Source organism: Sarcophilus harrisii, chromosome 1, assembly GCF_902635505.1.
Source record: "Sarcophilus harrisii chromosome 1, mSarHar1.11, whole genome shotgun sequence".
Classification (NCBI taxonomy): Eukaryota; Metazoa; Chordata; class Mammalia; order Dasyuromorphia; family Dasyuridae; genus Sarcophilus; species Sarcophilus harrisii.
This window is the reverse complement of record NC_045426.1, coordinates 449565193-449709371: the sequence shown is the minus strand read 5'-3', so window position 1 is coordinate 449709371 and position 144179 is coordinate 449565193. Positions and strand designations below refer to the sequence as shown.

The 144179-nt window shown below is 34.7% G+C and overlaps 3 protein-coding genes across 7 annotated transcripts; 1 reads left to right on the top strand and 2 right to left on the bottom strand.

Annotated features, from left to right (window-relative positions):
• Positions 1-4586: 4586 nt before the first annotated feature.
• On the bottom strand, positions 4587-40891 carry TRAM1 (translocation associated membrane protein 1). 2 transcript variants are annotated; one of them, XM_031946273.1, is made up of 11 exons: positions 40650-40891; positions 28246-28309; positions 26844-26962; positions 26601-26717; positions 24775-24833; positions 23400-23484; positions 12859-12929; positions 12656-12760; positions 12165-12308; positions 10607-10767; positions 4587-6247 (listed from the first exon to the last, which is right to left on the bottom strand). In XM_031946273.1, exons 1-11 carry the CDS (start codon positions 40770-40772, stop codon positions 6174-6176), a joined length of 1122 nt encoding a protein of 373 aa, XP_031802133.1. In that variant the 5' UTR covers positions 40773-40891; the 3' UTR covers positions 4587-6173. The 2 variants fall into 2 exon arrangements, with proteins under 2 accessions (XP_031802133.1, XP_031802132.1); XM_031946272.1 differs by having other exon boundaries at positions 26844-26965; positions 40650-40890.
• Positions 40892-53674: 12783 nt separating this feature from the next.
• LACTB2 (lactamase beta 2) lies at positions 53675-96362 on the bottom strand. Its single transcript, XM_003759712.2, has 7 exons — positions 96157-96362; positions 91785-91948; positions 82342-82468; positions 71192-71370; positions 59983-60131; positions 54987-55068; positions 53675-53985 (listed from the first exon to the last, which is right to left on the bottom strand). Exons 1-7 carry the CDS (start codon positions 96276-96278, stop codon positions 53942-53944), a joined length of 867 nt encoding a protein of 288 aa, XP_003759760.1. The 5' UTR covers positions 96279-96362; the 3' UTR covers positions 53675-53941.
• Positions 96363-96368: 6 nt separating this feature from the next.
• On the top strand, positions 96369-121817 carry XKR9 (XK related 9). Of its 4 annotated transcripts, XM_031946270.1 has the most exons (6): positions 96369-96436; positions 98213-98288; positions 99522-99603; positions 103025-103552; positions 113298-113566; positions 120736-121817. In XM_031946270.1, the coding sequence occupies exons 4-6, from the start codon at positions 103281-103283 to the stop codon at positions 121365-121367; spliced, it is 1173 nt and encodes a 390-aa protein (XP_031802130.1). In that variant the 5' UTR covers positions 96369-96436; positions 98213-98288; positions 99522-99603; positions 103025-103280; the 3' UTR covers positions 121368-121817. The 4 variants fall into 4 exon arrangements, with proteins under 4 accessions (XP_031802130.1, XP_012396730.1, XP_012396729.1 ...); XM_012541276.3 differs by lacking the exons at positions 96369-96436; positions 98213-98288 and adding an exon at positions 96490-96653; XM_012541275.3 differs by lacking the exon at positions 96369-96436 and having other exon boundaries at positions 96663-98288.
• Positions 121818-144179: the final 22362 nt, after the last annotated feature.

The following is a 144179-nucleotide window of genomic DNA, read 5'->3' as shown; positions in this document are numbered from 1 at the left end:
AATTGAATTCTGTTTGATTCTTTGTGTCATGCTCACTAAATAACAATTCATTCACTGACTTATGAGATGATTACTTGAAACTTTTAATTGTTAAGCTACAGGTTGTCCTCACTCAGCTTCTGCATAAAGAAAAACTTCCTAAGAAACAAAGCTATCAATACCTGGGATGGAATTCCTTAGAAAGTAATGGGTTCTTTTTTTTTTTTTTTTTTAACTAGAATAGACATTTTATTTAGAGGTCTGTAGGCACCTTGTAGAAGAGGAGATTCTTGCTCAGGTATGGATTAGATTCTGAAGTCTCTCCAACAAAATATTTATCATATGCAATGACAATTTTCCATATTGCAAATCCTAGGCTTGGATAGAAATCTAATCCAATAAAACCGATCCAATAAACATTTTTTTTGTTGTTGTTGACTCTTCATTTTTATTATACTAACTTGTCCTACCCATAAATAAGATTTTCCTCCGTTATTTAGATGTCTTTCTGCAAATTGTAGAGTCTAGGTGTGTTTATATAGTTCTTATATATATATATCTTTGGGAGTAGACTTTTAAATATATTTTTTTTACATTCTATAGTTAATTCAGTGGGATTTCTTTCTCTTCTTTCTGATTTTATTGGTATTACATATAAATGCTGATGATTTGTGTATTATTTTATAAAGGACAATTTTTCTGAAGCTATTAGTTGCTTTAATTAATTTTAATTGATAGGAATTCTTCAAGTCATTTATTTGTATCACATCATTGCAAAAAGTTTAATGCCAGCTCTTGATTTTAGAAATATACTATTTCATTTTAAGCAAAAGTCAACAGGGGGCATATTGTTCTATGGAGCTGAAAGCAGAGAGAGCAACAGAAACAAAGTGAGAGTACCTTATCTTTGCCTCTATAAAGGGAGGAAGTTTGGTACTCTGTCCTCCAACACTCCAAATAAAGGGATGAGGAGACTGAGGGAGGTCGTGTTAATCAAGGTTTGAGATAATTGTAACTGCATGGTTACAGGATTAGAAGTGATGAGCTTAACCAAGGGGCTTCTTTTTTTGAAATCAGGCAGAGCAGCATATGGCAGTTAGTGTTGTGCCACAGTTTCCTTTTATTGTCCTGCCACAATCCCCCAGTTGCAAACCCTCCCTCTCCTGATCATTAGGACTATTATAATTTAGAGCTGGATATTCTAAGGTCATAAACTGTAAATGTTTAATTTCAGATAAGGGGAAGAACTTCTATTTCAGACATCCTGGCTCCTAAGTCCTCCTAAGTTATCAAGAATTTATGGTCCTCACCTCCCAACTTGTCAGAATCAAATTGATGGTCCCTTCCTGGAAATTCCGTGCTCACCAGTATTCAGACTTCACCCTTTGCCTTTGTCTTTCCTGATCTCTAGAGCCATATAAAAATCATTGGAATCTCACATTCAATGCTGGATTCTTTGAGACATAAGTCCAATTCAGCCCTTAGAGGACAAATGGATTCTGATCTGCCTCCCAGAAAATTTCTCCCTCTCAGAAACTCAAATACAATATTAAAAACTCTCAATCTCTCTCTTTCCTCAGTTTCTCTGGCATAGTGCAGTAGATAGTGCAGACTGGGCCTGGACTCCAGAAGACCTAAGTTCAAATCTGGCCTCACTTACTAGCTGTGTGATCCTGAGCAAGTCACTAATCCTATTTGCCTCAGCTCTCATTTATAAAATGAGCTGGAAGAAGAAATGGCAAACCATTCCAGTATCTTTGCCAAGAAAACCAGTGGGGTTCATGACTGAAGAATACCATCAAAAGTAGCAGAAGCAAAGCGGAGTAAAGTGAGCCTTTTCTAAAACAAATCTTCAGTGTATCTGCAATCCTACTATATGCTTTTATTGCATCTAAGAATAACTGTCTCAAAATATTTACTTTGTCTAAATTCATGAACTGAGGCTATGAAATTTCATGGAGTATCTATAGGATTCAATCTATCTTTGCCATCTGAGAGGTTATGTTTGAAGGACACCCTGAAAGTATCATCTGGCATAAATGCGTCAGCCCATCTGCTCAAGAGCAGTAGCTGAGGCTCTGGAATACACTACTATCTGTATAAAATACACAATCACATCATTTTTGAGTGGAATTTTGATTCCTATAAGAACAGCAACAGTGTGTATTAATAATATCTTACTTGCCTAATTTTGGCATTGAGACAACATTGGTTTCCTGAAGCCTAAACCAATGGAGTGTAAATTTTAGCAGGTGCTACCAAGTCAAAAGGCATTGAGTAAAAGCTCAATGGTGGATTTTTTTTTTCTTGGTCACCTGAGGTTCAATTTAACAAAGAGTTGCTCACCATTCTTTCTCCACAAATGAATTCATGGGGATTATAAGAACTCCCCAAAGCATCTAAGGCACTGAGACTTTGCAGTCCCTGTAGAAAGATGTACCCATATAAATGAAATCAGAGATTTCTTAAACTAGCCCTCAATCACAATTTAATCAACCAAAGTATTTGTATCAGTGTTAAAATTTTAATTCATTGGGGCAATTAGATGACAGTGGACATAGCACCAGCCCTAAAGGGGCTGGGAGGGAGGGAGGACCCGAGTTCAAATCTGGTCTCAGACACTTAACATGTCTTAGCTGTGTGACCCTGGGCAAGTCACTTAACTCCATTTGCCTTAGGGAAAAAAATTTAAATTCATTGTCTTGTGGTGGACATACATTACTTTTCTTTGGGCCTAACTAAAGAGAAAATTGAAATTTTTGGATGGGTGAATTAAGACTGTTTACATATTGGCTCAAAACAGGTTGACTAAATATAGTAGAATTTGATTTATAAATTCAAATAACACCTAAAATATTTATTTTTAGATCTCACAAAATCATTTTGCGTGGGTTTTTATTATTATTATTAAACTCTTTTTAGGAATAAACTTGATACCAGTACCTTATTATTAGTTTAAGTTTGAAGTTGGGAAGAAATGAGGCACTATTTGAAAAAGGTTTAATTAGTTCCAACACAGTAAAGATATCTAAAAATGATATAATAACCCTTGGCTTCTCCTGCTGGGGGGGAGGTTGAAGTGACATGCCTGGTCTTCAGATATCCATCCAGTCAGAGGGGCAGGTAGCCCTTTTATGCCCTTAGGTAACTAAGAAGCACCACAACACAGCCAGAGGTTATAAAACTATGTTATGGGAGGGAATGCTAGGGAGCCTAGGAAAAACTAATCCTCATATGGGGAGGCAGGGAGAGGACAGGTACAGACCCAACCCATGTTGCGGGGGTAGGGGAGAGCCAAGGAAAACCTGGTAGATTTTTCCTGTCCTATTCTTCATCCCAAACCCATCCTTCTTTCTAACTCCCTATTACTCCACCAACTTCCTTCATACCCAGACTTACAACTTGGATGTCATCCTCTACTTTGCACTTATTCTCCCTCTTCAAATCCCATCTTTTGTTTTTATCCTCAAGTCTAGTTGATTTTATCCTCACATCACCTCCTAAAGGATCCCTCTTCTCTTTTGGCACTACTTGTCATACCCATGCTCTTCCAACAGCTGGCTGGTGACCTCCATGCTTCAAGTGTCTCCCTACTATGACCCTAAATATGTTGGCAGTATTTATATATCTCTAGATAGATAGAAATGTGTTTTATTTTCTAAGAACCTTATACAAGGTCTTCCATCTCTGTAAAGGAAAGGAGATGGATGGTTGTTTCTTAGGACCACATACCTGGTATCATTATTATTCAGCTGTTCTACCTACCCTCCCCCATTGTTGTAGTCATTATGCACCTATTTTCCTGATTCATCCCCCTGTCACTTTATTCATGCCAAATCTCATGCTCCTGAATTCTGCATGCTCAGTGTTCCTCTCAGCTGTGCCTAGGCTATTACAACAGAATTCTACACATCAAATAAGTCTTCTTGTGTCAAATATCTCTCCACTCACTCTTAATTCATCCTTCAGACAATGCTCCTAGACTAATTTTCCTTATTTGTAGCCCTGGTCATGCTCTTTTTTTTTTTTTTCTTTAAGTTTCCACAACAGAAAAACTTATCATCACCAGACCAAGAAACAAAGCTCTAAGGGGTATCTTTGCAAAAGTTCTCTTTTCAATCATCATTGCTTAAGTTTTTCCCAGAGCCACCCTTCTGGGTTGTTTCCAAAGCTACCAAGATTGCTCAGTGGCCCCAGCTGTGAAGAATAAATTAATCATTTTGAAACAGATACAGGTCTACGAATAAAATTATTAATTTACCCCATGAAAACATCTGTTGTGCTGTCAGACACCTGGATATCAGATGATTTTATTTTTTTTTTCATTGTTATAAGGGAAAGCTGGAGCAAGTAATGTGTTCATATTTAGATTTAGGAATGACTGATGTAAAAAACAAAAGACATCACTAAAACTTAAAAAACTAATTTCTCTGGCATGTTAGTGGACAAAAAATCATCATAGAATGTAAATCTTAGTATAGTTTCAAGTTGCATGCTAAAAATCTTGCAAACAATTCACCCTATGGCAATATTATTATGACGGCTTTAAAACTTAATAGCAGAATAAAATCTCCATATTGACTAAAAGAAAAAATACAGAATACTAATTGTGAAAGTAAAAATGTCTTTATTTTGACTGGGCTTCTCAAGGTATAGTTCAACCTGATGACAGTTTAAATGGAACAATCTAGTTCCCCTAAACTCCATAATGCTACAAAGGACGACCCCTTTCCTAGAAGTGGGTCAATAGCTGTGAAGAATTGAAAGCATGACATTATTAGCAGCACGGCCGCTTCAACTGCAGACCTCATAACAGGGTGGTCAGGGAATGAAAGCATATTTTTTTGTCTGCAAACATTACACAAAAAAGGCACAAACATTTAACTTTTTTTTTTGATAAAAGTAAGAAACAGGGACAAGATATGAACACTGAAGGAACAATATATGAATGGGAAAGACAAAGACAAATCAAATAGTTATAAGGATTTCAAAGGATGATTATAGAAAAGGGAACCAAATATTTTACTCAAATGCTTTTATAGCCTTTCTGTAAAGATACAAATATATATATATATATATTTTATCCAAAAATATGTTTTATACAGATAAATGTTTCTCAATTAATGATGGAACCAAAGCTAGTTATAACATAAAGCATTGTCTTTCACAAGACTGCTCATCCACCTGAACTTTCTATTCCTTTTTGAATTAGTGCACATAGTACATATTCTAGATGTAAATATGACATTCTGTTCAAATATATTGATCAAATAGACAGCGTTATTTTCCAAAAAGGTTTTGCACACCAAAAAAAAAAAAGCATTGCTCTAGGGTATTGTACACACTGAACTTAAGACAAGCCCTACTAAGAATAATTTTTGATAAACTTATTAAAAGGGCCACATAAGTCTGATTTTGCTTTCTACAGTGTACACTTGATATTCTATTTTCCAGTCTGTATTTTTGATACACTTTAAAAGACTCTTTTATGAGTATTTTCATATTTATACAAGAAATTTCAATTCATTATAGGCAATATGCCTTTGAAATACTTCATCCAATGAATAGCTGTGTCTTTCTTTTTTCCAACTATCAGTATGCAGCACTGACAACCACTAGCTACAAAATAAAGCACACAATTATGTTGATGGTTTTGATAATTCAGGTTTCCAGTTGTAATTCTACTAAAAACAAAACTCCTAAAAGTCAAGAGACTAAAACATATTTAAAATTTGACTTGCAATTTTATGCTACTTTCATATTGATCTTGAAATAGAACTGAAAAAAAAAAAAAGATTTTGTTGGAACTGGCTATTTGCCAAACTCATAAAAAATAGGTGGGAACATTACAATGAATCACTAATCTTTAATATGTGAAATTTAAATAACTAATTATCCCAAATTATTACAAAAAGTTTAAAAAAGACAAAAACAAACAGAAAGTGATGGTCCCTTAATTATCTGAAGATAAGTAGCTTATAGTCTAAGCCAAAATGTTTCTCTCCCTTACAGAAATCACCCTCCCCCGAAACTGCCCATAAAAAAAAGATGAATGAAATCATATAAGAATAGCAAGAATCAAAGAGCAGGAACTGTATTTTTAGGATCAGAATGATGTCTAGTGCTGAAGAACTCCTTATTGTAAAAAGCAGATTTCTTTGGGGACATTAGTCATTTAATTTGATAAAATTCACTTATGAGGATTTCTCTTTCCTGTTACGAGGGGAGTCAGCTCCATTTGAAGTTACTGTTCCATTTACACCATTTTCTGAAAAGATGAAAAATAATTATTATTACTCATTTGTAAGAATATAATTAATGCAGCTATTATGAACAGTATTAAATTCATTAAATATCAATCATTTCATTTGGTAGTTCAAGAAAGACTCAATTTGAATAACAGAGTCACAAAACAATTAAGGGGGAAAAAAAGGCTGCCCTTTATCCAATTGATGTTGGCCAACCCACACTTGTGCACTCAAAATGAAAGAACCAGGAGATCTCATAGAGCTTCTTTTCATTTTACAGAATTCTAAAGAACTTGTTCCCCCTGCCTTTTCAAAAAAAGTTTTAAGGTAGAGAAAGTTTCAGTTGTTTGAGGACAGGTATATTGAACAGTGAGAAATGAGAACAAGAAACAGAAAAACTATAAAAAGAAAGATGAAAGAACTTAAACATCATTTAGTGCCACTTAATCCACAAGGATTAAGAAAATATGAATAGTCTGTGTTTCCATAGAGTTTAAGATTTACAAAGATTCATTGTTTATATTATTCCCATTCTATAGATCAGGAAACTGACACAGTTATATGACTGCCAGAGAAGACATAGTTACTAAGTGCTAAAGATGGACTCTCAACCCAGACGTTCCAGATCCAACACTTCCCCCACTGTTATTTTGCCTCACAAAGAGCCTGGCAGCTTCAAGAGGCACTGAAGATGTCCCTAAATTACAACTTGCTACACAATGATTGTTCCTAATAACTCAGTCATCACAAAAGAGTGGTACTGTTGAAAGAGTGTGGGGATCAAAGTCCGTCTCTGCTACTTGTGCCATGTTGGACAAGTCTCCTAATCTCTCTTAGCTCACTTTCCTCAGTTATAAAATGAAAGGCTGATGGCCTCTCAGCTGCTCTTAGCGTGAGATCTATGATTTTTTAAATTAAATGATTTCTTCTTCTAACACAATTCTGGATTTAGCTCACTAGCTGTAGTATCAGTCTAAGATTTGCCTATTAAAGATAAGGTTAATTAATATACTCTAAGAAATCAAAAGATAACACCATTACTTTCAGAAAACTTTCCAAAATGAACTGCAAAATTTTAGGGAGTGGGGGGGGGAACCACTTGAAGGATAAACTCTTAGTTATCATAAATATTCATTTATCCAGAAGAACTAATTTTTCAAGATTTCTAGAGAGAAGTTTTAGTGTAATTTTGAGTCACTCCTTTTTTTTTTTTTTTTTTTTAAAGCCTTTTGGCATCAATAAATTTAGACACAAGTTAATGGTTGAAGAGCAACATCTCTCACATATTATGTATTAGTGCTTCCCAACTAGTCCATTGGGACATAGCAACATAATTAACTATTATCTGCCTTGTACTGTGGCAAACTGAGACTTCCCCACAGTTCTAGTTTCTCCCTGAACAGTGTCACCAGGGATAGGCTTTATCATGTGTCCCAAGCAGATCTAGCTTCCTATCCTCTTCACCCCAGCACCAGGATTCAGTGGACACAGTTCTGTAAACACTTATGTTTTTACAATACCGACTAGCTTCAGAGATATATACATTAAAAAATGAATGATGGGAAAGGGATGAGTAATGAAACATTTATCTATATGTGTATATAAGTTTATATGTATATATACACATAAGTCTGTATATTCATATTCTACTTGAATCACTCTAATTAGAGTAACCCGTCTCATTTAGGTACTCTTACCTTTATGTATATCTGTGAAAAGTCATAAAAAAAAAAAAAAAGGCTGAAACTAACAACAGAGAAATTTTATTAGGAAATCAGGAATAATTTCTTAATTGTTAAGGGGACAAAATACTAGATTAAGTGAATTTGTAAGAGTTTTCTCTCACTCAGTATAGTAAACAAAGCAAACCAAAATAAAACCAGTCAATTCCCCATGAGAACAGCTGATAAGACAGGGACTTTAAGAGATTTTAAGGCCCTAATTCTTTTTTTGTTTGCTTGTTTTGTTTGTATCTAGAACACATTTTAATCTTTGATGATGCAGAAGGTACTTTAGTTTCTTGAAGTTTGCTCCACACCATCTTTATGTTTATGAGTTATTGTAGGTGTTGGGAATTCAGTATGTAAAGAGATTTCTGATTGATAGAATGAAGACTGCAAAGTCAAAGAATGACTGACCTAGTGAGTCAGAGATAAAATGGAGGCACTCTTTTTTTTTTTTTTTATGTGGACAATGGAATTCTGGCTCCATTCTTTAGTGTTCATATTTCATAAGACCCTAATTCTAAGGTCCTAGAACCATATGGTAAAGAAATAAATCATTTTATTCTCATCCAAAAAACATCTTATAACAAATCTATAGTTCTTAGAATGTTAAGCTTCCTAAAACTAATCTCCATGCAAGAAATTATCATCTCAGGCGTTAAGAACACTTCCTATTTGTCCCCTTTGAATTATATCTGACTTGGAATCAGTGTCATTTATCAGAAGGCCAAAAATTATAATTTAATTTGAAAGATCTGCTATCCACCAATATTATATAATATTTATAATTCCATTTAAAAGTGAAGGAAATGAAGTTAAACAAGAGCTGTATTTTATATACTTCAAAGAAATCTAAAACATCGCAGCATTTTTTAAGAAGCAATTTGCAAAAGAATTATCCATGTTCATTTATTCCCCCTCTAAAATGAGACACACCATTGAAAACTGCTGCTCTGAAATTAATACATTTTATGGAAGAAGAAACAGAAAAAATGAATGAGCAATGGCCTCAGGTAACATAAGCAAGAACACAGGGCTGCAAATTAGTCCAATGTCTTTTCATTTTACAATCCTACAACTCTAAGACCTTAAGATCTGAGATTCATATTTCAATTGAATTGTCACAAAAATGCTATGAGGCAAGATAGGTCTTAGAATTCTAGTTTGACTGGGCAGGAAACTGGGGCTGGGCCTCAGGGAATCTGATTTACTGGAGGTCATAGAACCAAGCCAAGATTCAAACCCAGGTCTTAAATTTCTCTTACATTACTCAGTCACTCAATGCCAAATGTTACCTCTACTCAGTAAACTAAAAACAAGGCTGAGATTAACAATCTGCTAGAATTGGCCTCTTAATACCTAGTTCGAGGATTAGTCCAATAAGACCGGCTTTTCCCTCTGGATTCTCAAGAACAATTCATATTTATGGCTTTCTTCACAATAATAAGATGAGGCCAGTATCATATATATTATTGTCCCCACATTATAAATAAGGAAAAGTAATTTGTCCAAAATTATATAATTATTAAATGACAGGGTTTGGATTTGAATTCAGGTCTCTCAACTACAAATCAGGGCATCTTGGAAAAATTGCTTCACTAAAATATAAGAATTGTAGGTTGTTTTATTTCTAATTTTTTCTTAAGAAGTTTATTCTGAGGGGCAACTAGGTGACACAAGGAATAGAGCATAGCCCTGGAATCGGGAGACCCCGAGTCCAAATCTGTGGGCTAGGCAGATGTAGGGTTGGATTCTAGAATGGTAAGAGATAGAATGGTAAGCTAATGAGGTGAGTTGGTCAAATGAAGAGTGTAAAAGTGCTTAAGGGGGAGAGATGCTGAGGTTGAAAGTTAGAGCCCATAGGCAAAAGAGAGAACTCCAGAACATGTTAAAGGAGAAGACAGGGCTGAGGAGAGAACTTCTTAGGGAATGCTAGGAGTACAGCTATCAGTCATGAGGTACAGGACATGATTTCAATATCAGGATAGTTTTGAAAAGAAGCCAGAGGCACAGATTAGGAGAACAAAGAAAATAGTAAAAATTTATGTTTATATAGCACTTCAAGGTCACGTAAGTCTCCTCCTAGTAACAAGTAGCACAAACAACATTATCCACATTTGGCTAGGTTCACATGTCTAGAATATGAAAAGAACAAGAAAAAAAATAAGAGAGAAAAGATAAAAACAATGGAAAATGGATCAAATGAGTTTTGTAGTTAAATCTCGTTGTAGTATTTTTATATTTAAACTATCAGTAGCCTCGACAGCAGAGAAATCAAATATATTTAAATATAAACTAATGATATTTTATATACCCTGGTAAAAGATTAATGGAATACTAAGACCTTGTGCATTGGATTGATTGCAATACATCAAGTTCGGGACCAACATACCAAAACAAAGCCACAGAGAGTGTAAAGAGAAGGTTAAGGTTCAGGGAAAGCTTTTGATGAGAGAAATTCCTTTCTTTTACCATGGTGGCAGGAAAATTAAAGAGTTTAGTCTGAGTAGGAGGGGTTGCCTTGGGTTTTGGTGCCACATCACATTTAATGCACCCTAGGTATTATGAAGTTCTTTTGAAAAAAAGAAACTCGGCTGTTGTTTTACATTTCCTTTTACTTCAAGGATTGTTTTACTCATAGCCGGCAACACTAACCTTTTTCTTTTCTAGAAGACCTGCCTTTAGTTACTGTAGACTTCTTTTTTACAATCTGAGGCTGAGAATAAGAATGTTCCCTCCATCTTCGAAGCTGGAAATTAATGAACTTCCACATCATAAATGCTTGAGTGATACAAATTGATGCAAGAACAGCAATTCTGTGAACATATTTAAAAATAAACAGAAAATATTAGGAGTACATCAAGATTGGCAAAGAGTTGGAAAATGAGTAGATGCTCAACAATTGGGGAATGGCTGAATAAGTTATGATATGTGAAAGTAATGGAATATTACAGTTCTATAAAAAATGATAAAAAGCCTATTTTAGAAAGGTCTGGAAAGATTTATATGAACTGATACGGAGCAAAACAAGCAGAAGCAGGAATACATTGTACACCATAACAGCAAGATTGTGCAATAATCAACTATGATAGACTTGGTCCTTCTCAGTGGTTCAGTGATCCAAGGCAATCCCAATAAACTTTGGATAGAAAAAGCCTGCCACATCCATACAGAGAAATATGGAGACTGAATGTTAATCAACAAATGCTATGTCCACTTTTTTTTCCTTCTGTTTTTTTCCCCCTTTTGTTCTGACTGTTCTCTTCAAACATGATTCATAAGAAAATATGTAAAAATAAACAAAAACACCAATGGATGCAAATTTATTTATACCAATGGATATAAATAACCCCCCAAAATGATTTTTTATGTGTAACTGGAGAAAAGTTTTTGAAGAAGAATACATTAGGACAAAAAAATTTAAGGGGAAAATTGCTTTTCTCTTTCAAAAAGAGGTTAACTTATATTATGCTATCATATGCCTAGACAAAATTGTTTATTTCTTCTCAATCTGTCTTAAACTTCTCATGGGATGATGTTTTCTTTCTTTGTTGAAAATACAAAAATACAAAGAAAGGCAAAAGACAGTCTCTGTCCTCAAGGAGTTCATAGTCAAATGGAGGGTAACAACAAGCAAACACATACAAACAAAGTTATCTATAAGATAAACAGAAAATTAAAGGAAGAATGGTACTACAATTAAAATGGATTAGGAAACTTTTCTGTAAAAAATAGGATTTTAGTGGGTACTTTAAAGAAGCCAGGAGGCAGGGTGGAAAAGGGGAAAAGATTCCAGACACAAGGGTAGCCAGATAAAGTATGTGGATTTGAGAGATGGTGGGTCTCCTTTGTGGAATAGCAAGAAGGCCAATGTCACTGAATTTATCAATACTGGACAGGGTAAAGATGTAAGAAGACAGGAAAGGGAGAAGAAAGCTGAGGTAGGACTTTAAATGCCAAACATTGTGGTTCTATTAAAAAACCCAACAAAAACCAAAAAGCTGTGATGATGGTAAAATACTGTAAAAATTTTCAATTAATTATTTGTTCCCTGCAGTTAAATACATGAATATTTGAATTTAATATAAATTAATGTTTTTCTCCTCTGTGTGGATCAAGTTCCCAAATTTCTCCAGCATGAATCTTTCCAACAAAATCCACGAAAAACCTATTGCCGAACAAAATGACTTTGCTAACAATAAATTTACTGCACCTGACAGGCAACACATTGAAGTTTCCAGTACTGAAATCCAGCTTCTGATTTTCTGCTCTTGCTAGGCCAAAGCCAACAGTTAATACAGAGAGAATCAAAGTCAGAAGTCTTCCCAAAACAAATAAAACTGCCCACAAAGAAAATCTGTAAGACAAATTTCATAAGTCAAATTCACTATCATATGCAAATGAGACAAGAAATGATCACAGAAATATTAGAATAAAAGTCCAAAAACATATGCTAGGTTAGATTTTTGTCCAATTATAATTTACCTTCTAATTCTGTTTTCAAATTATATTTACTGTGTTAGCTTCTGTCCTATCCAAAAGCATTTTAGTTAATTAAAGAAACTCATTACTACCTACTTTGTAACATCAAATACTTATTTTCACTATTTAAAGCTTTTGAAAGCAACTGTATAAAACCGAATAACCTGGCTATGGATTTAAAATATTTTTGTGCCATGTTTAGTGACATGACAAATAACTTACCCTTTCTGATATTTTTCATCACTAAAATAAAACAGTCTGGAAATATGGAACAGAAACTCAACAAAATAATGCAGCACCAAAAGAACAAGTCCCAGATGGTTCAAGCTGTTAAAACAGAAACAATTATATTGAACAATTGTTAGTTTAGTAATTGCTATATATAGAAGGAATAAAAAGAGGTTAAAAAAAACCCTACAACTTACTTCAAAAGATAAGCTCCACCAATGTGAAAGAGATAAAGACCAATATAGACAAGTTGTCGTGGAATATCTTCCTGTTAATACAGAAAAAGGAATCAAAAAATTAGCTAAAGCACACTGACAGAGAAGCAGTCTGATGTAAAAACAAGAAACACCTTCTAAACTAGAAACATGCTCTTCCACTGGATTGAGTGTTTGCTTAGAAGAGTACAACTAAGATAGGTAAAACAAGACTTTGAAAAACCATATAAAAAACCACAAAATTTTCTTGTTCTAGAAATTAGGACTATTCTGGAGCATCTGGGACATATGGTCTCTATAGACACAGAGCAAAGAACCCAAGAGCATTAAGTCTTTGAGGGCTACCCATACTAGCGTTAAGCTTTTAGGCCTTAGATTACCTTAACCATAAAGAAAGTAATATCTTATTCTCTTATATATTCTCTTAAAGTTTATTTCATTTCTAAGATCCACAAGCCTTTGTGGTTTAATTTCTGAAAGATAGGTAAGCTTCAACAGCAGTCAGCCAAAGAGGAATGGGACCTTCTCAAGAATGAAAATCTGAAGACTCAAAAGAGAAAAAAATTCTATTGAAGAGGAAAAAATGACAGTTGTTTGAAAAGATGGATGGGATTCCCAAGGAATTCACTAACCAATCTGGTTAGCGCATTTCAAAATGCACCAAAAAAAAGACAATATAAGTAAAGAGAAGAAGATGAAAGAGGATGAATACATGTATGGCACAATACTGCACCAGGAGTGCCAATGCTCAGAATGCTAAGGATTTATTTAAAAAAAAAAAAAGGTTTATTTGCTCTTTTTTTAAAGTTATGGAAAACAGATGAAAAAGAGGCTAAGACTGCTTCTCCCACATCCCATTCATTAATCAACATTCAATATGTTAACAGACAGAAAATAGAACTATTAAATTTTTACTATTTGCCTTAAGAATCCAAGTTACTTATCACAGATGATTAATATTCCCATGTCCTGAAAAAGTGGTAGATGTTACTGGTGAGACAATGTAAGTAATATCTGAAAGCTTATGGAAAAGTGAGAGAAACTCCAGAAAGAGAGAAGGAAAAAAATGGAATCCCATTTTTCAAAAACAGGAAATTGAATGATATCTCCAAACTGTGGTCAACACATCTGACTTTAATTCCTAGGGAAAATTCTAGGATATATGGTCAAAGTGAACATTATTGGTCATCTAAAAAAAGTATTAATAAGCCATAATCACCATGGCTTCATTAAGAACAAATCATGAAAATATTATACTTTCTTCCCCCCAAAAAAGCAAAAAAGAAGGGGGAATTTGGTTCTCTGAATAGTCTATGGGCTCACAAGCAATTTATTTCTCTGAATTTATTGTGTAATTTAAGTTTGTTCAATGTTTTTAAAAAAAAAAAGGAACTGGTCACACCAGGCTTACGCTAATTTCCTTTTATAATGGAGGTTATTAAATTTGTAGATCAATGGAATGCTGTAAATCTAGTTAAATCTAAAATATATTTTAATTTTAGCAAAGCATTTGATTAAAAAAAAAACTTATGTTACTCTTTAAGCAAAGATGGAGAGATGAATGTTAGAATTTGATGGATTAGGAACTGCTTAAATGAACCTTCATTAACAGTTTGATGTTAACTTATTTATAGGTTAAGCAGAACAGTAGAAGTTATTTTCTCCCCCAGAATTTCTTATACCAATGAAGTCAGATTAGGATTTTTTTTAAAGAGAAAGAATTCTTTTTTGGACATGAATCAGACAATGTTCCTTGAGGACCCTTCCAACACTAAAATTTTAAAAGTCTGTTTCTGTTGTTCAACAAGTCCTGGCATATTTGATGGCATTCCTTTGATGCTTAAAAGTATCATTTTCTGAGATAGAAGACCACCATAAAAGACTTCTCAAATTCTTCAACGAATACAATACTTTTTGTAATTAGTTATTTGGTATATTTTGATGACATTATGAATCTGCTAAATATGAGAAATTAAATAAACCCTGCTTTATGCAAACTAATTATTTTAAATGTGAGTCTTTATTCCCAACTACAATATAAGCTGTTAAAGAGCAAGAATTTTGTTATATTTCCTTTGTGTTCCCATAATTCTCAGCAAGCTACTGAGTAAAGTATGATAAGTGCTCAACTATTTTTTATTGATTATTGGATTAAAATCACTATATCCCATTTTACTTCTCAATTTCTTTTTCTATTTTTTATTTCTGAGTTCATATTAGAAAGCTAATGATGTCATACATTCATATGAAATAATTAAATGATACCCTTACTACTAATTAAAGTGTGAATTCAATAAAGCTTTTTGGGGTCTTAACTGTAAAATAAGGAAGTTGACCTAGTTTCAATTAATTCACTTAATATTTATTGGGAATCTAATTTGAAAATTCTATATTGTCAGTAGTCTGTATCAGGTGCTGGGATGTATGTGTGGCATATCAAAGATGAAGACACTACCCAAGAGGAAATAAGATAAACAGATGAAACAAAACTGTGAAAATGGTAAAAATGAAGTGTTAGGACAATCAACAAAGTCACTTTTGGCTGAGGAGCAGAAAGAGCTATGTGGAGGAATTGGCATCTTAAGAAGCCATGATCTCAAAGGGTAAATAAGATTTCATTTAGTGCATAGGACACTTTTTCAGGGTCAGAAAATTAATAGCACTGGCAAAATTCCAGAATACTAAAAATGTGATTTGCTGATAAATACTCATTAAATACCTTCTGACATCTCTTCCAGTGCATTATATTGGAATCTCACTATATGATGTACACATCTTTTATCATTTTTTTCTATTTTATATTTATTCCATTAAATATACATTTATCCAACTTTACCTGCAGGGATATAGTATGTTTTTCCTTCAGAAGAGTACACAAACAAAGCAATATCAGAGAGTTTTTGAATGGAAAAATGATGTTTTAAGGCATCAGGAAAAAAACACTCCTGTTGGATCTCTACAATAAACAAAATTTTCCCATATGACAACTTTTTCTAGATAGTCATAGATACTGACCCATCAAATTTTACCCCAACTACCTCTTTTGTTTTCCACTGTAAAACTTCAATATTGTATAGTTTCAGTATGATTAACTGTTGGAGCCCATGAAGCTCCATGGAGCAAAGGAACTAGTTATAAAATTCTGGATGTTTGTCTGAATGTTTTATCCAATGTGTTACTTCTAAATTTAATATCCCAAAAGTAAATTAAAACAAAGTATATTTTCAATGATGCTAATGGGAGTAACATTATTATTATTATTATTATTTAAAAAGATCCAATTTCTGGGGTATGAGAAAAGTATAAATGATATAAATGTGAATAAGATGCCATTCCAAAGAAAATTCTAATAACTTAAAACAAAAAGAAAACAAAGAAAATGCTTAATTAGGTAGAGAACATTGCTTGAGACATTTAAATTTCTCTCTACTGACCCAAATATTTTTGGCTGAGGCAATTATGGTTAAGTGTCTTGCCCAGGGTCACACAGCTAGGAAGTGTTAAGTGTCTGAGACTAGATTTGAACTCAGGTTCTCCTGACTTCAGACTTGATGCACTATCTACTGCATCACCTAGCTGCCCCAATTATGTTAGTTTTCAAAGCAGATCTATTTTCCTTGTTTTCTGATTTAAAATTCTAACCGAAGAGAAGAAAAAGTTCAAACTTGCTAACAGGAAATGAATTTACTCACTTCTGTGGTTAGCTACTTAAATCAAGTTCCAGTTCAGTATTTTAGCTCTATCAACTAATGTCAAATTGTAAGGAAGGATGAATGGATAATGCTAGCTTACACCATCATAAACCTCTGCATTATAACTTTCTGGGGCACTGCCCATTTTTTTGTGTGTCATTCTCCAAACAGCTGTAGACTTAGGATAAAGAAGCTTTAGACTAATATAGAAATGACTTAGAATTGGCTATTTTTGGTTTTCCAAATTTTTTCATATCCTAAGAATTATCTTCAAAACTTTTGGGAATATGACATACTTTATGAATTCTGGGCTCCTTACCAAGAATATTGCTATTAATCTTTCCTCATAATTTTAGTGGAAAATATTTGCAATGCAAATGAATTTTTACGTTTACCTTTCCAATCTCTCAAACCATTATCCCAAGCACGATACAATTAAATGCACAATATTCATTCTGGTACTCTTCTGTTACCACAGCATACTGAATAATTTTTATAAGGATAGTTTTACTAAGAAACAGGGTAGTATAATGGATAGAATTCAATTCATAGAGTCAGGAAGACCTGGACTCAAATCCTGCCTTTAATACTATCTGCCTGACTCTGGGCAAGTCCCCTCAACTCTCAGTACCTAAAGCAATTTCCCAAAACTTACTATATACCTCTTGAGATTTGGAAGCCATTCCCAAATACTCAACTTCAAAAGATTGATTATTTTCTGTTGTTTATGTATCCTTTACTAAAGGGTAATATTTACTGATGTATATACACTTAAACTATAAAAAACATTTCTTGTAAGTGGCAATAAATCTAAGCCTACTACTTCGAATAAAATTTTTAAAAACTCATTACAAAGTAGGTCTCAAAAATTCTGTATTTTCTTCTTTGAAAAAAATGACACCTCATCTATCATCAACATAGCTTTTGAATTGCCACTACTAGCAGCTTTCTTTTTTCTATTGTACCAGTGGGAACATTTCAAAGCAATCACTGTTCTCGTCACCCTCTTTACCAATTCTTTCCAGACAGTGTTCTTCCCAAAATAACTTTCATAGAGTAAATTTTAAGAAACTGTTTAGCACATATGCAGCTGCTACTTGCAAATTATGCTAATTACTTCAAACAGTTACTTTCAACTGTCATCTATAGGTGTTAAAAATAACTTTTAGCTACTTCTGAGTTATGCAAATGATTCTACAAAAATTAGATGGCAGCTCTGGATGAATTCCACCTGGAATTGGTGAACATGAAGATCTGGGACAAAAATCAACTACTTTGAATTGTCCTTCCCCATCCCACTACAAGTAAATAAACTTGGTGAGTATATTAATGCAGGATTACAAAGGATACAGATAAACAGTGATCAGATTGGCTAAAAATTAGTCTGTGGGCATGTATGTATCTTTCATGCAAGTAGACAGATGTGCTAACTTAGAAAGTTAGGTATAAATAGCTACAAGTAGGTAAAAAAGTAAGACTAAGAATCTCAAACATTATGTATAACAGGATAAAATTTGAAGGGCCCTGTACAAAGTACATATTTATATCACTGTCATTGCCAACTGACTACTATCTATATACTAAGTATAGACTAATCTCCATTATAGGAAAAATGAAAAGACTTAAAAGAACATCTCTCCATACTCCAAGTATGATAATGAAGTATTCAATGCCTTCCCTGACTCCCTAAGCCAAGAACATGAAGTGGGGGCTTCAAGAAGGAAATAAGGATCATCACTGGCACAGGAAACTTGACCCTTATGTTAGAAGGATGTGACAAAAAGAAGTAAAAGAACAGAACAACTAAATACAGTTTGAGGTTTTTCCTAAAGAGGAAGGAATTTAAGGCTTTAATAAGAAAGCAGTTTTTTGTCCTCCAAAGAATAACAAAGTAATGCCATAGGAGCTATCAGGTAAGAGATCATTCAATTGAAGCTATTCAATGACAAAAGAGCACTGCTGAAGTATCTGTTTTATTTCTGGCATGTGGATGCAAGACATAACAAAGAATCTCTTAAGATTTAAAGTGAACTACTGATGATTCACTTGGATACAATCATCTTACTAGAAGAAATCTGGAAAATATTGCTCAAAAAGAGGATGTGCCCTAGATTTTGAGAAAGTAGATTTCAAAAAGTTTAAAGGGAAAATAGGTAGGATTCCATGAACTAAAATTCTCCAAGAAGTCAACTTGAGAAGAATAGGAATGGGGTAGCTGGTGGTACAGTAGACAAAGTGCTGAGTCTTGAGTTAGGAAGATTGAATTCTAATCTGCCTTAAGACTCTTGTCTGACTCAATTTCCTCAAATTTATTTAAAAAGAATTAATAACAATGTCTACCTCTGCAGGGTTCTTGGGAGAGTCAAATTAAGTACTACTAACAAAGTGCCTGACACATATGTGCTATATAAAAGCTTATTCTCTCCTTTCCCCCTATAATGAATCAAATATATACATAAATAATCAAATAAGATGGGGAAAAAAGAACCATGTACACATATTAGTAAATAAAAAATGTTTTGGTGAGAGGTTTGGTGGGAGAGGGAAGGGGAAGAGGACAGGTAAGATTAAATGTTAGAAGTAACACAGATTAGAGACTGCATTTTCAAGTATACTAAGTATTCTAAGAAATAGAGACCAAAAAGGAGTATCTTTCAGTATTTTGCTGGCTTGGGGGGAGAGTCTATGAAAAGACATTGAGTTGGGAAATGGAACACTGCATATAGATAATAGCAAACAGGATATTTTAGCTTGTAGTAGAATATATAAAGGGGAATAATTTGGAAGCAGTCCAGAAAAATAAAGTTAGAAATAAAATATAAAAGACTTTAAATACCAAATAGAAAAGACTGTATCCCAGAAGCAATAAGAACCATTGAAACTTTGAACAAACTAGAAGCAGAGAGATCAACTAATAGGCTACTACAATAGAAAGAGGGATGGAGAGATTATTGCTCTGGGAGTTATCTGCATAGAGATAATTAAACTCATGGGAGGTGATGAGATCATTAAGATGGTGGTTGTAGAAAGAGAGAAGGCCCAATACAATGCTTTGAGATATGCCTATTTTTAAGGGCAAGGATAATGCAGCAAAGAAAACTGAGAAGGAAGCGGACAAGGAGAAAAGTATAAGAAAAAAATCTAGAAAAGAAAGTGTTTCCTGGAAGGAAAGGGGATTAACCAGCATCACATGCTAGAGAGGTCAAGAAGGAAAAAAAAAATGAAAAAATGTTATTGGTCTGGACTTTTTGGAGAGAGCAGTTTCTATTGAATAAGAACTTTAATATACGTAGATAAGATGAAAGCACGGATAGGTAACAAAGGTAAAAAACAAACAAACAAACAATAAGAACACTGAATTGTCATATAAAAATAGTTTTAAGTCTCAAAATGAGTTAAGCAGCTTTAACCTTATCCCAGGTGACCCTGGGATAACAAATTTTTTTGTTTTGTTTTGAAAAAGCTATGCTGGGTGACAAGTGAAGAAAGGCTGAGATTGTTTTTTGGGAGGGGTATGTGTGGTAATGAAAAGAGACAAAATGCAAAGCTGATAAATTCTTTCTTTCATATCTCAAATAAGTAAGGAGATGATGAGAGAGCATTTAGTTTTCTTGGTGAATTCATGTCTTCCTACCCCTAGTGAATTATATTTTTAGTTCCTGAGGATTGGAAGTTGTGATAGGTAATAGGTAATCCAATATCCGGGATTTCTGGAAATTTACTGAGGACAGAGAAAGTTCATGGCAGTTTTCCAAACAGCAAAGAGAACTGAATTGGCAACTTCTGCCAGGGATTCTGCCTAATTCCATTTCTGCCAAAATTCTAGACTGGATTATTCAAGAAATGTACAGCAAATATTTAGAAAAGGAGGCAGTGAATGCAAAATGGCAGTGTGGCTTCATTATAAACAGGTCATATCAGATTAACCTTATTTCTTGATAAGATTAAGTAAAGTGGCTGATCAGAAAAGTAATGGAAATATAATTTACCTAGATTTTGCAAAGCACTTGATAAAAATGTCATGCTTAAGAAAACTTCTTAATTTAAGAAAAATGGATATATGGATCACATGATAAATACAACTGAATAGACTCATAACTGGTTGAATAGACTCATAACTGGTTGAATAGTTGGACTTCAAGCATATTTATTAAGGTTTTCCAACTTGGACACTAGTTCCCAGTGAAGTCCTCTAGATGTGTGCATGCTACTCTTGTGTTCTTCAACATCTTTACCAATGACTAGAAAGTAGGAATAGATAGTATGCCCTTCAAATTTTTAAATGACACAAACCTTTGTTACCTTTAGCTAACATACTGATTATACTCAGGAGAATCATAGACAGACTAAAGTACTGGGTTGAATCCAATAAGAGGAAATTAAAGTAACATAAATGTAAAGTCTTACACTTGGATCCAGAAGTTCAATAGCACAAGCACAAGATGGGGAAGGTGTACTTACATAGATGTTTCTTTGAAAAAGAAACATAGAGCTTAATTTATCAAACTGCAAACCCAATGTATCTTATCAGTATGACATGGCAGCAGCCAAATTAATGTTATGTTGAGCTTCCATGAGAGTAAAATTGCTTCAAGAAATAAGGCGATTAATTTCCCCTTTGTATTCTGACCTACTCACAGTTTAGGAAGACAACTTCTAAGATAGCGAGTGTCCAGGAGAGCAACATAGAAGGTGAATGGCCTTGAGTCTTTGTCACATGAAGAGAGATTGAAAAGAACTGGAGATATTCAGCATGGAGAAGAAAGTATATTGGGGGGAAGCAATACGGTGTTCAAATATGTGAAGTGCTGTAATGTGGAAGAGAGATTTTACTTAATTTTGTCTGGCTCTATAGTAAACAAAAATTGCAAGGAGAGAAATAGAGAATTGATGACAGAAAGAACTTCCTGACAATTTGAGCTATACAAAAATGAAAATGCTATCTTTGAAGGTGATGGATTTACCTTAATCATTCAAATTGAAGCTGGACAACCACTTGCTGATAATGTTATTTTAGGTTCTAGTATGGACTAGATGGCCACTGAGATCTCTTTAGGATGTCAGTGACTACATAGTGGAATCTTGCCACTATATATCTAAAGTATTATTAGTATAGCAAAAAATTCTTTAGATCCTTAAAGACAACGCTAAAGATGTAAGTGCCATTAAAAATTGTGGTCATAATCCAATCCCCTCACCTCCACTTTGTTCCCTGATCTTAAAATAATTTAACATTATAAAAAATTCTTTTTCACACACTTAAAAGTAAAAAAAATAAACATTTTTTCCCTTGTTCAAAATGAACTATTCTGCAATAATAGCTAAGTGCTAATCTTTAAATGGAGTATATTAGCAGAATCAGTGAAGGTTAGTATTGTAAAACAAGCAAAATAAACACAAAAGAATTCATTCATGAATTACTATTTTTTGATATCAAGAAATATTTTGACTAATATGGAAAGATGTTTAACATAATTGTACATGTGTAATTTATATCAGATTGCTTTCTTGTCTTGGAAAGATCAGAAGGAAAGGAAAGGGAAAGAACAATTTGGAACTCAGATTTTTATAAAAATGAACACTGAAAACTCTTTTTACATGTAATTGGAAAAAAAATACTATTAAAATTGCTTACAATCCCTTATAAGACATATGTAAGAAGTGCTAGAATCAAGAAAAGCTGGTTCAACTCTAGTATCTAAAGCTTGAGATGTGTAACCAATGTCAAGTCATGTAACCTCTCTAAAGTTCAGTCTCCTCATCTATGAAATAGTGATAATGACACATCTCATAGGATCTATAAGAAGTTAAGGATCTATAAGAATGTCAGTCAAGTGCTTAAAAGACTCCCTGAATATTAGATTCTATATTATGTGTCATTAGAATGGGTTTGGTGAATTGGGGAGGATTTTACAGAGTTCTATAAGTGAGGGAGTGCTTGAATAATTTCTCCTGGAAGTAGAAATAGAAAAGTGGATGAGAGACTGTCTATGTGACTAAAGCATAAGAATATGGAAGGAAAAAGAAAAGACTAAAATATTAAAAATCCAATGCAAACAGGCAAAGAGCTTGAGAGTAGCAGTAAGTAGCTTTATTTTAATGAAAGGGGATGAGGATAATATTAGAGGCTTTGTGGGAAAAACTGGCAAGGACAATTTCTGTAGCAGGTAAATCTGCCTTAAGAAAAGTACTGGAAGTAAAGAGACTACAAAGTCATTTAACTGCTCTACTTAAGATTTTTCTTTATATAAAAACCACAACTTTTGTATACTTTAAAAAAAGGATCCATCCATTTTAGGAATGTTTATTTTGAAAGAATAAGATGACTTGGTTGGTTAAAAACACTTTAGTAATAAATTTGTTCTCTCAATACTAAATTTGCATTTTACTAAAATTTACATAGAACTATTTATTTGTCAGTTGTCTAATGTTTTAGTCCTTATATCACAAATAAGAAGTAAACTGCTAATGGCAATTATAGTATAAGTCAAAGACCAAACTCAGGATAAAAATGTTGTCATGGAAAAAACAAACAATTGAAAAATTATGACCACTGAGCACCATTCAAAATCTGAACTTATTAGCTTTTAAAGTGTTTGAGTTAAATTAAAATCAAATGAATGACCCAAACTTATGTTTTAGAATGAATAAAACTTTTTTTTTTTTTAGGGGAAGGAAGATTTGGGGAGGGTAAACAGAAGGGAGGATAATGTGAATAAAAAAAGATACTAGATAAAATTAAAAAAGAAAAGTTCCTCCAAGAAATTAAAAAAAAAAAAATCAATAGTAAGATAATTAAAAAAAAAAAAAATTATACATTGTCCAGCTTACTTTTTTGGTTTTCTGGAAGTAGAGCTCAGGAAAAGCATGAAACCAGTAAGCCAGCTGTGATATGTAGAAAAACTTCATTTGAAATCTGTACAACACAAGAAAGTGAAATAAATACTTTAAAAACATATTATATTTAAAAATACAGAATAAAACAAATATTGGAAGTCAGGGTCAATCATAAATATATCTATCATACAACTCCTTACTGTATCCATATTACATAGATACAAAAGAAGTAGTGTGATTAGAGGGATGTCTTTCCAACACACTTCTGACCTCCAAACAGATCCCCACGAGCACTTGCCTTGTAAAACATGCCTGAATTTCCCATTTTTACAGTCCCTCTTTAAGACACTATCTTTATAGGACTACTGGTTACTATATAAATTACCATAAAACAAGGACACTATTTTTGTAGGTCTACTGGTTACCATACAAATTACCATAAAAGAAATTTAGCCTTTTCCTTAGTACATAAACACTGGTTAGTTTATCAGAGTAGCTAGTTAGGAAGCACAAGGAATCTAATGCTGAAGGGATAAGATTCAAACTTAGTTCTGGGGTAGAAGGGAAGGAAGGAGAAGATCCTTGCAATAAGAGGAAGGGAAGCAGAAGGAGTATACCCCAAAGGAAAGACAGTGAAGCAGCATCAGGATATAGAGTGTAGATTTGCACATTTTAGAAAAGATACATATAATAGGCATTTTAGAAGGCCTACAGAAACACAAGAATAAAATGCAGCTGACACTTATTTAAAGAGTACTATTATTTTTTTTTTTAAAAAGGACTCAATGGGCATTTTCACAAATACAGATGTAAAGACATTTCTATAACTTGCTTTTTGTTTTCACATTTCTCCTCGATTCACCCATCCCCCACGTTTTAATTATAATGGAGTAATCCTATTTGCCAAATACTGTAAGTTATATTAAAAAAAGAAGTATAAGAAACATTCTCTGATGTCAAGGAACTTAGATGTCTGTTGAACTGATAAAACTGACATAAGTTTAAAAAAAATCAGAGAACCATATTGGACAATATGTAACCAACTTTTAAAGTGAATGGCACAGGGTATAAAGGTGATGAGAATTCAGAGAAGGAAGAAGTCACTATGGGAAAAGGATTGTGGAAGAAGGGGAAGTGATTTGGCTTAAAAGATGGAAAAGGAAATATGAAGAAGGAATGAATGGATCAAAGTTAAAAGAGAAAAAGAGAATAGAGAAGAAAGCAAAGAAGTGAAAAAGCAAGAACGAATAAAGGGAAGAAGAACATAATAAAAGGACCAACTGTAAGGAATACTAAACTAATATTTGTTGTCCTTCCATTTGACAAAACTATTTTCTTTAATCAATAAAAGCAAACAAAAATAACTTACGTCATCAAGGTAAGGGGGTAGGATTTCCACAGAATAGATGGATCTGAGATGAAGTTCTCCTAAGACAATATTGACATAAAAATTAGCCTATAGAAGATAATTTTAAAAATAAAGTAGAAAACTATTTCCATTCCTTTGATGCTCAAATTGTATCACATCCAGTGATGAAATAAATGGACTAAACCACTCCTGAAGTTTAATTATTGTAAATGGTTTGAAATAATATTCGAGTATTATAAAATAGTTATCTAAAGTACATAAACAATACTTATTGACTTGCTGATGGTCAAGCTAATTAGCATTTATTTGAAAAAAGTAAAACACTTTAAATTTTACTCTAATCTGTGTCCTTATTTTTACTAAGCAGCTATCTTGATAATCCAAAAGAAAGATTATTTCTTCTTGTAACTATTTATGAGGTAGAACCCCATTTTAATAAATTTGATAAAACATGAAAACTATACAGTATACAAAAGGAGAAAAATCTGTTAGAAGTTGTTTGTTGTTATTAATAGCTCCCAATTCAGGATAGTTCCATTTCCATTTCTTGAATTTCCTATAATGTCCTACTATAAAGATCCAGAACTCAGTACTTATTCTAAGTCCTTTCTCAAATCTGTGCAAGAAAAATCTTGCAAATCTTTGATACCTATTCCTCTATTAAAGTAGGCCCCCAAAAAACAAAATCTTTAAGAGAATTTAAAAAAAAAAAAACAAAAAAAACTTTTTCAGTGAACTAAATACTGACATACAAAAAAAAAAAAAAAATTATATATCCAAACAATGTCTTTGTAGACTAACTGCCATATGCTGGTAAAAACATCTGTTACAGAGGAAATTTTATTTAATAGAATTCGTTGTAAATCAAGAAAACAATGTTTCTATGGACTAGGATGTAGAACTAATCTCCAAATGCCTTCATTAATTTGTACTAATTTTGCGGAAAGTGTTATTAAAGCAACCAATTTATAACAGAAGGTAGGAGATAATGGAGTACATTCTTATTGATTCTTGCAACCTTGGCTTTCCATTCTGAAATTGTTAAACATGGCTTTGCTTCTTTAAACAAAACAATTTTTCACTAATAGTCTACAAATTTTATTTAATCTGCTTCTAAAAATTCTAACTTTCATATATCCAAAACATACTTTAAATAAAAGTGTCATTTCCCCAAAGAAAAGTAATGCTTCTAAGAAAACCTAACTTCTAGATTGTAGTTTAACAAATATCTGGGGAAGATGACATAGAGAAAAAACAAGAACAGAAACAAATGACTTTAAGATAAAAGTTCTTATTTTTTCCATTAGAATGATATAAGTAAGGTTCTTGTTGTACTCTTTGAAAAAGCATGCAATATTTTTAAAAGATCTTTGGAAAGCGCTTCATCTGGCTGCCTTTATTTTCAAGAAATGGCTGAAAACATCTCACTCTTGAGCACCAGCAGTTTTAAAGTCACTGTTATCTTAAAATCTTTTTTGCTAATAGAGGCACTGTCTGCAAGTGAATATGAGATAAAAAATATTTTCTTGATTCAGGGACCATAAATGTAGTATGTGGCGTTCTACATAAAACAACACAAAACAAACTAAACAGCATACAATTCAATTTAAAAATAAGTATCACCTTAAATTCAACATTTATACCAAATTAATAGCATTCCTAATCTCCAACCAATAGATATGTTGAGGAAAAGGGAGAAGTTCAAATTTTCAGTAAACCAAAGTTAATTGATAGGCTGGAGGACAGCATTTAAGGAGAATATTTTCTATTTGGTGTTTAAAATATGAGCTTTTTAGATATGAATATTTTAGCATGTAAATACTTACAGATACTAGAATGCTTGTGCCCCAAATACAAGAAAAAAGGTAGAATGCACTAAGTTGACCAGATTCATTAAACTTGCTATGTTTCGTTTTAGAGAAGTGCATTCGCCTATTAATTTTCTAAAACAACAAAACAAAACAAAACAAAAGTCATTAGTAATTACAAGGATTCCAAATATATAATAAGTTCATCTTAAAATTTAAAAAGTTCATCTACCTTAAAAAAAAGTCACACTAGGTACTTACATCCAAGACATATTCCTGAATTATTGCATGAATAATTATTGCTACAAGCATATAGAAGAAAACTGTAGCCAAATCTTTGATGCCATAGTAATAGAAAGAGAGCGTTTCTGTTGCACGGTCTTCTAAAGGTAAAAAAGAAAAGCAAACAAAAGTACATATTAAGATTGTTAATTAAGAATAGAACAGTCTTATGGAAATAATAAAATAAATAATAAAAAAAACTAAGAATAAAAAATCTGGTAATTCCCAAGATAATCTGCTCCTAGGAGAAGTTTGAATAACAAAATTTGAAAAGCAATTACAGTGCTTATTTGAAAGAAAAACTCAATATCATATGGAAAGGTCTAGATTTATGGTACCATATGAGAAAAAACAGTTAACTTAAGTATCTCTATTAATTGCCATTTACCTTAATTAAACAAAAAACCACAAATTCTAATCAAACAATAAGTACAGAGATTTCTTATTATCTTTCCCATAGAATTCTAGGTTTTTTCTTCCCCTTCTTTTTATTCTGCTTAATTAAGCTAATTAGAGATAATTTAATTTTTATAGTCATTGGCTTAATCACCTGATTATTGTACTGAAGATTTACACCAAAGATTTCTAAAAATGTGTAATTTAGAAACCCAAAGTTCCAAAACCAAAAATAATTCTGAGTTCTTTTGTATATATTCAAGGAGTGACATGAAAAATGTTATTTATGCTCATTCCCATGGACAACATCTAATATTACTTTAAACTTGTATTTCTTTCTAATAAAGCTTTTTTTCTTTTAAAAAAGTTTTAACTTTATGAGATATTTTAGAATTTTATTTTCTTAAATAATCTTATTTTCTGAAATGGGAAAAAAAGTAATTTGGGTAGTATTATAAGATAATTCAAGCAATCAACAAGCCTACTATTTATTCTTGACTAATTTTTTTTTTTTAATGTAGCATACCTTGAGAATGAATGTTAAGCTAAAATCTTTATTTCTACAAACCCGGAACTATATAATCTGAATGACAAATATGATCCAAATTCTTACATTATAGTTGGGGGAGGGGGATTTGTGAATTGATTTGAAATTTACATTTCAAGTCTTAGACTAGCAAATTTGCAAGATCACTTCTACACATACATATACAAGTACTTTTTTAAAAACTGTAAAATAAGTATATAAAATTCAATTTGAAAGAATGAATGATCATTATGGATTCTTAAGCTGCTCCATTAAAAAAAAATCTAAGTAATTCAAGTATAGAAAAAAACTAATTTCTATACAATGTACTAGGAGATGTCAGTCAAAAATAAGGTATTTTACACAAGGTGAACATTAAAGCAGAAACAAAAGTCTACTGACTCTCAATAGTACTTTGTGTTCTACTCATCAAAATAGCAAATTTTAAAAGGTACTTACCTGTAGCTGGAATGGTAACATTGTATTGAAGAGTAACAAAAATAACTGCTGCTTTTGTTGTAATCTGAAAGAAATAAATAAAAATTAAGATAAACCAGAGTACTGAATCAACTTTAAGAACCTGACATATGTAGATCAAATACATCCTCTCAAATCCAAACCAGGGAGGAAAGAGATTATGGTTGTGATGGCTCTAATCCTTAGAGACAGAAGCCATTAAAGAAAGAAAGAAGGCAGTTTTCAAACTGGAGGACACAGAAGATGATCTATTGTAGTATGGGAGAAAAATTAGAACTTTTGTTTCCTCTTTATTCAAAAGAAAAGAAAGGAATTTAAATTTCATTAATATTTATTTTATAGATCGACACTGGCAACCTCACTTGGTCTACATGTCATGTGTCACAGATGGTTGGTCCAGAGGGTATTATGCAAAGACTGAGAATTTTACAATGCTAAGAGGTTGGCATTGATGCCTTCACCTGTTCCTCCTATTATAGCTTCTCTGAACCTGGCTAAATGGATTTACAGACTGTATTATCTAGTTTTACCTAAAACATCACAAAATGAAGAATAGAATATCTCTCTTAAAGAGATATTTGTAAAAACAAAAATGTGATCTTAATAGTAACAAATAGTAAAGAAAATTGTAGAGCTGACAAATCTACTTCTAATATAAACTTTTACAGGCATGTCATAAGATCAAAATAATGATGACCTAATCAGACCTGAAAAGATGGCAAAATTTTTTTTAAAAAATCATCAAAATTATTTGAAATATATATTTATATTTGCTATTGCTAATAATGAATTTTTGCTTAAAATACATTTGTGCCATCATGTTTAATTAGCAAAGTACCTAGAAACTAAGCTTTTGTTGTTAAAATAAAATAAAAATGTAAGGTATTACCTATAAACTCTCAGGTCTAAGCTGCAAAGCTTAGAGACAGATTTTTTTTTTTTATAATAGCTTTTTATTTTTCAAAATAAATACCAAGATAGTTTTCAGCATTCATCCTTGCAAAACCTTGTGTTCCAAATTTTTCTCCCTCCCTTCTCCCTACTGTTCCCCCCCCCAGACAGAAAGCCAGTAATATAAGTTAAACCTGTGCAATTCTTCTAAACATATTTCCACATTTATCATGCTATAAGAAAAATCAGATCAAAAAGGAAAAAAAAAACAAACAACAACAAAAAAGGTGAAAATATGATGTTATAATTCACATTCAGTTCCCACAGTGCTCTGTCTGGATGTAGATGGCTCTCTCCATCAAAAGCTTATTGCAATTGGCCTAAATCATATCATTGTTGAAAAGAGCCAAGTCTATCCCAGTTATTCATCTCAATCTTATTGCTGTGTATAATGGTGTACATTGTGCTCTTGGATCTACTCACTTCACTTAGCATCAGTGTCTGTAAGTCTCTCCAGGCCTTTCTGAAATCATCCTGCTGATTGTTCCATATAGAACAATAATAATCCATTACATTCCTAAACCATAACTTATTCAAGCATTTGGCAATAGTCACTCAGTTTTCAGTTCCTTGTCGCTACAAAAAGGAATGCTATAAACATTTTTGCACATGTGGGTCCTTTTTCCTTTTTAACGATCTTTTTAGGATACAGACTCAGTAGAGACACTGCTGGATCAAAGGGTATACACAATTTGATAGCTTGAGCATAGTTCCAAATTGTCTTCAGAATGGTTGGATCAGTTCACAACTCCACCAACAATGTATTAGTGTCCCAGTTTTCCCATATCCCCTCCAACATTTATCATTATCTTTTCCTGTGATCTTAACCATCTGAAAAGTATGAAATGGTACCTTGGAGTAAGACAAAAATTTTTAACTTGTTTACAACTTTCAAATAGTTTCTGTGGGTTTTGAACAGATTTGTTAAAAAAATCCAATCAGCTTCTGAGAAAAACTGAATATCATGGAGGAGAGAATATATAACAGTTGAATTTCAACAAAAACTTGAGTCATTAAAACCAAATACTGAAATAAATTGAAGTTAAAACTCAACTTTTGAATTTCTATACTAGAAAATAAAAAGAATATTCAATCACATTATTCTCATGAAACCATAATTTTCAGTGAGAGCAAAAGATTCTGTACTGATAAGTTTAAATCATTATAAATTATTATTTTTTCCTTCATTTCAATTTCTATTTTTGTATGATTTTTATTTAATTGGATCTGTGTTCCCATGAATTCAATAATTTTTTTTTTTTTAAATAAAGCACATACTATGTTCCAAGCACTGTACTTCAACAGGTTACGAATGAGAAGAAATTCAGTCCCCATGGTCAAGGAACTTAAAATTAATGGAGGAAGACACATACAAAATATCACCAGGGGGTACCTAGCAGAGTTGTTGCCTGGAGTTGAAACCAGAATTACAGGAAGAAAGTAGAATGAGCTGCAAAGTCCAGATCCTGACTTCTAAAAGAAATCTTTGGGAGGAATTCAGTGCTTCAGCCCTCCCCTTCCTCCCCCCCCAAAAAAATCAGAGGGGAGAGACAGCTGAGATGGTGGGAGTTAACCTGGTGATGAGATCAGAAGCAAATAGCTTCTCCAAAGAGGAGCATCTTCTGCAGAGCAGAAACCATGAAAGGCTGCAGATTGAGAATAGAATGGATAGAATCTATAATTTCTTCCAATAATACAATAATAATCCAATAACTTGTCTAATAACCCAGTAATTCATCACCCAGTTCTGCTTATCCATTCTGGGCACCTCTTACTTGTGTTCTCCTTAAGTTTACCTTCCTTGTTTTCTCCTGACATCCCACAGATACCAGTGGAACACTGACTTATTATTATTACCTGGTGTCATGTGACCAATCCAGTCTTCTCATTATACAGTTCTTCAATGACATCTTTTACTCCTGTTATTATAAAGAGTTCCAAAGAATAGTTTGGAATTTGCTCAAATCCACTACATATTTCTCCATTGCCCTCTGGGTGAATTCATTTTGAATACTTCAGAAGTGAGTATATTCCATTTCTTCCTGGAACAAAACACTGGTGGACTGGTAATATTGAAAAGATGGGTCTTCTCTTCATGGGAAACTTGGGATCAGTAAAGCTTTGCAAGTCCTCAAAAGCAATCCAACCCACTCTTTTTCAGTTCAGGTCCAATACATTGTCCATCTGTACAAAGTCTATTTCAAAATTGATGGATAAATTCTATACCATTTTCATCAAAATGCATATTGAAATCTAGGCGAGACATTACTTATCTACTTGGTCAATCCTGTGTAGATGGACAGATCAAACTGCTTTGAAATGACAAACTCCTTGCAAGATGCTCTACAATATTTCAGGGCACAATGCATAATCAGCACAATGTGATCTATAAATAGGAACATATGGGAGGGCAATAATTCCTCTTTGACTTGAACTCTGCTCTGTATCTTGTTCAGTGATAAATAGTTTTTTGTGGGGAGCCGGCACTAATCTACAGCCACATAAGGCCAACCTTGAATAGGCTGAATCTCCTAATCACATTATACCAAAGACTTCCTGAATAGGAATCTCCTAATCACATCCTAACTTTGAATAGGCAGATATCTAGGCATCCCCTTATCACATCATAGAGCTTCCTGCCACCAGAAATATCTGAGCAGCTCATCCTTGGGCTGCCAAGGATACCAACCCTTTGTCTAGGACCCCTACCCTGTACTGTGTTTGTACAACCCTGCCTTCTTTCCTACTGCTATATATATCTGTACTATTGCACCCATTAAAATGAGGCTTGATCAGAATGATTTGACTTGCCTCCATTTTGCACATCCCCTCTCTCTTGCCCTTATCTCTTTTCTTCCAGGGTCCACACACACTGCCTCGCAGGCCGAGGCAGTTTTTGTGAGCACATATGCTTATTTTATGCTTCACCTGATATTTAATATTGGAGTCACCAAACAAGACTATTTCTATTATAATTTCTGCAGAATCTTGAATCATTTTGGTTATAGAAAACACCTTAAAAAGAATCTATGGAGATTTAATGTTAACGGTAGTTATTAACACTCTTTCAGCTGCTCTCTGAAGATGCCAAGAATATCTACTACATTCTGGGCTATCACAAGTAGTCCAGACTTTTGATGACTCTGGAGACAGAGTGAAGCTCTGAGGATTTTCACAATTCCCCTTCACTTAAATTCAATTCAAACACAAGTCAAGACATCACTCATTTATGATGTAATTGTTCTTCTTCAAAAAGGAAAATGAAAGATTAACAACAACAACATTGGCATAAGATCTGAGGTTTTTTCTCAGCCTTCAATTCTCAGCCCAATTGTTTTTCCTCCAACATGAATATATACTTGATCCAGCTTAGGTTTTTCTAACATGGAATGTTTTATAAGATGTATAACAGTAGTAGGGTAGTACATGCATAAAATTTATAACTAAATGCATGTCAAGAATACTTTTTAAAAATTACTTTTAACATAGAATATGGGACCAAAAGTTTGGAGACTAATGTTATAAAAGATAAGAGGACCAGCCTTAGATTCAGAATACACCGAATTCAAGTCCTATGACTTAAGACACTTAAGTGATATAATCCTTAGTCAAAGTCACTTAACATCTTGCTGCCCCCTCATCAAAACTTAATGCTTTCCTTAATGAGATTTCCCCAAACCAAGTAACAGGCCTCTACCTTCCAGTAACAGAAAACAAAGGTGGGAACCACCAGATGTCAGATTATATAATCCTAGCAGGCAAACCTGAGGAACTCCGGATCACTGAGGGAAGAAGGGTAAGGCACTCCCTTAAAGCAGTGACAATTTTACTATAGTAAACAGCGCTTGTCCAGTAGGCACAACTTTGTTGTTACTGTTCTCTAGTCTTCTAAACTTGCAGAGAAATTTTGCAATCTTGGAGACTAGCAAAGGGTCTTTTTTTTTTTTTTAAAGAGATTGAGAATTTAATGTAATGGTTTTTAGTGATCTCCCAAAATTCTTTCACTGGACGTAGCCGATTCCGTTCATTACTGCTCCATTGGAACTGATTTGGTTCATCTCATTGCTGAGGATGGCCAGGTCCATCAGAATTGGTCATCATATAGTATTGTTGAAGTATATAATGATCTCTTGGCCCTGCTCGTTTCACTCGGCATGAGTTCGTGTAAGTCTCTCCAGGTCTTTCTGAAATCATCCTGTTGGTCATTTCTTACAGAACAAATATTGTTATTCATATTCATATATTCATATACCACAATTTATTCAGCCATTCTCCAATTGATGGGCATCCACTCAAGTTTCCAGTTTCTGGCCACTACAAAAAGGGCTGCCACAAACATTCGTGCACATACAGATCCCTTTCCTTTCTTTATGATCTCTTTGGGGTATAAGCCCAGTAGTAACACTGCTAGATCAAAGGGTATGCACAGTTTGATAACTTTTTGAGCATAGTTCCAAATTAGCAAAGAGTCTTTCATTGGCAGTCGATAAATTCCCTAAGAAATCATTGTACACAGCAATAATAAAATTATACGATCATCAATTCTGATAGATGTGGCTCTTTTCAACAATATGATGATTCAGTCAGTTCCAAAGATCTTGTGATGAAGAGAGCTACCTACTCCCAGAGAGAGCATTGTGGGAACTGAGGGTTGATTACAACATAGCATTTTCACTCTTTTTGTTTGTGGTTTGCTTGAATTTTATTTTTTCTCATTTTTTAAACTTTTTGATCTGATTTTTCTTGTGCAGCAAGATAATTGTATAAATATGTATGCCTATATTGGATTTAATATATATTTTTACCATGTTTAACATATATTGGATTAGATGTCAGCTAGGGATGAGTGGGGAGGAATTGGAATACAAGGTTTTTTAAGGGTCAATGATGAAAAAAGTATCCTTGCATGTTTTCAAAATAAAAAAACTTCAATTAAAGAAAATCCCCTGCTAGAACAAATTTTAACGAACTTTAAAGGGTAAGTGACATACAGATGAAATTAAAATTGGAGGGAAAAGTTAGAAATAAATATCTACTATCTAAACTACTTTAATTACATTGTTTCATATGGATAGACACTTTGAGAAAAGACTCATTAGAAGTTAACTATTTTCTTACTAATTTCTATTACAAATTCAAGAAGCTACTTATTTTTTTTTTTTGCCTTAATAATTACAAGTTATATTTTTATGTTATAGTTACTATTTTGCACTTAAGGACAAAGATTGTATCTTATTTATCTTCATATTCTTTAGGACCCAGCACAATATCCCGTATTTGTATCCGGTACTTAACAGTTTGTGGAACTAACTAAATTTTCTAAACTGTTCCAAGCTAGTTAGCATGACCTGAGGTCAAAGACAATTAAACAACAACTCTTATAGAAGTACTAACCCTTAGGCCATGGCCAAGGCCTAAGACAGTTGGGAAACAAGCTTTAATTGCTGAACATTCTTCTTAGAATCAGGAAACAACTTTTACCCCCTTTAATTTCTATTTTGGAGTATCTGTTTCCTTTGTGAAGAACACGTCTCTCTCTTCTACAATAATATTCTCCAAATCTGTCTTTTAGGACAGTATGGTTTACTGACCTCTGATAGTCTTATGGATCTGAGGTCAAAACTATTTTCAAAACAATACTAAGATATCTATAATAATTTCTGTCCAACTATATGAAGATGGGCTTTCTTCATATACTTAAACTAAAACTATGTATTGCAAGTGCCAAAATATGGAAACAAATATGAAAATCTACTCTTATGTCAGATATAAGATTGATAAAAATATGCAAAAAAATTTTTTTCCATAAAAATGTTACTTGTGTTAAAATAGAATGGGCTTATTTATTCTTATTTTAAAATGACTTAATACTTAATTTATCTATGAATCACATGAAATATTTTTGGAATCCACAGTAATTTTTTGAGAGTTTAAGTTTTGAAAAAATGTTCTTGGATAAATGGATATAGTAGAAAAACTACTGGATTTGGAGACAATGGACCCGAGTTCAGATCTTGGCTCTATCTCTTTATTGGTCCTGTGACTTTTTTTTAATGTTTGATATATTTTACTTTTAATATACATTTCTTCATGAATCATGTTGGGAGAAAAAAAATCAGAATAAAAGGGAAAAACCATGAGAAGGAAAAAAAAAAAAAACCCAGAAGAAAAAGGAAAAAAAAGTGAACATAACACGTGGTGATTTATATTCATTCTCCACAGTTCTCTCTCTCTGGATACAGGTGGTGTTTTCTCTCCGAAGTTTATCAGATCACTAATGCAACTTATTCAGGGGCAAATGGGTGGCATAGTGTATTGAGAAGCAACCCTGGAGTCAGGAGGATCTGAGTTGAAATTTGGCTTCAGATATTTAACTATCTGTGTGAGCCTGGACAAGTCACTTAACCCCAATCATCTTACAAAACAAAACAAAACAAATTTCTTATGTCAATCTGAGATATATCAAAACTGCTATGGGGAATAACATGATGCAGAAGGTATTGCTGTAAATACAGTCAGAAATTTTCAGAAGTGATAGGAAGCTTGATGACCAACTAACCCAAAACATACATCAGCAAATGAATTCCTTCTACAATATATTTTTTCAAGTGGTTGTCCACAGACTGTTTTAAGATTTCTAGAATGGTGAACTGAAGGAATTTGAAGACCAGATTCAAATTTCTGCCCCATTACTTTCTACCTGTTTAGCTTTAGATGTAAATGGGAGCCATAGGATCCAGATTGAAATGCTGAGAGGCAGTTAGATGGTTCAGTGGACAGAGCATTGGCCTTGGAGTGAGGAGGACCGGAGTTCAAATTTGACCTCAAACACTTAATACTTACTAGCTGTGTAATACACTTAGTCCTCACAAATGCCTTACAAAAAAACCCAACAATAAATCTTGACTCTGCCACTCACTGATCTTGACAATCATTTAACCTCTGTAGGCCCTCCAACTTTTATGTCTCTGTAAAATGAGAGGGTTGGATTACATGATCTCTGTTACAAACCTATGATATTATGAACCTCTTAAAGCAGCCCATTCCACTTTAGGACATTTCCCTCAAGATGTTGTTCTAGAACTGATTTCAGTCTAGGCAATTTGCCCTCCAATTCTATTCCCTGGGGGGAAGGGGAAGGAGGGAAGAGGTCAAACAAAATTGAATCCCTCTCCTACAGGACAGCCTTTATTTTAAAACGGTTATCTTCTCTAAACATTCTCATTTCCTTCACTTGATTTTTTTGCCATAAATCAAGGTCATTGCTTATCCTGATAAGATGATATCCACCTCTTAACACTTTTTTGGCTTATAATAATAGCGTATTACAATAGCACTTTAAGTTTGCAAAACATTATCTCATTTGATCTTCACAATATTGTGAAGTGATATTATTATTTGCATTTTATAGATGGGAAAACTGAAGCTAAGAGGCCAAGTGTCTTGCCTTCAGTCATACAGCTGCTAAGTTTTTGAGTCAAGATTCACATGATCTTTTTGACTCCAAGCCCAATACTATACAGTGCACCACCTACCTTGTCATCTGCTTTTATAATATATATATAGCACTTATTATTTTAGGTATGGTCTGACCCAAGCAGAAGAGCACTGCTGCCTACTTAGCCCTAGATGCTGTACCTCTCTTAAAGCTAAAATTATACAGACTGCTGACACATACTAATTTGAATATCTATAATTCTTAGATCTTTTTTCAAATCAACTAATTATCTATGACTCCCATCTTGTACTTGTGACAATGACTTTTTCTTTAAGTCTATGTTATATTTTTATTAAATTCATTTTACTGTCTCTATATCATTTGATACAAACACCTGGGTTGTCTCTTCCTCCTTCCAGCTTGGTATCATCTGAAAATCTGATTAAGTATTGGAATAATGCCTTATTGAAGTCACTATTAAAAATGTTAAACACTTCAGTGGAGGTCTCCTTCCAAGATGACATTAAATGACTATTCATAGGTTCTAGCATTCAACTAGTTCTAAAACCCCCTATTTTATAGTGTTTATCTAGCCTGTCTTTCCATGAAACATTCTGAACATGATGAAATTAAGACATGTGTGTGATTGGGCAGAGAAATTGAAGAGGATAGTGACTAAGAAAAGGTCATTCACTGCATTAGGTATTTAGGCTGTTACTATAATGATCTTGGTAGAGAAGGCAGTTTCATTTGGGTGGTGGGAGAACTTTATCGGAGGACTAATAAATAAGTGAGGAAATAAGAGGTTGTGAATATAGACAGCTCTTACACCAAAAGAAAGAGCATAAGGGCATACCCTCAGTCCTCCATTAAAAATACAGGAAAAAAAAATGTCTTTTAGAACAATGGGGGAGGAGGGAAAGAGAATGTTAATCCTATAAACTTCAAACTACCTTCAACATTTACTTTTTCCTATATTCCAATGGCCATATTTGCTTTCCTTAAAAACAAAAACAAAAAAGATCCAATATATATTGTTTGGATACTGATACTTTGCAACAAAAGCCGAAACAAGTCTCTATTGAATTAAGAGTATGTCCTTATAAAAGAAAAATGCACCCTTTATTTTTGGTAATATAGTTATTAATATTGACCACTGTATTTGACAAGATTTTGTTAGCTCTCCATGTTTCTCTGTATAAACTGTCACTGATGGCACTTTTTAAAGTCTGGCAGAGGAGAGAGAAAATAATTTGAAGGGCTTGTAGGAGGATCAATGGAAGTCATTTTTAGGACATGATAAAATTTGGGCCAAACATGGATATCTGGAGACAGAAAAAACTAATAGAGAAACGGAAGAAGGAAGAGATTAAAGATGTATTGGGACATGAAGATGGAGAGGATGGGGTTGGAAGATTAATGCAGCAAAGCGTTGAAGGGGCTGAGATCAGATCAAAAGCATAGGAAAAGGGGAGAAGCCTTTTCCCTTCCTTTCTAGTAACTACCAATGTGTTTACTTCTCTTCAATATGCTAACATTTTTCTCATCTGTTCTGAGTCTGCACAAACCAATATTAAATTACATTTGGTACTGTTTTAATAGTATCACTGTTCATCCTGTGATATTTCCTTTTATAGTACTTCAAAATCCTGAGCTATCAACATTTGGTAAGAATAGCATACAATTTTCACAAACTACCTTATCTTCCTGATACTTAAGTTTTTTGCCCTGAATTTATTTTAATATGTTTGGCATCTTTATTACTTCATACTAACATAAAAAAAAAACCTTCAAATTTACAAATAAAAATTAATTCTACCCTTATTTAAAAAAAATTGCTCAATGTACATACATATACTACCCAAATTCCTGGTGAATTCTTTTCACCAAAAAGCTATCTCAAAAAGACTGAAATCATACCAATCTTCATATACTCTCTGCTTTCTAAACTTGTCTATAATACATTCAAAATTATAATAATCTCCCTTGTTTGCATCCAAATATGCTATTTTCAAATTAAGTTTTATGAGTGGAGAAAATAACTACAAAGTGCAGGAAAACATAAAGCCTAAGCATTATAATTAACATTAAATATATTCAATAAGCATATAATTTTCCATTAGTATTGTAGAATTAATGCAGCAATGAAATTAGAAATAAAACAATCTAAGTTCTAAAAAATTTTGGAAGTAAAGAAAATTTGTAAGGATCCAGAAAAGAATATAAAAAAACAAGAACTTTAAAACTTTAACCTATTATATTCCATTTTTTGAGTGTCTATGTATATGCTGGATGCTGAGAGATTCAAGGATGATTTGTAAGGCTCCTACTCTGATGGAGTTCATAACCTAGAAAGGAGACAGAATTTGCATAAAAGTAATTTTAAAACAAAATATGAAAGCCAGCAGAGAGAATTAGGAGAGGGAAGAAAATAGGGAGGGTTTCATTAAAAAAAAAAAAAAAAAAAAAAAAAAAAAGGCATCAATCAGGGGTAAAGAACTGCGAACATTTCAACAAGTAGTTAAAGGAAAGCACTTAAGATTCTTGATTTTTATATTTTAAACAGATGCTGCCTTATTGCCAAGATATTGATGGCCATTTGCTACTTAAGCTTTTGTATTTGAGTTTTCTACTCTTTTCCAATGTTGCAGACTTGTTACACAAGAGCACTAAAATAAATTTATGAGTTCAGTTTCTGCTAGATCCCATATAAATCAAGCTGATTCCTTAACTTAAAAATGTAGCTCGAGTACTGAAGATGCTGTATCTTCGCTTGCCAAGTTTTAAGAGTCCATTGTATTTCATAATAGACACTCAATGCCAAGTCAAATAACCCTCACGAATAATCCATCTGTGAAGAGAGACTTGGTAATGTCTCTTGTACCTCTCCATTCTAGAGTCCCAACATTTCCTTTCCTCTCATCGCGCCAGGAGGAATAATCATCTCACTCTTACCCATTCTAGTCATTCTAACTAATTGGTTATGTAGCGACCGGGCACGTCGATGATTTTCCATTGGGATGGACAAACATTTATTAAACTAAAGATAAAAGCGCTGGAAGACAAGAGGGGATAGTGATGTACACACAGCCCAGGCCAGAGACTCAAGAGGGATACACGGCGTGGCCCACCGTGAGTCCAACCGTCGGCCTCCTCCCTCCCCCGCCCCCCCCCCCAGTGCTCCAGGGCTCCGCTCTCAGATGGACACGTCTCCGTTTGTTTCCCTCCGGCCGGCCGGGCAGGAGGGGCTCTAAGGGGAAATACCCCCTGGGGCTTGTAGTTCGCCGGGGCCACCCCTTCGCCCAGCCCCGAGGAGGGAGGGGGGGGCACATTTCCCGAGAGGCCTTGCTCTGATGGCTCGGCTTTCCCTGCTCCCTGTCCAGTCGGGCCAACTTCTTTCCCCCCAGGCCCCCGCCTCGACTCTCCCCTGGCAGCGGGCGGGAGCTGGAAGGGGTGGGGGGCCCTTACCTCCTCCGCCCGCCCCCTCCCCTCCGACTAGGGGCCGCCCCCCGCCCCAGCCCCTAGCTCACTGCCACGTAACCCTTCGCGGGAACCAGGAACTGAGCTGGGGTAGCGACGCGGGCGGGAGGAGGAGGGAAAGAGGGGGCGCCGGCCCCCAGAACGCCAGCTCCCCTTCCCGCCCGGAGGCTCCGGAGAAGCGACGAGAAAGCTGAGGCCAAGGACTCTGCCTCTCCTTCCCTTCCCCTCCTCCCTGGCCTTCCGCGCTGCTGCCCCATTCCCAGGTTCCCCGGCGGGATGGTGGGGAAGGATGCCGCACCCCGCGTCTTATTCTTGGGAGGGAGGGAGACAGGCGGCCCATGCCCCTCGGGATTGGGGGATGGGGATGGGTGCCGTCCTCTGCTCCTTCAGGACGGGGCTGAGGGGAAACTGTCAATCCCGGCCGAGAGACAAGGAAGCCAGGGAAGAGGGAGCGCCCTGCTGGGCGGGAGGCGCGCAGGGGACGGGGGGCGAGGGGGTGTGTATCCGCTTGTCTCACCTCGAACATGAGCCCCACCAGAAAGACCATCGCTACGCAAGAGACGATGTCGGCGTGATTCTGCAGGATGAATTCATGGCTCAGGACGGGAGGGTTCTTAGTGCTCTTCTTGCGGATGGCCATGGCGAAGGCCGGTCCTTGTCCTGTGCTGGCCTTCCCCCTCCTGTCTTCTCCTCCTCCTGCGCCGCCGCTGCTGCTGATGCTCCTGCTTCGCTCGTCTTCCCGGGCCAGACGCTGCCGCCGCCGCCGCCGCCGCCGCCGCCGCCGCTGCTGCTGCTGCTGCTAACCACCGCCTCCGTCTTGTCCCCTCCCCCTGGCTGCTGTTCTCAGCCCCGCCGCAGCCGCTCGCTGGGACTTCACTTCCCATCCCACAGCCACTACGCAGCCGCCGGGGCAACCGGGGGAAAAAAAAAAAAAAAAAAAAAAGGAAAAGAAAGTGGGAGGGGGGAGAAGAGGGGAAAGCGATAGAAAATGCGCACGCGCAGACTCAGGGCTTCCGACGTTCGCAGTTCTTTCCCTCATTTCTTCTCCCCTGAATCCTCCAGCCTCGCCTGCAGCGCCATCTGCTGTCTGGAGGGCGGTAGTCTTCTTTAGGATGAGAAAACGCCTCTAGGACACCCGCCCTGCTTCACTAGCGATAGGTGCTGTTTCCCAGGCAGCAGCACCTCCGCTCTTTGGGTGAAGAAGCTGCTGCGAGTTGTGCCCTGCTCTGCGCAGGCGCGTCCAACCCCACCTTGCCTCAGCCTCCTTCCTTCTCCAGGCTGGGCAACTTGAGAGTGCGGTGCTCACCGGCGCTTCTCTCCGGGCGGGCTTCCCTTTCCAGCCGCTCTCCTTCCCACTCGTTGGGGGCGTCCGTGATTGCACGGGTATTGACCATCAGGGACCCGGAGCCCATCCAGAGTGCGTTGTCATGGCTGCTGCTCTGGGGAAGCCCGGGCCTGGAATCCTCCCGGGGGCACGTGCCGTGTAATGCCAAAAGAAACTGAGATAAGAGACCAATTCAATAGTTTATTAAATGGAGAGAAATACTGGGACCAATGGATCCCAGGGCTAGAGGAGATTTCATCTCAAAGGGTCTAGCCCCGAGTATCGGGACAGCAAGCCTTTTATGGAATAAGATTAACAATGACATAATGCAGAGGCCTAGGTGGGGATAGCCTCGTAGATGGAGGTTACTGATATTCTAATGACATTAAGGAATGTCTATAACACCTTTATCTCAACCATTAAGAGGGGACGGACATAACCTTAAGGCAGAATACGAAATAGGACAAATGGAGCAACTGGTCACCCCATTAAAAGTGACCTTTGGCATTGCACCCGCAGCCAAACAGGCCCGGCATCTTGGAAGCGCCGGGGAGGACCCCGCTGCAGGGAGCCCTTAGGGCCAGTAGAATGATTTCCTACGTGTCTAAGCTCTCACTGGGCCATACCACCTTCAACCCTTGCTATTCTTATTAACATAAAGGACTTCTTCCTTCCATCTTTCACTTTGTTTAAGGAAGAAGGTTTGGGAGATGGTTCCCGCTCCGCGTCGGAGAAACTCATGAGCGGAGTCAGCATTTATTTAGCGCCCTGTCAGCATAGCACTCACCAGTCTTGGAGTACTGTGCTAAGTGCTGTGGGGAGATTTAGAAAGGAAATGAGAACCCACAGAGATTAATACCTAATGGGCAACTGGAAAAGCAATAACCGCAAAAGGATGTCTCAAAAAGAACACACATTTGAAAATATAGTCAATTACAGCCCAACAAAGGCAATGCAATAAAGACTCCATGATGCGCTCTACAGTATAAAGAATGAGAACTTAGCTTTGCTTTTGTCTGTTTCAACCAATTTTATTGGCAGAAAATATAAACTGATTGTGCCTATTTGAACAGAGGAGATTGAATTTAGCAAAATTTAAGCTTTTCCTGATAAGGCCAGACATCATCTTGTTAAGCTGTCCAGAATCGGCAGATATTTCTCACAGTTCTCAGTTTACCTCTCTAGAAAATTCCTCACTTGCCTCAACTCTGTTTTCTATATTTTTTTATTTATGTTGACACAAATTATCCTTTGATACAAAAATTCTTTTGAATATGGGAATATGAAATGAGATCTCCGTGGAAGAAAAAAGTATGTATAGACATGTCTGTAGTATGTATATATGTGTTAATATATATAAATACTTATATACATAGGAAAATTGGATATTGGTGGGAGGGGAGACAACTAGGAGACTCTATGTACAGTTTTTAATCAGCCTGGATCCAAAAAGACTGGTAGTCATTGTTAAATAGAAGCTTTCTAACTGGGGCTTGGGGACAAGTTTTTAGCCTTTGAAACAATAACTAGAGAAAGCAAATCACTTTTGAAAAAGTTATAGTGCTAGTCAAGCAACCAAAGCCAGGAAATCAGTCACAGTGACATAAATCACCCTTTTAATTACTGGAATGGGTAGGAGGTTGGTTATAGAGAACAAGGTAAGAATCCAGTTAATTGGAAATGGTAAAGGTCAGATTGCAGTGAGCAACAAAGGTGCCCCAATGCATCAATAGTCTAGGATTTCTTAAATTCCTTCTAACTAGGAATAGGATTGTTTAAAAGAGTATGGGGAAGGGTTGTACAGGAAAGCTTTATAAACCTGGTCCTAGATTTGAAATCAGAAATGCAATACAATGAATTAGGCAGTGCCTCGGCCCGTGAGGCAGAGTGTGTGGACCCTGGAAGAAAAGAGATAAGGGCAAGAGAGAGGGGACGTGCAAAATGGAGGCAAGTCAAATCATTCTGATCAAGCCTCATTTTAATGGGTGCAATAATACAGATATATATATAGCAGTAGGAAAGAAGGCAGGGTTGTACAAACACAGTACAGGGTAGGGGTCCTAGACAAAGGGTTGGTATCCTGCCCAAGGATGAGCTGCTCAGATGTTTCTGGTGGCAGGAAGCTCTATGATGTGATTAGGGGATGCCTAGATATCTGCCTATTCAAAGTTAGGATGTGATTAGGAGATTCCTATTCAGGAACTCTTTGGTATAATGTGATTAGGAGATTCAACCTATTCAGGGTTGGCCTTATGTGGCTGTAGATTAGTGCCAGCTCCCCACAAGGCAGATTATTGCATGCACATATGTGAAATATTCTAATGGTGTCTCCCTTGAGAGTGAAAATTTTTAGTGGATGGGTTTTGGAATAGTATTTGAAATAGTATTGAGAGACTTTCCTCATAACTGAAACTTGTGTTCTGGAGGGTTTAGTTGATCATATGACTTTTGGATAAATGGAGTGTTCCTATATATGCTTAAGTTATGGTTTTGGTCCTCTGATTCTTATAGGAGAAACAGGTTCTGATCCATTAACCTTGTTTTACTATTATGAAAGCCACCTGTTAGTGGCTGCTGGGTGTTAATAGGAGGCGCGTGCTACCTGGTCTCATCTCAGGAACTCTCCTGGGAAGAGCCTACTCAGAACAGCTCTGGAGTGCTGCTGCTTCTGGCTGCTGGGAATCTAATTCTGACCAGCAGTATAGATCCCTTCCTATGAGAGGATGATAACAATACAAGGAGACTGAGAGGCAATTGCATTCTCTGACCTCTCTCCCCTTCCCTCTTGCCTCAGATTTATTTCATTCCCAATTCACGAGCAACATCTGAGTCAGTAAAGGCTGATTTGCAATTCCTTCAAGTGTGCTATGATTCACAGTTGTGGGGTCTTTGAAGAACCACCCTGTCCCTTAATGGTACAATCCCCTTTAGCCCTTTACAGGCTTTCTGAGTTTCATACTTAGGCGTGGTGTTTAACATGTTACAGTTTTATTTATTCCATTAAAGTCCCTCTTTGATGCCTTATAGTGGCATAGAATTAACAATAGGTTCGGTCTTCTAAAAAGCAAAAGTTCTGAGATGTCCTACTAAGCCAAAAATTACTTGTATTATTGATGACTTGCAAAGAGATCTTTATGACATATTTGTAAAAACTTGCAGATGCCACACAGCTAAGGGAAATAGCAAATAGGCTGATGGCAGTCTAAACCCACAAAGATTTCTAGAAGCCAAGATGTTGGCTAAAATGATCAAGTTTATTAAGGAAAGGTAAAGTCTTTCACTTGGCTACAAAAAAGTAAGCTGCATAAGTATAAGATCATGGAGAAGTGACTAGGCAGCAGTTTATCTGAAAAAAAAAAAAAAATCAGAGTTTTTTAGTAGGCTGTATTGTAAAGTTCAAGCTAGCTCCCTGGAAGCCTCAGAATCAGTCAGAATCAGGAAAAGCAAAAGTCCTTGGTCTTTAGAGGAAGAAGTGAAGGAAGTGGACAAAAACTGCTGTAGCTCTCCACCAACCCACCTGACTTCAACTTATCAGTGACTCTGGCTTGTCTTACTCCACCCCGTAATCCCTTCTACAATTATCTGTATACACCAAAAGATTGAGCCAGCACGGAATAGTAAGAAGGGCCATTTTCCAAGCATATGCTAATAGAGTATTGTCCAATAGGTAATTAGCCTTAAGTGCACAGTTGTCTGGTTCCAGTGCACCTATTCATAGTTTCAATTCTTTACATCTCCCGTTTTCTTTTGTTTTAGAACACAGGTGGTCACGCCATGCCTGACTTCTCAGCAAGGTGAGAACCCCAAAAAGGAAGTGATCATGCCTATAACAGTCTTATCATGTCTCAGAGAATCCAATGATTCCTGAGAGTGTTCAAGTCCTACCATAGTCTTATAATGTCTCAAAGAATCCAATGATTCTTAAGGGTTTTTAAGTCCTACAACAATATTTTTATGTCTCAGGGATTCCATTGATTCCTGAGAGTTTTAAAGTCCAACAATTTTTGATGTCCGTGAGTCAAACACCATAACTGCCATGCTCTTTCAGTGGTGGGCACAATCAGCAACAGAGCCACCTGATGTTTCTTGGGTCTTCTTCATTTCAAGGGTCTGCTCTGTCTCTCTGAAATGGACAAGGCGAATATGGCTCGTTGGCACCCATCTGATTCCTTCTCCACCTGTAGAGATACAAGCAAACCTTCTCCCCCAAGCAGTTAGCCTATATGGTCCCTTCCATTCACCACTTTCTGGATATCTCCACATCACCTGGCAATTTAAAGATAGTAGAGCTGCTCGCACTGAACACTGCTCTTCTTGCTAAAGGGTACCATAGATAAAGAAGAAAAACCAATACTAAACATATGTGTATCAAATGGCATAGTATCCAAAATCTTAGAGAAGTCAGGTGAGTTCAAGAAGAAACAGAAAAACTATACTAGTTTCAACCTCCTTCTTTCAGAACTAGAGATCAACTGTGATGGATTTGCCTCTTTTCAACAATCAGGTAACTCAAGGCAATTCCTGTTGCAGCTGTCTTAATTGAAAGCTCAAAGTATAAGAGCCCTTTGATCTCAGAGGTGAGATGAATGAGGTGGGAGACTCTTAGAGTGTGTAAAGAGCTCCAATTGCCAAACAGCTTTGTTGAATACATTTTTGCAAGTGTGATCAACATGTGAACAATAAACAATCCCCATCAGCTCATGGGCTTTATGTATGCATGGTCTCTGCCAGTGGGAGAAGAGCCAATCCAGCCATTCCAGCACCCACTCACAGGTGAGAGGCTCTGTCAAGGCATCATTGTTTACAAGCAACTGTGCTGTGACCTTCAGACCAAACCCTTTCCCATGACACACATTATGCACCTTGCTCAACAAGGGCATTTCTGCAATGTGGCAGAAAACTTATTGTGCACCAAAGATTGAGGTAGCTTCTGTTCTCTCTCTCTCTCCCTCCCTCTCTCTCTCTCTCTTTCTCTCTCAGCAGGATCCCATACCCTAGCGAATTCCAATATTATATATATAATATATATATATATATATATATATGTATATAAAATAGTTTTCTTATTTACAAGATATATGCAAGGGTAATTTTTCAGCATTGATAACTGCAAAACCTTCTGTTCCAATTTTTCCCTTCCTTCCCCCACTCCGTCTCCCAGATGGCAGGTTGACCAATATATGTTAAATGTTAAAGTATATATTAAATACAATATATGTATACATGTCCATACAGTTATTTTGCTGTACAAAAAGAATCGGACTTAATTCCAATATATTTGTGATGGAAAGAGTCATCTGTAATCAGAGAACTAGGGAGAGTGAATGTGGATCAAAGCCTAGGATTTTCACTTTGTTGTTGTTTGCTTGATTGTTTTCTCATGTGTTTTTTTTTTCTTTCATCTTTTGATCTGATTTTTGTTGTGTAGCACAATGAATATGGAAATATGTTTAGAAGAATGGCACATGTTTAATCTGTATTGGATTGCTTGTCTATGGAATGGGGGAAGAAAGAGAGAAAAAATTGGAACTCAATGTGAACTCAAGGTGAATGTTGAAAATTATTTTTGCATGTATTTTGAAAAATAAGAAGCTATTAAAAATATTCAAAGAAAAAGAAAAAAAAATAGGCCTAATAAAAAAAAAAAAAGGAACCTATTTGGGAGAGGAAGACAATCAGGGTTTCTTACCAAACAACAATTGCTATTTACATTTACTTGTGACAGTTAGGGCCAAAATAAAAACAAAAGACCAAGTGGGGTTGGCCAAGTGGGGATCTTTTGTAGGCCAATCAATGAGAGCCAGTTTGCTTTGAGTTTAAGGCAAGGTTCTTAAGAAAGATACCTGGCCTCCAACTCCAAGATATTGAGGAAGGAAGCAAGGAAAACAAGCTATGTTTCCCAGTCCTTAGTGGGCAGTTCTTACTTATAGAGGTTGTTATTTGCCCTTCATTTTGGAAAACAACCGTGACTTTAGGGAAGTGATACCATAACATGAAAGGGAAATGGCTTTGAATGAGGAAGGGCTGTGGAAGGTCACCAGTCTTACTTTCTCTTTTAGAGCCATTGGGCACATATAGATCAGGATGGCTGGAGATGGCCTCGGATGTAGTGGAATAACTTGGTCTTTTTAATCTAACAATCTAATTTAATCTAACAAGTCTCAGTCTGACAGAGGCAACCATCCATTCAGTAAATAAGGATGTGACATTGAGTGTTATTTCTAAATTGCATGTAAGGTTGGGTGGGATCTGAACAAAATTGAGAAAAAAGTTAATTCAGTCTCATTATCAGCAAGGTCCTGCAGAGACTGAACACCCTATAGAATTCTGAAAAAATCCATTATTGTGAAGGACAAATAATAATTTTCCTCAAAACTATACAAGTATCAGTTGAAGAATCTGGGGATGGTTAATTCTTAGGTGAAGACATAATAGCTATTTTGAAATATTTGTGGAAGAAGGATTTTTGTACTTGCTTTGCTTCAATCATAGAAGCAATAATAGAAAATTTAGGAATACTGATATCAGTTCATGATACAGAAAATTTTTCTGACAATTAGAGCTGTCTAAAAATGAAACTGACTGCCTTGGAGCAACTAGATGGTACAGTAGGAAGAGCACAAACACTGGAGTCAGGAGGACTTGGGTTCAAACCCCACCTCAGACATGACCCTGGGCAAGACATTTAACCCCAGTAGTCTTGCCAACAAAATAAACAGATATTGGTTGCCCAGGAAATTAGTTGGTTTCCCTTTAAGTGGAAGTCTTAAAAGCTCAATGGCCATTTATTATGTTATATTACAGAGAAATTTTTTGAGTGGGTATGGGTTGGCCTCTAGGATATTTTCCAGTTCTTTGTTTTGGCAGAAATTTTAAGTATGGGTCACTGAAAGATTAATTTTTTTGTCATCTAAGAACAATATCTAGCTGAATTTACATCATTCTGTTGGTCAAAGACTGGTTATTTTGGTTATAAATATTTTATTTATAAAAATTTTGTATGACTATTTATAGAGTCATAAAGGGGTCAGTAGAGAAGCAACCACAGTAATGAAATTATATTTGCTTAAAGTAGTGAAATATTTTAATTGAACTTATTTAGTACTTTGACTTCAAAGTGATATAGTAAAGTTTTGAAAAGTCATATCCTAAAGTACAAAAATAATAGTAGGTGGAGATTTGAGGATAAGAAATAGTAAAATAAAAATTAGAGCTGCTTTGCAGTTAGGAATAATAGCTTACTAAGAAAATAGAATAATTTTAAAAGGATTATTAGCAAAAAGGAGGAAATGAGTTACAATTGGAGGTAGTTTCACTCCTAGTACAGCCCTGTCAGGAGAATTAACAGAGAATTCAGAGATCTATCTATCTATCTATCCTGTGTAAGGAGATCTGTGGATTAATAGACTTTTATGAAATGGGATGGGAAAAACATTAGCCAGATTTGAGGGGTTAGAAAAGAATGTGGAAACCAAATAATTCTAAAAGGGGGGGAGGGGTAGGAATTGTGAGAAATGGGTGGACATTTATTTGGTTTCCACAGAAAATTAAATTGGAAAAATGAAACTTAAACTTAAATTAGAAAACTGAAACTCACAAGGACATTAAAGAATAATCAAGGGTGGAGATTATCTTTTCTCAAAAGAATGTAATCTCCTTGTGGGCAGGGATTGGTTATGAATGAGGGACAGAGATTCATGTCATGTAACATCCAATTAATGGGGAATCAGGGGAGAGATTTGTGCTTCAGGATAGGAAATAAAATGCTGCCTTTGGAATTTCAAAGGTGTGTCTACTCAGCTATGTACCCATTCTTGCAAGAATGTAAAATAAATCTTTCCTGCATTCAAAAAAAAAAAAAAAAAAAGAGTAACAGTTTATCTAGATGATTTACTATAGCTAGCCACTTAGGGACACATATACTCTCTCCTCTCTTTATCTGTGTATACACACACACACACACACAGAGAATATATCTTAAATTGTTTACTGATTTTTAGTTTTTGCATAATCTTTGTTCCTATTCCTTCACCCAGAAAGCCAACAATTGTGGCAAATGTTTAAAAAACAATTATTCAGCAAAACTAATCATCACATTAGTCTAATCTGACAGTATATGTGCTATTTCATAACCATAGTCCCCACTTCATTAAAGAATAGATGGAGTTTGAGGTCAAACATTTACAAATGCTGTAGTTGTGTATTGTTTTTCTGGATCTCTTTATTTGATTCTGCTCTACTTCATACAAGTCTTTTTGTGATTCTTTGAAAGAGGATTCTCTTCATTTTCATTGTTTCTTATGGTGCTATAATATTACTTTACGTTCATGCATCACAATTTGGTTCTCTATTCCCCATTGATGAGTAGGAGATTACATTCTATCTGGGAAGAGGATATATATATATATATATATATATATATATATATATATATATATATATATGTATATAAAATAAATACAAAGTAATTTGTTGTAGGAGGTTGATTAATGAAGGAGGTCTTATTAAATACTTAAGCTGAGCTTTAAAGGAAAATAGGGATTCAAGGAAGAAGGGAATACTGTACATTCCAGTTATTGAGAAAAGTCTATGTAAAATGGTAAGGAGGAACAACAAGAATGTCAGTTTATTAGAATTGTAATATTTGTGAAGGAGGCAGTAATATATGAAGCACTTGTAACTGGCATATGTATAGGGTACCTCTGAAAGACTCGATACATGTAGAGAGGGCAAGGGAACCTGCATTACAAAGTAGAATAAAAGTACCTTTGGAGAGGTGTGTTCATATTTTGTAATTGGGTTTTGTTGGTTATTCATGTAGTGAATGGGACTACTTGACTAACATTCAAAAAGGATGAGAGCCACAGGAATCAGGCCTCAAAACTCTTTGCTGGGATGTCAGTATAACCCCGACTCATTTTCTTGACCTTGAAAATTAATGAGTTTGGAGGCTGCAATCCTTCCACCTAAAACAGAAATGTGTGTGTGTAATTCAGAATAAAATACACAAACTCACATTTTGTATGTATATGTAGTGTTCTTTTTTATAAATATGATGGTTCTCTGGGAGCAGATTTCTTGGGGGGCTTCTGGAGGCAGCCTTAGTTTTGGTTCCAATCAATAATCATCTTAAATGCAGTCAGGGATTAAAGTATAGTCCTTTATTGTCTCTTCCAAAATAGACCAGTTAGCTTTCTTTGGTTCCGAGATCTCCCGTTGCTAGTCTTTTGCCTCTGCTAGCTTCAGCCTATCCTCTTCCGAATCCCCAGTTCTGCCCGACTGCAGACTGCAGTCTCTAGCTTCTCAGTGTCCTCAACTGACTTCTCCACTGACTCAGCTCCTTTTATGCTTTTTTAGAGGTGTAAACTCAAAGGTTGACTCCTCCAAGAGTGGGATTGTGGGAGGTATAAACTTGTGAATCTCATACTGAATCTTGACTTGTGAATCTCCCAAACTTGTGAACTAATGTGTGAACTCTCAAAGGTGTAAACATAAGCATTGTTTCTATCAATTCCATTGAGTTAACACTTTGTAAGGATTCTAACATGTATATGTATGTGAATATTACATATATAATGTAAATATTTATAGTGTATACACATATTATATACATGTTTATACACATGCATGTAGGTATTCTATATTCATTCTATACTTTAAATCCATCCTATCTGAAATAGGTGAGTAGCATCAATTGCTAATCATTGGTCTTCTGGAATCATAGTTGAACATTGTACTGATCAGAATTGTTATAAATTTCAAGTTTGTTTTTTTACAGTGTTATTATTTATAGACACATGTTCAGACATTCAGGAAGAGCTATACCTTTTAGGGCTAGCTGGTCAGTCAATGGGGGTACCCCTGCATTCTAGGATCTATCTCTTTGTTATATTTAACTCCTCTTCAAATTTAACCTGCTCTTAGCAGCATAATAAAATCTTTGCCCCTTGATTTGGAGGTCTATGACTACAAATTCTTATGAGATCTTTCAAAGCACCAACCTATAATCCCAATATATTATATATTCATAGTTCTACTCACTTAATTTTGTATCATCAAAATCCTTCATCATTTAAGCATATTGAAAGTGGATTTGGGGGAAATTACAGCTGACTCCATTTTGTGCATTTTTTGCTGTTATTATATTCCTTTTTCTATATGACCCTAAATGTACTGAATGTCTCCTTTAGTACCTCTCTTCCCCCAATCATTTTACGGATAGAAAAGAAAACTTGTAGGACTTGGATAATTCCAGGAACTCACCCACTTCTCTTTATTCTATCTAATAAGATACAATGTAGGACCCTAACATATTAATTAAGTAACTGATAAAGAAGATGTTATTTTCTTTGCTCTGGCATGAATAGCTAAGGCCTTTAAAAAAAAAATTTAAAAGCATCCTTTTTCTTTTATTAAAAATATGCTATTTCCTGTCTACACATCCTACCTAATCTTACTTGAAAGTGCTTTGACCTACCTAATCTTTCTCAAGAGAACATGTGTATATATGTGTGTATGTGTGTTTATATATATATATATGTCATCTGGAATTTTTAAACACATGTCTATCATCTTTTAGTGGTTGTCACACTTGTGAATGTATAAACTATAGTATACCTATCTATAATTTATGCTGGCTTTTTTGTGCAGTAGCTAGCAAGGACCCTGAAAATTCTTGCCACAGGCAGTTAAGGTAGTATTGAATAGAGTATTGCTCATGAAGACAGTAAGACCTTCATTAGAAGGGACCGCATATCCTTTAATACTTAGAGGTTTGCCTCAGTCTTTTTTTTTTTGTAGATGGGATAATTTTAATCCCCACACTATGGTTTTCTTCAAGGCATTGAATACAGATATTTTGGAGTTATTCTCTACAATTGTTATTCATGCAGCTAGTAAGACCCTAGGCAAGTCACTTAACCCCACTTGCCTCAAAAATAAAGTGTCCTTTTGAGGAGAAAAGAATGAGACATGTAATGATATTCCCAGGGAAGTTTCAGATGGGGATATGAGCTAGTTTTTGCATGTTTATGTACAAACACAAGTTAGGTAGTGACATTCTTAGAGATGAATTAAAGGTTATCATAGGAGATGCTTCCCAAGATTGCAGTTATATTCTACCTCATACCGTATTTATGAAAATCCAATCCCTTGCCTAGAATAAATAATTATAATAGTTGGCTCTTCCAATGCCTCCTGGTGCTGGACACTGTACAAAGAACTTTACAAATATAGGGGGCAGCTAGATGGGGCAGTGATTAGAGCACTGATCCTGGAGTCAGGAGAACCTAAGTTCAAATCCAGCCTCAGATACTTAATATTTATGAACTGTGTGATCCTGGGCAAGTCACTTAACCCGTTATTTCACATATACAAAAAAGAAGTTTATAAGTATTATCTCATTTTATATTAATAAGAACTCTGCAACGTAGATGCTGTTACTATACCCATTTCACAGCTGGGGAATCTGAGGCAGAAATTAAGTGACTTATGCTAGTGTTTGAGCCTGGATTTAACTCTGACTCCAGGCTTAGTGCTCTAATCACTGTACCACTTAACTGCCTTAAAGATAGATAGGAAATGTATCTTCTCTGAAGCCTTAAAGATAGGAAATGTACCTTCTGTTATTTTGAATCTTTTACTAAAAGATAATAATAATCACAAATGTAAGAGAACATATAGATCTACCAGACATTGTTAACAATTAAAGATGAAGTGCTATTTTAGAGTAACAGAAGAAAACGATATTGTTACTGTTGGTTACTGATAAATGGATCATATGGACAATTTTCTTTTTTTTATTATAGCTTTTTATATACAATACATATGCATGGGTAATTTTTCAACATTGACCCTTACAAAAACTTCTGTTTCAACTTTTCCCCTCCTTCCCTTTACCCCATCCCCTAGATGGCAGGTCATCCCATAATATGTTAAAGTATATGTTAAATACAGAATATGTATACATATTTATAAGTTATCTTGGTGCAAAAGAAAAATAGGATTTAGAAAGAAGGTAAAAATAAACTGAGAAGAAATAACAAAAATGTAAGCAAACAACAACAGAAAAAGTGGAAATGCTAGGTTGTCGTCCATACTCATTTCCCAATGTTCTTTCTCTGGGTGTAGCTGGTTCTGTTCATTACTGATCAATTGGAACTGATTTGGATCCTTTCATTGTTGAAGAGAGCCAAGATATGGACAACTTTCAAAGAAGATTGTTTAAAATAAGCTCATTTTATTATTTTTAAAGGACAGAAATTTCAATTAGTGTTAACTCACAAATTTTATAATCTATCTTTCTAACTTGAAAATAACAAAGTTAGATTTATTACAATTACAGTGAATACTTTAAATAATGTGTATTTCTTATATTTTTGATGATGGATCAGATGTGATACTAATAATCTGTAGCTGGTTTCTTTTTCAACATTCTTCTTCAGTAAAAACTTCAGATTATTTATTCTTTATTCACTAATATGAAACTAGAGATTGGCTTTCCATTTCTTTTCAGGAGTCATTGTCTTTGCTGTGAAAAGACAAAGGGAAAATTAATTTCTTTTTTATTAAACTAACTTAAAGATGCTATTAACAAAATAACAATGTTCTGTGCCTTGCATCATTTTGTAGATATAGGTTATACTGAGACTTCTCTAGAACATATTTTAAGACTTTGCCATTCATGAACAATCACAAAGTAATCTTTCACAGATTAGTATTAAGTAAGCAGACTTTCATAGTTCTGAAACTTCCATTAAGATCAGAATTGTTTTAATAAACCAATTTTATTTTTAGCAAATATGAGAGTTACCATTTCACTATTTCCTGGGTAACTAGGGCTTATTCCCAGTCATTTTCAGAAAACATAGTTCTGTAACCTACAACAGGTTAGTAACTGAAATTATCTTTCTGTGATTGAACTGGTCTTCTACTGTAACATAATCAAAAATAATAACATTTATATAGTGCTTGCTTTGTATCAGTTATTGTGCTAAGTAACTTTATAAATATCCCATTTGATCCTCATAACAAACCTGGGAGGTAGGTGTTATTATTATTATTTTTATTTTACAGTTGAGGAAACTGAGGCAGTGACTTGCCAAAGGTCAGAAAGTAAGTGTCTGAGTTTAATTTTGAAAAGTTTTCCTGACACCAAATCCAGTGCTTTTTCCATTATAAAGCCTAGCTGCCACAAAAATCCATTAATTGTTGATTTTTGTGACTTTGTTTTCCACAAATATACACATATCTGCCCCACCCCCACCCCAGACACTACTTCCTTCCCTCCCTCCCTCTCTCTCTCTGGTTCCCTTTCCCATCCCAGGATTTTTTAAGGGTCTCTGAAATTGACCAGTTCTACCATCCATGCCTCTGACACATAATAGGTTTGGCCACAGGATTAGAAGTTGTGTTTTGGAAAAAACTGGGTTAAGAGAATTGACTTTGTTTTTTCTATATGAGCAAGTACAATGGAAATACTATCAGAATATTAAAAAACAGAGTAGAATTATACTTTTAGAGAATACTTACATAGTTTTCCATCTTTTTCCAATTTGTTCAAATGAAGGGAGAGGTTATGACTAGCTGCTTTATATAAATGCTCAGGAGTATTCTGGTAGGAAACAAAGTGATAGAAAAACATTACTTTTGAAAACCCATTATGTGAACAGAGATTGCTGTTTGTCCTTTGTTCTCGAAGAGGACCGTGAATATCAGGGAGGTGATGCCATGGCATGCAAATGAATTGGATTTAAATGAGGGAGGGCTGTGCAAGGCTACATATTATATATTGATCATTTTTCTCCAAAAGAAAATGTTAAATAGGAAAGTACCTCCTCTGAAAGTCTTTTTTTTTTTTTTTGAAATTTCAAAAGTATTTTATTTTTCCAATTACATTTAAAGATAGTTTTCAATATTCATTTTTGTAAGATTCTGAGTTCCAAATTTTTTCTCCTTTCCATATCTCCACACTCCACAACACTGCAAAAAATGTGATAGAGATTAAACATGATTCAAAGAATCATTTGAAACATTTCCATATTAGTCATATGGTGAAAGAAAAAACAGACCAAGAGGGAAAAAACCACAAGAAAGAAAAAGCAAACAAACAAAAAAGGTGAAAATACTATGCTTTGATCCACATTCAATCTTCATAGTTCTCTCCCTCTAGACGTGGATGGTATTTTCTATTCTGAGTGTATTGGAATTGTCCTGGATCATTGCACTGATGAGAAGAGTCAAGTCCGTTGCAGCTGATTATCTGGTTTTGCTCACTTCACTCAGCATTAGTTCATGTAAGTCTTTCCAGGCTTTTCTGAAATCAGCCTGCTTATCAAGATAATATTCCATTTTGTTCACATACCCTAACTTATTCAGCCATTCTCCAAATTATGTGCCTATATTCAATTTCCAATTCTTGCCACCACAAAAAGAGCTGCTATATGTGGGGCCTTTTCTCTCTCTTATGGTCTCTTTGGGATGCAGAACCAATTCTCTGAAAGTCTAACTTTAGGATGACCTGGGATAAATCACTTATTCTTCTTGGCCTTAGTTTCTGTCTTTTAAACATATACTTTTGCAGTCAATGAACCAATACTTATTATTAGGCACTTACTATGTGTCAAGCTCTGTGCTAAAGGGATACCAAGAAAGAAAAACAAAACCAAAAACAACCACAATACTGTAAAATAAACAAACAAAAAAATTTGCTGCTCTGAAGCTCACAGCTAATGGGGAAGACAACAATGAAACAGAAGTAATCAAACAGAAGCAGTCCTGTGTTAACAAATGCACAATAGTTTCATTTGTATCACTTTTCATCTCATTTCACTGTTTTAATATATAAAATACCTTTTATATAAATATTTTTCAATTTCATTATTTTAAAATTATCTTATTTTAGTGGTCATCATAATAAGGGTTTCATGCAAATAACAGAAAAAGAAAGATTTCTAAAAGCAATTATTTTAAAATATACAAATCAAATGAAAATATGCTTTCTTACGAACATGGATTGTTTTCTCCCAGCTTTTTTCAATGCTTAAAATGCTTTCCTTTACTGTTCATCTGCTGAATTCCTTCCCCTTCATTTAAGTCCAACTCAAATGCTACTAATGTGTTGTTGGTAATGATTTTCCCATTCAGATTTCAAATAGAACTTTGCTTTGTAGTTCTCTAATGCACTTAATGCAAAATTATTGATGATATTGTATTATATTGACGGGTATCTTATTCTCCTCCTGTATTATAAACTACCTGTGGTCAGGGATCTAGCTCCTAGAACAGTGCTCAGCGCATAGTAGAAGGAAATAAATGACTGTTATATTTCTTTTCAGATCCACTACTCTGAAGTTTAGTCTATATTTTAAATTATTTTAATGGGAAAAATTATTTTGCTATGAAAAAAATGAGCTTACAATAAAATATAATAAAATAATTTTGATGTGTAGAAATTATTAGCAAAATTTATTGATTTAAATATGTCTCCTTATGATAAATACTGTTATACTTTAAAAAAAACCACACCTCTCTTTACAATAAGAACATACCAAAATATATTCAATACCAATTGATACAATAAACTTTATTACACTGAAAAATGGATTTCTCCCTTGATTTTTATTGCAATGAAATTATTGTACTGAAAAAATAAAAAATGGTTATGAAAAATTATGAAAGTAATTCATGGAAGAGATCAGTATTTGTTATTAATTTGGGGACAGTGAAACTATATACATTAAATAATAAATATATATATTACTTTTCTGAAGTAAAATAAGAAACAGCAGGAGACACATTAAATGTTAAGGTTTCAGGCTTACATTTTATGCATGTGATACATTTTTCAACCAGATGCATGCATTAAAATCTAAATATTGAGATTAATTCCTCCAGTGTCCTTCTTTAGTAACTGGGAGTATGCCTCTATTTCTTTGTTACCAGTATATCACTTTGCCAGTATATATGATCAAATCAGTTTTTCCCTTAATTCCCAAAAAGATTCCCAAGTAGAAATGAAACCATCAATAATATATTTGCTAAATGACTCAAGACACTGCTATTAATGATTTGCAATATATTGAGTTGACTAAATGATAGTATACTGCTGCCTTGATTTTGAAGCACCTTAGTAAAAAAACAAAAACTTGTGTACTAAATTGAAAATTATATTGGTTTAGGAAGTAATAATGTCTATAAGCATTTCATCTGGTATTAGCAACTAAATTAAGCACTTGAGAGAATAAATCATTTAAAAGCTGTCATGGTTTCATCAAAAATAGGACATGTCGAAATGACTCACTTCCTTTTTCAATGAGATTACCAAGCTGGTAGACCAGTCAACCCAATAAGCAATTATCAAATGTCTATCAGGGGCTAGGTTCTGTAGTAAGCATTAGAGCAAAAGAATGCTGAAGTTTACCTAAATTTCAGCAAAGTATTTGGCATAGTCTCTCATTCTATCATGAAAAAAAAAAATGGAAAAAAGTACATTATATAACGACTGTACAGTTAGGAAGATAGTTCAATGACTGGATTCAAAAAAGTAGTCAATGGGTAAAATGTTAATTTGGTAGTAAATCTCTACTGCAGTTCCCTAAGGATCCGAATTTTCCCAACAATTTTATCAATGACTTGGATGAATATATAGTATATCTGTCTAATCAGCAGTTGATGAGAGTCTGTTGTTTCCAGTTGAGTCAAGATAAAGATCTTAACAGGCAAAAATGAGCCGATTCTCAAATCAAAAAAGGGATGCATGAAATATCTCAAATTAATTCTCTTAAACAAATATAAGATTGGAGTCATATGTGATTAGGCAGTATTTTTCATGAAAAAAGTTGAGCTCTTTTTTTGGAGGGGTGTATTACAAAGTCAATATGGGGCCTCACTGTGACACTGCTGCTCCCAAATTAATGCTGCATTACTGAGACACATAGTTTCCCCAAACAAAGTGATAGTTTTATCCTACTCTACCCTGGTGAGAATATAGTGTTCATTTCTAGGCTTTGCATTTTAGGAAGGACATTGACAAGTCAGAATACATCCTGAGGAGGATGAACTGGATGAGGAAATTAAAAGATCAAACTATTAGAAGAATGCTAATTGAAGAAGCTAAAGTTATTTAGCTTGGTAAAGAAATAAAATGAAGGAATAGATGATAATAGCTATCTTCAGTTATTTTATATCAGAAGGAGGAATGGACTACCCCAGCAGATAGTATCCGGGAGTAATTGGCCTAAACTGCAGTGAGTAGATTTTAGCATAAATTGTGGAAAAACTTAAAAATTATAATGTGATACTTTGAATAGTAGTGGATTTCTTCTTACTGATAATTTTCAAGTAGATCTGATGTTGCAAAAGCAAATGCTTTTCAGTTATGGACCGAGTTGAACTCACTAGTTGGGCTTTCAAATTTTAATTCTATGAAATTTTAATTATTGTTTTCTATAAATAACCATATCAAAATACTCTCATTTTAATAGACATTCACATCCCCTTTGTCTTTATCTTTAGTATGGTATGAATCAATTATAATATTATTCTTTAAAATTCTATTGATAAAATATTATTGGTGGTGGTGAGGCAAGCTCTCAATTCTCTTCTCTGACTTAATTTGGCCTTTAATACTTTTACCTCTTAATCCATTAAGTTAAATTCTTTGTGATAAGATTTTTTTTTTTCTCAGATTACTTGCTAGTGAATTTTGGTAAGCTTGACAGGTTGGTCTAGCTATATTATATAGGAAGGACTATGACTGTGATGACTCATTTCCTCAGGAAAAAACATTGAGATACTGAAATATCTTATTTATCTGATATCATGGGGAAAATGAAATGTTCCACACAAGATCTTCCACTTGACTGAAGTTTACTTTGTAGTATCAAAATGCTAACAAAACTATTCTTGATGAAAATCTTTCTGAAAAATATCACCTACTTCCTTACTTCTTAGAATATCATGAATTTTTTTTTCTTGAACAGCATATAATATTTATAATCATTATCACCATCATCAATTTTTATTACAATTGTATAGTAATACTTTCAGAATTACTAAGGTATATATGAGGTGCTGGCCTTTTATACTCTTCCTTTCACTATCAAATCACCAGCAGTCACATTTGAATGCTTTTATCAAGTCTCTACTTTTCTTAAGATTCTTTTCTTATTTGTAGTCTCTAATCTTTTGTAAGTTGGGGAACTCAATGATTGTTAGAATTACATGTGATATCATTGATTTAAACCAATCATTGGGCTTTTTCAGGGAATAAAATATGGAGGCTTTATTGTACCCTGCTTCATGACTGCTATTTTTGTGTTCAGGGGCCTTTTTCCTCTTACTCCCCAATTAATAGTGATGTTCTGGATGGCTGAGGTTAGTAGAAGTTGTGACTTGTAGAAAGGAAGATGTCACTGTGTATAATCAACTAAGTGATCACCATTATATATTCTGCCAGTAATGTATAACAGTAATGTTTTGTCTACAATTTTTGAGCTATACGAACCAGATAGTAAATTTGAATTACCTTATAAATAATCTTTACAAGTTCCATTTCAGTAAATACCTTTCCAACATTATCGTGAAAAAAATTAAGGATTTGACGTTCCCGTGCATTTCTGTGAGAAATGTATTCTTGAATTTTAGCTTCAGCATCATAGATGACTGGGCCATGTCCTAAATTAAAATATACATATATAAAATAAAAACAACTTAGATAAAACATAACTTATTTACTCAACCAATTTAAAAAGATTTTAGATGTTCTAAAAAAAACCCCATCACAGTCTGACTTCTATAAAGTTACAATAAAATAAAATAATCTAAAAGAGCAGAATTATGTTAAAGCAAAATATGTACATTAAAATATACACATTAAAAGTAATGAATATAAAATGGAAGCATGAATAATGAAAATGTAAAATCATATTTCTTGTTAGTGACTGAGATTTATTAAAATAACTCAGTAGTGGGAAGAATTATAATAAAGCAATACCTCTATTTGAACTTTATTAATTTGGAAGTTTGGATAGTTCCAAGCAGTTTGTTATTTGTTATATTTCATAAGGCATTTCTAAATAAAAATAACAAATTAATTGGTTACACAACAGACTATGGGAAAGATGTTTAAAATATTTGAAAACAAAATATTTGAATTCTAAATCATTTCTATATAAATAGAACAAATGGTTCTATTTATTAAAATAGACAGTCTAAGCACCAATTCATTAGCCTAGTTTGAGTTCTTTAGGAGACAATAAGACATTTCTTCATTGCTCTTTTGTCCTATTTGTTTATGTGAGTGGTTTTCTTATAGCATTAAGATACAAAATAATATATACAGGATAAAAACCAAGAAGTGATTGACTATGAGGTAGTATGTGAGTTAAAGTACATTGGTTAAAATTGATTAAAAAAAAAAAAGGTGACATTTTAAAAGGTAAAAACAACAACAAAAACCCACCATCACTTATTTTCAGAGAAAATACCATTTCTTCATTCTAGAGTGGCAAAAAATTATCCTCCAAATACGTAGGTAGGGTAAGAGATAACAAATAAGTCTCTAGACTCAGATGAATTACATTGCCAGTAACTGATAAGTGTTATTGCTGAGCCATTACCAGGGATCTCCGGAGATGGTGGAGAATGGGAGGAAAGCTACAAGACTGAAGGCTAAATACTGCACAAATTTTTAAAAAGTGAGCAAGAGAATGAAGTCAATAAATGACAGACTTGTCATCCTGATTTTAATTCCTGGCAAAATTTTGTAATATATTATGATTGAAACAATACAGTATGATGATCAATAATAGGTCATGTCAAACCATCATTATCTACTTTTTTTGGTGAGGGTTGGAAGATAATTTTATTTAGATTTTATAAAAGCATTTAAGTTCTTATTCTATTCTGTGGAAAAGATAAAAGAAATGTGGGCTCAAAGTTGTTATTAATGATTTAGAATCAGTTTGGAAAATCTCTAGTGAAGGAAATCTAAAGGATCTGTAAGTAGTTGGGTGACATAGTGTTTTAAGTACAGCTTTTGGAGTTAGGAAGACCTAAGTTTGAATATTTATTAGGTGTATGACTCTGGGCAAGTTGCTTAAAATCTATCTGCCTCCATTTCCTCATTAGTAAAATGGGGATAATAATTGCTCCTAATTCTAAATGTTATTGTGAAGATGAAATGAAAATATATATGTCAAGCTCTCTTCAAACCTTAAAGCATTATGTAAATATTAATTATTATTATTGTAATCTTGGACCTGTGATAAATGTTCCAAGTTGTTTTTACCAATGACTTGGACAAAAGCTTTGATGGCATACGTATCAAATTGGCAGATCACCAAAAGTTAGGAAGGGCAGCTAATATATTAGATAAAAGAGTGAGGACCCCAAAAAAATCCTGAAAAGCTAAACATAGGATGGAATGCAATGGGATCAATTTTAATAAAGATCAATATAAAATCTTAATTTTGAACTTCACAACTATAATATGGAAGAAATATGAGTAGCCTACAGTTTATGTGAGAAAAATTTGGAGATTTTCATGGACTTAGTTTGATATGAGTACTATAAAATGGTAGTTCTTCCCCCCTGCCAAAAAAAAGGGTAAATTTTAGGCTAAGAGAGACATATTATTCATGATTGGGGAGGATGGTTATAGTGCTACTGTGTTGTGTAAATAATGTTAAACTGGACAGTGTCCAGATAAGGGTAACTTGAAGAGTGAAGTTGATGCAAATTGTGTCCCCTTGATTTTTGGGGGGTAATGATGGGGGTGAACCCTGAAACTGTTCAAACTCTCCTTTGGTAGAGACCCACTCCTCAAGGAATCAAGTTAAGTGGTCTCATTCAATTGGAGATCTTGGCCAGGAATATGGTTGTACCCTTTACAGAGTTGAAGATTAGTCTGGAACCATTTCCAGTAGCTCAAACTTCCAAAATATCCAAAATATTCCAAAAATCCAATTTGATTTCTAGGCCTGGGGGCATTGACAACAGTGAGGGAATTTCATTCAATTTTGAATTGAAGCCATGACCTCAGACAGCTTATAAGACAACTCTGAACCCTGAATCTTTGCAGAAATCTGAAACAGGATTATACTTGCCAAAGAAGCTGTTTTCTTGGCAAGCTGCTCTGCCAGAACTTTTGCCCACTGTGAAGATATTCTCTTCTCAGTGTTAACCTTTGCTATCATCCTAACAGGACCTTGCCACTAAAAGCTGGCTTCTCAGTGCCAATAAATCCCTTTCTGCAACACAGATTTCGGGTTTTCGAATTCTATTAGCATTGGACCTGTGCCTCCAACCAGAAGGGATTTCCTACTCCAATTCTCGCACCTCTTCACTACTATTAACCTCATCATTTGTACCTCATCAAAGCCATTTAAGACATGAAGTTCAGATAAAGGAATTATAGATGAATAGCCTAAATAATAGAAAGTCTTAGGGGAAACATGACAACTATCTTCAAGTATTTGAAAGAGGAAAATGAACTTTCTATAAGGTTCCACAGGACAGAAAAGTAGAGAATTATAAGTTGGTTTTTGTTTGATAGAAGGAAAAATTTAAACAGCGTTGTCAAAAGTAAAATGGTTATCTAGAGAGGTGATGTCACTAAATTCAATTGTTCAATTGATAGAGAGAATTCTTGTTCAGATGTGAGCTATGCCAGATGGACTTTAGAGGTCCATTCTATAAAGGGGACTTACTAGAGCTCCACAGAAAAATCTTTCATGAAAATGAGTGTTTATGTAAATACTGATTAGAAACAAGCAAAAAAAAAAAAATTTAAAAGCACAGTAGCTAAGTTTCTGATTTCTAATTTTTTTTTTTTACACAAAATGGATGTAAGCAACTCCTGTGTTCTTCCTTTACTCATTTGTGGACCTCTGCTTTTGTTTTATCTTCTCTTTCAGCTTGCTTCTAAAAGTCAGAAGCTTTTATGTCCCAGGTTTGTGCAGATTGGGTCTGAGGTGGCTGAATAAACAGTAGTCTCCAGAAGAACGGAGTCCCCATTTTTTCCAATACCACTGTTATTTCTCCAACCCTAGCACACATCAATATAGACTCAAATGTCCTGCCCTGTCCTTTCCTTCCCCATTCTAATTCTTATCACCTTCCTCCCATGCCTGGTCTTATCCTGCTCTGCTGCCCAGAGCCCTTGCAGCAATTCCTAAAGTTGACTACTCAGAAAAGTTGAGTCAAGCAAATTTTTAAAAAGTGAAATACTGATGATTAATGCTTTCAGTCTTTTTTGCACTCAAAGACCTCACATTAGCATCTGGATACAATGAGAAAGACTCCTTTTACCCCATGTTTCCTTGTAATTTCTATTAAAAAAAAAAAAAAAAGAAAAACTCAAATACCTGTAGGATTCTTCAAATTGACTGTATGTGCTTCCTTCAGAATTGGAAAAGTAAGAAGAAAATTATAAATTGCATTCTATTATGCAAGGGATTGGGGAAGAGGGAAGATAAATTCCATTTGAAAATAGATGGTGACAGTAAAAGCAAGAATGTGCTATGATTAACTGTGAAAGACTTGGCTATTTTCAGTGGTTCAGTGATCCACAGTGTGTGGAATTAACTGAGTGAAGACACTGTCATGGGAATATAGCCTTAATTGTTATAATAATAATATAATAATTATAATTTGTCCCCTCCTGTTTCCCATCACCTCTTAATTAGCATTTAAGTACTTCTTTTAAAGGTGATGATGGCTTTGAATTCTCTTATTTGAGGATATCTGCTTGTATTGCAGTTCTTTAGAGAAATTTAAATTAAAAGCTTATTATTACTGACTTGTATTCTTTTGTTTCCGGGTTAGATTGTGATTAGAATATAGAGCTGTGATTAGAATGTAAGCCTAGACTCCCCCAAACAATGGAGAAAAGGCCTGCCTTTTGTGTTCAGGATATTTAATTTTGTGTTTTATAATATTTACTTTGTACTCCTTTTTTACTGACAAACACCTTTTCAGAAGGGAGATGACCTTTCTCCCTAGATTGTAATAACGCTCTTTTACTCTGAGAATCTCTGTTTTTGTAGTCGATACTGTCCTACACACAAAGCAGTTCCAGTAAACTTGGAAAAGAAATGCCATCTGCATCCAGAAAAAGAACTGAGACTGAATGTAAATCTATTCATGCTATATTCACTTCTTTTTTCTATTTTTTATGTCTCATGGTTTTTCCCTTTTGCATTGATTTTTCTCTTCTAACAAGATTCATAAAGTAATAATAATAAATAAATTAATACATTTACTAGAGGAAAAAAAGGAAATAGAAGGTGACACTGATGCTTTTTGAGTAGTCTAGATTCCTGGTGATCTAGAGGTTAGTAGCTATAAGAGAGTTATTAAAAATCCCCATTAAATCGGCCACAGGTTTTAGGAGTGAAAGAATTCACTCATTCCCAAATATTAATTGCAAAATTTAAGTTTATTGTTAGAGAGAAATCAGTTTACCAAGAGACTGACTTCTATAATGGCAGATCTATGGAAAATGGAATTTTGCAATGAGAATGCAGTTCTCAGTGGATAGAAAATACTGGCAGCAAAGGGAGCTACCAAGGTCTGTCTGCAAAGACTTTAGTTGATGGAAGCTTTTAATACTGGGTGTCTTGGTGGGGGCTGGGACAACCAGAGCAGATCAGAACCAGTGGGAACTGAGCGGCCCAAGAAAGTCAGAATGGGGGCTGGGATAAGCCCAGATTTCCTATTGGAATTCAAAGGATTGCTTTTTGACCAGGATTGGTAATTGAATCAAAAGCTCTGGAATCCTGGAAAGACATCTTGTCTGGGGAGGATATGCCTCAGCCAGGAGGGGCTGGGAATCTGAAAGGAATCACAGATCAATAGGAAATACAATTTCTTAAAGGGATCACCACAACCCAATTCAACACTAGAAAAAGCAATTGTAAGGATCTTTGAAAGAAAAGTAAGGAAGGAGTATAACTCCAAATGACTACCCAAAATTATTGAATCAATTCACAGCTTTTCCAACAGTGCATTATGAGCCCATTCTCTCACAACCAACTCTCACAAATCATTCAACAACGACTATTTTCTTCTTTTGAAATTTTGACTTACATGTCCAGGAACTATTGAAGTGAAGAACTGCAAACAAAATAGTCTATCATTTGGGTGGAAAGCTCAAGAAATTTTGTCATATAAATTCATTATAATTGTGCCATAAGGAATGACAACATACTAGCTCTGTGACTCCAAGCAAGACATTTATTCTTTTAAGATTCTAAGTTGGAGAGGGTATCAATCTTTATTATAGAGGGAATTTCTTATCTGGGAGTTCCCTATGCTGATGGAGTCTAATCTTTGTAGTTTTCTTATACTTTATTCCCCACTCTGTACTCTTGGACCCCACCCCTGTCTCAATAGTGACTTTCAAGAGATTCCTGGTGAAATCTACCTCCTACCTCTGAGTTCCTTTACCTTTGTCAATGAACCAAAGATGAAGAATGAGATATGCTTCCTCAGGCATATTTGCTAAGGTGGATAGGGAAGAGAAGCCTCACTTTGCTAAGAAGTAATGTTAGTAAGAGAAACATAAATGAAAACAAAACAGCACAATATAACTTTGTTACTACCTTGCTAAATATTATACACATACATACATACTTTCAATAAAACCAAACTATAAAACAATTCAATTTCTCAAACAAGACTTTCTTGTTCCTTATAAAATGAAGTATGTATTTGTTTATAATAAAGTTAATAACAAGGTTTACTGATAAATTTAAATTTCCCTTTTTATTTTGAAGTTAATAAAAATGTTAAGAGGGAAACTGACTCAGGAACTAAAGCTTCTGTAGTGACTGCAGGAAGTTTCCCATAGGTTTTTAAAAATTTCTCTAAGTTTCAAAGCTCCCTTTTTAGGTCTTTATTTGTGTATTTCACCCTTCCCACAAACCTGGACCAAGATAGCTATCATTGGTAGCGAGGAGTTGAAGCTATAATTCGGATACATTGCATAAAGTTAAATAAGCTTCTGTGGTTTCTTGAGGATCTAATTACCATTTACAATACAGTTTAAAAAGGAAAATACTTTTCAGTTCCAAACAGTGGATTTCTGGAAAATAGTTCTCATGGATCAGAAACTGTAGTTATCTCTTTTTGTAAATTTCTGATTCCTGGGCAAGTGACATAAGTTCTCTGGAATCCATTATTACTTCTTTATAAATAATTCATTATGAAGTATGTATTAAGCACCTGTGGTGTTCTTTTTTTTTTTTTTTTTTTTTAAATATAATAGTTCTCTCTGGAGCAGGTTCTTGGGGAGGTTTTCTGGAGGCAGCCTTAATTTCAGTTACAGTAATAATCACCCAAATGCAGCCAGGTGATAAAAGTTCAAACGTTTATTTCTTATCTCTTTCCAAGCCCGGTTGGCTTTCTTAGAGGCCTCTCTCTTTCCTTGGTTCTAAGAGCTCTTGCAGCTAAGAGCTCCTTTACTTCTGCCTCTGCTTTCATCAGCCTCCAGCCAGCACAAAGGTGGAAAATGGAATGAATCTGACTTTGCCTCTGAGAGTGGGCTTGTGGGCTTCTGTATCTCCCAGAGTCTCTGCCAGCTTTAGCTTCTCTTCTTTCAAATATCTCCAGTTAGCACCAAGATGAAAGTTGGAATGAATCTGTCTTGCCTCCGAGAGAGGGCTTCTGGCTCTCCCAGAGTGCTCTGTGTCTGTCCCAGAGTGCTCTCTGGCCCTAAGAGCTTCTTGCTTATATGAGCTCTCTAAAGTGTGAACACAAATATTGTTTCTGTCAGTTCTACTTAGTACCTTGTTTCAAGTTCTGGCCCATAACATCTCCTTGTAAGATCAAATCAATCATACTGAACTATGCTAAATTAGATAATTATTGTGTCTATCAACTCTAATGACTTAACAACTTGTAAAGATTCTAACAAGTACCAATTATGTGCCAGGCATTTATGTGACAAGGGATTAATAAGAGAGCTTTTGATCAATTTGATCCCTTTTTCCCCTCCTGAAAAAGTTATATAATGATGGATCCCTTTAATGGACATAGAATAGCATATTGACACCTTACTGACTTAGCTTCAGAAACTGGGGCTTCTTTCTGATGACTGGTTAATGGAGATTCAGGGGGGTATACTCTTGTCAGGGAAAATGCTCTTCTATTTGAGATGTATGAGAATGAGAAAGTATCCTATCACCCCCTTTTTTTCTTTTCTTAAGCTTAGTTTTCTGTTCATTGGACTTTTGGAAGGTCTGGCACCTGAACTCTAACTGTTGGATTTAAAGTAACCAGTGAAGCTACTCTCAAATCTGCTGCCTTGAAAACTTCTTTATCTACTTGCCACCTATAGTTTAAAAAGGAAGATACATAATGAAGTGAGTAATCATCAATACAATAACATATCATAAGGACAAAGAACTTTGAAAGATTTTGGAATACTAATCAATACCTGGGGAAATGTTTCTCATGATTGATATTTGTTTTCAATGTGATCAATGTGGGAATATTCAACATGTTTACCTGACTGAACATATTTCTAAGTCGTGTTTAGCCTTTCTTTTTCAATTACACAAAAGGGGAAGGTGAGATGGGAAGTAGGTAAATTGGATTTTCTTAAAAAGATGGGGAAAAGTGGCCGTGTTTTGAGATCATGCTGCCTAGGGAATTCAAAATCCCCTTTCTTCTCTATAATAAGTTGGTATTTAGAACCATATCTCTGAATTGAACTACAGGCAGAGTTCAGTATGACTCAATGCTATATGCTTTGTAAATTGTGATTTGCTACTCTTACTGCTGAGAAGGAATTTCCTCACTCTATATTGTATTTTGGAAGAAGAGATAAGGTGGAAGCAGATTAACAAGAGAAAAGGTAAGAAATGAGATCTAAAAGTAAAAGTTACAGAGGCTGAGGTAAATTTGTTTTAATAGACCATGAAGTATGTTGATATTTTGTCAGCCAATCAATGAGTTCCTTTGTGTTCTATCAATTGCCAGCAAACAATGCCCCAAACCCTATGATCTCATCTGTTTGATTGGGGAACTCTTCAATTGATCAGGATCCCACATCTTACAATCTCAAAAGGTTATTTAGGAAATCCCTTAATTTAATTGAGGTCTCCTTCGATTTATCCCCCCTTAAAATAACTTGTAGGAAAAGCATATGGTGAAGAGTCCATGCTGGCTCAGGTAAAACTTAAAGAGGGGAATTCTAGGATCTTGAATCCTTGAAAATGAAAGTTCTTAAAGTTCCTAAGAAAACAAGAGATCCTAAATTTTAGTCAGACTTCCAGAGTGAAAAAAGTTCCTTTAGTGTTTTTTTTTTTTTTTTTTTTTTTTTTTTTGAGAAGAGGATTTCCAAAGAGGACTGGCTTAAAGCTGAAGGACTAAAAGCCAAGAGAGGCTGGTGCCAGATACTATACTAATATGGGGAATTCAAAAAGAAGCAAAAGACAGTCCCTGCTCTTAGTTAAAAACTGTAAAAGGTGTTAAGATAAAGGACCTCTTGGGCAAACACCAAAAGAAATTCATAAGATTTAAAGTTAGAAAATATCTTAAAGGTCATCTAGGTCAGCCCTCTCATTTTACAAATCACTCAGTGCCCCAGGGGTCATTCCCCCTGCTGATAGGTCTAGATATAATCCTAAAGGCCCTAAGAGTTGAGATTCTCTCTCTGGTTTATTGATTCTGTCCTAAAATAAAATTCCAAGAAAACCTGAATAAAGCTAAACTGTAATTCCAATCTAGGTTTCCCTAAATGTGGGTAGTGGTCCTTTCCCACAAAATTACACAGTATTTTGCTATCCAGCATATATCCATCTACCACAGAAAATGCCTAAGACATAAACTCAGGAACAAATATGGAAACATTAGACATTTAAATATTCCATGTGCCTCAACCTTACCCATACTCCAGAAAATAAAGACACTTTGTATGAGTGCAAATACTCCCCCATTTATTCCCAAAACAACATTATACAATTCATGGTAATAAAATGAAAGATTACCAAGATTTCCTAGCCTCTCGACTTAATTTTAAACCTATACAATACTATGTGTATACACACAGTCACAAATATATACATATTTTTGTACACACACAAACATATATATGAATACCTTTCAAACTTTCTAAACTTTTTCTGTGTTGTCTGCTAGCCTTCACATGGTGTTCCAGTTTCTGCAAAATTCCCCCCAAATTTCCATTTAGTTTCTTAATGACTTGTGATACATCAAAACTGTGATGGGGAAAGTCACAAGATGGAAAGGATAACTGTACTTTACACATTGAACTTAATTCTTCCTTCCCTCCCCTTCCCCAATCGGGCTTCTCCCTCTGATTTGCTGTTTTTTTCAAGAACCTTCATTTTAAAGGGTAGGGCTGCTATGCCAGCCTTTTATAATCTTCCCCTCTTTCAGTTTCCTTTTATGTGCTATCTTCCTCCATTAGAATTTAAGTTTGAGAGCACTGACCATCTTTCTTTCTTTCTGTTTGTATTTGTAATCCTAGCACTTGGCATGGTGCCTGGTCTAGAAAGTAAACACCTGCTCATTGACTTGCTAATTTCTTAAAAAGACCAAAAAACCCTTTAAAACAAATCTCTTAATACATATCTACATGGTATGGCAAACTAAATTCCCACATTGGTCTTTTTCACGTCTCATTTGAAATATTTTAAGCTTATCATTGCTCAGAGTTCTATCTTTAGATCTTCATTTTCTAGGATCACTGCATTGATAAAAAACATTCTAAAGACTTTCAGAGTTTTTCTCTAAAATGTTGTCAGTTTATTCCTAGTTCTGCTCCCTTTGCTCTGCACCATTCACAAAAGTCCTCCCAGCGTTGCTGTAACTGCCCATTTCATCTTTTCTTACAACAGTATCTGCTGAAGCTGTTCCCTGGGAGGAGTGCTGCTCCACAATCTGGCATTTTGGTAACCTGCAACAAGTTGTTATTTTTCCTTCATATTATAGAACTAACTCCCCCTCCTTGCTTGTTTATTCTCCACTGTCAATAGCAGGAGAACCATAAAGGCATTTTAGGGGTGGTAGAAACTGTGCTTTTCAGTAGCTGTTTGATGAAAACCCTAAAAATAAGATTCTGTCTTCTTTACCTTCTAGACAATTTTATCATCCCAGTCTTAAAGATAAAAGGAAAATAGAATTAGAGATTTGTTTGATGATGATCATGCCTGTGACATAAACAATGGGCTTTTTTTTTTTTTTTGGTAGGGATTGAGAATAATTTATAGATTTTTTTTTTTTTAAACAGGCCATGGGTCTCATAGTCACTTTGTGTTATGGAAAGACAGATGTTACTTCCATATTATAGATGAGAAAACAGAGGTGTGGAGAAAATAAATTACTTGCTCAAAGTCAAAAGCTTATTAGTGGCAGAGCTGAATAGGTCTCCTTATTCCTGATCTAATTCTTTCTGCTTCATAAACCCTAAAGAGTTTATAGAAAAAAAATACCTGAGAAATACTAACAAGCCATATTTCTTAGGAATGATAGTATTTTTTGGAAATTGACAAGAACTGTTCAGTATTTATCACAAAAATTATAATCTTCTTATGCTTACAGAAAGATATTTACTTACCTCTCAGATGCTTTTTAGGTACTTTTAACAAAATGGGACATCCTTAGGGACAGAACTCATTGAAGTATATTTATCACTATATATTTTTAAAAAACTTCACCCCATTACCCAACAAATGGGTACACACAAGTTGAAGCCAATTGCCTACCTGGATATATCAAATCAGCTTTAACCTTTAATAGCTTTTCTAAGGACTTCATGTAATCATAAAGATCTTCAAATACTGTTGTTCCTTCTCCTAGAATGCAGTCTCCAGAAAAGATAGCATTTTCTTCTTCTAAAAGAAGAGCCATATGATCATCAGTGTGTCCAGGTGTGTATAGAATTCTGGTTAATAGAAGAAACAAATAGTCATAAGTAATCATGGTACTTTAGAGTCAACAGTAATAATGAGAAATCAACTAATACACACCTCTGCTTCATCAAAGAAACTATCTTCTTCTAAAGGTGATAGTTATAACATTATTGGAAAACCCTATTATAACATACTTAAGTGGGCATTGCACTTAGACATTTAGTAACTTAGTTAGTGACTAAGATAAGTCAATTAACCACCTCTCAGAATCAGTTTCTTCATCTGTAAAATGAACAGATTGCCCATTGATGATCCCTCCTTTCTTATGCTTAAGTACCTACTCACTGGTTAGTGCTAAATAAGGGTAAAATATACTGTCTTTGCCTTCAAAAGATTTAAAATGATAATAGCATCTTAGAGTTTGCAAATTACATGTAATCTTATTTTGATCTTCACAACTCTGCTGGGTGAGGCCTATTATGCCTACTTTACAGATGAGGAAACAGGCTGGAGTCTAAGTGACTTTTCCAGGATCACACAGTTAGTTAAATATCTGAAGCAGGATTCTAATTCCCCTCTTGCTTGTGCTTCTGATTCTTAGAATTTCGACACCATGACTTAGCTACCGTCTCACGGGAGTATTATAGAACCATACCAGTCCCCTTCTACCAGGGGCAAGTTTTTCCAGGGAACTTCCATAGTGGGGATGGGCCCCAAAAGACCTTTCTTTATATCTTTCCTGCCTGAAGGATGCTTCTGACTCTCAGGACTTTTGACACAGGGGGTCCCATGGGTACTTTCTTTTCCTCTTTTTACTTTATGTGCATCTTTACCCATTAGAACTACCTGAACTGTCTCAGATCTTCTTGACTTCAAATCCAGTGCTCTATTACAGCAGTAACTTCTTGTCTTTAAAATAAGATTGTGCTTAATACAATCTGTATCTTATGTTCTGTTGATGAATCTGTGATATAAATTCAGGATATCTATACTTTATATTCTATATAAGAATTATATATACGCACATTTATGAGCCTCACTACACACATATTCACAAATGTCTTGGACTTCATCCAAAGTAGCAATGTACTGAAGATTGTAAAATACCTTTGTTACATGGTAGTCTCATACAAAAGAGACTGAGGACAGCATTAGAAGGCTCTTATGTGGCAAAAAATCAGATTATCCTTTGGTATTTCTGCTTGGCTAAACTGGTAAATGGGTTTAGTTAAGGCAGCCTCTTCACATGAGGGCTACATAGTCATACTCATACTCATACACACACACACACACACGATTTATGAAAAATTAAAGTATATCTTATTTAGCTAAATTACTTAGTTTAAAAAACTTTCTCTAATCAACTTTGAAAACATTTAATTTTATTATATTATTTTTTATATTTTTTATATTTTTATTTATTATAACTAGATAAGTATATATGTGTATATATACATATACACACACACACACACATATATAATTACACATGCGCGCACGCACACACACACACACACATATACTCTCCACCCTCTCCACTAAAAATCCTTCCAGGGTCTCATTGTGGAATTATCTCTAATTTGTTGTAAAGTTTGGCAACAGACTCTGTTCAACAAAGTAAAATCTAGTACTGGAAAGGTTTTTTTAAATGTGGGCCAGGTGATAACATTGTTACTCTCTGAAAATCCAGCCTGAGTTAGAGAGGTTCATTACCAGCCATATGGACATCAATTGATGAATTTTTTCTTTTTTGGTCACAATAACTCATAGACTATTTTCTAAGATTTTTATGGGTACCTGAACAGATGAAATAATATATCCCTTTTAAATATCAAAATTAATTTCTCAATGGCTGAATTTTTTAAACACGCAATTATAGGTTAGGATTCCCATGCCAAGACCCTTCCTCCCTTTTTCTTTTCACTTTTTTTAAAAGAAACACCCTGTTTTCCAGAGCTAAGCCTCAGCAAACAAGCTGTGTCCTGAGCTTGACATAACAATCCTTTGCATTCACCCTTTGATTGAACTTTGCTTTAGCACAAGCCCAGAATTGTTTTACATCAGCTCCAGATGATCCCTGAATGCAGAAAAGCACATGTAAAAACTATATTCTGGTCATGAAGCCCTGAAGGTTTTTGCTCATTGATGATGTTATTGCCTTCATTGTTACAGATACAGCTCACTGAGTACCTGCTGCCATTTGTATCAAAGCCTGATGTTGCAGGGGGTGGGGACATACTGAGATGTCCTCAATATCAAAACAGTCCCCAGCATATGTCTAGTTTTTTGCCTCCAAAGGAATACAGAAAACTTTCTGCTTATAACTACTGTTAGCTCTTTGGTTTTATTTTATTTTTCAGACTTAACAGTGATTGTGATAACCTTTGTGAGCTTTTTATTTTTTTCTTCCCAGTTAGCAGTGATTGTCTAATCTCTGTGGCTCTTTGATCATTTATTTTCAGGGTTTCACAAGGTTCATGTAATATTAAAAAAAAAAAAGTTCAACATGTAGCTTGCTCAGTTCAAAAAAAAAAAAAAAAAAAAAGCCTACCATTTGCCTATAATTTTCTTATCCTGTATACCCAAAGTATGAACAACAACTTATTTCTGGCTTTTTAGTATAGCCCTAACTTCTTGTCTGAATGTCATACTTCCAATTCCAACTGTCTATAGATATTTTCATCTGAAATACCAAATGTCCAAAACCAAATTCAGCATAGTTCCCTTCTAACTTCTTCCTACTCCTGAATTTCTATATCTATTTCTGTTAATAGCATTATCACTGTCTTAATCCTTAAGCTCAATGATCTGTTATTTTATTTATTTATTTAATAGCCTTTTATTTACAGGTTATATGCATGGGTAACTTTACAGCATTAACAATTGCCAAACCTCTTGTTCCAATTTTTCACCTCTTCCCCCCACCCCCTCCCCCAGATGGCAAGATGACCAGTAGATGTTAAATATATTAAAATATAAATTAGATACACAGTAAGTATACATGACCAAAACGTTATTTTGCTATACAAAAAAATCAGACTCTGAAATATTGTACAATTAGCTTGTGAAGGAAATCAAAAATGCAGGTGGGCATAAATATAGGGATTAGGAATTCAATGTAATGGTTTTTAGTCATCTCCCAGAGTTCTTTCACTGGGTGTGGCTGGTTCAGTTCATTACTGCTCCACTGGAAATGATTTGGTTGATCTCGTTGCTGAGAATGCCCAGGTCCATCAGAACTGGTCATCATATAGTATTTTTGTTGAAGTATATAATGATCTCCTGGTCCTGCTCATTTCACTCAGCATCGGTTCGTGTAAGTCTCTCCAGGCCTTTCTGAAATCATCCTGTTGGTCATTTCTTACAGAACAGTAATATTCCATAATATTCATATACCACAATTTATTCAGCCATTCTCCAACTGATGGGCATCCATTCAGTTTCCAGTTTCTAGCCACTACAAAAAGGGCTGCCACAAACATTCGTGCACATACAGGTCCCTTTCCCTTCTTCATAATCTCTTTGGGATATAAACCCAGTAGTAACACTGCTGGATCAAAGGGTATGCACAGTTTGATAACTTTTTGAAGCTCAATGATCTGAAACTACCTATGACTTATTCCTCTCCCTCTAGGATTGAATTAGTTTTGAAGTCCTGTTAAGTCTTCTACAACTCTTGTGTATTGTTCTTTCTCTTTTGAGGAAACTACTTTCTCAAAGATGATTAATGGACTCTTAATTGCTAAATCGCATGGCCTTTTCTTTATCTTCTTCCCTTTTACCTTTCTTCAGCTCTGGGTCATCCCAATTTCTAGTAATTACCCTGACCTCTTGTGATAAGACTTTCTTTTGTTGTTTTTCCTGGCTTCTCTTTCACCTTTTGCTCTCCTCAGGCCCTGTTCTGTGACCCCTTCCCATTCTATACTCTCTTGGCAATCTTACTCATTCCAGTAGAATCAGTGATAGCATCTATGCAGATGAATTCTAAATTCATCTCAGTCTACTTGAACTCCAGTTTGGTGTCTTCAACTGTCAGATGGACATCTTTATCCATATTTCTTTCCAGCTCCAGAAATATCTACCATGTCTAAAACCAAACTAATTACTTTCATACTCTCAACTATCTAATATCTCCTCTACACTTCCTGATTTCTGGTGATAACACCCATCATCATAGTCACCCCAGATGAATTTTACTCCTATTTCCATCACCCCCTGTTCAATTACCATAGCCTGTTCTACATTTACTATATCTTTTGAATCTCCTCAACTCACATTGCTGCCATGCTATTTCAGATCCTCATTGTCACTCCCCTGGTTTAATATTAGAGCTTTATCATCTTCTTATTTCCAGTTTCTCTTCTTTGTGTCATTCAAACAGATTCCAAAATAAGCTTCCTAAGGCACAGTTCTGGATCTGTGCTCTGATCTCTGCTCTGCTTAGAGCAGAACTACTATGGCTTCCAGCATAAAACATAAGTGTTTTGTTTCTTTGGCATTTAAGGCTCTCTGTAACTTAATTCCACCTGCTTCATACCATTTCCCTTTATGTATTTTATTCTCCTGATAAACTACCACCATACAGAGACCATCCTTCATTCCTGTAACATACTCTTTTTGTCTTTGTCTTTGAGTTTTTAAATTCCTTCAAAATATGGATGATACTTTTCTTTAATCCTTCTTACATGAAAGCATTCTTTCTCTTCTTGGATATTTTTAGAAAAGCATTCTCTGCTTTGGCCCTTTTATTTCCTACTTTGTATCATACTGATTTGTATATATGGAATATTCTCTAAATAAGCAGTCTTTGGTTTGGTCTTTGCATCTCCCGAATTTACCACTTGTGCTTCATACTTAATAAGAACTTAAACCCTTGTTCATCTAAATTGCTCCATTTCAACAACCATCACTATGAGTGTGGTTCCTAATTCTTATTATCTGGATTGTTACAATAGTGATTTAACATTTCTTCGAGTTACTACATTATAACCTAACTTGCATACTGCAACCAAATTAGTCTTCTTATTAAACAACTTTTATCATGTTTCTAGCATGCTTAAAAAAAAAAAACAAACCTTCATTGACTTCTTATTGCTTATCAAATAAATAGCAAACTCCATAAAGATATCAAGCAAGGAAAGCACTTATATAAACTGCCTCCAATGCCCCTTTCCTACCTTACACCTTAGCATACTTACTTCATTTATCCTATACTAATGAAACTAGACTGATGTTTCTTAAACATATTCTGCATTTTCTTTAATTAAGTGCTTCTGCTCAACCAAACCCTAGAATCTGGATGTCTTCTATTTTCATTGAAATATGATCTATTCGTGGCTAGAAACTGGAAAATGAGTGGATGCTCATCAGTTGGAGTATGGTTGGGTAAACTGTGGTATATGAATGTTATGGAATATTATTGTACTGTAAAGAAATTACCAGCAGGATGAATACAGAGAGGCTTGGAAAGACTTACATGAACTTATGCTGAGTGAAATGAGCAGAACCAGGAGATCATTATACACTTCAACAACAATACTGTATGAGGATGTATTCTGATGGAAATGGATTTCTTTGACAAAGAGAAGATCTAATTCAGTTCCAATTGATAGATGATGGACAGAATCGGCTACATCCAGAGAAGGAACACTGGGAAATCAATATGGACTACTTCCATTTTTATTTTTTTTTGCCCAGGTTATTTTTACCTTCTGAATCCAATTCTTGTCCATCAATTTCCCATCAATTCTTGCCCAATATTTGGTTTTCTTTTGTTTAAATGCTAAAAATCATTCCATTAAATATTTGATTTGCCCTTTGTAAAATAGTTTCAAAAAATTTTGTATTTAAGTATGATACAGTGAAGACGAAAATTAACACACAGGTGCAATATAATGTGAAATGTAATTTTTTTTCAGAATTGATGTCTGACAAATATATAAATCAAATTTTCTGCTTTACAAGATAAATGTAGCATAGGATAACCCTAAGGTATACATCAGTTGATTCCATTGGAAATTGAAGAGTGATTCATAAGGACTTGCAATGCCTAATATTTCTGCAGTCTTATTTAATGAATTGATAGATTTCCTTAAAAATATTCAAGGTTATGTGAGAATATTTCATAATTTTTTTTATAATTCAAATCCAGTAAATATGCTTTCTTCTGATGGGTATAATGACTTCTTAGGATAAAATTTTTTTTTTCTTTTTTATACTTTCACCATAATCAGGTACTTACACTAGATTGTAGGGGAATACATTTCAAAAAAGTTAAGAAAAGTGCAGATTTAAGTCAATGGCTATAACTTATGAAAATAATACCGGTAGTACCTATCTTGGGGAAATTGTGAAGTCAAGTGAGATAATATACTTTACAAATCTTAAAAACATTCTGTAAATGTCGGATATTATTGCTTTTACTTCCAATAAAATGCAAGGTCACATTCAGAAACTTGTTTAGAGGCTTTTTCCCTCTGCAATTGCAACAAAAGGCTATATTATACTTTCTCCCTTTCCACTCTGAGGATTTCCTATTATATTTCCTCAGGGGCACATGCAAAAAATACTACTACTGTTGCTGATCCTCCTTTTGAAGAGGATCAGTGACACCAGGGAGGTGATGACTTGACTTCTTAGTTAACTGGATTTAAGTGAAGCAGAGTTGCACAAAGTTGCCATCTTCTCTTTCTCTTCCAGAGTCATCAACATTCAGGAACAAGACAAAAGTCATGATTACTGGTGATGGTTTGGGATGCAGTAGCTGACTGTTGTCCCTTATGTCTGATCAAGCTCTAAGTGCTCCATAGTGCCTGCTTCATCAAACTTCATGGCTGCTGGAACAATTTATTCTCCTCTGTCGATTCTTATCTGTTTGGAATAGATATTTCCCTAACTCACAATGGATTTGAGGCCTACTGGTTACCCTCAATCTGGGTTAGTCCATTTGCTGAGAAGGTATACACGCTGTTAGGGTATATGAGCATCTTGGGTATGAGCACTTGTCAAGTCCTTTTCAGGGCTGCTCATCTACTTTTGGTATCCACCTCTCAGCCAACTCTCACCTGCGGTTCCAAGAAATTGTAGTGTGACCAGACACCATATTCTATTCTACTATAATCACCACCACTATTACTACTTAATATTTAGGCAGGACTTTAAGGTTTACAAAGTACTTCCCTACAACAACCCTGTGAAGTAGGCGGTTCAAGTAGTTATCTTAATTTTAAACACAGGGAAACTGAGGCTGAGAATCTATGTGACTTACTTCTGATTACATAGGTAGTAATATCAGAGATTAGACTTAAACTCAGGTATTCTGAATTAAAGTATAGTACTCTTTCCAGTAAGAAAGCCAATGTCAGAATTTACAAAGCTTTTGCTTTATTTATAAAACCTGTGCCTTTTAGCTTCTGTCCCTACCTGCTTGCCAAGGCAATCCTCATCCCTCTTCATCCACTAACTGGAACACCAAATAGCACACTTGATGAAATACCTCAAATTCTTTTATAATAAGGGGCTGCAGGTCTACAGATAGCCATATCTCTAAAATCTAAGATGATGAATCAAAAAAATTACCCTTTGAAATTGAACCTAATAAGAAGTAAAAACAAATGAGATTTTTGCACAATTTTCTTGCTTTATGAAAGGATTTATAAATTAATTGTTTAAGAGAATATTTCCTTAGAAGTCATCATGCCCATCAGAAGAAAGCATATTTACTGGATTTGAAGTCAGAAGGCTTACATTTGAGTCCAAATTTCTGATACATATTAGGTGTATGACTCTGCATAAGTCATAACCTTTGGGATTCAAGTTTTTCATCTTTAAAAGAAGTATTTTAAAAAATCTGCCTGACTGAATTGGCTGTTGTGAAGATTGTATAAAATATATAGAATTGCTTTGGAAGTTTTAAAATATTATATGATCAGTTAAGAAGTAAAAACAAAGGCATTCATCAATTGGGAAATAGCTAAATAACTTGAAGTTTATTATTTAGTTATTTCAGTCAAGTGCATTTGGGGTTATCTTGACAAAGACTGAAATGGTTTGCCATTTCCTTGCCCAGATTAAGTAACTCACACAACTAGTGTCTAAGGTCAAATATGAACTCAGGAAAAGGAATCTTCCATCTGCAGGGTATCCATTATGCCTAACAAATTGTGGTAAGTGAATAAAATGAAATATCACTTTACTTTGCCTCTGATGCTCTGTTTTCAATTCCATAGAACAAGATCCATACCTGTCCTCTATTTCTTCTGCTGGGAACCCCATGTTGTAATGTTTCCTCTCCCCCTACTTCCTGCTTTATTTTGTGCATTGTTTCTTCCTTTTAGATTGTAAACTTCTTGAGGGCAAGGGCTGTCTTTACTTTTATTAACTGTATTCCTAATGCTTAGCATAGTATTTGGCCCATAGTAGTCATTTAATAAATGTTTACTGTATTGGAATTATTGGATACTGTATAAAACAATGAATATGATAAATATAAGAATAGCATGAAGATATAAACATTATATATAAATATATAAACTATAATGCAAAGGATAATCAAGAAACCAATATATAAATATAATAATTATGACAATGTAAATGGAAAGTCACAAATCAATTGAAATTGAAATTAAAATTACAAAGAACAAGCTTGGCCTCAAAGAAGAGTTAAAAAAAAACAACTCCCTCCACCGTTTTGCTAAGTGGGGTGGAATGGAGTATCTAGAGATGTAGAATACTGCATATATGTTCAGATTTTTTGATGTATTGATCAATTTGTTTCTACCTGTTTAAAAAATCCTTTTTATATTGTATGGATTTCTGAGAGGCAGCAAAAGGGAAGGGGGGATTTTATGCTTTGTAAAAACAAAACATGTGATAAAATCTTATTTACATTTAGATTAAATGTAATGACCAATTTTAGTTTCAGAAGGCCTACTGAAACTACTCTACCCTTAGAGAGAAAGATGGTGGGTTACATGTGTATAATTTTTGCAACCACTGATAGGTGCAGCAGATATGACAATCTGCTTTGTTTAGTTGTCTTTTTATAAGAGTTTTTTCTATAGCAAGTTTTGGGAAATGCCTGAGGTGATTAAAAAAAAAAACACTGATAAAAATATTAAAAGAAAAAAATCAAATAAATATAAATTATTACTAAAAAGACTAAAATGTAACTAAAGTAAATTTTAAATTATACTGATTTCACATTGTTTCTTCTTACATTGTATATTCCAGTCAAATTGGCTTTAATGTTCCTCTCACATAGCATTTTATCTCCATTTCTTAACCTTTACATAAGTTGCCCTTCATATAGGGGCCATTTGGAGGTGAAATACTATGTATTAGAACAGTAAATTCACTATTTCTCATGATTCTTTGAATTTATTATATTTGTCATTCCTAATGCCATAATAATATTTAATTAATTTCTAAAGTTTTTTTAGTCATCCTTCAATTCTTGAGCTTAATTTGTTTCTAGTTTTTTGCTAACTTAGTAAATCTTTAACCTTCTTAAACAGAGTACAACTGATATGATTTGATCTTTCCTTATTTAGTATTATCTTTAGGAAATTAAGTTGTCATATTGTTGTATAATAAATGCCCTTGGAAGCTCCTGATCTGTGGATGACTATTTGCTCTCCTTGAGAAAATCCTAAATTGCTATGTTTCTTGAGTTCTTATGGCTGCTTCCACTCTGTTTAGGTAGCAATTTTCTGATATTGATCTAGTTTTCCTAAGTGATCCTTTTTACTGGGAATTAAATGTATTGATCATCCTACACTAATATTCCAATCTACTTAGTAGTTTTATTTTTAAATGAAAATTAATAAAAAATCTAGGATATATATTCTAATTGATTGTAAGTTTGGTTAACCTAGTTAAATAAACCTGATCACACTAGTTAAAATAAATTGAGTTTCTAAAACTGCAAAATTGAAGACCAGGACCTGAATCCATGAATCCTGTCAAGATGCATAGGTTCAAACAGTTATATTAATTAATTTAGAAAATAAATTAAATAAAATTTAATTAATTAATAATTATATATAAATTAATAATAAACATTACTTGGTTGATAAGGCAGGATATTGGGCTATTCAGATTGAACTTATGATACTTGAAAGGACTTCATGTGAGAACCAAAGCTTTAGAACTATTATTAAGAAAATCATTTTATGACCAACAGGATGATTTCAGAAAGGCCTGGAGAGACTTACATGAACTGATGCTGAGTGAAATGAGCAGGACCAGGAGATCATTATATACTTCAACAACAATACTATATGATGACCAGTTCTGATGAACCAGGCCATCTCAGCAACGAGATCAACCAAATCATTTCCAATGGAGCAGTAATGAACTGAACCAGCTATGCCCAGAAAAAGAACTCTGGGAGATGACTAAAAACCATTACATTGAATTCCCAATCCCTATATTTATGCACACCTGCATTTTTGATTTCCTTCACAAGCTAATTGTACAATATTTCAGAGTCTGATTCTTTTTGTACAGCAAAATAACGTTTTGGTCATGTATACTTATTGTGTATCTAATTTATATTTTAATATATTTAACATCTACTGGTCATCCTGCCATCTAGGGGAAGGGGTGGAGGGGTAAGAGGTGAAAAATTGGAACAAGAGGTTTGGCAATTGTTAATGCTGTAAAGTTACCCATGCATATGTCCTGTAAATAAAAGGCTATTAAATTAAAAAAAAAAATCATTTTAAGAAACCCATCCAAAATCCCTTGGAAGATCCTATTACACCTTATTTTGTGATTACATAGTTGAAAGAATATTGTACTACAAGAAAGAGGAGTTCTAGGCAAATGCATGAGTATCCATTAATTCAACTTTACTTTTCTACTCAACAGATTATAGAACCATAGATTTATAAGTACTAAAGTAGGTGGATAGAAATTGTTTTTGATAAAAGTTTTGGTTGTCCTTGGGTAGAATGTGAGTTTTTAAAAAACAACAGTTCATAAAATAGTTAAGTATTTACCTGAGAGTGGCTCCTTCTGTTTTAATCACATCTCCATCTTTCAGATAAACATATTTTTGCTTGTTGTTTCCTATAACTTCTTCCTTGAAGGGATTGCGTGGAAGCTTTTTAATGCAAAAATTGGTGCCTGGTCACAAAATACATAAGTCACATTAAAAAAAAAATTCAAAATTATGTACTTTAGAGAGCACTAAAGGTGTTATACTTGTTATTACCAGAAGGAAAAAGTTACTTTCTTACATTCCAAGGAAATGATGAAGACTCAGAAAAACAGGAGATACGATAACTAGAGACAAAATAGAACGAGGCAACCAAAATTTTCTCATGGAACACTGAATTTAGAGGGCATCAATAACTCTTGTAGTTTTTTTTTTTTTTTTTAAGCAAAAAACAAAAACAAGACTTTAGTTCCTAGTTGGCAAAAATAATTTTCAAAATAGTCTGTTAGACTTTGATGTGAAATAAAGTTCATCTTCTGTTCCACTCTATTTTCCCTCAGTAGTAAATCTGCATCATACCTGCCAACTGAAGGTGAGCTTAACCCAGAGGTGGTTTATATTATTTGGGTGTCTTAGATGCAAAAATTCTTAATTGCAACTCGGCATACAGCAGCATGTATCTGGAATGCTAGCTGCTTCTTGCATCTTATATATATTCTTCCCAGAATTTGACATTTTCTAAGCCTTTCTATATAAGCACGCATATATCCAATCCTTTTTGTTAACATGCATTTGAGAAATAGTCCCTTCAAGTCTTAGCCAGCTTTGAAAACTTCTAGTAGCCAGCACTGGAGTCAGGAGAATCTGAGTTCAAATCTAGCATCAGACACTGTGTTGACAGCTGTGCGACCTACTTGGGCAAAAATTAACCCTGATTGCTTCCAAAAACAAAACAAAAAAAGCTTCTAAGTATTGATGAGACAGTAATATACTTGGGAATGGTATTTATAAAGGATTTTCCTGCTCTGAATTTTGAAGAAAAGATAACAATGTGGTGCTGACACTGGACAACTGAGACATAATATAGCTTAACAGATATAAGGTTGGACTTGGAGTCAGGGAGAATTGGATTTGAATTCCACTTTAGAAATTTATTAGCTGCATGACCTTGAAAAAAGTCACAATCTTTGTAAGCTTCACAGTATTTAATGTCTACCTCAGTATTATTATGAAGATCAACTCCAATCAAATCAAATGTAATAATTGCCTTTAAAGCACTCTGCAAACCTTAGAAAGCTCTATTTAAAAGTAGGCCTACTCTCCACTGGTTGGAAAAAAAAAACTGTTAAGTATTTGAGTGACTTATTTGGAGCAGCAGAGAAAAACACTGGTCTCAAGAAGCATACAGTTTAAGTAGTGTACACAACACACACACACACACACACACACACACACACACACACACACACACACACTTACTATCTTTGCAGTCTCTTTCCCTCAAATTCACTCCTACTTCTACTGCTATCACATTAATTCACACTCTTCTTACCTTTCATCTGGACTATTCTCATGATTTAAGCAACATGATTGATGTGCTTGCCTCCAACTTCTTACTCCTCTGATCTCTGATCTATCTTTCACACTACACCACAGTTAACTTTCTGGTAAGAGGTGTGATAATTTTATTCTCTGAGCAAAACACTTCAGTGGCTTTTCAGTGCTAACTACATAAAATATAATTAGTCTAGCACTCAAAACCGTCCACAATCTGGATCTAATATATCTCTCCAGCCTTTACTATGTATTATGTCCTTTTACACAGATTATGTTTCAGGCCAGCTGGATTATTTGTCATTCCCTGAATCTCTTCCTGCTCTCTCTTTCTGTTTTATCCTTTATATATGGAAAAATTTCTTATAACAGCCTATTCAAATTCTTTTCTTTCTTTAAGAGGATATATATAAAATAGTAGAGTGTTTGATTTGGATGTAGTATTTGGGTTAGAATCTCATCTGTGTTAACAAACTATAAACTGGTGGCCTTAGGTAAGTCACTTAGAAAAGCTTAGCTGAGTCTTTATTTCCCCAGTTGTTACTATTGAATGAGATACAGTAAGTATGTAAAATACTTTTTAAGACTTTAAGTTGTATGTAAAAAGCAGCTATCATCATTCAAAGCTTAATATAAACAATACTTTTTGAAATTTTGCCTGAGAGGTAAAGTCTGGATAGTAGATAAAGAGAACTAGAGTCTAGCTCTCTCCCCACACTTCTTTGAAAAGAATTAGAGAGTTACATTAGAATGAATTCGCATCAGGAAAGTCAGTAAGAAACTATAGTGAACCATCTTTAAGCCCTGAGTAGATTGGGGAGATTGAGATGTCTTTAGACATTGGGGAAAGTATTGAATGAAGTGAACTGTGAATGCTGTCTCACAAGATGGAGACTGTTCTAAAAACTGAGTGAAGGTCAGCTATGCCCCAGCGCCAGGTTTCTTTTCCAGAGATCACATAGTTTACAAGGAATGGGACGACTATATAGCCCTTTTCTTTGTGAGAGCAAATTGGGGCCACCTTGGCAGTGAAACGCCCATAGAAAATAACTTAGTAATCCTAAAACTGTGGTTGAGTTATTAGTTTTTCCTCATTTATGACTTAGAATGTGAGGTCATTTATCCTGGCTAATCAGGGCAAAGAACCAGCCTACAGAGAGTGTTACTCCAGGCCCCTATATAATTCTTGTCTGTTAACTGGCCCTTGCCTTTCCTTGTCTGACTGCTTGTTAGGGGATAAAATTCCTTTCAAGAAACCATAAAATAAATTGTCTATTAGAAGGCAAAATAGAAATTGAAAGAATACACTAGTCACCTCCTGAAAGAGATCCCTAAAAGAAAATTCACAGGAACATTATAGCCAAAATCTAGAGCTCTTGGGTCAAGGAGAAAATATTCCAAATAGGAAGAAAGTATTCAAATTCCACAGAAACAAAATCAGAATCACTTAAGAAGTAGCGGTCACCACAATAAATAAGTGAAGAGTTTGGAATGAGATTCTAGAAGGTAAGAGATCAAGACTTACATAATAACCTACTCACCAAAACTGAATATAATCTTACAAAGAAAAAAATGTAACATTAACAAAAGAGAGGTCTTTCAAGTAATCCTGATAAAAAACCAGAGCTGAGACATACATGTGACATACAAAGAAGTCACAAGAAACATAAAAAGGTAAAACATAAAAAAGGTAAAATCATAAGGGACTAAATAAGGTTAAACTGTTCATATTCTTATATGGGGAGCTCATCAATTGGGAAATAGTTGAACAAGTTGTGGTATATGATTGTGATGAAGTGTTACATAAGAAATGATGGGAGGGTTAGTTTCAGGAAGAAAAATGGAAAGAACTACATGAATATGATGCAAAATGAAGTGAGAAGAACTGAAATATTGTGACAATAACAGTAATGTTGTAATGATGAACTGTTAAAGACTATTCAGATCAATACGATTCAAAATAATTCCAGAGGACTTAAGATGAAAATGCTAGCCACTTCTAGAGAACTGATGAACTCTTAAGTGAAAACTGAAAACAAATTTTTTTTTGCTTTTTTTTTATATGAATATGGAAATATATTCTGCATGTATAATTGATAATATTTTGCTTTCTTTCTTGGTGAGTGGGAAAGGGAAGGAGATAATTTTCTTTTTAAATTCTGAATTCCAAATTAAGTTAAAAATAAATACTAAAAGAAAAATAAGAAAAAAAAACAATAAAAAAGGAGATACACACAGAATTAAAATAAAGCACTGAAGTAGAAACTATTATTTCTCAGCTGAAATAATAAAGCAAGTGATCTCTTCCTCTTCACTCTCTTTGGATCTGTCTTGTATGATATGTACTTGGTCTTATCCTACTGTAAATGCTTTGACTCACCATTTTAACTTTAGTGTCTGGTACAATGCACAATATATAGTCTCAATAAATATCTGATTAACTGAAGAGAATCAGGAATATGCAGAAGACACCAAAGAGATAAGCTTGTCTAAAGCAGAAATTGTGAGTTGGGGAATAATATAATACAAGATTGGATGTATACAATGGAGTCACTATTGGAGATCCTTGAATGGCAGAAGCATTTGACATTGATTTTGTAGATTATGATCATGGGATCAGAAATCTAAATGTAGAAGTATTCTTAAGAAGTTATCTAGTCAAACCCAATTTTTTGGATGAGGAAGTGAAACCTAGAGATGCAAAATGATTTATCTAAGGTCAAACACTTGGTGGTAAAGAAGTGGCAGAAATGGGTTTTAAAATATTTCCATTGCTTCAAGTTTAGTGCTCTTTCTATAGAATCATAATAAGAGAATAACATGTTCTGTTTTAGGAAGTTTAATCTGGCTGAAGAATATGGATTAAAGAAGAGGGAAATGAGGCAGGAAGATAGGAAAAAGTGACTATTATAGACACTGAGATGTGATGATGTTCTTGATGAGGTTTAGATGTGAGGTACCCAAATGAAATTAGGGTTTCTGGTGGTCAGGGAGTTAAATAAGGTCTAGTGGCAGCACAAGGTAGGGAGTTCTGAGGATTCCCTTTCTGGCGGCACAGAGATCCTCTATAAAGGAATTTACAGACCCGAAAACCTAGATTGATAAAAGAGGTTTATTATGAGGATTGGAAGTAAGGTTAAAGTCTGGTTAAGGAAATAGGTGAGGGTAAAGAGAGGATGGCACTGGAAACAGTATTCCAGTGGGCAGAGGCTCCTTGGGGTGCCAAGCGTAGGGCTGGCATGTTTGGAATCTCTACCAAGAGAGGATTTTAGTTTGGTTCCTTTTATAATGAGAGATTTAGCTAAAGGGAGCCTGTGGGTGGAGGTCCCAAATTGGTTCAGATGCAGTGGGGACTGGGACAAGCCCAGATCTCCTATTAGAATTCAAAGGGATGCTTTTGACCAGGATTTGTGAATCAAAGGTCCTAGCTTCCTGAATTGATAATGCATCAGCTAGGAGGGATTGGGAATCAGAAAAGAATAATCACAATCTGAAAGGAATAGTTTCTTAAAAGGGACCACAACCTGCTTCATTCTGGTCTAAAGTAATAGCAATGGAAAGAAAGTACAGGTCAAGAAGATGTTTTGAAGGATTTCAGTGGTGGAGTTAGAGGAATAGTTAAGAGAGGGAACAATAGTTAGAGGAATTTAAGTGGCAGAACAAACCTCACTTGTGCTATGAGGTTGAAGAGTGAGAGGTTATCTCACAATGGGAAAAAGTACTTTACTACACTTGGAGCTAAAAACAATTTGAAAGTTTTCCTGAAGAGAGGAGAGCTAGATAGCTTTGAGGAGGAAGTAGTATCTTGTGCTCCACCAAACAAATGATAAAACAAGAGGCACAGAAGCCTTCAGGAATAGGTTATCCAGTAAAAAGGCAAAATAAAACTAGAATAATGATTGGTGATTTCTTCCTAAGGGATTAATTTCTAAGGAATTAATAACAACAGAAAGATTACAGGCTTTCTGTGATATGTATGCCCCAGTTGTAATGAAGAATTGTTATAGGCCAGAACTCTGTACTTAAAATAAGGATTCTTACAAGGTGTTAAGTCAGTGGAATTGATAAGACAATGGTTATCTAGTTTAGCATAGTTCAATATGATTAATTTAATCTTACAACAAATAATGGTTTCCTAGTGATATAATGATTGGTTTATACCCAGTGTAGAGCATATAAGCTGGGACAAACTCAGCCAGGAGAAGAGCCAGATTCACTCACTTCATCTCATGCCACTGTGGTGGCAGGCTCTCCTCCTTTTTCCGCTGAGACTAAGGTCCATCTGAGCCAGAGACAGACTCAGAAAAGGGATCAAGAGACAGATTCATTCCTTGTCCACCTTTGTGGTGGCGGGATGCTGGAGCACAAGCCCTCAGACTCAGAGCCAGATTCATTCACTTCATCTCATACCACCGTGGTGCCTGGCCTCCTGCACTTACCCCCATTGAGACCAAGACTGGTCTGAAAGGCTCTCCAGAAAGCTGGCCTAGGCCCCAGATTGTGAAGGAGATAATAAAGGATTTGGACTTTAACACCTGGCTATACTCATTACTCTACTGAAATGAAGGCTGCTCCCAAGACCTCCGGGAAAACCAAACAAAAAACCTTACAAAGGATCCCTAAGACTCGTCAAAACAGATAGCTACTACTGATGATTTATGTGGGCATAAATCAAACTACCAGAAGGAATCTAGAAAACAATAATAAAGATTACCAAGTCTTAGGCAAGAAAGTAAAGATCATAGAGGCACAAGTTTTTACCCCCCTCAATGCTACCTATGGAGCACAATGGATACAGGAAAAAAAAGGTTAAATTAGTAAATGAACAGATGGCTAAGAAGATGAAGCATGAAACAGGGATTTAGATTTCTAGTACATGGGAATAATGGGTCTCCTGTCCAGGACATACCTAACAAAGGTTGGCAAGAATGTATTTTTCTGATGTTTTTCAAATATAACCTAAGGACTTTAAGCTGGAAGAAGAAAATTACCTTTGCATCTCCAACAAAGTAGATATCAAATATATAGCTATAGTGTCGGATGAATAATAGTTCTGATATCTGAAAGATCACAGGAAACAAAAATTTAAGAAATGAGCCATTAGTAAAACATAAGTCTCCACAATCTATATACAAATGCACAAAATTTAGGTGACAACTTTAGGCCCTAATGCCAGTTAGTGGAAGTGCCTTCATAGGTATCACTGAGATGTGAATAGAATATGGCCCTCATTAGATATAACAGACAAGAAAGAGTAAGAAGTCAAGGAAGAGTAATATATTAAGAAAATAGATTCATATGAGAAAATCCAGGAAAGAGCAAAGGAAAGTATGATAGAAAACCCTGGAGTGAGATGAACAAGGGGAAAAACATCAGTGATTTTATCACTAGACAACTTGAACAGAAAGAGAAAACAGATCAGGAGTTTGGAAAACAAATCGTAAACCCAATATAGGCACGGTATAGAAGAGAGGGAATTCTTCAGTTACATAGACATCTACTAGAACTTCCTTTCTATGTCAAAAGTAGAGCTTGACCACATCATTCTTTGCTTTAAAAAAAAATGAAAGGGGCAGCTAGGTGGCGCAGTGGATAGAGAACCAGTCCGAAGTCAGGAGGACCTGAGTTCAAATTTGACCTCAGACACTTAACACTTCCTAGCTGAGTGACCCTGGGCAGGCCACTTAATTCCAACAGCCTCAGGAAAAAAAAAAAATAATAATAAGAATAGATAAGAAAAGAAAAGAAAGAAACTAACAAAGGGAAATTCTACTTTGCATTTCTAATGATAATGAGGTGCTAGTAACTGAGGTGTAAATGGGGGAGATGGAGATGGCCACAATTCAATTTATTGAAGAGGAGAAAAAAAGCTAGGCATGGTCTGAGACAGTTTTTTAAAGGACAGCAATTTTAAAGTGTTCAGAGGAAGGATAGATAGCATCAATGAATGAGAAATTATAAGGGAAATTTATCTAAGAGGAATGAGATATTCATCCTTGAGAATATAAACCCAAATATTATTACTATATTACTTGGTAAACTCATCTGCAATCAAGGATTCATATTCATCTCTATGTAGATGATTCCAGATCTCTATATATAACCTCAGTCTCTTGCAAGCTAGTTTTACATCTCCAACAGTCTCATTCTAGACATCCTACAGACATCTTCAGCTGTCTATAACACAAAACAGAATTTGTTCTTTTCTCCACCAACTTCTCCCTTTACAAACTTTCCTATTATTGTTGAGGGCACTACCATCTTCCCAGTCACCCAGGCTTGCAATCTCATTGTCCTCTTCTACTCTCATCTCCTCCTTACTCAGCACACACCATGATTCTGTTGCCATGTATTGTTATTTCTACCTTCACAATATCTCTTGTACATGTCTCCACTCATACAGTCCTTGTTTAGGCCTTTATCATTTCTTACCTGGACTACTTCAATAAACTTTTTTCCCTCCAACTTTTCCTCTCCTTTCACCCACCCCTTCCCCTAGATGGCAGGTAGTCCAATACATGTTAAATATGTTAAAATTTATGTTAAATGCAATATATGAATACATATTTATATAGTTATCTTGCTGCTCAAGAAAGACCAGATTTAGAAAGAAGGTAAAAAAAACCTGAGAAGGAAAACAAAAGTGCAAGCAATGTGATCTCTAGGATCACATTTAAATATATTCTTTATGACTCCTTTTTACCTTTTTAGAATTCTAATCCTCCTTTACATTAATTTAATTACAGTGGCCTATCTGCAGTTGAAGATGAAGTCTGTTTTTTACTGAATATTATCCATACCTTCAACTTTTTTTTTTTTTAATGCATCTCCTTTCAGATCACTTTCCATCCAACTGTATGTTTTGCATGTTTATACATATGTGATTCCTCCCTTTAGAATGAATGCTCCTTGAGGCCAGGGGCTATTTTTTGCTTTTCTTTGTAACCACAGTGCTTAGCACAGTGTCTGGCAGAGAATAAGGATTTAAATGCTTGTTGACTGACTTGAATGCATTTGGTAACAAGTGGTTACAGCCCAAAATAATATATGCCAGCATAATGATTTTTAAAAATAGGGAATAAGAAAGCTAAAAACTATAGACACAAAATTTAATATTTATTCCTGGCTATATTTCAGAATATATTATTTAAAAAATAACTTGTAAGCAAATATAAAATGAAGTGAAGATCATGAAGAATCTGCACAGGTCCATTAAGAAGATATGTCAAACTCCATTCATGTCACAGTTTGATATATTAGATCAGGGAAATGCTCCAGATGTAATGTTTTGATTTCAGCAAAACATATGACAAGATTTTTCACGCTACCTTTATGGATAAGATGGCTATATGGATCCAAATGATGATGATGCCAGATAGATTTATAGCTGGTTGAATGATTATCAAAGAGCGTTAATCATTGGCTTCTTAGTATCCCTAGCTTAATTAAAGCTCAGCTTAAACTCCAAGATTATTCTTAAAATAGAATACCTTTTGATGTTTCATTATGGCACAAAGATGACATTAAGTTCTTGAAGTTTATGTTAATGGAATTCAAGCTCTGGAAGATTCTACCCTGTTACAAAGACTTATACAGGCCTGGTGATAGACTACATTCCAGTGGTACAAGGAACAGCCTAATTAAATTTGGAGAGGCTTAGCAACAGGATAATAAATCTTTAGCCTATGCACAATGGCAAGGTATCTTTTCTTTATCTGCAAGGAAAAAAGGCAGGGAATCTGAAGTAGTAAACAGTATTTTTCCCTCTTCTTTTTATGTTAAGACCAAAATAATACTTAACAGGCATATAAATATTAAATAGTACTTAGAGGTAATATGTAAAGAGGAAAAGCTAAGTAAATAATTTACTTAGCATTCTATTATTCCATTCTAAAATAAGATCTTTAAAATCAGTTTCACTAATAGGATTAATGAACATTTTCTGCTTACCCATATTGATATTATTACATATGTTTGATATGCCTCCAGTATGATCTTGGTGCCAGTGGGTTACTATAATTTCTTGTATTGATGTGTTAAATTCAGACAGTGCTTGTTTTAAACAGCTGATATAATCTGGAATTGATGGTTCACCAGTATCAATAAGAATTCTCCTAAAAAAAATCAAATTAAACAATGGAATCAAACAATGGAAAAAAAATATATATATATAAAGTCATGACATATGAGATAACAGTAGCATGTTGGCCATTTAGATTATTTAAGCTAAACTTTAGAAAAACTACTTAAATCCTACTCTAATGGCTTATCATGGGGTAGAGCTAACTCTGAGTTCTTGAAGGTTGTAAGAGGGGCAATGCAAATAGTGAAGTAGCTGTGTGGCACAGTGAATAGAGCAAATATTCTGGAGTTAAGAAGATCTGAGTTCAAATACAATTTCAGGCTCTTGCTAGTTTAGTTACATCTGTGTGACCCTGGTAAGCGACTACACCTCTTTATACCCATTTCCTCATGCATAGTATCTGGCACATAGTAAACATATAAATGCTATTTGTTAGATGTTTGTAAAGTACCTTGGAAGCTTCAGAGTGCTACATAAAATCTAGCTCCTATCATTATTATTAAACTTCTGGAAACTTCAAATTCTGCCTCAAAACACCTGCCAGCTGTGTCCTTTGTCAAATCATTTAATCTCTGCTCAGTTTCAGTTTCCTTCGCTGTAAAATCTGGATAACAATATATACTTCATAATGTTGTCATGAGTATCAAATGAGATTACATGAAAAGCACCTTGCAAACTTCAAAGTACTATCTATAACAGAGAGAGACCTCTCACAATAGGCTTGTGTCCAACAGACATCAAAGGATTTGATTGGATAGCTCATTAAGTTTGTTCCTTTACACTAGGTAGAGTAACTAAGCTATAAAAGTTTGTTATGAACCATAACTTCATTTTGTGGTGTGAAGGAAATGGGTTAAGATAGGTAAAAATTTCCCACTTAAGCTAATTTACTTTTACTTTCTGATTTTCCAAACACTTATGTTTCTGAACTTTCTTAAGAGTAAGCTGTTTTTAAAATCTCCTTTTCTACCACAAATTAATCTTATCTCTTTTGAGGTCTCAGTTCACCCACTTCTAAAATGATATTCATATTAATTTCTCAAGCCTCTAGTTCTAACATTATGTAATTATAGGGTTTTAGCATTTCACATTTTTTGAGTCTTTCTTGATTATATAATAAAAGAGACTAAATTCATATTAACTTGAAGGAAATTTAATAAAAGGTCAATTACAGGAATATAACTTTATTACTTGCAAACAAATTAAAGTCTAATACAGTGCTAATTAGCAGACTTTTTAAAAAATAAAATTAATGAAGAAATTAAAAATCCTTTATTAGAATGTAAACTGTTTACATATAAATGAATGCTCTTAAAGGTTTGTTCCCTTAACCAGTTTCTCTCCTTCCCATTCCAATTTTAAATATTTCCCTACAATCTTGTTTTTATTACTTACTTGAATTATAAAGTTTGCTAAGCAAATAATTTCAAAAATTGGAATAATATAAAGTGATAAATAATGAAATTCAAGTTTGCAAAGCTTTATTTTAATATAAATATTTAGAAGACAATAGAAGTGATGTCTACTAATTGGTACAAAAGGATCCCTGTGGGCCACATATTGACTTAGTTTTAAAATATATTCTTTATTTTATTTATTTATTTAAATAACTTTCCAATTACATTTTAATCTTTTTTGGTTTTACATGAGTTTTTTAAGGTGTGTATGTGTACTGAACCCTTTAATGTAAACAGCTTGTATATTGGACAATTCCTCTCAACTGATTTTTTTTCCTACCACATTTGCTCTCATGTTGGACAAAGAGTACACATCTAGAGGTTTGTTTTAAATTTTTTTTTTTTTTATGGTTACTTCCCTGCACATAGGATAATGTATAATGGGTAATTTTAAGATTTTTTTTTCCTCCTAAAGACATTCCTATAATATTTTGGGATCCCTAAGTTCAGCATTCTATATTTTTGCTGTGTATTTAGGATTGAGTAGCTTCTGTAAAAAGAAAACTTGAAGGAGAAGAGAATAATTTTATTTGGATAAACAACAGACGTTTTTGTTGTTCTTTTAACAGAATCACCCTTGGATGCCTTTGAAGTCTTTTCTTAATGAGAATCACCTGAAACTGTATATGGTCAAAAAAAATCTAAAAAAATATTGTTGTCAGGATTCCAAAAATAATTATCTAGTTAGAAAGGATGACTTTTTTGGGGAAAAATAAAACTTCTTTTGCCTTAAAAATTAAAAAAAACTCTCCCACTTATAGGAGGAAAGAAATCATAAAATCAACTAGAATTATCCTTCATAAGGGATTCGTTTATATATTTAAGAAAAACTATAGTAAAGTATAGTACATCATTCCCTCAGGAAAAAGAAAGAGCTATCATGCAGTTAGCATTAATGATAAGAAGCTAAAGACAAAAAGAACAAAGTTCCATGCAATACTTGTTAGATGTTTTATTTTACCCCTTAACTTAGGCAGCCTTCTTGCAAATGTTTGTGATTGTTAACAAGGGTTAGAGATGATAGTGCTGATATTAATACATTCATCTCTCTATCACTTTATAGTGAGTCTTTCCCCTCACCCAACAGCTTTATCATCCAAAGCAAATCACTTAATCTCTCAGTGTACACATGACTAAGTCAAAATTGAAGCATTCTTGCTAATCTGCATTGTAGGTTGCAATATAAGTTGTTTTATAGGGATGGAGAATGAAATCACAAAGTTTAGAATAAAGAAAAGTTTCCCAAGTACAATATTCATTGCACATGGAAGTTGTTTTATAAACATATGTTTTATAACTGAATAAAATTCATCATTGCTTTAAAAAAAAAACAAAAAACAAAAAACAAAAAACCCTCAATCCTCTTCAATCAGAATGAGACAGCAGTAGCTTCTGCCTAAATAGATATTAATATTTATTGAATTTACTCCTTTCTGGAAATTTCAAATTGGACTCCTCCACTCCTAGTCAAGAATTCTTACAGTTCCTTTCATAGGCCACACATCTGATGGGGACAGGAAGGGGAAAACGAAGGACATTGAGGCGGGTCTTTGGAGTGCTCAGAATCATGCAGATTTTTTGTTTACTAGTTTCATTCACAATCTACTATATGGGTTTACTGTGTGAAAAGCACATAATTTAGATTGTTATGTAAATTGCTCCCACAATTGGGATTATGAACTTTTTAAGAATAGGGAATTTCTTATTAATGTTTTACATTCCCTCATTTTTTTTTCTGAGACAATTGGGGTTAAGTGATTTGCCCTGGGTCACACAGCTAGGAAGTATTAAGTGTCTGAAACCAGATTTGAATTCAGGTCCCTCCTGAGTCAGGGCTGGTGCTCTCCATACATTCCCTCAATCTTTAAAGACAATCAGTTCAATAGATGATCCCTTAAAATGCCTGCGATTTACTTATCACAATTCCACAAAGACTCCAGTTATAAATAATCCTTCCACTTGGATAACCATCTTGTTATTTCTTGCTGCAACAAAATGTAGCAGTTCAAGGAGTCTATAAGACTTAGAAAAATGTTTTGATTTGCTTAACTTTTCTCATATTATTTTGATCCTCTGTTAATTGGTAAGAAAAATAGTTAACCTTTTCAACTAAAGCTAATTTTTCCTGGATTCTAACTAGCATGGACGTTATAACTATTCATTACAATCCTTATTTATTCCTTTTATTTGAAGCTCATTTAAAAAGGGAACACAATTAAATAATGAGGCTACACAGCATTGCCTACAAATAACAACGGGTGAAAGGGGAAAATCCTCAGAAACCAAGGATATTTGCAAAGAGGTTCCCTTAAGTCTTCGCTCCGAGCAGACATTTGACCTGTCTGGTTTGCATTTGGGCCAATCTTAAGAGAAGGCAGAGGATTCTGCCCTCTGGTGGGAAGTTCGGGAAGGACTTCCAAAGAAGGTTCCACCACAATCTCAACCCGTTCAGTGCCCTAAAAGCTGGGGTCAAGCGAGGGGGGGGGACGAGCCAAGGGCACAGAAAAGCGGAAAGTGAGCCGCGGCGGAGGCTCAGGCTGCATAAGCGGGGTGGGGGAAGGGCGTCCTCTCTTCCCTCAGCAGCTGAAGCTGGGGGGGGAGGGGCGACTGGTCCCTGACAACCAAAAGGAAAGGCGTTTTAAAACTACGAGGGGGAAGGGGAAGTTCCACGAGTTTCGTTCAAGCACTAACTGTGACGTAGGGGCAAATCCACGCCGGGCGCGCCTGTCCCTCCCGCCTGCGGGAAGGGAGCAGTCACCTCCTTCACACAGCAGCGCTTTACCTGGGGCCGGTCCCCACCAAATAAGTGTTGGTTCCCTGGAGCGTCATGGGTCCGGGATTACAGCCCAGGACGCGCACTACCCGGGAGGACAGCTGCTCGATCCGCGGCAGAACGGCCGTCATCTTTCCCCCCCGACTCGGTTCTGGAGACTCCGGCTAGCAGCAAAAGCCTCCGAGTGGGGCGCCGCCTTGCGGCGGGGGCGGAAAGGCCCAGCCCGGGGGCGCTGAGCAGGCCGGGCTTCTCCCGCGCCGCCGCCGAGGCAGGACAACGATTGGACGAAGTAGGAACATTACGTCATCGGCTGTTGTGCTGATTTCCTCGAACCCCGCCCCCGGGGGGCTGGGTTGGAAAGGCATGGAAAGGGGCGGGGCAGAAGGATGGGAAGGGGAGGAGGGAGCGGACCGCCCTCAGAGTCAAAGTTTAGCTGGGCGTGGCCACGTGTAGTGAAAGAGAACTCGAGGCTCTCTGATTGACTTTGCTTTGAGTTTATAGAGATGGTGGGTATTTCATTTTGCTGATTACCATAGAATAACAGAATTACAACTGTGATGATTTTGGGGGCGGAGGTTTGCCCCACCTAGCTCTTTTTGTTTTTTTGAGATGGAAAATATCCTGCAAACAGGAATTTTACAAAATTCAACTTAAGTACCCATTTGGGGGGGAGGGGGTTGGTGCATGTTTCAAACCCACTTCTAACCACCCAGGGCTACTCTATGCGCCCCTCCCTTTCACCTTCCTACTTCTCGGCATGGGGTAGGTGCTTATTAAATGTTTATTGACTAATTACTCCTCAAGTGTCTTGGTAGCTGGCATCATAGAAGGAGCTCACATCTTCAGAGAGTATGTGTGCAACAGGTTCCCTTGTAATAGACAAGAAATGTTAATTAGGCCTTTTGCAATCTACCAAGGATGTTCTGTCTTGTTTGTTAAAGACTCACCCAGTTCTCTTACATTTATTGTGACCTTAGTTCAAAATACTGCCTCCCTCCTTAAACGGATGAGGAAAAGGTAGCTGTTGAGGTTCAATATAATTCTTCTAATTGAATAACCATCTTATTTTTAAATGCCGGAAAAATGCTAGAATGCATATTTCTGAAATAGGCATCTATATATATACATATAGATAGATGGTGTTTTTGTTTTAAGTAAGGGTTTAAGCAAGGGTTTCTTGAGTTGACCATAGTGAAAGTCCTGTAGAACTGCAGATTGGAAGAACTGGTTTTCGGTCCCAGCTTCTTCATTGTGATTTTGGACATGAGACATTTTGAGATTTGGTTTGGACTGTGTGATCTCCCAGATTATGAAATTTTATTAATTGAATTATTTTCTTATTTCTCTAGCTTCCTATTTAAAAGTAATCTCTTGGTTAAAAAAAAAGGCATATAAAGTATATAGTCCCACTGTTTTTTAATCTTTTTTTTTTATTTTTATAAATATGGTATTTATATACCAGTTTGCTTAAATAGAATGACAGTTATTTGTGGGATATATAATTTCTTGATGCTTGTCTAAAATATATACTTTTATGGGGGAGAGAGGGAAGAAGAAACCAGATCTGTAATTTCATTAGTATAAGGAACTGCTGATGTGGAAACTCCCTCTATCAATGCTTGTTGGTATCTTCTCTGTAGTTTATGTAGAGAATTGCCTCAAGTTACCCCATCAGGGTCACATAAATGGAGTGTTTCAGACAAAGCTGAGCTTACATCTTCCTGACTTCAAGATCAGTTTTTAATCCACCATACTATTATCTTCCCTTCCCCCCTTTTAAATATGTTCCTTTCTTGGAAAAAGACTTTTTTGAACTTATATAAGATCAAGTTTTCTTGTTGCACATGGGAAGACTAGCAGTTTGTATTTTAATTTTAAAAATTAAATTTAAAAATTAGTTTGACACTACCAACATAGGATTATCGATACAATATTGATGCCAATGGAAATATTTTGGAGAATTTACAAAGTCTTTGGGGTGGTGAGAGTAATATCCCTTTATAGTTCAAAAATTTCATGTTCCATGATTTACTATTCAAAAAACAAAATTATCTCTTGTATACAGCCTCTGATTCTGCATCTCACGACTTAAAAAGAGTGCTTCTCTGGGCTCCTGTTCCCATTTAACAGGAGGGTGGAAGGTATATTAAGAGTTTTTTTTTTTTTTTTTTTCCCTTTATGCTTTCTTTTAAATTCTTCAGAGAGAATTCTTTAATTCTTCATTGTATTTCTCATTTCATCAGACTGTTGGTTTCATTGGTGTGAATGCCCCATTAGTGGTACAGATCCCATCCCATCCATATACATTCAGTTCATTCAACATTTATCCATGTTAGTCAATCAGTTAACAAGCATTTATTAATGTCTACTAAGCACTTGCTGTACAAAAAAGAGCAAAAACAGTTCCGTCTTTAAGGAGGTTCCCCTCCCCCCCAAATATTCATATGTATCTGTTTTTTTGACAAGATTTGAGTAAGTTAATGACCCCTTATCCTTGCTAATATGATCAACCTAATTCTCTTCTGTTTATTAATATCTTTGCTAGTATTTTTAATAGAACTTTTTATACAAAAGTCTTCATTGTTAATATGGTGCAACCTATTCATGCCTACAATTTATCCATTTTCCCTAGGCAAATCATGTAACTTTTCCAGGCCTCAGTTTCTTCATCTGTAAAATGAAGGGGTTGTACTAGATCATCTTTAAATTGCTTTCTACCTCTAAATTGTATGATACCATGATTATATGGCACATTAAAAGTTTAATTAAAATCCCCTTCTGAGAAGTCAGACACTATACTTACTAAATTTTCTTATCAAGAGTTTTTCAAATGCAGTAGAATTCTGTTACAGTAAAATATGTTAAAATTAGACAGTGTGATAGATCTAGAGTCCTGGGTCAGGGAATGAAGATCTGGGTCCAAATACCACCTCTGATGTTGTACAAATCATATAAACCTTTTGAGCTTCAATGTCTTTATCTGCAAGATGAGGATAATATCAAAAGTACCTCTCTGACAGGATTGTTGTGAAGTTAAACAGAAAATTTGTTTAAAGTGTTCTGAAAACTTCAAAGTGCTAAATAAATGTCCATTATTATGATTTCATTGGATGACTTAAAACATACACAAAATAATGTTCCCCGAATCATGGCTGCAAAGTAAAGGAAAAACCAGGCATAAACTTATGTGTATGGTTAGCACTGTTCCCAGCTGTAATTACAAAGGGGTGTATTCTTAATATTGCATATCACAGATTTTATGTCATCAGCAGATTAGACAGTAGAACATGTGACTAACAGGTGATTTGAGTTTCATTTTAGTATTTGATCTTAAAGGCTTATATACTCTAATTATAACTGCTTTAAATTCATAGAAAATCAAATGTGGCCAACGATGACTTTTTTCTGAAGAATTTCTGAATTAATAATGATAAAGAATATTTACATTTGTGACAGGTAAGTCTACATTTGTTCTTTTTATGGTTTAAAAAATGTATTGAACTAGTGAAGATCCTGGTAATTTTTTTTTTTTTTTAAATAAAGCAGAAGTTGCATTATCTCAGATGGACTATGTTCTGTGTGCAAAGGTGGATTTGTTTTGGCTGGGAGCCACATAGTCTGACTGATTCTATTATCTATTTAGTATTGCACCATAGTAGAAATGACGTGTCATTAAAATTCTCCGAAAGCTCTTATGCTGCAGAATTTGATAATTGAGTGTATTTTTCTTAACTATACATTGGAATTATTCCTTAGTATAAGAATTAGAACTCAATTGCTAGTACCTCTCACTAAGTTATACAGCTTCATAGTCATCCCATGTTCCAGTGGCAGTTCTAAAAAGAGCAACTATATTAACTTTGTGTATTAGTTTATTTCCAATCAGATAATTACTTTCTGTGAAACTGAATTAGAAACCTAAAAGTCATCATATTAGATTAGTTTACTTTGGTATTCTGCCAATGCTGCAATTTCCCCTATAGTTTCTAAGAAATTACTCTTCACTTTCTTAAAAGCTATTTCTCATTCAGAGTGGCTAACATCTTTCCTGTGAGGGTCATGCAATGGAAAGTCTTTTTATGGGTACAGAGGTTAAAAGAAATACTCGGCAGACTTCAGTCACAACTGGATAAAAAAAATTATAGTTACATAATATACATGTTGAATTCAAGTGTATTTAGAAACATTAGCTTTACATTTATTGTATTTTCTTGAAGATTTGTTTCAGTTTATAAAATTTAAATGAGATAAGAAATTAGAGGTAAACGAATTTTTTTTTTTTTTTTTTTTTTTTTTTGCCTGTTGTCAAGTTGAATGGTTTGAATATCTATTTCCTTCTGAAAAAGTATTTCCTCTATATTGTTCTTCCCTGGGGTACAAAAACAACCCACACTCTCTTCCTCATCCTCAGATCTACAAATTGATATGTTTGTTCATTTCTTATATTCTGGAAGCCACTATTAAAATTATGTTTCTACTTTAACATTTTTAGAAGAATAATTGTTTCTTTCCCATTAGAAAGGTGGTTTTATCTTTTTTTGGTATATAAAAGGAGTCACATTTAAACTCCAACATTAGGGTATATCCTGGATATATAATGGTGGAGATGGCTTCTGTGATTCCCCCCAGTCAGTCAACAAGTTTTAATTGAGGACCTGCTACATGTTTGGTACTGAGATACAAAAGACATAAATGAAATAATTCCTGCTCTCAACAGTCTTAGAAACTATTATTTATTTATTTTTATATACATTGCTTTGTAATTGTGTTGGAAGAGAAAAATCAGAACAAAAGAAAAAAAAAACTATGGGAGAGGGAAAAAAAAAATAGAAAAAAGAAGTGAACATAGCATGTATTGATTTACATTCAGTCTTCTTATTTACTTTTTCTGGATGTAGATGACATTTTCTATCCAAAGTCTTTTGGGATTGTCTTGGGTTCTATTTTATTTTTACTTTTTTTCTCTTTTTCTCAATAATAATTAATTTTTCTAAAAACATGTGAAGTTTTCAAAATTCATTTTTGTAAGATTTTGTGTTCCAGATTTGTTCTCCCTTCCTTACCTCACCAAAACAATTAGCAAAATGACAAAGGTTACATGTACAATACTTTTAAATATATTTCCTATGTTTGTTATGTGGTGCAAGAAAAATCAGACCAAAATGGAAAAAACCCATGAGAAAGAAAAGGCAAACAAAAACAAAAACAAAAAAGGTGAAAATACTGTGCTTTAATACACATTCAGTCTCCATAGCTTTCCCTGAGTGTGGATGGCATTTTCCATTCCATAGCTATTGAAATTGTCTTAGATTGCCACATTGCTGAGAAGAGTTATCATAGTTGATCACATAATCTTGCTGTTACTGTGCACAGTGTTCTCCTGGTTCTTCTCCCATCACTGTATGTCATGTATAAGTTTGTTGTTGATCCATCATTCTCAAAGAGGACTATTGTTAGTAGAAGGGTATAAAAGGGTGATAGTACGATGTGTTGATTTATGGGTGATTTGGATTTAAGTGAGGCAGATCTGTGCAGACTGTTCTCCAATCATCAGAGTCCAGTGAGTGGCATGACATAGATTAAGACAACTGATGATGGCCCAAGATACATATGCAAGTATATACATTACAAATATATACAATACATATAAATTTAAAGGTAGTAAAATGTAAGATAGTTGGTCAGGGAAGGCTCCAGAAACCTTGCTGCTATCAGGAAAGGTTTTAATTATCTCGTTAAAAAAATTTTTTTTAAATTATTTTTGGAGCTATCTCTTAAAGGGAGTTAGGAATTCTTAGAGGAGCAAATGCATTCTAAGCATAGCAAACAGCTGGTGGAAACGATGGGAGGTGGATATCAATGAACATTAGAAACAGAGAGGACAATTGAATTGTCCATAGATTCCAGGAAAAGGAGCAATGCATAAGAAAGCCAGAAATATGTCAGGGGGTCCATTTATTAAGAGCGATCCATTTATTAAGAGCTTTAAAAGCCAAAGTAGTGTTTTACATTTTATCTTAGAGGGGATAAGGATCTAGTGGGGTTGATAGGAAAATCACTTTGTTAGCTTTATAGAGTATGGATTAGAGAGGGGAGAAACTGGGGAGCAGGGAAACCATTTAATTGTCTAGACTAAAAGCAATGAAGACCTTAACTGTGGTGGTGTCTGAGTGAATAGTAGAGCTGGGTAACTTTTCTGTGAAGTAGCTTCCTCATCTATAAAGTATAGTCAAACCCAATATAATCTACCTCACCAAGAAGTCTGAAAGATTGAATTGAATCAAGAGGGTTCACAAATTATCATATGTTTTGAAATTGTGTCCCACAGTAAAATAGGTTCCATAAGATATGACCAGGAACCTTTGAAAAACTCAAGTATAGTCTTATAATGGCAGGGTTATCCTGGACTTCTTACTCTTACGGCAATGTCTAATAATCAAATTTTACTGACAAATCTTGCTGTTCTAATGTCCACCATATTTTTTAGATCTAATTCCTTTAGACTACTTTATATAGGGATCCTTGTGGCTGCATATTAACTTAGAAAACAACATATTACCATTCCACACATTTATTTTATTTTTATTTTTTGTTAAATATTTCTCCAGTTACATTTTACTCAGGTTCATACTGTACTGGAGAGTCAAATAGGCTAGTCAAGTCTGAACTAGATGGTCTCTGAGATCCCTTCCATCTCTGGAGCTGTAATGCCAGATTTTTTTCTCCCTTCCTTCCTTACCTCACCAAAACAACAAGCAGCATGACATAGGTTACATGTACAATACTTTTAAATATATTTTAATATATTTATATTGCTGATATCAGGATATCATGTTCAAGAGTCTCATGAACTTTCCCTTCTTCTTCCCTTTTTTAGGTGCAGTCTTTTGGGACAAAGGACCGATATCATGATTATTTTGAAACAGACAATTGAATGTTCCACCTCCACATCTAGCTTTCTAACATTAGTTCTTTAGAAAAGATTATAGTTTCATTAATTTTCTTATGACTTAGGTCAATAGAAATTAAAATTTGGTACTACAGTAGAGAACACATTGATATTAATTGTTCACATTTTAAAAAACTATATGAAATAATAGGAATCAGGTAGTCAAAAATTATAGTGTCTCATAATGCAATTTACAAAATGGAATTTTGTGATGTTAGTTCTTGGTTATCTAATCTATGTGGCTGATTTAGTAGTTGATATCTGGGTGTCTGTGAATTTTTTCTATGAAGGACAACATGTTTTTGGTATTTTAACAATGAGCTTTGTGCTCATTGCAGCAGGGGTGGTCCAGTGTTTTAGTTTTATGTGGTACAAAGAAGATTTTCAGAAAACGGGTCAGAAAGAGTTGAGTTGCAGTCTTCTAATTCATTGTTTTCAGGGAGGAATTTTTACAAGGTAAGTTTAAATTTTTAATTATTAACAAACTTTTCCCTCTTTTATTCAAACCTGATTGAAGTTTTTGGCTCATATCTTACTAAGGTAGACAGACATTAAAATGTGTCCACTATTTGCATGATGTACAAAGGTTCTTCATTCCACGTAGCTAGAGCTAACTTAACACAATAGGGTAGCTACAGAATTTTCAAGGTAGATTTATAAAATTCAATTTATGTTTTGATATAGGTAAATTTTTAGTGTGATAAGTTAAAAGTCATTTCTGTTCTGTAGCTTTTTCCTGAAATGAAATTAGAACATCTTTCACTTGAGCTGTAAATATTGTCTGCCTTTTGTATTAATCTGGTAAATAGCCCACCATTTTGAATACAGCTTTCTTATCTAAAATGGAAGTTTAATTAGATAATTTTTAAGGTATGTTTCAGTCATAATAATGACATTATTTACTAAGGAGTTTATTCTATTAAAATAAATACAAAATCTATGAAGATGAGTAACCTACAGTAGTTGATGTTGATCACCTTCTCCTCCTGGATTCTGTTTCCTCCTTGGAATTTCACATCACCACTCTCCTGGTTCTCTGGTCTGTCTCATCATTCCTCCTCAGCTTCCTTTGCTGACTCATCACCCATATCATGCTCAAGGGTCTGTCCTAGACCTTCTCTCTCGGTATTCTAACTCTTGCTTATTTGACCAGTTCCCATGGCTTTAATAATCATTACTATTCAGGTGATTCACAGCTAGATATCTGGTTCCAGACTCTGCCCTGAACTTCACTCTTGTACCTCCAACTGCCTATTCAGTATTTCAGTCTGCTTGTCTTGGAGACATTTCAGACTCAACATGTCTAATGTAAAACTGGTTCTATTTTCTCCCAAATCTGCTATTCTTGCAAACATTTCTATTTCTTACAGAGTCTCTCAGATTTGTACAGTTATCCTTGACCCTTTACTCTCTTGTTCTGTATCAACTGCCAAACCTCTTCAGCATCACTCTTATTTTTCCCATCTTAGTTACTTTCCATCTTAGTTCAGGCCCTTGTCACAAGTCAAATTGAATTACTGCAATAATCCTCCATGAATTGTCAAAGTAAGTCAAGTCAGTAAGCAATTTTTAAATTTATACTATGTGCCAGGCCTTCTACTAAGTTCTGAGAATACAAGAGCAAGCAGAGAGAAAGTCCATGATCTCAAGGAACTTACACTTTCTAATGAGGAAAACAGCACATACAAAGAAGGTGAAGAAGGGTTGGGAGGAGGTGCCCAAGAGGAGGGACAAGAAGCCTTCAGAGTCTGGGGCAGACCCTAGAGAGGAATGAATCAATGAACATGACCAGCCTGAGCATTTTGCTTAAAATGGAGGCTCTGGAAGAAACTGACCAATCAGGGCTGGCATGAAGTTCTGATAGCCAGGAGTGGAACCTGAGGAGCAAGTCACCCTAGCGGCCAAAATGTTTTAAGAGTAGATCTGATCAGGTTACCCCCTTATTTATTTTAATTCTCTCCCTGAAACTCCCTGATTTTTTAAAGGATAAAATATTAATTACTTAATTTGGCTTTTAAAACCTTTTATAACGTGACTCCCCTTCCAGCCTGCCTTGTCATTCCCATTTCCCCTTCCTGCATTCTATACTCCAGCCAGACTGTCTTCTCTTTTCCTCAAATGTATGATTCCATTTCCTTTGTGCTGGTCATCTTCTGTGATTGAGATATATTCCCTTCTCATTTCTGCCTCATTGAACCCCTTTTTTCCTTCAAAGTGTTACTCAAACACCATCTTTTTACATGAAGCATTCACCAGTTTCCCTTGTGCCCTCACTTTCTAACTACCTTGCATTTAGTTTTTTGGCATTTATTGATTGCTTTTTGTATTTCCTGATTTCATTTAAGTTTCAGCTCTAAGTTTCACCTTCTTGAGAAGGTTTTTCCCATTTGGGGTTTTCTTTGGAGCGGTTTGCCATTTCCTTCCCCTGGTCATTTTTATAGATGAGGAAATAGAGGCAAACAGGGTTAAGTGAATCTTGAGTCAAATAGCTAGTAAGTCTGAGGTTGGATTTGAACTGGGGAAGATGAGTCTTCCTGACTTTAGGTCCAGCTTTCTACTCACTGCACAACTCAGCTGCCTTCTACATATAATGAGCATTTAATAAAGGCTGTATATGTTCATCCTATATATATACTTTTATATACGCATGCTCTCTCTTTCAATAGGATAAAATAGCTGCTTTGAGAGTTGCAAAGTATTTTACAAAAATTATATCAATTGATCTTTACAATAATCTTGGGAGATAAGCGATATTATTACCCTCCTTTTACAGATGAGGAAACAGAGGCAGAGGTCAATGACTTGCCCAGGGTTACATAATAGTATCTGAGACCAAATTTGAACTCACATTTGAACTTTCTGATTCTAGGTCCAATGCCCTAGGAGTTGTTTTTTTGAGTTTTATTCTGGTATTTATTGGAGGAAGCACTGAAGATTAGGGAAGGCTTTATAGTGCATATGATATTTCAATTTATCTTTAAAAGTTTATTGAGAAACAGAGAAGGGAGATCATCTCAGGTATTATCAAAGGTGAACGCACATACAGAGGTAGGAAGATGCAGAGAATATTGAGAGTACATATTGAGCCAATATGTTGGCTGCAACATAGAATTTAGGAGAAAAGCAAGAAATAAAGCTGGAGTGGCAGGGTAGTAGTACTAGACTACAGTGGTCCTTGGATGTCAAACACAGGAATTTGAAATCTACTCAGTAGGCAATGTTATTGTTTTTTGTCCTTTGTTCATGAAGATGACTATGACATTAGGAAATGGTGCCTAATTTTTGATAATAATAAAAAAATTCTGTGATTTCTTTTCTCTTGCTTTATTAGATTTAACTTGGAAAAGCTACAAAGGTGGAGCTAGTTTCATTATCTGTCATGGTGCGCTGATAATTCTGTCTTCAGAGAGTCTGAAATTGAAGTTGTTTTTTAGGGAAAAAAAAAAAGAAAGAAGAAAAATCCCCTGATAATTTCCCTGACATTCACATGGAGGTGAATTGGATTTAAGTGAGGGAGGGCACCTCACCTCACCTTCCCTTCCAGAACCATCTGGGTCCAGTGACAAGATATAAATCAAGACAACTGGAGATGGCCCTGGATGTAGTAAGAGATTTTAGCCTTTTAAAGCTAAGGTCTCTAACAGATCTTAGCTTGAATGAGGCAATGCCCAATCAATGATTAAGGCTAGGAAATAGAATAACCACTAAAGCATTTTGAGTAAGGGCATAATTTGGATGGATCTATACTTCAGAAAGTTTATTCTGGCAGAGGTACAGAGAAATAATTGGAGTAAGGAAGGGATGCATGACCTATTGCAATAGTCCATGCAAGCAGTAATGATAATCTGTTGTGGGGTGATGAAAATAAGGTGAGGAAGATGTAAAAGGCAGAACTAACATAAATTGGTGGCAGCTTTAATAGGAGAGTTGAGGGAGAAATTTACATCAAAGATAACCCAAAGTGTTAAAAAGGAGGCAGTAAACATTTAATAGAAAATAGGATAATCCATAGTATAAAAGCATTATAAAAATAAATATGTACGCCAATAAGTAGAGATGTGTCCATTTTAAAATATTTTGCTTTTATATTAAATGACTCAGAGAAAAATAAAAGTTAAGTGCATGATAAGCATTATGAATAGAATAAAGGCAAAGACAGTTTTGCTCTTGGCATTTATGTTTTAATTTGGGAAGACAGTACACCTAGGAGAGTGATGCTCAAGGAGGAGCACTTTGGTTAAGAAAAATGGTAATTGGGGCCATAGGGGAGTAGTTTGACACATCCCTTTCAGAATCTATGAGATTGAACTGAGATAGTGGACCAGTTTAGCCTGAAGCACACCGCAGTTGAAGAGCGTGGCTCCATGGTATAAATTTCAGGGAAATTATCAGGGGATTTTTCTTCTTTCTTTTTTTTTTTCCCTAAAAAAAACAACTTCAATTTCAGACTCTCTCTGAAGACAGAATTATCAGTGCACCATGACAGATAATGAAACTATCTTCACCTTTGTAGCTTTTCCAAGTTAAATCTAATAAAGCAAGAGAAAAGAAACCACAGAATTTTTTTTATTATTATCAAAAAGCATTAATCTTTAAAGGGGCTTACCAAAAAAAATTTTTTTTTGGATCACAACATCTGTAGAAGAAATTAAGATTAAGGAGGATGGAGAAAGACTTTTTGTAGAGAAGTAGAAGATGGGATTTTAGCTGAAACTTGAAGGAAAGCAGGGAAGCCAGGAGGTGCACATGAAGACAGCCAGTGAAAATTCATGGAGTTAGGAGGTAGAGTGTTGTTGCTTCACAGTAGTGGTCCAAAACTATAATTGTGATCAATTGTATTAATCAGAAATCTGAAGTCTTTCAGTGTTGTTTCCTTACATATTTATGCCACAATAGGAAAGTGCAGGGCAGCAAACACTGACGTAAAAAAGGTCATTTAAAAATGCTATCTTAGTCCAAAATATACTTTCCACCTTCATTATTCTTATATCTTCTGGGAAAAAATTTCTAAGATGCCTAATGAATAAATGATTTTTTTTAGGGCATCTTAGCCTAAGTCATACAGTGCTTTGTTTAGAAACACTATTGCTAGTTGAAATTACAAATAATTGGAACCAAACAGACTGGAGAAAAGAGGTATATTTCTCTGTTCTCTATGCCACATTGTGCTTTGACCATTCCAGGTGCTCTCCAAATATAGTCCAAGTGTATTACTACTTATTCATTTAAGCTAGAGGATACAGAAATAGGTAAAGATAAAAATTCACAAATTGGAGTTCAGACTAGCTAGATTAAGAAAATATTTCTGTAACTCTTGTCTCAGAAACTCTCCCCATGTTACAAAGAGAAATTTTCATATTTTCTCCAAGAAATTTGTAAATATATATACCCATTACTATACTGAGATTGAGGACCCCTTTAAAAGCATGAAGTTTACAACATTTGAAAAGAAGGAAAATGAGATGTAAATCATGAATGATCAGCCATTGGTACCAAAGGTATAAAGCATGTAAATATAAAAGATATAGAACTTTTATAGAATTTCATTTATAATATTTATTACAGATTTATTTTATTTATATTTATAATTAAGTATTAATTTGCACTATATATTTAACTTTATACATAATATCAATTTTACATAAATTATATAAAAGATATATATATTTCCAGTGTTACTGGACATATAAGTATACCCTATGTTGCAGTATGAAAGGAACTAGATGGTGTAGTAGGAACATCGGAGTTGAAATATGTCCTCACACTCAAATGTGTGATACTAAGCAGGTCACTTAACCTCTATCTGCTTCAGTTTCCTCAACTGTAAAAATGGTGATAATAATAGCACCTGCCTCTCAGGATTATTGTGGGGATCAAATGACATAATATTTGTAAAGAGCTTAATGCAATGTCTAGAACTTAATAAATGCTTATTTCTTCCCCCTTTTGAAGGCCACTTTCCTACAAATCCAATCTTGGCTCTCTGTTGTTCAAAGTAGAAAGGATTGGGATCCTGACAATTCTTTCTTGCTTGTCATAATCTTATGGTTTTATTAGCAGCTCATTCAGAAATTTTTTTTCTGATATCATAACCAAATTTCTCTTTGTAGTTTGCAACCATTATCTGCAAAGCTTTTAGTATAGTGCTTGGCAGATAGTAGGTGGCTAATAAATGCTCTTTTCCTTCCTTCCTGACCTCCAAGATCAAACAAAGTAAGCCTGATGCTAAAGTAATGCCCATAGTTATCATCTCTTTCTGAATCTTTCCCCCCTAGTATTCCCATTTCCTTCTTTGATTCTCATTTGGCTTGGATTCAAGGCCCAACACCAACATGATTGTTCTCTTCTGTGTTAGTCACCTGTGTAGCCTTCTTAAACTGTGACATTTAAAGCTGAATATAATATTTAATTGTCTGACTAGAATAGGATACTAAGGGATTGTAATTCTGTTATTCTTGGATTCTGTGCATTTCTTATTGAATACAAGATTACATTAGCATTTTTTGATTGCCTTATCATACTCTTGGTTCATATAGAGCATTCATTAAAGTCCCAAGTCTTTTTCATGTAAACTGCTACCAGCCCACATTTCGTACTTGTGCTATAGCAATTTTTTGCACCTAACCCATTGTTCCCTCATGAATTTCAATTTATTAGACTCTACCATATCAAAATCTTTTTAGACCCTTACTCTTTAGTCCAGTGTGTTTGTATCCCTATTAATTTTTAGTGTTATCCTTCATTTTGTTAATTATTTTCTATCTATCCTGTACACAACTTGCTTCAATTTGCATGTTATCTCCCCTATTACACTGTAACCACTTTGTGGGCAGGATTTTCTTTTGCTTTTTTTGGGGGGGGGATCCTCAGCATTTAGCAGAGTGTCTGGCACATAGTGGTACTTATTAAATTTTTATTGATTGTCCTTTGTAGTTTCTTGTTGTGGTGAGAACAGTATTCTAGCCCCTTTACTTAAGCATGTCAAGCTAGTTTTTCTCTAACAGAAAACAAAGCTGTCTCTGGAAGTTAATTCCATGGGGCTAAGGCTCAAGCTGAATCTCCCTCAGTCTTTTATATTTAGCAGATATTCTAAGACCATAAGAGTCACCAATAAGGAAATGAGTGGAAACGTCTATCCAAGATAAGTGTTAAAACTGGTCTTGTAAAATAAATAGCCTTTGAAAGTTACTAAGTAAGCTTCCTTTTACTAATCATTGAATCATTTATAAGATGCCTCATTTCAAAATTTGAAATTACACCTGGACTAATGTTCAGACTGTCCCAATAGATTATGGGCTTGAATTGAATACCCCTCAACACACATCATTTGCATATAAGATAAGTGTGCCATATATTCCTTTCTCCCAATCGTGAATGTCAAATGGGCCAGAGTTGAGCAGATTGCTAAAGTACTCACTTCAATGAACCAAAGAAATTGACATTGAGTCATTCATAAATACTTTTTAAATCTAGCTATTCAACCAATCCTGAAGCCATCTCATCTTACTCTTGCCTACCCTGCATCTCTCCAGCTATTGAAATACTTTATCAAATATTTTGTTATTGTTTAAGCTAGAGCACTATACTAATTTGATAGTTTAGTACTAGTCTTAGCAGTTTGCCATAACCTATTTTTCTTAAAATCTTACTGCCTCTTAAGAAAAAGAATTACCATGAATTAAAAAGTCAACAACAAATTGAAACATTTTCAAAAACAAAGACTATGTATGAAAGTGAATTTATTGTAGTTTATTTTTAATGTGGTAACATCAATATTATTACCTTACTTGTCTTGTCTTCCTATGAACTGTTTTATTGTCTATGTATTTTAAATATTATGTCAGTTCTGTTTTTTCTTGTTTTTGTATCATACTATGTTATTCCATAACTTTCCCTTTCACTTCCTCTATGCAAATAAAACCCTTATTTGTAACAATATGGAAAATAAGTCAAACAAATAAGTTGAAAGAAATAAATGTATTTTATAGATAATGTGTGAGGATCTGTGTCTTATCTTTACTAGTTTACCAGCGGTAGGAGACATGCTGAATCATTAGTCGTCTGGAGTTGTATTTGTTTATTGCTTTGATTAGAGTTCTTAAATCTTTCAAAGTTTTTTTTTTTAAATGATGTTGTAGTCTATCATATAACTATTATATAAATATTTCTCATAGTTCTGCTCATTTCATTCTGTATCAATTTATACAAAGCTTCCCGGGTTTCTTGAAATCTGTGCCTTTCATTATTTTTTATGGCATAGTAATATGCTGTTCCATATCATAATTTGTTTATCCATTCCCCAATTGGCACCGATTTCCATTTCTTTGTTATAATAAAAACAGCTGCTATAAATACTTTTGTACGTAGAGATCTTCTCTTTCTTTCCTTGATGATTTTAGGGTATAGGCATTGTGTGTTAAAAAGCACACAGTTTAGTAACTTTGGGTATAGTTCAAATTGCTTTCCACAGTTGTTAGATCAATATACAGTTCTACCAGTCAGCCAGTCAGTAAACATTTATTAAAAAATACCTACTACATGCCAGGCATTGTGCTAAGCCCTAGTGATGCAAAGAGAATTAAAAGACAGTCACTATTCTGAAAGAGTTTAGATTCTAATAAGGGAGACAGCATTCAAAAACTATTTATGGAGAAGCTATGTTATAGAATAAATTGGAAATATAATTAACAGAAAGAAGGAACTAGAATTAAGGGAGGATTAGGAAAGACTTCCTGTAGAACATGATTTTGAAGGAAGCTAGGAGATAGAGAAAAAGGAAGAGAGCCTTCTAAGAATGGGGGACAACCAATGAAAATGCTTATAGTCATAACATGGAGTGTCTTGTTTATGGGACAAGAAGGCCAGTGTCATTGGATGGAAAAACCATTGTGATAGGGTGTAAGGTGTAAGAAGATTTGAAAGATGAAGGCAGATTATGAAGGGCTTTGAGTAACAGATAACATTTGATACTAGAAGTGATGTGGAGCCCCTAGAATTTATTGAGTAGGGACAATCAAACTCATGCTTTTAAAAAGATAACTTTGATAGCTGAATAGAAGATGGACTCAAGTGGGGACAGACTTGTGTTAGGGAGACCAAACAGCAGGCTCTTACAGTAGTGTAGGAATAAGGTTAAGCAGAACAGCACCAGGATGGTACCAGTGTTAGAGGAGAGAAGGGAGTATATAGAGATGTTTTAAACATGCAAATTACAGGACTTGGCAACAGATTGGATATAGAGCAGCAATGGGGGCCGGTGAGAGGGAGTGAGGAGTCAAAGATAACATTTAAGTTGTGCATCTGACTGACAAGGAGGATGGTGCTACCCAACACATTAATCGTTTGGAAGAGGGGAGAGTTTTTGAGAAAAGATAATGGGTTAAGTTTTGGACATGTTGAATTTAAGATGCTGTCTGGTTTGGGATATCTGATAGACTGGAGGTCAGCAGAGAGGTTAGGACTAGATAAGTAGTTTTGAGAATCATTAGCATAGAGGTGATAAATAAATCAATGAGCACTAGTGGGAAAAACAAGCCAAAGAATCTAGAGAGAGAAGAGAAGAGAAACCAGGACAAAGCCTTTTAAGATACCTCTGATACCACTGGGGAGTGACTTGAATGAAAATCTAGCAAGGGAGACTGGGAAGGAATGCTCTGATGATAGGTGGGAGGAGAACCAGGTGAGAGTGATGTCCCAAAAAACTGAGAGGGAAGAGTATCAAGGAAAAGAGGGTGATCAACAGTATTAATGGCTTCAGAGAAGGACTGAATAAAGGCTATTTGATTTGGCAGTTAAGAGATTCTAGGTAACTTTGGAGAGAGCAATTTTGGTTTAATAGTGAAGGTTGGAAGCCAGAATGTAGAACGTTAAGAAGAATGAGATGAAAGGAAATGAAGGAATTTATTGCATATATTCTTCTCAAGAAATTTAGCTGAAGAGTGTGCCCTTTTATATTTCAGGGAATATACCTCTTAAGCACATTTTTCTACCATTTCTTTTAAGCTATTTATTTTCTTTGCACTTTTTCCTTCCCAAACTCTATAATTTCATTTTTTATCTCTTGCTTCATTTCTTCTATGCATTTTTTGTAGTACTTGTAGAGACACTATATTTTCTCTAGGGCTTTTTTTTGGAATTGTTGTTGAATTAATCCCTTATTTTGGCTTTTTACCTCTAAAGCTTCATATTTGTGTATTTACAGGTATTGGTTTGCTTTGAGAAAGGGATTCTATTTGGCTTTCCAATGCAGCAATTCAGATGATCTCTCTGGTGGGCCTACCTTGGCACAAGACCCAATGGACTTATCCATTCCCAGTAGAGAAGAACCAGCTGATCCATATCAAAAAGTGTTAAGTGAAGTGGCTGACCTGAGCATGCTCAGGTTATTTGAAATATACCTGGAGGCCTCTCCACAGCTCATGATTCAGCTTTATGTCCTGATGGAATCTAATCAAGCTGACTTCAGTCAGGGTAAGCTTTTCTGGTCACTGTAGAGGATGTATACTTCTTATAGAACTCCCTGACTTACATACAATATTTTCTTTGTCATATTTGTACACATTTCTAAAATGTTTGATTTTAAAGAAATGTAATTAGTATAACAGTGGTGGGAATACTGAATACAAAGCAGCATAAGTGAGGGCAGCAGGATAGGTCAGTGGGCAAGGGCAGCTGAAGGGCCTAGCTGCACTGGGCATGAGGAAGATCTGGTTTGAATCCTAACTTAGACATAGACTGCATGGTCCCAGGCAAGTCACATACATCCCAGAAGTTAACATACATACATGAAGTTCATGGTAAAACTTACAGCACTATGTAAATGCTAACTATTCTTACTAATGTCTGTTAAATTAAATTGTATTCTAACAGTGTCTTTGATGTGCAGCATTGTTTAGTGGGGCAAGAGGTATGTTTTCCAAACCTGTTTTAGTATTTAGGTTCTTTAAGTCCCAATAGGAACTAAGAGTAGGACGATGAAGTGGGCCTGTCTGATATCTATAATTGTATCTTCCCCTTGGTGCTTTGAACTGATGACCCAAGACTGGATTGTTTCGAATCCGATTGCCAGTTTTGTAAATCAGGAGTTGAAAACGTAAAGTTCACAGGCTAAATTGAGTTTCTTCATTCTGAGTCTATGTGATTGTTTAAAAAATATTTTTATAGTTGCTTTTCAATATAATTAGTTTCCTTTGTAGTCCCATATATTTTATTTTATGTATTTAAAATCATTATTCTGAGGAGTCCATTGACTTCAGTATAATGTTAAAGAGGTCTGTAATACTAATAAAGTCAAGAACTCTTAGGTGTTTCTGAATGTTCCATAGTATCTGGATAAATCTTTATTTAATTGCTAAGAATCCAGTGATATTTGTGGTTTTTTGCAGGATTGTGTCCTCATTAATTCAGCATTTACTATGTCTGGAGCATTTTTCTTGTTCTTGGGGATTAAAATCCAAAAATGAAACATTTCCTCAATAAAAGGAATATTTTTTTCCCCCAATAAGGAAATAATGTATATGCAAATAAAAATAATAATGGTGATAGCTAGGGTTTATATAACACTTTAAGGTTTTTAAAATACTTTACATATATTTTCTCATTTAGCTTTATAGTGCAAGGATAACTAAAGAGAGAAAGTGCTAAAACCTGGAAAGATCATTAAAGACTTTCTCTAGGAGGTGGCATTTAATTGAGTCTTGAAAGAAGATACTGAGGGTTGTAACCTAGAGCAAGAAGTCATTTTGACTGTGACTAGTAGGGTATTACATCTGATACAGAGGAATTAATTAATGAATAGATTTTCCCATAATATGAAGGGCAGAAATGTCCAGGTATATAAAGTAAATGTGGTGATAATCTAAAATACTGTTATAATTTTATATGTTTATAATATCTTTGATTCATATGATTTCCTTCAAACTCTTAAAAAAATGGCACAAATGAACTTACTTAGTACTTCTTATTCATCTTCTGCTGAGGTTCTCACTCTTCTACAGATTTTTCTCTTAAAACTTTACAGAATTACCAGGAGGTAGATAATGTAGATATCTGTTACCCACTGATTGAATGAATGTAGAACTTAGATGAACCTGTTATCTCATCAATATGGACATTTTCTTCAGTGATTTGAGAAGAACTTCTCAAGCCCATTCATTATTTGTAGCGCTTGTCCATGTCCTTCTGTAATTTTAGACAGGGGTTTTTTCCTACTATGTTTTCTATGAATACTAATTGGAGTATTTGGGCAGTGCATTTATAATTCCTTGCTATTGCTATATATCACTGCTTTTTTTTTTGAACACACATTTTTGATGACATCTTTTACTCTGATTCTTCATAATTTCTTTTTTGTTTTGTGTATTCAGTGCACATCTACCATGCACCTTTCTACTGATCTCTGAGTGACATTGGCTTTTAATTCTTTGACTTATAGTGTTCTATGACTTAAAACCATACAACAATACTGATAAAATATAGATATTGAAAACATGAATCTTAGTTTTAAGAAGAAGTTTGGGATCACTAAAAAAGTTTTGTAACATGCCAAAGGCACTCCAATCTTCTCTCCACATCCGATTTTAAATTTTTGGCCCAATATGTTTACTTTCAGTGATAGGCTAAGATATCTTTTACTGATGGATAAGCTTTTTAGGTTGACCATTATAGTAAAAGTCATTCCCCTGGACTTGGCAGTAGACATTCTTAATCTCCTTTTTTTTTTCCTGTGTGGGTAGTTAGATCAAACTTTTTGAATTGTTATAAATCTGTCCCAGGAGGCTTTTCAATTTTGCAATGTTTGATACAACCAATTCAAGATCATATAAAACCAAAAGCATTTGGAGGGCCTTACCATATATATGAAATGCTTTCCCCCATGACAGTGGCAAACAAATATACTTTAGTTTTGTTCCCCACCTGATTCTAATGATCATAGTCGTTGCAAACATGTTGCCTTTGTTGTTCTTTCAAAGAATAATAATTTTAATTATGCACAGGAGTCTATTGAGTCAAAAGATATTTTTAGATGAACAAATTAATATGTATGCTAAGATTTTTATTCTCTACATTTGTAGTCAGTCATAAAATGATAAAGATATGTTTTCCTGTACAATATTGCCTATAAATGTTGCTTGTTCCCTTCAAGTTTCTTTATAAAGGATGTTCCCCATGTGTTTATATTTACATAAAGATTTTGTATATATAGGAAAGTAGACTTATAGAGTAGTAGTTGTTGATGTTCTCTTAGACACAAGATCTGAGAATTTTTCCATTCTTTTGGTGTATTCTTCTCTATTAAATAGTTCTAACATAGGTCGTCTTTATGTATATTTAATCTAATGTACTTTCTTTTTCCATTTTTCCTTCATTTAATGCCATTTATATCTTTTTTATAAGCACATTTTGATACTATAATATTAAAGGCTTAAGTATGATGGCTCCACTGCCTTGATGGTCAAAAGTTTGTTGAAAAACAGTTAATTTGCAGATCTTTTCCATTTTCTCCCCCACCCACCATTTGTAGTCCATCTAATTTCATCCTTAAATGTCTGCAAAATGGATTTGTATAATTGAATTTTTCTTTAAATTGGTTTTGCCCTCACTGTTTTTCTGTTTTGTGAGGTGGTAACTATACATAATCTTCTACTGCCCTCTGTTATTTTTATTTTATCTCTCGTTTTTAATTGCTGCTTTTAGTTGTTTATATTGAAGTCATTTACTACCTCACCCTGTAATTGAACTCTACTTTATGACAAGGAAAACCAAGCAAAAACATTTTCTATAGACTTCTTTTCTGATAGTATATACAATATTCTGTCTTAGTGGTCCCCACTCTCTCTGGAGGTTTGTTTCATTATTTTTCCCCCAAGATCTTCATTCTTCCTTCTCCTTCCCCACCCCAGTATTCAGAGTTTCACTATATTCTGATGCTCTTTTAATTTATATTGATAGAATTATTATATGTTTTATTTTCTTGGTGCTGCTTCTTTCATACAAATAGTTCATATAAACCTTTCCATATTTCTTGGAATTACTCATAGTTATAATGTCATATTGCTCAATAATAATAAGTTACATTTATATGTACTCAAATACTTTAACATACTAGCCATTTCCCCAATTGAGGAGTACCCATTTTGTTCCCAGTTTTTTGCTATCACAAGTAATGTTGCTATGAATATTTGGGTATACATAGCCTTTTTTCTGTCATCTTTTTGGAGTGTTTTCACTAGTGAGATTGATGGGTTAAAGGATATAGATCTTTTAGTCACTTTTTAAAATAAAATTACAAATTGAAATCCAGAGAAGACCATTCATTACATGTGTTATTTCTACTAGTTATGTGTGTATTTCTCATGGCTTCAAGGTATGGCTGCTTTTCTTATATCTTTTTTGTCACTTTGAATGGAGTGAGGTGAAAGTTGAGATGTTTTAATTTGCTTATTTCTTACTATTTTTGATTTATAGCATTTATAGCATATATATGATTGTTTATACTTTACAAATCTTTTGAAGATTATATTCTTTGAACATTTATCTTTTGGGGAATTCTTTAAGATTTTATAAATGACTTTAGACTAAATCAGTATTGTTCTACCATGTTTCTGCTTGATAAAGAAGTAGAAAATGAGGAGATATTAATAAACAGTGACATGGTGAAAAGAACATTAGGTGATGAATCAGTTAAGTCCCAGTTGAGCTCCACACACTTGCTTCAGTGTATAACACTGGGCAATTCAATGAAAATTTCTGAGTCTATTTTCTCATCTTTACTGTTGAAATGCTTCAGTGACTCATTGACTTGGGGACAGATCATAAGCCACCTATGTTGTTTCACCCTAAAATTTTTATCTGTGTTCTATATATCATTCACAGAGAGCCTTATCTATTATGATCTCTCCTATGTCTGGAGGCCTTCTGTAGGTACAAGGAAAATAATGTTTTAATGTGTGCAAATCATTCTTTTTTTTTTTTTTTTGCTATGTGCATGTGCTTAGTCTATTTACTTTTCCATCTTATGTACCATCTTCTGAATATCATCTTTAGAACATAATATTCTTCTTAGTTATGTTCAAGGCACCATCTGTGGTTTTCTTATATCTACTATTTATCTTTCCTTTCCTCTTTAAGTTGCATGTAATTTTGATTCTGTCAAGAATGAAGAATTCCATTAATTTTAGCCAAGTAGAATCATCAGAAGAATATTGGTATTGAAAAAGATGGATTTTAAATTAGAGAGTAGTCTGGGAAAGTGTAATTCCAATTTAATCTGGTCTGCTGCCTTCTTATTTAAATTGTCAACAAGCATTTATTTTGCTTTGCAACTTATAGACATTGAGTTAAGTCCTGGGAATACAAAGAAAGGCAAAAATAAACCTTTTCCTTTAAAATCTCATAGTAGATTATTTTTATAAAAATACTGATGGATCTGTTCCTTTTTTTTCTTTGCGTTTGCCTCTTGTTTTTCTTCCAATTTCGTCTATAGATATTTTTCTAGATCTCGCCCCCCCTTTTATCCTTTTTTGCCACTAAGATTTTGCCATTTATGCAAAATGGACACCCTAATGCTTGTACTTCCCATCACACAGAATTGGTGAGAGGAAAGCACTATGTAAATCTAAAAGTGCCATTTGGATAAATGTGAATTGTTCTTATTTGGACTATGGAATTAATTCTGTTCAGGAATCCATTGAGTACTGAAGGGGTGAAATAAAAGGAAAGGGCGTATACTCATCAAAAGTGTCATGTCATGGGAAATTCTTCCCAAATAAAAGAATTTTTTTTTTTGGGGGAAGGGGATATTTGTTTCTTTTTTTATTATAGCTTTTTATTTACAAAACATATGTATGGGCAATTTTTCAACGTTGATCCTTGCAAAACCTTGTGTTCCAGCTTTTCTCCTCCTTCCTCCGACCCCATCCCCTAGATGACAGGTAATCCAAAAGAATTTTGTTTAGGCAGTGAAAGTTTCTAGTTGTTGTGATGTAGAGATAGCATTGTACTGGAATATTACAAAACCTCTTCAATGAAAGCCACAAGAAATTAATCTAACCACCTGCAATGGAAAAAGAACACAGATGAAAAACTAATATAGTCCTCATGAGGACACAGATGAATGAGAAGCAACATCACATTTCTGAATTATACAGTGCTTCCAGTGATTCTAAATCCTTTGTTCTTGTAAAAGCTCATACCAATATTCTCCCAGTGGTGCCATATAACTATGAGTCATGGAACCACCATGATCTTAAAGGAATCAAAAATTACATGTAACTGAAGGGAGAGTGGAAAACTACCTGGTGGTATTAAGTAGGTTGCAGCATCTTGCTAATGATGATTTGCCCTTGAATGGGAGTGACATGAAAAAAATTATCAGTTATAGATAGCGAGTTCTTTAGAGGTTGGCCAGCCAAACAGTCATATTTCACAAATGAGGAAAAACAAAGAATAAGTATAATCAGAAAAGGAGATATGTTGTCATTGTAGTGAGATTTAGAGACAGCAGATGAATAAGCTTACATAGTACATTGATACACCTATATTAATAAAAAGAAACAAAGTAGTATGTTGGTCCATTGGATGGAAAGACATGAATAAGAATTGTATACATGGAAGAGAACGAGTCAGGTTCAACCTAGATTAATAGAGGGAGTGAGAATAAATTCCCTCCCACTGATGAAATCACAGATCCATCAAGTGTCAAAGAATTTTTTTTTTATTGTCTAGGTGAGAAAATGAGGGCCTAAATGAGGGGAATGAATGTGAGAGCATTGAGAAGGACCACGAACAGTTCTAACTGTTCTAACAACTGATTGGGGGAAGAAACAATCAAAAATGATGCTGAGGTTAAAGATAGTGTATCTAAATTAGGGTTCTTAACTTGGAGTCTATCAACTTATTTTAAAAATATTTTATAATTATATTTTCATATAGTTTCCTTAGCAATGCTATGTATTTTGTCTAATGGGGTTAAAAATAACTTTGAGAAGAGGGTCTGTAGTTTTGATCAGACTGACAGACGATTCCATAATACCCCCAAAGAACTCTTCATTTAGATGACTGTGTGTGCAGAAAAATTATATCTAATGGAAATCATTGAATTGTAAATAAGTAATTACATGTAACCTTTTTTTTTTTTTTTTTTTTTTTTTTTTTTTTTGTAATGAAATGAGAACAATTTAGTAGTACTAAGTACTTTAAGAAGAAACCGTACAATTCAGATATCTCCATACAAGGGAAGGGAACACATATTTTATTAAATGTTTACTTTGTGTCAAGCATTGTACTAAGCACTTTACAAATATTATCTCATTTGATCTCCATAACAACCATAGGAGTTAGATGATGTTATTTTTCTTCCCATTTTACCGTTGAGGAAACTGTGGCAGACAAATTGAGAGTTTTGCCCAGGGTCACACAACTAGTGGCCAGTTTTGAACTTACTGTACTTAATTGCCTCAAGGATCACAAGTTCTTTGTGAACAGAAACAGCATATCTACCTTGTTTATTCTTGTATCCTTTGCAGTGTTCAGCATAGTGTCTTGCACATAGTAGGCACTCAATATAATATTAGTTAAATTAATTAACATTATAACTTTTCCATGATGAGAATTTGTTTTGTTTTATTTTTATTTTTTAGTTGCTGCTATTGTGGTCTCTTGCTGTGCTGTTTCCTGGTCAACTGTTGATTATCACATTGCCCTAAGAAAATCTTTACCTGATAAAAAACTCCTCAGTGGATTATGTCCCAGATCAACATATCTCCTGTATAAGCTATTTACATTTGTATCTTGGATACTCAGTGTTGCTCTTTTAATCCTGCGAAATGTTAAATTGGGCTTAATTCAGCTATTTATCCTTTGGTTGTCAGGCATAATATGGGCTTGTAAACAACAAACTTCATTTTGTACCTCCAAATGTATGGAAATTTTTTACAGAGTAGTTGTTGGATTTGTTCTGATTTTTACGTTTTTTAATGTTAAGGGAGAAAATACAAAATTCTCTATGTCTGCTTATTATGTCATGAGAGTGCTGTTCACATTGGGGATCTTGGTTATGTTTTGGTTCTGCCCGCCACCTGATGAGCATCAAGACTTCTTTAGAGTTATCACCATTATCATAGTTGTAACTCTTCTGATTGGAATTTTTTTTCTTATTATTTATTACACTTCATTTCATCCCAACAGAAATAAAGAAAAAGAAATATTTGATGAAATAGATGCAGGGACACCACCAAGAGCCTGTAGAATAAGACATTTCCTAATGCAATAACTATGTTCATTTATCCATTTTTTGGGATGTGTTTGAATAGTTTGTGTTTCAGGGTTTTCAGGAGTTCCAAGTGAGGAAAATTAAGCATGCTTTGTTTCACTTTGAGAGTTATGAGGATGTAATAGCACTTAGAAGGGGCTTCTCACTGAGACGTGTGGTAGAAACAATTGTCTAAAGTCAGCAAGTCATCCACCCTGTTGGTCTCATCCTGGAAGAAATTTCCAACAAAAGTGTTTACAGAAATTGATAATTTATCTTTTGAATTGTTTACTGTAAGAATTTGCATTTCATAGTAAGTGAAAATAATAATTGTGAAGTAATGAGAATATGTGTGTTTTTGTAATTATGTACAACAAATAAAATTCCACTTTGTTTTCCCAGGGCACAAACTACTTTCTGGGAGTTTTGAGCATGTTGTTGTGGCCAGTTATTTCAATTGTTTCCAGCTGGAGTGGTTTGCCATTTTTTCCCCCTCAGTTCATTTTATAGATGAGAAAATGGAGGCACATAGGGTTAAATAACTTGCTCAGGGTCACATAGCTAATATCTGAGGTCATATTTGAGCTCAGATCTTTCCTGACTGTAAGCTTAGCTCTGGAGAACAAGATACCTCCTAATATCTTGACAAGTGTTATAGGGCATTTGGGAGCATGGGAAGAGCTTCTTGGATGAGGTAACACCTGAGTATGGCCAATTATTTGGATTGTTAGAAGCAGTATACATAGAGAATACAAATGAGTTGATTATGATGGAGTGATATTTAAAAAATAAAATTAAAGGGTGAGAAAGAGGGATACACTGGGAGAAGGGGGAAGGGAGAGGTACAATGGGGTAAATTTTCTCTCATGAAAGGACCAAGAATGCTTTTACAGTGGAAAGGAAGATGGAGATGGGGTATGGCAGACAACCTGTCCCTCTTCAAGAAAATGCATGACAATATTAGTGACTGTGAGAATTAGTAACTGTTAGACAATGTACCTTCTTCCTCCTTCCTTTCTCCCTCCTTTTCTTCCCTTTCTCCCTCCCTCCCTTCCTCCCTCCCTCCTTTCCTCCTTTCCTCCCTCCCTTTCTCTCTCCCTCCCTCTCTTCCTCCCTTCCTCCCTCCCCTCTTTCTCTTCCTTCCTCCCTCTCTTCCTCCCTCCCTCCCTCCTTTCTTCCCTTTCTTCCTCCCTCCCCCCCTCCCTCCCTTCCTCTCTTTGTTCCCTTCCTTTTATCTTTTCCTTCTTTCCCTCTGTTCATATAGGGAATATCTTTACGCATGAATGCTCTGGCCAAAAGAATATAAATTTTCAATGTTGAAATCTTGTAAGATATCTTGGGGTTTACAGTCTAGACTTCTGTTTTAAGGATCATGCTTTAAATTCAAAGCACTCTGGCTCTCATTGATTGACCAACGATAGGAACCAGCCCAACCCTGGTCATTGTTTGGGTTCTGATGGTTCAGAGTGAGTGTAAATAACAAATGTTTCTGTTTTAACCAGAAATCCTGAGGATCTTCCCCTCCTGGAATTTATTTATTGTTTTAAATAGGTAAAAAAGGCCATTCTACGCTGCATTTCTTATCTAACCTGCATCACTGATTGGGCATTGCTTCAGTCACACCGAGACCTGTTAAAGACCTTAGCTTAAAAATAGCCAAGTTTCCCACTGTAAGCAGAGTCATTTCCAGTCATCTTGACAGATATCTGGCTACTGGACCTGGATGGTTTCAAAGGCGAAAATGAAGCTGATAACTTTGCATACTCTTGCCTTACTTAAATCAAAATGACTTGCAAGTCATGACATCATTTTCCCAATGTCATGGTCTTTTTCAAAAATGACAATAACAATTTTTATTGGAATCGTCTCAAAGAGGGTAAGTGATATACTTCATTTGGTATAGAAATCTATCTTACCCTCACTTCCTTACCTACGAAGTAGGAGGGGAAAATGCATGGTGGGGGGTGGTGTGTGTGTGTGTGTGTGTGTGTGTGTGTGTGATAGAAGAGAGAGGAGTTTGGGGGAGATGATAGAAATAAAACACTTGAGGAAGGACAAGGTAAAAGGAGAGAGGAGAAAGAAGAAAAATAGGGTGCAAGGAAATACACAGTAATATTAATCAGAATTTTTTTTATCTGAAGTTTCTCTGACAAAGGCCTTTTTTCTCATATATATAGAGAACTAAGTCAAATTTATAGAAATACAAATTGTTTCTCAGTTGATAAATGGTCAAAACAAATAAACAAGTAGTTGTCAGATGAAGAAATCAAAACTATAGTCATATAAAAAAATCTCTGAATCACTATTGATTAGTGCACTATTGGTACGATTGTAAACTGATTGAACAATTCTGGCACAAAGGGCTTAAAACCATGTATACCCTTCTATCCACTTATAACACTACTGAGTATATATCCCCAAGAGATTTTTTTTATTTTTTTTATTTTTTTTTATTTTTTTATGTATTATTTATTTTTATTGGTACTACTATTACCATGTGTGTGAGAGAAATGGTATTAGATATTTGTAAGTCTCTCTATTGATTTGATATAAAAACAGAAATTTCTCAATCTCACATTACATATATTCTGCAATCTGATTCCCATTAGCCTGATTTCATAGCACTTCCTTTATTTATTCTATTTTCTTACATTTGATCTCATGCTCTGTCTTGATTGCTCACATTTCCTTTTTTTTTTTTTTTTAATTTAATAGCCTTTTATTTACAGGATATATACATGGGTAACTTTACAGCATTAACAATTGCCAAACCCAAGAGATTTTTTTTTTTAAAGGAAAAGGACCTATATGTACAAAAATATTTATAGCACCTCTTTTTGTGGTAGCAAAGAATTGGAAACTGAAGTGATGTCTATTATTTGGGATGTGATCTATGTTGTGGTATATGATTGTGAAGGACTGCTATTATGCTGTAAGAAATGACAAGATGGAGGGTTTCAGAAACACCTGGAAAGATTTACATGAACTGATGCAAATTGAAGTGAACAGAAGGTGAACATCATACTACAGTAATTGCAAGGTTATATAATGATCAGCTTGAATGACTTGACTATTCTCAGCAATATGGTGATCCAAGACAATTCTAAAAGAGTTTGTGAAAAGTAAAATTGTAAGGTTTGTTTCCACAGTTGAAAAGTTTCATTCTCACAGTCTCCCTCTCTGTTGCCATGGTAGAAAAGAATGTCATATAAGTTTTAGTGTTACTACTGCAGAAGAGAATTAAAGAATGTCTTAAGTCAACAGAAGTAACAGCAGGTGCTGGTTGAGTGCAAATGACCTGGTTTTATGACTGGGCAAGTTAAATTTTAAATTGAGCATGCTTAATAAGCTTCATGTATATTAACTTCTTTAAGGAGGAGACATCTACCATTTTTGAACATATAATGATGTGGCAAAGGAAGGGGGGACTTGGAAACATATCAAGAAGTATATGTAGTAGGGGTGTCATGAAATACTAGATTTTGGAAAGGTCTCCTCCAATTGGAATTCTGAAGAGGCAGGGCGAGATTAAGGAATATATGCTGGTTTTAGCCTCTGTAAATTGCATCTGTGCCTCCTCAAAAAAGTATGGTGCCCACTTCTTTTTTTAAATAGCTTTTTATTTAGAAGTTATATGCATGGGTAATCTTACAGCATCGACAATTGCCAAACCTTTTGTTCCAGTTTTTCCCCCTCCTTCACCTCCCCCCTCCCCTAGATGGTAGGATGACCAATACATGTTAAATATGTTAAAGTATAAATTAAATACAAAATAAGTATACGTGTCCAAACTGTTATTTTGCTGTACAAAAAGAATTGGACTCTGAAATATTGTACAATTAGCCTGTGAAGGAAATCAAGAGTGCAGGTGGACAAAAATATAGGGATTGGGAATTCAATGTAATGGTTCTTAGTCATCTCCCAGAGTTCTTTTGCTGGGCGTAGCTGGTTCAGTTTATTACTGCTCCATTGGAACTGATTTGGTTCATCCCATTGCTGAGGATGGCCACGTCCATCAGAATTGGTCATCATATAGTATCATTGTTGAAATATATAATGATCTCCTGGTCCTGCTCATTTCACTCAGCATCAGTTCGTGTATCTCTCCGGCCTTTCTGAAATTATTCTGTTGGTCATTTTTTACCGAATAATAATATTCCATAATATTCATATGCCACAGTTTATTCAGCCATTCTCCAATTGATGAGCATCCACTCAGTTTCTAGTTTCTGGCCACTACAAACAGGGCTGCCATGAACATTCTTGCACATACAAGACCCTTTTCCTTCTTTAAGATCTCTTTGGGATATAAACCCAGCTGCATCAAAGGGTATGCACAGTTTGATAACTTTTTGAGCATAGTTCCAAATCACTCTCCAGAATGGCTGGATGTATTCACAATTCCACCCACAATGTATTAGTGTCCCAGTTTTCCCACATCCCCTCCAACATTCTGCATTATCTTTTCCTGTCATTCTAGCCAGTCTGACAGGTGTGTAGTGGTATCTCAGAGTTGTCTTAATTTGCATTTCTCTGATTAATAATGACTTGCCCATTTCTTGCAAGAAACATATAAAGCCTTTCTCTACTCATAACAAGAATATGGGTCTGAAGTTTTCATCTCTAACACTTATGATGAAAAATGCTATCAACTGCCACAGGAAGAACTAATGGAAACTGAATGCAGATTGAAGCAATTTTTTTTACTTTAATTTTTTTTGAGAGTGAGGAGTAAATGGATTATAGAGGCATTTTTAAGGTAAAATTGATAAGACATGACCATTCATTGGCTATGTGCAGTGATGTAAGAGGAATAATAATCAATAACTTGGGGAGGTTTGGAAGCTTGGAAAAATTGTGATTATATCATCTAAAAAAGTGGAAAAAAGTAAGAAGGACAGATTTTGGGGGGAGAAGAGCACGAATTCAATTTTGCATATGTTAAGTTCATGGTTCCTGTGGGAAAATCAGACTTTCTTCCATTAAAGTGTAACTTTAGACAAATTACTAAAGTTCTTTGGGTCTCACTTTCATCTTCTGTGAAATAGCTTGCCTATTATTTTTTTAAGAAGCAGCTTGCACTAATGTAGTAGTTATTTGTATTTCAGCTCAATCCCACAAACATGATTCTGTCCACCTTTCAAAATACAAGGGAATTGAAGTCATCAGAAATAAGCGAAATGAATGGTTGGGTTAAATCATACTTCTATGAAATATAGTTTCATAAGTCATAATGTCCCTTTTCTATTCACATTGTGAAATTTATTTATTTTTAATATACATTGCTTTATGAATCATGTTGGGAGAGAAAAATCTGAGCAAAAGGGAAAAACCATGGGAGAGATAAAAAAAACAGAAAAAAAGAAGTGAACATAGCATGTGTTGATTTACATTTGATCTCTATAGTTCTTTTTTTCTGGATGCAGTTGGCATTTTCTGTCCAAAGTCTATTGGGATTGCTTTGGATCACTGAACCACAAAGAAGAACAAGTCCTTCACAGTTGATCACCACACATTCTTGCTGTTATTGTGTACAATAATTTTTCTGATTCTGCTTTTTTTCACTCAGCATCAGTTCATGTAAATCTTTCCATTGTCTACTAATTCTATAACTCTGTCACTTGACAGAACATTTTTAAATGTCTTTTCAGATCTAAAAATGTATAAACCTATGATATTCAAGACTTGAATTCAAGAGTAGCATGTATATGTGTATATATGTATATATATATATATATGAATTATTTTACTCAGTGATAAAATATGAGAGATTGACAAAGGAAAGAGTAGAAATGAGAGGGCCAAGAAGAGATCTTTGAGGAGTCCTCATGCTTAGGTGATAGACTGAAGATGAAGAATAATGGAAGGAGCCCAAGAAGAAACAAAGGAAACTAATAGGAGAATTGTAAACCTTCTTTGCTACAGAAAGGTAAAAAGGGTGAAAGAGAAAAACTTGATTTTCAGAAGATGACACAAGTAATGATAACTGTGTTCCTATTTATCCTGGGAGGCATAAGTCTGAAGGCTTTTTGGGGGGAAGGGAGAAGGAACGTTGGGAAGCATTAAGAAGCTCTGAAATTCAAGTTTTCAGATTTATCTAGCTTGAGCTTTTGTCAGGATTAATCTTTTACTAACCATAAAATTTCCAAGAAAGATCAATTGTGGCAAGCCCACATATGATATTCACTCATTTCAGGGCATCTCTGGGCTGAATTGTGAATTGAGCAATTGTTGTGATAGTTAATGATATTTAAATTAAACTTTCAGTGACCTCCCACCTTTCAGCACTTTGTGTTCTGCTTCAATAATAGTAAGAAGTAGCATTTACATCAAATTTTAAGATTTGTAAAGTACTTTACATTTGGGTCTACGACGATTTTATGAGGTGGGCACACCAGAATTATCTACATTTTTTAATGAGGATGGCTCAGAGAGTTTAAATGACTTATCCATAATTGTAACAAATATGTCCTTCATTTTTGAAAGGGATCAAGTGACATCACAGAGTGATGTCTTGATTTATGTGTGATTTGGATTGAAGTGAGGCAGAAATACAGTCATAAACCTTACTCCCAAAACTAGTAAATGTCAGATGTGAGACTCAAATATAGGTTTCTCCTGAACCTCAGTTCAGCCTTCTTTCCTTTATTTCATACCTTCATGTCTCATTTCAATTTAATAACATTTACCAAGCATTTAGTGGAGATGCAAACATACAAAGAAAAGATAATCTCATTCCACAAGGAACTTTCCCCAGTTTATTGTTTCCCTTCTAATCTAGTCTGCATTGGTTTTATTTGTACTAAATCTTTTTAATTTAATATAATCAAAACTATCCATTTTGGAATTCATAATGTACTCTGCTTCTTTGGTTATAAATTTCTTCCTTCTCTACAGATCTGAAAAGTAGACTATCCTTTTTTCTTTTAATTTGCTTATAATATCACTCTTTATATCTAAACCATGAACTCTACCTTATTTTGGTACAGGGCACTAGGTGTTGGTCAATGCCTAGTTTCTGTCTTGCTAATTTCCAATTTTCCCAGCAATCTTTGTCAAATAGTGAATTCTTATCCCAGAAATTGGGGTCTTTGAATTTATCAAACACTAGATTACTAAATCATTGACTATTGTGTCTTATAAACCCAGTTTATTTTACTCATCAACTAGTTTATTTCTTAGTCAGCACCAAATGGTTTTGATGACTGCTGCTTTATAATATAGTTTTTGGTTTGATATAACTAGGACATCTTCATTTGCATTTTTCATTAATTCTCTTGGAATTCTTGACATTTTGTTCTTCCAGATGAACTTTGTTATTATTTTTTTTTTAGCTCTATAAAGTAATTCTCAGAAGTTTGATTGGTATGGCACTGCCTTCCCTCTTCTTAAAATGGTAAGCAGTTTGATACAGTTTATGCATGTGCAATCATGGAAAATGTATTTCTATATTAGTCATATTGTGAAAGAAGACACAGACCAAAAGGGGTAAAAAAACCCCAGAAGAATACAGAAAGTGAAAAATAGGATGCTTTGATCTGCATTCAGACTCCATCAGTTCTTTCTCTGGACGTGGATAGCATTTTCCATCATGAGTTCTTTGAGACTGTCTTGGATCATTGTATTGCCGAGCAAAGTGAAGTCATTCATAGCTGATTATCGCACAATGTTGCTATTACTACTCAATGTTCTCAAGTCTTTTTCCACTCCAGTATATTCTCTACACCGCTGCCAATTTGATTTTCTTTAGGAGCAGATCTGACCACTTCTCTGTTCAGTAAATTCCAATGTTTTCTTACTGCCAACAAGGATAAAATAGAAACTTTTCGTTTAGCTTTTAAAGCTTTTCACAACCTGGCCCCAATTTATCTTTCCAGTCTTATTGTACATGACTCTATCTTCCTCATCTTCAGATCCAGCCAAGTGGATATTATTTTTGTCCTCCAACAGGGCTATCTTCTGTCTCCATGCTTTATACTAACTTTTCTTCATATCTATAATGCACCTCCCCTTACTTCATAGTTTCCCCATCAGAATGTTATATTTTTGTCTAAAGGTAGCCATTTCTAAGGCAGGGGGGAAGGAAGAAAAAAGAAAGAAATTTATATAACTATATTACATATTTAAAAGGAATAGCAAGCTGTACATAAAAGATTTATAGTTTCATGTGTAATCATTTAAAAATTATACTGTTAGGGAAATACTTGTTTTATTCCATAAATTAAAAATAATGTTAGCATCACATTGTGATTTAGTCAAAATTTACTTATATTAATTTTACTTTTTAAATTTTTCTTATGTTTGCCTCCTAAAGTTCTTCCTAAACTCTGTTCTTTTCATTAGGAATGCTTAAAAGTGTTCTCTTTCATTAAAGATCCATATTTCTCCTGTTGGACTATGCTCAGCTTTCAGCTCACGTTATTCTCAGTTGTAAAATCTGTATCTTTTGCCCTTGGAATATTATATTCTAGATCATCTCTCATTTATAATAAAAATGGAAAGGTTTGTGTGTGATTTTGATGATTTTTTTGGTTCTTGAATCCTTTATGCTTGCAGATTTTTTTTCTTTGACCTGGAAGCTCTAGATTCATTCATGACTTTTTTGGGGGGGTTTTCCTCAGTAAACAAGAAGTAGAATTTTTCTCTCTTTAGTTTCTCCTCTGATTCTAATAAAGCTGGGCAGTTTTAATTTATGATTTTTAAAAATATAGCTAAGGATTTTGTTATGGTTTTAAGGAAGCCCAATGATTCTTAAAAAATTCCTCCTTGATCTACTTTCCCAGGTCAGTTGTTTTTGACACTAGATAACTCACATTTTCTTCTTTTTTTTGAAATATTTGATTTTTATTAGGTTCATAATAGGTGGGGAAAAAAAGAATATGGGCTCTTTGAGAATAGGGACTGTTCACTCTTCTCAGGGTAAAAAATGGAAAATTAAGGGAATGCCTATCAATTGGGGAAGGATAGAATAAATCACAATTTATGTGATTATGATGTAATATTAATTGCTAATTAATTAATAATAATCACATACAATGTATGTGATTATGATGGAATATTATTGTTCTAGATAAACAGGAGGCTCTCAGAAAAATTTGTAAAGTCCTCCATGAACTCAAGCAAAGTGAAATGTACTGTGTACAAAGTAATAGCAATGTTGTGGGATGTGAGATAATGAACTATAAATCTCTCTCTTTCTCTCTCCCTTTAATTTTTTTTCAGTTTTTTTTTAAGAGTGGGAGATCTATGTTTTCTTTCACAGCATGACTTTTATGGAAATGTTTTGCATAACTTCACATGTGGTTTCTTAATGGGGGCTGGAGGTGGAGATAAGAGGGAGAACCTGTAACTCAGAAGTTATTTATTTATTTTTGCTGAGGCAATTGGGGTTAAGTGACTTGCCCAGGGTCACACAGCTAGGAAGTGTTAATTGACTGACCTCAGATTTGAATTCAGATCCTCCTGACACAGTGACACAGGACACTGTGCCATCTAACTGTCCCAATTCAGAAGTTTTAAAAACAAATGTAAAAAATGTTTTAAATGTAACTGGGGAAAATATTAAATAAATAAATAAAAATAAAAAAAAGAATTGGTACTGTTTGGTACCTGTTACAAAGTGGTTGTTTAATATATATTTATTGAATTTATTGACAGTTCTATTGGGAGAGGGGAACCTAACATTTGAAGCTATCAGTCCTATAGGAGTTTGTACTTCAACTGACTTTTGAAAGAAACTAGAGGTTCCAAGAGTCAAAAGTGAGGAGGGAGAGCATTTTTGTCATGGGGGACAATCTGTAAAAGACATGGAGGTAGAAACTAAAATATGATGGATGGTTGTTATTGGTCAGTTATGTCTGCCTTTTCATGACTTTATTTTTTTGGGGGGCAAAGTTAATGGAGTTGTTTGCCATTTTCTTCTCCAGCTTATTTTACAGAATAGGAAACGGAGGCAAACAACAAGATAAAGTGACTTTCCTAACTCTAAGCTTTCACCTGCGATAAAGAACTACATCTATGGATGTAAACACCAAATAGGCAGGGGGGAAAATCTTACCACTTTCAATCTTTTAAAAATTTATTTGGACATTTCCAATATTCTTTTCTCATATTTGCCACTCTCAGAAATGAAGCCTATGAAATACCTCTTTAATTTCTCTAGAATAGGTTCCATTTTTACTAATTAAAAACAAAACAAAACAAAAAACCACTTTGCCCAGTTTTAACTCAGGACCTGCAGGTTAGTGCTAATTTACACCATTGGCCTCACCCATTCACTCCCTTGTAGCAATTAATGCATTGGAGAAATTTGGCTCAGTATAATTAGCAAGAACTCAGGAACTTGAATAATGAAACGTCAATGAACTCATACCTTCCCAGTGACCTTATATTCTGAATTATGCCAAAAGAAACATAGATTTCTAGATTTAATGTCTTTGTTGCAGTTAAAAGAATAAAATAAAATAATTAAATTAAAATGAGCTTCACATCTCTTCAATTGTTTTAAAATAAAATTTTATAGTTTCTTTTTCTATATGATTCTATACAGTTGAAGATACCTTTGACTCATTGAAAAAGCAGAGGAATAATTGTTACTAACAGTGAGAATACACACATTCATAAGAAAGTGAAATAAAATTCAATTTCCAGGGGTTACGGAGGAGTTAGTCATAATGATCTAATTTCAGAATAGCCACAAGGGGGCAATAGAACCACAAATACTGGGCTCAGGAGATGCTGTTTTACATTATCCAAGGTTAATGTTAGCTGCCAGTACCATTATTTTTAAAGGTTCAGAATACTAAAAACAAATAGAGCATTTCCTTTTTTTAAATGATAAATTTCATTTTGACACAACAAGACATTTCTTAACTAATATCCAAATCCCACACAAAAATACATTCCCTAAAAACAGTTGAGCAGAACGGCCAAGTTGGAATAATGGGGCCAAGTAGTAAGCAAATATCGTTTTTCTCAGTCAATGTCCACAGAGAGTAGGCATTTAAGCCAAGGTCCTTTGACTTCCAAGGTAGTTATTCTCCAATTGTACTACCATAATAAACACCTATATTGAAGTTTCCCTGCTGGAACTGGACAAAGGGGCACAAGATTTAACTTTAACCACATCAGTCCCTGATTCCCTTCATCTGTAGGACTGACTTATTTCATAAGAAATTGGAGTATTTCCTTAATAGTCAGTGGTTAACCTATACTTTTGTATTGTGTGACTAGATGAGAGTAATGGAAGAAAAAGAAATATACATTATATATGTGTATATATACATATGCCTAATCACAGATATCCATGTATATACACATACATATATGCATATATACACATGTATATACACATATACATATATACATACACAGAGAACATCTTTTTTACAAGAGCCCTGAGATTTATTAAGTGATACCCTTAAGAACATTAGCCACAATTTTCCCCAATATTTTCCACTGTCAGAAATGATGTATTTTATGGAAGTGATGTTCAAATAGTCCTTAGTGCATGCTAATTATCAGGCTATTTTTAGTGTTCAAATTGTTTTTCAAGTGCATATAATATAGGAAACCTGTAATTCTGTTTGATTAGGTTTATCACTGGCATTCTGAGAAGTAATAACACCCCTCCCCAAAACATGCTAGAGGCTTGTTTTCATATCTAGCCAATGCTTTGCACTATATGGGGTGCTGAGTTTGAAACATCTTTAAAGCTTAGTGTTACATTACTAAGTGATTTCTTTCTTTTGGATTATATTTATGGAATTATCTGTCTCCTAAATGTATTATTAATATTTATACTTTCCAAAGAAAGATCGAAGTTATTGATCATGGCATTCTGTGGAATTTCATTAGATTTGCCATTTCCCCAGTAGTATTAAATATAATTTTCGTTTAGTTTAAATGTCATTGGGTCATATGTTCATAGATTTAGAGCTGGAAAGAAACTTGGAGGTGATCTAGTCTGATTTTATCATTTTGTTGTTTGTGCTTCATTCTTACAGCATTTTAAAGATGAGGAAACTGAAGTCCAAACAGGTCAATTACTTGCTTGAGGTAATGAAAACACAAATTCTAAGTTAGTAATAAAACACAATAAGAATACTGTAGTGAAACCATCCCTCACATGTAGTGCAGGGATGTTTTTCTGAGGCTTGAAAGGAGGCAGAATAGAATAGACATTTCCAGTCTCTTCTCCACACTTTTCCAAAGAGGACTTAAATTTCTACTAGGAGGTGAAATCTGGGGTCATAACCTTGATCAATCTGTTGTCTTCAGAGAGAGAGGTACTGGGCTAGAATATTCATATATCTACCCATCTGACTGTCTGTCTATCTATCTATCTAACTAGATCTCCCTAGATAGATATGTGCATTCATCCTCCATCCATCCATCCATCTATCTATCTATCCTTATATATTATTAGTCTAGGAGTTGTAGTTTTCAGGTTTAAGGTAAACTTCTGATCACTCTTCATTAATGGGGAAAAGAGTACCCCAAGCTCTGTATCCAGATATTGACTTAGCTCCAAATATTGGTTCTACAATGAACACACAAAATAAGTAGCAAAGAAACCCATTTTCCCATTTATAGCCAAACAAAAAATCAGTAAAAGTATCCATAGGAGAATGTCTTAAATCTCACTCAGGATATTCCCTGAAGTCATCTCTCTACTACAGTAAGCTGGGATACAGACATGATGCTGACTGATAGCTCCTCTCATGTCAGTTTTTCCCCAGGATGTTGTTCCCCCTTCAGCAACCTGAAAGAGGGTAGGAATTATCTATTTATTATCTCCCTCAAAGTTAGAATACAGAAGCAATTGCTAAGACCAATAAACCTGAAGAGTCTTTAAGAGACTGAAGAAACTAACCCTAAATAAATGGCCTAGTGGATAGTGGACTGGGCTTGGAGTCTAGAAGACCTGATTTCAAATCTGTCTTTAGACACTTAATAACTGAGTGACTCTAGGCAAGAAACTTCATCTCTGCCTCAATTTCTTCTTCTGTAAAAAAAGGAATAATCATAGCATTTATCTTACAGGGTTCTTGTAAGGGTCAAATGAGACAATAACTATACATTGCCTGGTACGTAGTACGTGCTACTTAAGTGTTGGCTATTATTATAAATGTTAGCTATCATTATTAACTATTATAAAAATCAAGAGATTGAATAGACCAGAGCTCTCCTCTCTCCTGTTCTCAACTAACTCCACCTTGCCCCTTAGGCAGGTCCTGGGGCATTGATTTCTACCAATGAGGAGAGAGTCCCTACCAATAAACTTTGTAACTTGGATTATGTTGTTTTAAAATTATAGTTTAAGGAAGTGATAATTCTTTCCTAGAAGTAATGGTTTTCTGGTGCATATGCAGACAGATCTCATCAGCTGGTTCAACCGGTATAACCTCTCCAGGTGGATGATGTTAGTTAGTTTGTTTCCAGGAAAATCTTGATAACCAGTCAGGGAAGGGCTTTTGAGAGACTATGAAGTGGACTATGAAGTATAATAGACATTCTATAATTGGTTCTGATTAAACTAATCACATGATGACAGGGAGAATCTTCAATTGAATTCAGTGTCTCTTTTATCTCCCATTTTGGGGGATGTTCATGATATCTTCACCTTGTGCTCTTTGGTGAGAGACTTTGTGGTAAAAGGAAATGGTCTTAAGAAAAAAAGACTTGGTCTTTGGTCTCTTTTTCTCCTTTTCTTTCTAATGTGACAGGAGAAGAGTCTCAAAACACAGTGAGTTTGAAATGATGCAGCCTAGCACTGATGTCCCTGGGAGCAAAGAAGATCCAAGATGGTGGAAAGTGAGAAAAGCTGTAGCCTTTGGACATGAATTTGGTAGGACTAGTGCTATGTAGAAATTGAACTAAATTTTCGGCTTACTCTGCCATAGAACAAGTTGTAGAAGAAAGTATACCTCCTGAGGTGTTGGGAAGTGAAAATGTTTATATATTTGTTCTTGCTATGTCTTTGAAGTAAATATTTATTTGTAAAGAATAATTATATTAAGTTTTTTTTTGAGGCAATTGAGGCTAAGTGACTTGTCCAGGGTCACACAGCTAGTGAACATCAAATTCTGAGGTCACATTTGAATTCAGGTCCTCCTAACTCCAGGAGTAGTGTTTTATCCACTGTAGGATACTTACCTTACTTTAACTACCCCAATGTTAAGTTTTTTTAAATGGATGCAGGGAGATAATAGTCCCTAATAACTGGGGAAACAGCTGAGGCAAGCTCAGACTGATGGTGGCAAAAAGAAATGCTACCACTTTTCAGGGCTATCCCATGAAAAAGAGGCTCAAGCTAATTAGGGCAGGGAAGAGAGAGAACATAACTTTTTTTTTTCACTATTTAAAAAAAATTTTTTCTAACACACAATTTACATAAAATTCCCCTTTAAGTAAGTGTGACAACTTCCCATGACAAACTACTGTAAAGAGCAGCTTTGGTCAAGAATGGAATGAAATAGTCAATCAAAAAAGATGTCACTGCTGATTTTTTAAGCCAATAAGTCCGCCAATTATGTTAAAAAAATAAAACCAAAAACAAAACATCTGCAAGGGTTATTTTCTCAGCTTTGACTTGTGGTAGGGTTTTTTCCTTTCTTCATGCAAATGTTGGAGCTGCATTCTGTCAAATGTCTGTCATGCTAGAGAATGGAAGTACAGCTTCAAAGAGAACATAACTTTAAAATTATTATATGGAAACCTGAAGAGCCAATGTAGCCTGCCTAGCCTAGCTGTAGTAGACCAGGATGTTTCATTCTATAATATATATTTTATATATATATATATATTCATATGGCATGGCAGATTGGATATTATTATGAATTAATTATTAGGAGTCAAGAAGATGGGATCCTAGAATTAGGTCTGACACCTATTATGTGTGAGTTTTTGTGCAAAATTCATTTTTTACCACTGAGTCTTTGTTTCCTCATTTGTTGGGGCAAACAATGTCTGTCCTGTCTACCTCACAGAGTTGTCATAGAAGTCAAATAGATGAGATGTAAAAGCTTTTGTTGTTTATTATTCTAGTTTCACAAATACCAAATCAAAGGAGCAATTCTTACAAAGTAGAATAGAAATAAAGATAATACATGAACTATATTAAAAACCATTTCCTTTTCCTTTAAAGAATCTAATAAATTCAACATGTGACTTTGAAAGCTGTCTTCTTGCTTGAGTTTCTTTTGAGACCTACTTTTGTTCTCTTTTGTTCATTAAAAGCAAGCTTTAGTAACTCTTTTTTTGGGGGGGGCAATTCTACTAAAAAAAAAAGAAAAATAAAACTCATAACAAATACAAATAATAAAGCAACACAAACTCTCATAATGGCCATGTATAAAAATATATTCCTCCTTCTTCACCTTAAATACATCACTTTTCTGTCTGTTGTTAGCATAATTCCTGGAGTTGTGATTGGTCATTGCAATGATCAAATTTTTTAAATCTTTCAATGTTGTTTTTCTTGAGAATGTCTATATTTGCATAAATGGATTCCTGAGTACCATTCCCTTCACTCTACATCAGTTTATACATCTTCCCACATTTTTCTGAAACTATCCCCTTTATATTGTTTCTTTTTAAAAGTCTGATTCCTAAAAGTTTTAATCTTCAGTTCTATTTATCCCAGCCCTACCCATTGAGAAAGCAAGAAACATGATTCCCATTATATATCCAAAACCATTTAGAAGTTTCCAAATTATACTTGTGAAACAGTCAGGAGGCCCATATTATTGGATTATAGTGATTTGCTTGGGAGTAAGGTATAAGGAGATTGGAAAGGTAAGAAAGGGTTAGGTTATGAAGGGCTTTGAAAGGTGAACAGTGATTTTATATTTGATACTGAAGGTGATAGGGCAACCTTGGAATTTATTGAATGTGTGTGTGTTTGTACATATGTGACAAAGTCAGATTTGCTTTTTAGAAAGATCTCATTGGTAGCTGAGTGGAGGATGGAATGGAATGGAGAGAGACAAGGCAGGCAGACACCAGCCGCTATTGCAGAAGTTCAGGTGTGAGGTGATAAGAGCCTGCAGGGGAGAGAAGGGAGTGTATTCCAAAGAAATAGCAGGACTTGGAAGTATTAGCTATAGGTGGGTGAGAAAGGATCAGGAGTAGAGGATGATTCAGAAGTGCTGAGCTTTGAGGCCAGAAAACTTGGGGTAATGAGTCTCTGGTTCTCTTTATTTTTATTTACTTATTTTTTTTAATAAAGAAAAGGAGAAAGCAAGCATAATATTGCTAGCTCTGATCTTCAGTGGTTCTGTGATCTTGAATTACAGAGAGATAATTGATCCAAATGCATGCATGAATGAAACAAGACTAATAGAATTGAAATACAAGAATAGAAGGTAATTTATAACTGATCATTCAACCTAATATTAATTCAACCTGAAAATTAATTTTAATTAATTAATTGTTAACATCAATTAACAATGAAGGATTGTTCATCTTCCTTTGCAATAGTCCTCTATCTCTGGCTCATAAGAAATTTTACTGGATCTGTGTGTTGTTTTTTTTAAATTCATATTATTATAGCTTTTTATTTATAAAACATATGCATGGATAGTCTTTCAACAGTGACCCTTGCAAAACCTTCTGTTCCAAATTTTTCCCTCCTTCCCCCCACTCCCTCCCCTAGATGACAGGTAGTTCAATACATGTTAAATATGTTAAAATAGATGACACACTTTTTTTGGACACAACTTTCTCTACTTAGGTCTCTTTAAAGCATGGGACTCATCGGCATTTTATTCCCCCCTACTAAACAGCACTGCACATAAACAATGATAGCATATTCTTTGTCTTTCACAAGTAACAGCTGTATTTAGATATTGTTCTTTTTAAGGCAGCCTTGATGACATAATTTCTCTTGCTGCAAGATGAGAGAAGCCCTACAGCCAACATTTTAAGGTGTCACTCACCCAATGTTTATATTAGCACTGGTAGCCAAGCCAGCAGGATTGGAGAGAGAAATTATATAGTGTACGGAGTCCTGCATGTGTGGCCTCAGCCTACTGATGCTGCATATGGAGCTGCCTGACTGTCCTGGAGGCCTGTCTGTTAGTTATGGCCTGGGTTTCTTGAAGTCACTTGGAAAAATCATACAAAAATTGGTAGAGAAATCTGTTAAGAACATTTGTATGCAATGATTTTTTCATCTCCAGTGCTCACCTCCAAGTAATTTCAAATAATAAAATAAGCTTTAGAAACTCTTTTTTGGAGGTTTATTGTGGAATATTTATGGGGATAAAAACAGTACCTACTTCCCAGGACTGTTGTGAAGATAAAATGAAGCAATATGTTCATAGAACTTTGCATAAACCTTTATCTAAGTACTAGTTGTTGTTGCTGTTACTGTTACTACTGCTGTGGGAATTCCGGGTGGAAATTTCCCCCACCAGTACAGATTAGTGACTCATTTGTAATTTAAATCTTAACAGAATTGTTTGGGTTTAAGAGGATAGTGATTTGCCCATGGTGACAGAGACAAAGTATGTCAAAAGCATAATTGGAAAGTTGGTCTTTCTAACTCCAAAAGCTGGCTTGCCCTTCATTCTCCCACACTTCCTCTGGTATGGTGAAGTATAAAAATTTCTGTTTACAATGGCTCATCCCTTCTAAAGTCAGCATGTGTATCACACCTTTCTCCCTATGGCACAGGCAGATGCTAAAGGCAAGAAGAAAGTGTGATTCAGCTAGTATGAATCCAAACCCAACATTACTATGTTTCTTTACAATTTATTAATAAGTGTACATTTAGCTCTTTGCACTCAGTATCCTTTTGGGGGTAAGAAATGTAGATTCTTTTGTCCCTTTTTGAAAAAGAAGAGCAATTACTGAGGATGGTGTAATCCCTTCAGAGCATTGTTCCTGATTAACTTGAGCTGGTGATGGTAATTAGTCATTCCCTTTGTATGAACTACTTGTCTAGCCTTCCATATCTTTTTTTTTTTTAATTTTTATTTAATAGCCTTTTATTTACAGGATATATACATGGGTAACTTTACAGCATTAATAATTGCCAAACCTCTTGTTCCAATTTTTCACCCTCTTACCCCCCCCCCCCACCCCCTCCCCTAGATGGCAGGATGACCAGTAGATGTTAAATATATTAAAATATAACTTAGATACACAATAAGTATACCTGACCAAAACATTATTTTGCTGTACAAAAAGAATCAGACTCTGAATTATTGTACAGTTAGCTTGTGAAGGAAATCAAAAATGCATGTGTGCATAAATATAGGGATTGGGAATTTAATGTAATGGTTTTTAGTCATCTCCCAGAGTTATTTTTCTGGGCATAGCTAGTTCAGTTCATTACTGCTCCATTAGAAATGATTTGGTTGATCTCGTTGCTGAGGATGGCCTGATCCATCAGAACTGGTCATCATCTAGTATTGTTGTTGAAGTATATATTGATCTCCTGGTCCTGCTCATTTCACTCAGCATCAGTTCGTGTAAGTCTCTCCATAGCCTTCCATATCTTGCTATCTTGCTTCAAAGATGAGGAAACTCAGCCATGGTTCCAGTGACCTGTTGCCAAGTATTAGGAGTGAAATTGGGAGTCAAGTCTTCAGACTCCAAATCCCACGTGCTTTTTAAATGTAATAATAGTGAGAATTAATGTGACAGAAAAGGGAAATGATAAATGTTGGAAAAGATATGGGAAAACAGACACTGATGGAATTGTAAAGTGATGCAACCTTTCTGGAGAGCAATTCAAAATGATACCAAAGGGGCAGTTAGGTGGCTCAGTGGACAGAGTACCAGCCCTGAAGTCAGGAGGACCTGAGTTCAAATTTGACCTGACACTTAACACTTCCTAGCTGAGTGGACCCTGGCAAGTCACTTAACCCCAATTGCCTCAGCAAAAAAAAAAAAAAAAAAAAAAAAAAAAAAGGCTTTAAAACCAGGTATATCCTTTGATGCAGCAATAATATTACTAGATCTGTATCATACCTAGGGGGTTGATGGGAGGGGCATATTTACACAAAAATATAGCATCTCTTTAAGTAGTGGCTAAAAATGGGAAATCGAGGGATGCCTGTCAATTGGGGTATGGCTGAATAAGTTGTGGTATATGATTGTAATGGAGTATTATTGTGCTATAAGAAATGACAAACAGGATTATTTTAGAAAAACCTGGATTTACATAAACTGACAGAGTAAAGTGAATGGAACTGAAGAATACCATACACAGTAGCAACAATATTATATGATAAACACTGTGAACAGCTTAGTTATTCTCAGCAAGATAGTGATCCAAGACAGTTCCAAAGAATTCAAGGAAATATTGCTATTTACTTCCAGAGAAAGAACTTATAAGCACCTGAATGTAGCCTGAAGGATGCTGTTTTTAACTTTCTTTTTTTGGTTAACTTTTCTTTGAAAAATGACTAATATGGAACTGTTTTATATGGTTGCATGTGTTTAACTTATATTAAATTGTTTAGTATCTCAGGGAAAGGATAGGGATGGGAGAAAGAGAAAGAATTTATAACTCAAAACTGAAAAACAAAACATAAATGCTAAAATATTGCTTTTACATGTAATTTGGGGAAAATAAAATATTATTTGAAAAAAGAGAAAATAATAGTAAGCATTACTGTTTTCCACTGCATTCCATTTTTGTAAGGCACTTTTATATTTTGTATCTAATTGGATCCTCATAATGAGTTTGAGGCAAGGATAATAGGTAGGATTATTGCCACTTAATGGACAAAGTAAACTCAGAAGGTTTAGGATTTACTCAAGGAAACACAGCTAGCAAGGTAAATAGGAGACCCTCGAACCCAGATCTTCTGAATATAAGCCTAGTATGCTTTGCATTGTGTTGCATTTCCTCCAGTGAGAACTCATCAGCAGATTTGGAAGGAGATTGAGCTCAACATATTGTTACTGTTTTATTTTGTCAAAATATGTATCTTGCATTTTAAAACAAATAATTTTAGGCTTTTATTCTATATTTAATGTTAGCATTTGTTGAGAGTGTTAATTTTATAGCAACAACAATAATAACAGAAGAATTCTGGCATAGTAAATAAAGTATTGGGTTTGAAAGTGGAAAGATCAGTTTTCATATTGCACCTTTGATACTAGCTATATGATTTGGGAAAATTAGTTAACCTTTTATGTGGCTCAGGTTATTTCTTATTCCAATCATAAACTCCTTTGATGTATGGAGTTTTCATATTGGGACTTCCCTGTCTCCCTTTAACCCCAGTCAGGACAGAGCTGGAAGCAAAACTATGATGTTCTTCTAGTCTGTGTTCCTTATTATCATTTGGGATAAATCATGCAGTGATCATGGTAGTTTGTGAACCGAAAGCTGGCCTCTGAGTCAGGCAGAAGATCTGCCTCCAACATATATATTGGCTTTGTGACCCTGGGCAAGTTACTTAGCCAACTTTCTAAGACCACAAGTTGCAGAAAAATTGTAGACCTGCATTGATAGAGTTCCCTCTTAATAGTGAAATCACTTGTCCATTCCTTATCTCTATACTGGTCCCTGTCCCTATCTCTTTCCCATTCAGTGATCAGTTCAGCAATTTGTCATGAGCTTAGAACTGAAAAATATATTATCAAAGATCCTTTACATATTTGCAGAATAATAAAAAGAATTAGTACCAAGAGAGTTGCAAAAAAGGGCAGAAACAATAATAATGGGAACAATGATTATCACAAGAGTAGACTCACCACATCCCCTAATTTTATATTATTTGATGCTATTTTGTTAAATGTCTATATCTGAAAAGTGCTGGACATCTCACTGACCTCAATCCAAAGGTAGATTTCCCTGCTATTAACTATAATGATTGAAAATCTGCATTGAGAAAAAAGGACTTTGAGAGTAAAAGTCCTTTCCATTTTTAGAAAAAACATGTCTTTTACTATATTGTTCTGAGTCAGCCATTTTCTTTTACTTTTTTTTCTTTTCAAGGAGGCAGGAGTAGAGGTGAGTGGGTAACAAGACTGATCATCTTCTGTTGTGGGACATTCCAGACAGTTTGGGGTCCTGTAATATACAGTTGAAAGCACATTAACAGGTCCCACCTTTTCAAAGAGACACTCACTGTCTTAAAACAAAGAAGGGTTCCTCTGAGAAATGGAGAGCAAGCCATAGAATGTGTGCAGATGAATTTTGTTCTTGACTGTGAGGAGCTCTTAGAATCATGTATCAGAAGGCTTAATGCATCATGCTTGACCTTGTCATTTTAATCCAACTGCAAATAGAAAACAAATGGCTTTTTAAAAATATGGCCATGACATCTTACAACAAGTATTTTAATAAATTAAATTAAATATAATGAACAATTTCTTCCTGTTTTGACTACTGTCAGCATGGTGGAAAAGGGAGAGCATTCCATGGAATTGTTTTAATTACCTTATTGGTATCCAGCATGACATCTGGTGGCATTGGTGAGCTCACCTGAAGGACCACAAAGAACCTTGATTTACGGACCCATAATTGGGTTTCCAATAAACATTTGTCAAAATAATGTATTAGTTCAAACCAAAGCCTTCTTTATTTATTCATATAAAAGAGCACTTAACTTTCAACAAAGAATTGCCTACCATCAAAAACACTCCATAAACAGATCAAATTTATGAAGACACCATAGCAGAGGGTGACCACTTAAAGACCGAAGTTCACTTTAACCCTTTAGAAGTAAGGGTTTCTGACTTGTCTCTTATTACCATTGTTTTAGATTCCAATTTCCAAGCAAATTTTGCTAGTGTTCTGGGAGACCCTAAAAACATTTTAAAAGTCTTCCATTCTTTAATGACACTAGGAAAGCTTTAGAATATTTCATATTATCCTAACTTTTTCAAATATTGGTAGTATATACAACACATTTTTACTCCTTTCTATGTTCAGTTAAAACAAACAAATAGCTCTTATCCCCAACTACTTCAGAAATGTTGGCTTTTCATATAGTAATAATGTCACTGATATGGAAATTTAGAACAGGCCTTTATTTTTAATCTTCCATTTGTTTCCCTGGTTTGCTCACAGATCTGAATTCTTTCTTGCTTCCTGCCAATGAAAATGCCATATTATGATTGATATAGAACATATATTTTGAATACTTAATGCTCTCTCTCTCTCTAACCTCACTAGCATTAAAATTAAAATTTGCATGTTTCATGCTTAGTGATGTCACTTCATCCAGAATCATGATGTATACAAGGAGATAGTAATGTATGGACAAATATGAGAAAAATCTAATCTTCCAGGATGAGTTATAATTCAAATGCCATTTTTAGAAATACTGTGGGTTTTTAAAAATCTGAAAATGTATCCTTTTTAATGCTTTTTATTTTCAAAACATATGCATAGTTTTCAACATTCACTCTTCAAAACCTTGTGTTCCAAATTTTTTTCTCCCTCTTTATCCCCCACCCCTTCTCCTAGATGGCAAGTAATCCAATATATGTTAAACATGTACAGTTCTATACATATTTCCCCATTTATCATGCTGCACAAGAAAAATTAGATTAAAAAGAAAAAAATGAGAAAGAAAACAAAATGCAAGCAAACAACAAAAAAAGTGAAAACTATGCTGAGATCCATACTCAGTCCCCACAGTCTCTGGATGTAGATAGCTCATTATAAGACCATTGGAATTGGCCTGAATCATCTCACCATTGAAAAAGAGGTGGGTTTTTGTTATTGTTGTTGTTAAAGAAGAACTGCCTTTTGAAGAAAGAAAAGGGGAAGATAGCTGATTACATACTTTTTTGGTTATTTTTTTGACAAAAATAGAGGCAAAGATATGGTTGATTGTTAGAATTTTTTAAAAAAGAATT

Excerpts from the sequence above, each read along its gene's own strand:
- XKR9 (XM_031946270.1), top strand. The coding sequence starts at position 103,281 with ATGCAATTTACAAAATGGAATTTTGTGATGTTAGTTCTTGGTTATCTA. Across the intron at positions 103,553-113,297 it reads CAGGGAGGAATTTTTACAAG|GTATTGGTTTGCTTTGAGAA; the intron begins GTAAGTTTAAAT and ends GTGTATTTACAG. Across the intron at positions 113,567-120,735 it reads TCAAGCTGACTTCAGTCAGG|TTGCTGCTATTGTGGTCTCT; the intron begins GTAAGCTTTTCT and ends TTTATTTTTTAG.
- LACTB2 (XM_003759712.2), bottom strand. The coding sequence starts at position 96,278 with ATGACGGCCGTTCTGCCGCGGATCGAGCAGCTGTCCTCCCGGGTAGTG. Across the intron at positions 91,949-96,156 it reads TTGGTGGGGACCGGCCCCAG|GAGAATTCTTATTGATACTG; the intron begins GTAAAGCGCTGC and ends GATTTTTTTTAG. Across the intron at positions 82,469-91,784 it reads ATGTAATAATATCAATATGG|GCACCAATTTTTGCATTAAA; the intron begins GTAAGCAGAAAA and ends TTTTGTGACCAG.
- TRAM1 (XM_031946272.1), bottom strand. The coding sequence starts at position 40,772 with ATGGCCATCCGCAAGAAGAGCACTAAGAACCCTCCCGTCCTGAGCCAT. Across the intron at positions 28,310-40,649 it reads TGGTGGGGCTCATGTTCGAG|ATTACAACAAAAGCAGCAGT; the intron begins GTGAGACAAGCG and ends TATTTCTTTCAG. Across the intron at positions 23,485-24,774 it reads TACCCCCTTACCTTGATGAC|ATTTCAAATGAAGTTTTTCT; the intron begins GTAAGTTATTTT and ends TGTGTTGTACAG.